This window comes from Anser brachyrhynchus (assembly GCF_964034855.1).
Source record: "Anser brachyrhynchus genome assembly, chromosome: 13".
NCBI classification, from domain to species: domain Eukaryota; kingdom Metazoa; phylum Chordata; class Aves; order Anseriformes; family Anatidae; genus Anser; species Anser brachyrhynchus.
This window is the reverse complement of record NC_137708.1, coordinates 3,605,659-3,749,837: the sequence shown is the minus strand read 5'-3', so window position 1 is coordinate 3,749,837 and position 144,179 is coordinate 3,605,659. Positions and strand designations below refer to the sequence as shown.

General features: G+C 35.6%; 1 protein-coding gene across 3 annotated transcripts; it reads right to left on the bottom strand.

Annotated features, from left to right (window-relative positions):
• Positions 1-62,718: 62,718 nt before the first annotated feature.
• On the bottom strand, positions 62,719-143,970 carry KLHL4 (kelch like family member 4). Of its 3 annotated transcripts, none has more exons than XM_080554391.1 (12): positions 143,595-143,970; positions 100,123-100,537; positions 81,852-82,025; positions 81,261-81,397; positions 78,274-78,470; positions 74,924-75,136; positions 73,688-73,874; positions 70,373-70,597; positions 68,334-68,496; positions 65,497-65,709; positions 64,767-64,938; positions 62,719-64,137 (listed from the first exon to the last, which is right to left on the bottom strand). In XM_080554391.1, the coding sequence occupies exons 1-12, from the start codon at positions 143,710-143,712 to the stop codon at positions 64,078-64,080; spliced, it is 2,274 nt and encodes a 757-aa protein (XP_080410517.1). In that variant the 5' UTR covers positions 143,713-143,970; the 3' UTR covers positions 62,719-64,077. The 3 variants fall into 3 exon arrangements, with proteins under 3 accessions (XP_080410517.1, XP_080410518.1, XP_080410519.1); XM_080554392.1 differs by lacking the exon at positions 143,595-143,970 and adding an exon at positions 101,197-102,562; XM_080554393.1 differs by lacking the exon at positions 100,123-100,537 and having other exon boundaries at positions 143,595-143,717.
• Positions 143,971-144,179: the final 209 nt, after the last annotated feature.

The following is a 144,179-nucleotide window of genomic DNA, read 5'->3' as shown; positions in this document are numbered from 1 at the left end:
GCTGAGCTAGTCAATCCGAGTTAAAATAAAATGGGGACTACTTGATAGCTATTTCCTGCTGATTACAGGACCATAAAATGAATGAATCAACAGTGGCTTTCTGTTGCAAGGAATGAATCTCATTCTTGACCATGTCAACAGGACGCTTGTCTACAATACACAGAAATAATGGGCTGGTTTAGGCCTCTGATTCTGATGGAGAGTGATAGCTGTTGGGGGGGCAGTAACAGCAGAGAAAAAGGCTTAGGAAATAGGATAACCTGTGTAAGTCAGGTTTCCTTAGTCTGGACAGTAATGCAGCGCTCAAGGATTTGCAACTTGTCACAAAGAATTGTATTGGCAAGGCCAATTGCAAACTTACTGTTTGTACACCAAATGTAGAATAAGAACCAACCTCTTTACTCAGGGCAGATAATAAAAAAGTAGAAGAAGAAAAATGAAGTAGTTAACACAAACACGGGAGTGTCTGTCCCTCTGCTTCCTTCACACAACAGAAGTTTAGTTGTGTTTAAAGCAGAAATTAGGCTTATGTGAACAGAACAGGAAGTACATTTCTGTCATTCGAATCGAATATGGTAAATGTATTAATACCACATAAGCCTGGATTTTGGAGGATTCTTACAGCAGTTTGTGTGGCACCTTCCTAGTCGGGCTGGGTTCTTCAGAGGAGGACAAATAGGGATTTAAAGATAAAAGCCTAATAGCTGAGTTCAACGCATGCTTTTGGTCAATGTGAACAATTTTCATATTGTTTTTGAAAAATGCCGTGTTTTAGTCTTCTCAAAAATCAAGACAGGCAGAAGCTTGAGGTTGGGTTGTATTTCAGCTGTCGCCTCAGCTTTCTTTTGTTATTTAAAGTGATTAAACATGAAAAAAAGTCCTTGCTATCAATACAAACAAATCATTAATGTTATCATGTCAAGATACATATTTTCTCCGACTTTTTTCATTTTGAGTACATATTCTTAGTTTATTGGAGGAAATCTAATTTCATACATCCCTCATTTCCCATGAGTAGATAGTCCTTGCTTATTTTTGCATTTCATATTGTTTTTCTGTGCTCGAAGATCTTGAAGCAGGATATAAAAAGTAATTTCATTATGGCAAAAGTCTCTACCAATTGATTTCAATTAGTGTAATACCAGTACTTTCTCACCATCTCTTGTCAATGCATGTACTGAAATATTTATATGCATGCCAATGTGTATGACATAAATATTTATTGACTTCCTTCCTGTAGATATCTTCATCGAGGATGATGTACTGGAGGATGATGATATTGCATAAACAGAAGAGAAAAAAAGTTAGCCTTTTAGATAGCCCCTTATGTGTCTTTTAATATTTTTGTGTGACCTATGACAGAAAATGTTAGGCAGGTAGATAAACAAAATACTTAACGTAGCAGGTACTTCGGTTTGCACAGTTCTCCACAAGGTGCTAGTGGTATTTGTTTGGAACTTGAAAGTGTTTCAGCTATATATTTATTTAGGAGCTGTCTAAGAAAAGAGAAAATAGCCTTTGTATGGTATATTAGCACCATTTCCTGTCATTAGCACTAGTGTAACAAGGTATTTTGTAAGGGTTTCCTAACATATATTTTAATCTAATGAAATTATTACATCTTGATATTAACAGCTAAAGTAGCTCCATATCTTTTACAGATGCTTTGCAAAGTATTTATAGACAAGTTAGAAAACTTCAATATGTTGTTTCCCAGACACTTTATAGCATCTTTGAACATAATGCTATTTATGCTTTAGTTAGTATTTACACTTTATGTGAAATACAAATTAAATATCTGTAGTGTGTATCAAGTTGAGCACTAGTTTTTCAGGTGGATTTATGTTGTATTTTAAAGAGGCTTAGTGATCAGAAATATTGCTGAATTAACAACGTAAGAAATATAAAATGAATTAATAGATGTTAGTTTTCACTGGTTTGAGTAAAACTGACTCATAAATCTTACAAGAAAGATAAATGACTCACCTAGATTTTAAAAAAAAAGTTCTTTGAGCCATAATGAATATTTTAATATCAGCAATTCATTATGGCTCAAACACATGTTGCCTTTAATACAAGTGCATGATCTTGAATATTATTAAGGTTTAAACAAATGTAAATGTGACAAGCACAAGATTAAATGTGGCACATAAACGAGTTTAAACAGCTAATTAGGTTTTGTTGGTCCATCCTATGTTTGACAGATATGTAATAGCAGCCATACTAATTAGAGAGCCCTCAGCACCAAGCAGATATTCATTTTATTATGGAACTACAGTTTTGTGCCACACACTTCCACAGGAGGCATGAAACCCTATCTGAAATTTTGAAAACTAAAACAAAATTCCATGTGTTACAGTTTCACAGCAAACATCTATTTATATGAAATATGTCTCATCCCCTTAAAACTGTGAAATCACCTCTTAAGTTTTAGAAAATAAGTCCATCAGAAATGCAGTTTATCTCACTGTTCTAATTTTGCTGATCTGATCTTTGTTTTAGGTGAAGCCTCTTTTTCCAGCATGTGCTTTTAATTTTGATTTCACAGTGCTGCACGATCATTAAAATTAGTTATTTAAGATAGAGATTTTAAAAATGATTGGTTTAGCATTTGTGTTTTTAAAGGAGGATCATGCATGATTAACCTAATACTCAATTACCTGATATATTAATACAGTTAGTTTATTAGTAATATAAATTGGCATTAATATTTGGTTAGTCATTTGATAAAATAGCGTTCAGCTGGTATTTATAGTTAACATTAGGAGTTAGTTCACTGGGTGATAATGGAAAAGAATGAAAAACACAAGAACTTGGTTTAAAAAGAAAAAGGATGTTGTAGTTAGTGTAACCCAAGCAAAAGCACATAAAAAAATCTATTCCGTGGTATTTAAAACACTTCCAAGTCCTATATTAAAGCCCTGTATTATTCCTCCTCCTAGACATGTCCAAGTTAACTGTATATTTAAAAATAATAATAATATAAAAAAAATCTGAACACAGAATCATTGTCAGAGCGTATCCTGGATCAGGGGCCCATTGCAAGACCAGGAGATAATGAGGTGGGATCTCTTAAGCCTCACCAAACACACATGCGGTGGTTACAAACCTTGACTATATTCCATATAGATATTAATGCTTTCTACTTCTGTTTAACACTTGCAGAAAACAGAGTTAACTGCTGAGCTGTTCAAGGCTTGGCTGTGGAGTAGCTGAGTGAACACAGGAGGGCTGCCAGAGGTCAGTTGCTTTCACACTGCCCTTTTAACAAAGGGATTAATACAGTTTATAATTATTCATTAAGCGTGGATGTTGGGGTTAGGGTTGCTTTTTATTTGGGGCATGGGGATCCCTTTTTATGTCTAGACTCATTGCAAGGTCAGTCACTTTAATCTGTTTGACAGCAATGGAATGATTTGTGAATCTCTGTACTTTTCTGGAGATAGAAGACAAGCTATGAGGAGATTCACTTTTGTGCTAATCCTTGCACAGTGACAGGAACTATTAACACATCCAGACTTTATTTTCAATTTCTTTTGCTGATGACACAAATGAAGTAAGGTTCTGATGCTTGGCTTCCAATCTGTGATGGTAAATTCATATTTTCACTGCTTCCAGCTCACCTCACCCTTAGTCCCAGTACATTAGTGTACTACCCTGAGCTGGCACATCTTTGATAAGGCTGCGTATAGGGGATGCACTCCCTGTCTCTCTCTGTTTTGGGAGGCTCTGCTCGGTGCTGAATTGGGCAGTGGTACTGGTAGTTTAACTGACTTAAAGCTTGCAAACCTGTGCTTAAGAAGATGAAAATGGTGTGGGAGCAGCTTTCCACAAACAAAAATTCAAATCGTGCTGCTGTTGGTAGAAGAAGAACTTGAATATTCAGACAATGGAAGAGTATTTCTCCTTTCTGACTATGGAAGGAGAAACTGGGTCTCAGTCAGGACTTAAATCATTTATCCAAAGACACTTCTTGAATGCTTCTATTTCCAGATACTTAACAGCTTTTATTTTCATATGTGGAGTTAACTTGTAGCAATCTGCAGGGTACTTCATGCCAGACAAAACCATAGCACTGTCAAGATGCAAGATGCAAGACACCACTGGGAAATTAAAGCAATGTTAAAGGCCATACAGCAGGCTTTACCGTTTTTGTTGTTGTTGTTTCTTTTTTTGTTGTTTTGGGTATGGGACAGGGATGTGAAGAAGTTTGAGGAAGGCAAAGGAGATCCAAAGTAGACCAATTCTTCAGGAAATATTGATGTCTCTGCTCTCTTTTGAAGGGAATAGGTGAATGTAAATACTGTGAGGTTTGTGCAATATTTAGAGATTTCCGGAAATATAATCTTTAGGAGAAATATCTTCGGGGGGGGTGGGGTTAATGTGCCTTAATTCTAGGGGTGCTGAATTTTATAGACCCAAATGAATAAATATAATTATGAAAATGATTAGAGTTGTTTAAGCCTTAGTATTTGTAGATTTTATAATGGTTATCCAGTTACTTCGGATGCTTAAACAGGAACACTGAGAACATTTTCTGATACTGCCTATTTAAATAAAGAATAGTTCTGGTTAAGTAGTTGTTAAGGTTTCATCTGGAGATTTAGGGTAAGCAAGTCTAGGCAGCCATACATTTTCAGCCCCACAAGCATCAAACAAGTAATCCAACCATCGAGTATCTAAATGTAAGTAATCTGCAATTAGCTAAAGCGTTAAGAGTTTTCAAAGACATCACAGAAGAGTGTAAGTATGGTTATGCTGGATCAGATGAAGTGTGCAATGAGCTTTGAATAGACCTTTCAGCCTTTACCAAAGGGAAGGGTATAAGAGCATTGCCTGACTGTACTGCAGACTTGTATTTCACAGAGCTATCAATCTGTCAAGGATTGCCTTCCCAAATAAGTGAGGTTTTCTTCAAGTTTGTCTCCCCCTGTGCCCCAAATTGATCATTAGTTGCCATGTAGAGGTGCTTTGCCTACCTGTTTTACCTCCCTCAGTTAAGACAGGGTGTTTAGAACCTACCGTTCTATAAATATTAAGTTAAAAATAAATCTTTTTTGAAAAACTTTTGACTAAAAGATTGGTACAAGTGTACTTCTGATAATAATACAGACAGTATAGTATTATTGAACTGAGATGCTTTTCTTTTGTAGCTTGGAGCAACTCTGCCAACACTGAAATGTTCCAGCTTGGCATAGGGAAGAGTTACTTTTCTTTTTTTTTCCCTGAACTGTAACTGAATATATCTTAAGCAGGGAATTCTGTTCTTTCACAGAAGAGAGGGGAAAATGAATTCAAAAATTCTGTCTTCTTATCCAATCAAACTTCTGTCTTCACAGACTCAGTAAGTAAAGCTTGAGCTATCATCACTAGAACAAAAGGATGGTAGCTGAAACAATCACATTAACATCTATCAAATCCTTAGACAAAAATTGACTATCTGACACAAAGCTACACAGGTTAGTGAATGAGCAGATGCCATGGAATGAGAGATTGATGCCTCAACGATAGCCTCAAGTCAGGCTAATAATCCAGAACCAATTTGTCACAGATGCCAACTCTTAAGTATTGGTTAAGCCCTGAGAAAATAGTCTGCATTTCAGCACCTCGCGGGGTTTTTATTTTAGCTATGTTATCATAAGCAGCTATTCCCAATACTCCTTTAAAATTTCTGCTCCTAATTCTGCTTTTTACCCTGTAGGTGATTTTATCAAACTGAGAGTAACCCCCGTTTCCTCCAAAACAGAAATATAAGTGCAAACTACATACAAGCATTTGAAAATCTTAAAATACAGCAAGCTTTAGAGAATGCTGATGTACTTTACTGTTTTCTAGCACTCAGTAGATCAGGATTCCTATCTTAACTGTCTTTCATATTTCATGACATTAAAATCTCATCACGTGAAACTTTCATCTTTTAGTTCCAGAGTATGAAATAGAAAATAGCAAGGATGAAAGAATATCCATCACTTTCTTCTATCTTCTACTCATCAGAGTGACTAGATGGAGGTCAGGTGAGGGGAAACTTCTGTGCTTTCAGAGGTGTAGTGATTTATTTGTGGCTTGTGCTGTACCATACAGGTCTTCTATATTTTCACTTCTGCTTTCTGTTCAGTGTTGTTTTTTTCCAAAATGAATTTAACAACTGAGAAATTGTAATAGTTTCTCCTCTAAAATAGGAATAAGATATTTCTTAGCAAATCACTCATTAAAGAGTAGTACTTGAATGCTCTGTACCATTTCTGATAAGCAATCAGGATGGTAATTTTTGCGTATTACTGGAGCCTTAATATATTGAGCTAATAAAAAATAAATTTTCAACACATGCACAAGAATATTCAGTTAGATGATATTCTAACACCATTTGCTTCTAGGAAACTGATTTAATAAAGTTAGAAAATCCCTGTCTTCTAATGGAATTTTGTTAATCTTCATTGACAAGTTATTTCTTCTATTAATACTATTATTTTGAAATGCAATTTTTAGTTGACAGATGATGATATTTACAGTTACTCTCAAGGTCAGTTTAAATATATATATATATATATATATATATATATATATATAATAATCTGGAGCCCACAGCATAGAGCTCCAAACTTCTGCATTCTTTGTATGGTCAGTAGATAATGATTTTTAATAGCCCTTTTTTTAGGGAGCACAGAGGCAGCTGAGAGGCTGTAAACACTTCTGATTCAGAAGCAATGATTCTAAAACTGTTGCATCTCTGTAAGAAAAAGATCCTTTGCAAAAGAGAGAGAAAGGTTGTCTGTAACTGAAAGCAACCTTACCTCTGTTGTCTGAAGCCATCACATTTCATACTGTTTGCCGAAGAACTAAAAAATATGCTGTGGTTTTGGAGTTGTTTTTTTTCCTCCCTTTAGAAGTTTTAGAAGTGAATGTCAGAAGCTAGTCTATACATTGCAGAGTGTTCGCTTGTTGTGTATTTGAGTGTTGTGTTTGTGTAGCATTGTCCGTGCCTTCTGTGAAGTATGATTGTTAGATTCAACTCTGACTTGATTATATTAGTGGACAAATACTATATATTAGCACTGAGGCTATCAATATTGTGTTAGTTGATAAAGTTGCTGTTGTCTATTTATCCCTGGCTTATGTGGTTTATGCTGAACCATATATTACTTCCTGTTTGTTTCCCACAACATATTAAACGTGACCTCCTTCTTGTGGGATCTGAAATACTGATGCTGTGAATTCACTGTTACTTTTCTAAAGGAGCAGAACGTGACTGTGTTCTTTGAAGTTTGCACTGGGTGAGAAACTTAGCATGAATAATTTATTTGACACATTTTACCCGTTTAACTGTTCAATTATTGATCACAGAATGAAAATCCTCCAATGCACCATGATGTACCAATTATTTTAAATTATTTGTGAATTACTGGGGCTATATTTTGCCTACAGATTATGAGGATTGTTATGAATATTCAAAATTTGAAGTAAGAGTTGCATAAATCAGTGGGATTATTTTTTTTCTTAAGAAAACTTATAATACTCTAACAAAGATAATGGCCTGATTTACACATTTACAATTCACACCATGTTTTAGCTACACTATGGCACTGCAGTTAATAAACCACTACTTGGCTTAAATTTCACTATTTATAAGTATTATTACTAATAACTCTCAATTGCCATGGTGTGCTTAGGGAATAGGAAAACACAGCAAAAGTAAAAATATTTTGAATTTATCTGCAGGTAAACTGTTGTAATAAATTAAATGCAAGATCTTATGGCAAGGGAAAATGATCATATTTTATAAAATCTTTATGCAAGTTGATATTTATCTACTCAGTGCTTACGTGTATGAACCCAGAAGTGCTGGCATGGTGTATGCATTTGAGTAGGCTGGCAAGAATCGTCTGAGTGCTCGTGGCCAATGAGGGATGCCAGCTCACAAGCGCTGCCTGTGTCCCTTCAGTTCCTCCTCACTGGCAACAAGCTAATGTTTAGACAGATCAGTTGTATCTTGGAGCCATCAGTCGTGGTCCTCTGCCTCTGAATCTTGCCTGAGCCCACTTCCCATGAGTTTTAGGGCAGCCTGCTAACCACTATCTGGTCTTCACTTGTTTGAATGTCTGGCATCTTCTTTCCTGTTGAGTAGCCTTTCTGATGTCCTGTGCAGTGTTATCAGAGTGGAGGCCTTGACACAGGAACATCTTCCAGGAAATTTCTGAGAATGCCCACAGTGCGCCACTTCCATGATGCCCATGTCCTTCAGTATCGATACTGACTGTTCTTCCAGCTCTTCATTCTGTTTCCTCTAGTGCTTAAGCATGCATTTGTACTTGTACTGCATTCACACCAGGTCTGATGTTCGTGTTAGAAATCTCTATGCATATATCATCGATCGCAGACATGCCTGTAGTATTTGCTTCTATTGACATGTTGGTAACATGTCATTGACCTATTCAGAACATGTAATGTGAATGTAATTTTAGAGCCAGGTGTCTCAGGACATGAATACCAACATTATGGATATTATTGGCTTATGAGTTACAGCTGTGTTTCTGTCAGTGTTTTCTTGCAAGGGGGAAGCTTGTGCCAATATTTGAAAATTACATCTTTGCTAGATTGAGAGGTGTGAATGCCTGAAAAACAGGACAGAAAATCATTTTACTGACGAAGAATGAAGAGTTAATGAATCTATCTTGTCAAATGATTTTTCTTTCAGATGCATTTGAGTGACATTTTCTTCTGCTTATCTCCATTTACATTTTCAGTGTCTGAAATGCTTCTCTCCCAGTACAAATACTTTTCAGTCTGAGCCAAGAGCTCATACCAAGAAAGTTTTTTTCAATAGGTATGAGAAATGCATTAAAGTGTCATAGTGTGTGTGGGAATTCAGATGAGAGAAAGCAGCATGCTCCTCCAGAGGGTAGACTGAAATAGGAATTGAACATAAGTGCCCTGACCACTGGTGCCCAGCAAAGGAGCTCACCTCTCTGCTGACAGGGCTGCTGAGCTAAGGCACTAGGTTCTTTCTGAAGTACTTACAGTTAATAGCTAGCCATTTGGATATCTGTCACTGACCTCTGAAGTAATATCTCCTTTCCCTGTTTTGAATACTTCAACTTTTTTCGTGGACCTGCTGCATTTTCATGAAATATGAAGTGTAAGAGGAAATATTTCTCTGAAACAACTGTGTCCTATGTTTGAACTGTTCATTGATATGTTCTGCTGATGCCCAAGTAAAAATCACCGGACAGGATAGAGGGACCAGAATCTGAAATGAGTGAAGAGTACTGCTTCACAATAGGTCATCTAGTACACATACCAAAGACACATGAAATGATTTGCTTAATGCATGTGTAATTATTAACCTCATATTTGTGATGGTATACTTTATAATTTTCAGACCTCTCAAGTTTCTCCTGCAGTATCAAATGCGATTCACTTTTTGAAGAAGCTTATTTCTCTTCCTGACTGTGCAACATATCTCAATGCCTGTATATCCCACTGGCCCACTCTATATGTTTATAAACTGAATCAATCAATATCCATTGAGTCTTCAGAATATCATAAATAATTAGGACAGATCATAGAACACAGGCTGAATAGGAAGAGAGTTTATCCAATATGTCTTAACATGTATACCATCTAGATTTTGAATCAAAAATTTAAGTTTCTGTGTATAATTAAACTAAGAAACATCTATCCTTGCATCTGAAAGAAACTGGAGATGCTTGCTACTTACCCTGAGGGAAAAAAAGATAAAGGAAGGTGACTGGGTAAGAGTGGCTCTAGATTCACCCTGAATTAGGGGCATGTGCCTATATGTCACAGAGCAGTAACAGCTTCTCCCAACCAATTAATTGAGCATGATCATTTGTTGGATCTCTGTCTTCTGTTTCTCATCTGTGGCCTCGTCATCTCTAATATAAAGTTATGTTGTATAGATATGGACAGATATAAAGTTATTGTTGTTTGCGTCCTTACTAGCTTTGTGAGATAATATATAAATATCTTGAGCAAGAAAGTGAGAATATAAAATGAGAATAAGTAGTTTTGGCTGAAATGCAGTTGTCCAAAATTACCCAGAATTAGGTTTATTCAAAAGTAGCTCTGCTTTTTTTTTTGTTTTTTAAAATGTGTCAAAAACACTGATTTGAGGGCAGCTAATGTAACAATAGTGGTATCGATAAGTGGTACAAATATGTCCTGGTAGTGTCACAACACTGCTGCTCATGTTACCATGTTGAGAAAGACAAAGAAATGCTGAGACCACCCGCTAATATGAAAAGGCCTGTCTTAACAGCTTCTTCAGAAATCTTAAAAGATAAGGGAGGTATAAGGAAATAAAACTTGCTTATTTGAGACAGGTTGCTTGCTTTTCTTCAAGGAAGGATTTATATACTGTTTCTGCAATAGTCCTTTAGTTTTAATCCAGTTTATTTTTCTTTTATGCAAGGGTCATTAGAGTGATAGGACTGGGTGCATAGGTCTTTCAGTCCTTGCTACAGGTGCTCGCAATGTTTTCTTTATCTTGTCATTTTTATATCTCTATCTTTTCATCAGAGGAAAAAATAAAAACCAACAACAACAACAAAAACATGATATTTTCTTTGTCTATTTTCAGCACAAGAAATACAATCAATTAGGACTGAATCCAAGCAGATGCAAAGTTGTGTTTTTTATAAAAAAGAGTTTGTCTTCAACCTACTGTCTAGTTTTTAAACTGTAAACAAATGATAGTGAAAAACAAGATATGTTAGGTCATGAGCCTGAGCTCGTATTACTCCTATTTATTCATGTTTAACAATCAAGGTTCATAGCTATATAACTGTTCACAAGATCTGTCCAAATATGAACTTGAAAACAATAAAAAGCACACACACAATTATTTCGTTCAGAACCTACATCAAACTTCTCTTCAGAGGTCAGGTAATACATTCTCTTGTGCACCAGCACTGCCCTAACTGTGGAAGTCTTCTTCACTATCTTTACATCTAAATGTAATTGTTTAAGAAGAGAATATTATGATTTAAATAAAAGACTTCAGTTAAGATTCTCTCAGTAAACTTCAGTGGGAGATCACTAAGCTCACCTGACACAACATCTCTGAAGCGTGAATCAAAGCACTTGCAATTGGGGAGGAACTTGTCAAACTCAATTAAAGACTATCTACAGTAAAGCATAGCTCAATCAAGGTGAAACACTTCAATTTCTTACTACATGCACACAGTTCCCTGGAGGCTCTACTGTGTTTGTTGTATTGCGTGATGCAGAGAAAAGGCTCTCAGAGTTGCTTTTAAAAATACAGATTGGGGGAAAAAACACACATAGATGTCCTTGAAAAACTTTTTTAATTATCTAACTTGAATATTGTCATTGCAGTGCATTAATGTGCATTGCTGTCAGATAAGTGCCATGCTTCTTCATCTTCTGATGGATGCTGAACGTTACAGTTTAGTATAAGCATTTACATGTCCTTCTCGCTTTTTACTTTGTTTCCCATCAAATATTTACAGCTTAAGAAAAGCAAATTTACTATAAACAAACACAAAAAAAAAATAAAATTGGTTAAAAAATACCTTCAGCAAATACTTTCACTGTGTTGAAGCTGGCAATCAATCTTAGGCACAAATTTTAATGATAGCAGTTTTAAAATGTCAAAATGTGAACACCTTTTGAAAAACTAATTGGCTGTTCATTATTGTAGGCTTCCAGACCATGAGAGAATTTTGCACCCACTTCACTGCTTTGGTTTCTTGACCTGTTCCACCTCAGAAGATATTGTGTGATTCACACAACTTTTTTAAGCCTTATTTGGGATTCAGAAGGGCTGAGTGTTCTTTGAGAGCCCTTGAGAGGGAGGTGGTCCTAAATATTGCTGCTAGGGTCTTGGAAAATGATGAATTAAAACAACTATACTTTTGATCTCCTTGCATTGTTATACCCTGCACAGTCAGGTTGTTCTGTTCACTTTCATCCAGAATTTAACACTAAGCAAAGTTAATGAAAAAATTGCTGGACCTTTACATAGCTTTCTGCTTTCTCTTCTTGGTGAGTCTGTGGTTGCAGGCAGTATAAACATGTCTGATTACTCACAACCCTATATAGCACTAGCTTAACACCGAGTTTATTTTGGAAAGTAGTCCTCTGTACCCAGTCTTCTGGGAGGTGGTGCAAAGCATATCACAAAGCTGTCGGATTCTGTTCACACTGAGCAGTCTGATCTCTATGGTACTGTTAGCTTTGTGGAAATGTTTTGTTGTACTTTTCTGAGACAAATTAAAAACATTCTGTCCTTTAGAAAAAGCTGTGTTCTATCACTAAAGATCGCAGAAATTCCAGCTGAAACCTATACAAATTTGTTCCTAAATTAACTTGCCTCTCTTCACTGGATATGCACAGCCACACTGTTGAGGAGATAAACTGACCTGTTTTAAGGGCAAAGCTGTTTTCTAGCTAGGAACTAGAATTAAATGTGTTTAATTTAATATCTCCTTTAGTAACTTCCTTTAATGTGACTTCAAACATTTATTGGGTTATTGAACTGAAAACATGGTTTTAACACATTCCTAAGATCTAGAAAATAACCTACTCATAATGTATGAGAGCTTAATGGCCCACTGGCACCTACTGAATTTTTTTTCTTGTTCTACCTGAACTTTGATGCAGGACAGAATATACAGAATATATAACTTTGTATTGCCCCCTGATGCAATAACAGAATTTTTGTAAAGAACTAGATTGAAGTCTACTTTTTAAATAGAAACAACAGTCTGGATGCCAGCTCAGTTCATGAAAGAGTAGCAAACAATTTTCCTAGCTTTTTTTTTGTTTTTAAGAAAAGTTCCTCTTTTTCACCTAATACCGCTTCCTTAGAATGTTTATTTAAAAACAAACAAAAAAAACCTGACAGCAGTAATAACTATACATTGAGTTTTTCCCAACATATTTAATGTACAGGGTCTGTATAGACACTGCCGGTTTTGTTGTTGTTTTTGTTTTAAGAAAAGCTACTTGGTGCATTGCTGGGGATAAAGAGTATGTAAACTATTAATTGCTTTTGACACAAAGTGACACAAGAACCTTTGATATATAATTGGGGAGCAATGCAGTTTAACAAGTTTTAATTTCTGGTGCGGCTGGAAGACAATAAAGAGAAAGCATGAGAACAAATTAAATGGTATATAGGTCAATCATTCTATTAGCAGTCTTCAGGGAACACATATCTAATTTACATAATTGTATTTCTGCTGCAACCAGACATACTGCTGTGCTAATACGTGTTCTTGGTTAGTCTATAAAAACACTGAAGATGGCCTTTTCTATATTAAAGTATGGAAAAACTGGAACTACAGGAGCAAATACATTATTAATTTCATCTAATCACTATTTCAAGGTTAGCTTGACCCAATCTACAAAGGGCCCCCATCAGCTCCACAGGTAGTGGTTTGCTGAATATTTTCCCTTAAAGCAAAGATTAAGTTCTGACGTCTCTTACACTTACATGCAAATAAACCAATTTACCAACTTTTTGTTTTAAGTTCTTCAGGAGTTTCTTGTTCTATGTGGGCCTCATCTGCAAAACTTAAACATCCCTCATTCAGGAAACTCATTTGGAATCATCTATTTAGTTAAACTTTCAATTTATCATAAAAAGAGCTCAAAGACTGAGATCTGTACAAGTAAAAATAGTGTATTTCTATTATTTTCTGTGTTCACAAGCAAAGGCAGCAGTATACAATCCAACCTTTCACCTTAACATGAGTGAAAAGGAACTTCTAGGTTTATTTCTGTAATGTATCACTGAAAACAACTGCATGGCTACAGTCATTTTTAGTTGGTGCATTTTGTTGAAAAACAAACAAAAAAACTGGAGTTCCAAAATGATGTGAAAAACAAAGATGATTTCTGTGTGCTTTGCAATATCAGAAAGATATCATTAAATCAAAACCTTTTTAAGGGATTTTAGGGATTTCTCATAAAGAAAATTCAGTGTTTTATAAAAGTCATGCTTTTTTTTTTTCAATCATTGTAAGACTCTTACAAATGTCATATTTATTACAGCTTTTTTTCTATGTGGATACATAAAGTTTTAACAAATTGAAATTTCACTTTGCTGCTGCCGGGTACTTACAAGTAGAGATGATAGGAGGCTGCATCTATCGAGTAGTTTAGTTCAGAGTAGGACTGCACTTTTGAAGCAATCTTTCCGGTGGTTTCCACACACCATGCTTTGACATCTATCACAGAGCTGTCTCAGAAAACAAAAACCAAATTCCTCTTGCCTGAAACTAGACTGAAAGAAAACATCCAAGGATTTGGTGATGTGTTCCAATGTAATGTCTGGTACTGTGGTCTGTGCTTCCTAGCGCTAGTACAAAGTAAATGGAAATCCATAGGCCCTCAGCTCCGTTTCCTTACATCTACTTCCCCACATCTACTTCTCCACACTAGATATTTATAGTTATGGTCTGCAAACATGCACTTTATCCTGGATTAGAAGTGTGTTCTGGCAGTGAATTTCCCAATCATCTCGACTTCCTGTGCGTAAATGGAATGGGGCTTTGAGCAACCTGGTCTAGTGGAAGGTGTCCACTAGACAAAAACCCAACAAGTTAGGTCTGACCCTTTTCCTTCTCTCTTGATCTCCACTGCTTGCTTTGTTAATTTATTTCACATTGAGAATATAATCAAGGATTACACTATGTCCTCCTAGCAATTTTGGTTTGCCAATACCCTTAAAAGTGCACAAACCTATAGTACCAGCTGCCTCAAGAGATGGTAGAACTGGAAAAAAAAAATGCTGGCAGAGTAGGGCAAGAAATGCTCAGGCTGAAGTATTGTTTTAGGAGTATTGTCTTGAATGATCTATTTAAGGATACAAATCCAAATCTGAAATTCATCTGTTATTTGGCTTTTCTTGCTTAAGACACTTTATTTTTTCTTTCTTCATTAAATCAGATGTGGAGATGTACTTAAATGGGGAAATCTATGTCCCAGTATTTTATTTTATCACTGCTTATTTCAAGCTTATTCCAGAAGTATTAGTTTTAAAAAAAAAATGTTAAATTTGCCCTGAATAAATAAATAACCCTGTGCTCCAGTGTTTACTTAATTATTGTGATTAGTGAGCTACTTGGTGGTTCTCCCCTTTTTAACTGCAAGTTCTAGTAAGTATAATGAATGATTTTCAATTAAGGACTAGCAGAACTCATGACAAGAGAAATCTTTGTCAATTTATTAAAACCAAGTCTCTCTACACTGGAATAAACAATGTAGAACATTAAAATATTGTGTCAGGAGTACATGCTTAATTAAACTTCCATTAGCTAGGTAATTCTTTATAATTTAATAGGTATGAATTTTCTATTTAAATAACTTTCAAATCCATATTTGTGGAAAGGAAAGACTTTCAGTAAATTCAAGTATTCCATATCTGGTTTATTTTAACAGCTGAATGAGCTATTTTTTTATTTATTATTTTATTCATTATTAATTCATTAGTGTATAAATTGGAATTTGGTCTAAACCAAGCCTTTTTTTTGCTGTAATATGCAAATAGAATTAGAATGCATGAGATTTAACATGGACTGTGGCTTTTGTGGTTTATGAGTAACACTAAACATGTGGATTTTAAAATCCACTACCTTGGTTTTATTTGGTGGAAAGCAATAATAACTTTTTTTACAGATCATCATCACTTGGAGTACTTTGCAGAATAAAGCATTGTTATGTGAATCTGTCCTCTGAGAAGTAAAGAGTACAGTCTAAACCAAAAGGAAATGGGAAAAACTGCTGTGTTGAGTCACAATACTTTAGCAGACAGTATTTTCATTAGATGACAAGTAAATGAAATTAAATTTAGATTTCTGGATTACTGCGCATGTTGGGAAAGTTATTGTTAATAAAAGTAGACTACACTGATAACATGCACTAATTATAATTTATCTCTTCATTTAATCAAATTCAGAAGTATGTCCAATGTAATTTTTTTGGAATAATCTAGAAAGCTTGCTCTCGGATATCCAGGTTTTCTTGATAAAAATACCGTTAAATATTGTATCTGATAGTATGAATTGTTTTGTTGTACCATCTTTCCTTCATAAGAGCTTCTAATTAAGAAAGCTAATACTATGTAACTTGATTAATGTATACATACCTATATTTTAAGGGAGTGTCTTCTGTTGGAAAAGGTATCACTGTTTTTTTAAACCTATAGTGACTAGTAAATCTTTTAGTTATTGTGAAACCTGTCGTACATTTGACAGATCAGAAGTATGGATTTTTTTCTCTTTCATTTTATGAAACTACAAATTGTAGTTTGGCTTCACATATCTCCTGTGCTTTTCCATACCCAGGCAGAGGTAAGGAGAGCAGAAGGAATGCAACTTTTCCTCAGTTTCTTACCAGGAAAATGAGGTAGGGTGACTTCCTGCACCCCGTTTTTCCTAGCTATCTATACAGACAGCAGATTAAGAGGAAACAATGACTCATTTTCAATTACACAGCTCTAAACACGTAAAGTCAATGGTAGTTTTCAGTTAGGTCAGACAATGACTTAGTACTGTCAGTTTATCTATCTCCAGTGTGAAATACAGTGATATGGCTAATGCTAGGATGCCATTTTAGCTATTGCTATTCCAGACTAGCAGTACACAGAATTACTGTCCTCGCCCTGGGGCAGTCAGCTCAGGGAAATAGCACAGAGCATCCAGCATGGAGATTTGTAGTCAGGATACAATTTCTGTTTATATACATATATACATATATAGATAGTTCTGCTACCTCTAACGAATGTGGGTACCTCAGGTTCCAATCCATGCTGTTTTTTCCTAAGTTGTACGAATAAATTAGGAATAATATTGTAACAAGGAATTCTAACTAATTCACATTAATAGTGGTTTAAGAACTTCATTACTATTTTTTTCCTGCTCATGTGTATGAAATCAGAGCAAATGCTTCTGTCCAAGGACTGAAAATTAAGTATTTATTTTACTAACAAATAATAGTAATGAACAAGTAAAACTAAATGCAGCACTATTTATATTTCTTGACATTTTCTTGAAGGATCTAATAAAAGTTCAAGAGCAAGACCAAGAGCTGACATTTCGTATGTGGCAAAGAAACAAAGTATTTGATGTGATTGAAATGTAGATAAATATGAAAGTCATTACACGTAAAATAACTTTTGTAACACCTCATCTCAGTGATCCATGCTGAGCCAATTGTGAGGAAACACGTGAGCTGAAACCTCAATCTAAATTTATGCAAATTAGGAAATATCACATGTGGAGCTGTTGTGATAGGGATGCGTGTTATGATAACCACTGCCAGTAATATCAAAGACAGATTATGAAATTTGGCATGTGCTGAAGTACTTCTATGTAACAGGAGACGTACTCCCTTCTTAGCACCATGTGCAATCTTGCTTTCATTTTAGGAAGCAGATTTCCAAGAATTAACTTATTGAAAGGTAGTTTATTTTTTGATACAGTAGATCAGTCTGTAAAACAAAGATTCTCCTCTTACCTCCATTCCCCCTTCATTGTGACACTCTCTGATCTTTACATTGTTCTTCCAACTATTAAAACTGCTTGCTGCAATGACACAGCTCTTTTCTTTTTCTTTGTCATATGGCTTCTACTTTTTCTTTTGAAAAATGCAAGAACAGTCATGTTGCAGCACAGCATGCATTTGAGATACATTGAGGGTCAGAGCTGTTGTTTTGTGGTCTTCTTCATCATTGGCAGTATTCTTAGAGTCAGTAGTGTGGCAACACTTGATGCGTTAGGAAAATCAGTCATTGAAGATGTTTTCCCAGCATGTTCATCTTGATATTTTTCCAGAAGCTGCCCAAAGCTTGTATTTCCAGTTTCTTGAGCCACAACCTCTACTAGCTGGATAAGCTTCGTGTGATTCTCTATTCTTAAATTCTAGCTAGCTAGAAGCATGTTCAAATACAGAGCTGCAAACAGAGTATTACCTATGATCAATTTATTCAGTGTAATGCTCATCTGTTTATAAGACTGTGATATGAATTTGAGAAGCAATGAATGCATTAATATCCAGTGAAATGCTCTGCAGAGAATAATTGTGAACATGGCGGGGGGAAGCAATGAATGACAGGGGAAGGAGAGAGATCAAACACAATGGACACTAAGGGAACCAAATGAAATGAAGGAAAAATATCCAGTCATCAATCTATCATATTAGCTCTAAATTGCTAGAGAAAAATATGGGTAATCATAGAAATGATAGGAATGGGACCTTTCTGACTCAAAATTCAAGTGAAAATAGTCTGCCTCTAGCTTTTAGCACACTATTAGTGTGGCTTCATTCTCAACCTTATGATTTTACTTCTTTGTGGCCTTCTGTGTCAGACTCCCAACTAGAAGGCAATGTGACTTCAAAATTTCAGCTTCTTTATTGCGTGTCTTAATGCCTACAAGCCTGAACTCATTGCTACAGCAAAACAGAAATGAAATAGCAAAGAACTGTGCCTGTGTACATGGGCAGCAGTTTTCCCAGCTCTACATTATTCTGGAAGTAAATTATTATTCCTATTTCTTATTATTATTCACTGACCCCAACTGAGGCAACAAGCTTCTGTTGTTTTTTCTCTGATCTCTGTATATATACATCTAAGTGTTAATCTCCCATCACTCTGAAGGGCTGATTCTAATTAATGTTAGAGGCACATGTACTTATCTAGAGAAAAGACCTTAATTTCACAATGTTTCCATAACATACCAAGCAGTACTTCCTTTTAGAAATGTGAGGACATTTTGCTTTTTTGCAAACTGTCCAATAGTTTCTAAATTAATCAGTAATGACCAAACTCCTAGTAACAAGTAATAAATCTTACCGAGTTTAAGATGTTTCTATGTGTAGAAAAGTGCTTCTCTCAATGCCAAGAGATTTCCCAGTCAGAAAATCTCTTCCTTGCTCTGATATTTGATCCATCCTGAACTCTGGATTCCTCCTCTCTTTCCCCAGCACATTAAGAAATACTGCCAGAAGTTGTGTTACTCCTGGGATTCACCTCCAATAGTTTTTTTACAGTTCAGGAGGGAACACTGAAGAATTGGTTCCCTTTCTGAAATTTTCATAAAGTATACTATTTCATTAGATGTCGCATACACATTTGTTGCTTTCCCATTTTGAGCATTTTAAATCCATTATAATGTTCTGCCTTTCCCATGAGTAAGTTTTTCCATAAGTGGTTACAAAAAGAGCCCCTTTGGAGACTCTGTACCACTCTCATCTTGTTCAGCAGGAACTGGTTTCTTATGAAAGTACAAATAACATTAAAGCAGAATGCTCCAAGAAAAATGTCAGCCTCTTCTCTGAATTTAAATTATTTTGTCCTAATTATAAGATGAACGTGTACAGCTGTAGGAACAAATATTCTACAGTGCCTAGAAATAGGTTTGGTGAAAATGCATGATTCCTAAAGTGTAATACAAAATGCTAGACATACGGAACAAAACCAAAATGTGAAAAGGCTGTTCTGAGGGGAAAGAAAAAGAAGGGAAAAAAAAAAAAAAAGAAAAAGCATGCCCTTTAAATATCTATCATAATGCAACAAAGATAGTCAGTAGAAATGGAGGGAAGAGATTTATGAAGTATATTGTTAGCTTAAGAACAATTGGATGTAAACCGGTCATTAATAATTGAGTTTGTCTGACTGACAGAATGGTCTTTTAGTAGAAATAGATGGCAGAAAAAGCTACCTTAAGTTATACTTGACCTTTATGAAAGGGATTCTGCAGCATCTCCAGGTAAGATACTAGCAAATTGAACTTTTATGGCTACATTAGCAAGTAGCATATCCTAATAGGAGAAGATCCCTACAGAAAAATGGTTAATGCTAACGTCCTTGTATATGTTTCAGGGGATTTTGCTTTGGTCTGTCACTAGTCCGGTCTGAATACCATAGTTAGAGGTAGAAGTACATTTTCCAGTTTACTTTCCTCTGTGATAAGAGTCTATGGCATGGGGTGCATGTGAACACAGCCATTTTTTTTGACCTGTGTTGTTCTTTCAGGGCTAATCTTGGTACATAGGTAGAATAAAATTCTGACCTGCAGAATTCTGTAGAGACGTTTCTAGTATTACAGATATAGGAAGAATATGGCTAGCATAGAAAGGGTAAAAGTATGTTAATACTTTATACAAATTATATAATGATAAAAAGTCATTATAGAATGACTTTTATTATAGAAAAGATAAAGAAGAAATGAAAAATTATGAAGGTTACAAATCCAATCACATAATGACCCTCATATATTGATGTTTCTGCCTGTGATTAATTGTTGATCAAGATACTGTCTTGTTTTAATTAGGAGATAAGTTGGTAATATGTCAGTGTAAGGATTGATTAAATACCAGAATTGCTATCTTAAACTCAGTCTTTCAAAATATTTAACATTTCTTTTTCTAATTTGAAGATGACTATTATAGAATGGTATCTTCAAAATAACTCAGAGGAAGACTAAGTTACTCATGTTAACAGCGTAATTTTTTTCCTCCCTTTTATTTGTATATGACTAAACAAAGATCACAGAAACCATAGAAGGTTATATCAGTATTGTCAGCTTTAATTTTTTGAAATGTTAAGGGGTTTCCCTGGTGCTTTCATTAAGCAGCTATTTGATCTTCAGTGTCTTCCATTGATTTTGGTTTAATTATGTCTTTTGATGTAAACATATATTAGAAAGAGATGAGAGTCAGAGAATGGTCATGAAAAGAAAATTCTACTATGGGGAAAACTCAAGAAGCGATATAAAGCAAGCAAAAGAAAATGAAAGTTTTGTGTTTGGTTGTACTTTTCCAAATATAAGGAAAGGGACCATTAATGTAACATCAAAATCACAGTTCTAAGCCCAACGTGTGGAATTCACTCACATGTAGCTTAAGAACTATTGAAAGGAGCTAAATAAGGTTAGCTAAATTCTATAATCTTTGTGCTGGTAATCACTTGCTATCCCAGAGAATCTCCTAGAGTGAAGTACCAGCTCTCTGCGTATATCTTCTAATACATTCAAAGAATTTTTTTTCTAAGGACATCTTTATCAGCAATAATTACACTATCCTAATTTAGAAAGTTGTTTTCTTCTCCAAGAATGTGACTCAGTGCTGTATCTCCTTTAAAATAGAGTTGGGAGTGGAGTCAAGTCGTCTGCTGTGGGGATCCAAGTCCTGTTTTTTAAAGCTGCAATCATTGCCACTTGGAAAGGAATGTGAAAACTAAATACATGTAATTTCAGAGTCAGTCTGCTGTATATCATCACTCTGGTACTAGTCTGTATTTTCAGTGAAGCTTTTTTCCTAGCCAGAAAATGGTAAACAAAAGTGCCTGCACTTGTAGTCATAGTATTACTCCTCTTCTTTCAAACTGTGGTAGTCCACAAGTGAGGATTGATGTCTTGGAATACTCGATTCTGGGCTATTTTACTAGATTTTCCTCCTCTTTCTTTTATCACTTTTGTTTGGACAGAGCTCTTGCTTACAACACAGCCAGGTTCTAAGGACTCTTCTGTGCCTGCAAGTTTCATGTTGTGCTTTTGAAATGTAACTTATGAAAGACTGCTGTAATTCCATACTGTAAGACCAGAAAATGCTAGTGCTTCTTTATGTGCAACCTTCCCAGGCCAACTAGAAAATTCATGCTGGGAATGCAGACAATTTTTATGCGTTTGGTAGACTGAAGTGAGTATCGGCCTGAAATTAGTTTTCCTGAAGACATTTTCAGCATTAGTCCTGAGTAAGTATTGCTAATAAACAGTTCAGCACAGTGAAGGCATTCATTTTAGCAGTTGTGGCTTCCAGAAGCATTTCAACCCCTAGGTTGAAGTTGCTGGGAGTTAGCAGTAGAATTCCAATAAAATAAACATACTCTGTGTAAGTATCACCTATCCAGTAGGGCGGGTCTGGTCTCTCAGGGGCTGTTATATCTGCAAAGAGGAGGAAAACACAACAAAACTTCCAGGTATTTTCTTGTGAGTCTGGGCCTAGGTAATAATCAGACACTTCAGTTCTTTTGAAGGAGAGCACAGATTTGAATTATATACTCCACATAATTATAAACATAAATCTTCCATTCGGAACAGAAGTGAGAAAGATGCATCTGGTACCTGTTTATCTAAGACCTTACAAAAAAAAGTGCACAAATTAGTGAGACAGTCTGATTTACTAACAATTTTAACAACTTTATAGTTTCAATATTGTTTGTGTTCCTTTATGCCTCTTGCAGGTCATATTTTCACATCATTTTTCACATATGTTACCATATCATATTTTTATAATAGCGGTGTTAACACAACTGCAGTCTGTTCAGTCAAATTGGTGGAAGAGAGTGCAAGTGTGTGTGATGAACCTCCATTTCCTAGTTCATTTTTCTTGTTACAGGGTAATTCTTCCTATTCAAACAGAGTTAATAGAAAAATAAGAGAGAATGACTGCTTAGTATGCACCAGTTCATTTATAATCTCTCCTTGATGTTTACTCTGTTGACAGAGCAAACATCTATCATGTTAAAAGCTAAATAAAATCTACTCTGATTTTTCTTTGTCTTTTATTGATACTTTGTCTCTGTTATTTCACACATTATGCACTCTAATGTTCTCTAAAAGTATTTATTTGTAGAAGACTGACCATCTGTGGTCAACTGTAACATAACGTCGAGGAGACTTACATGGGTACACTACAGCATACTTGTAATTAATACCATCATTGACTAGTCATTCTTAGCATGTACTTCTGAATCTTTACAAAAGGCTTATTTTTCAAGGAGGTAGCATCCGATTCCACATCATGACCTCTCTTTCAGAAACAGACTATTTACCTACTTTAGAGTTTTATTTTTTTTTTTCCGTACTGTACCATGCAATACCAAAGCTTTAAGAACAAACTTAGACTCTTCACAATTTTTGGAATTCAGAAGAGATGGTATGTGTACTTACTCACAGCAAAGCACCTGCAAAATTATATCCCTTCAATATCTAATTAGTTTCTCTCTATGTGACTTCAGAGTAGAAAACTTCATTTGGAGTCAAGACATTACTTTTATGTTAGCCTTCCATGCCTGAAAATATCCCAGCATTGAACTCTAATACATCTGACTTTCGAGAGTTGCTATCAATAGCTGTAGAAAGTTATCTCCTAGGTACAATAGCGTATGCTGACTCACACAAATTTCAGCACTTATCTTTGTTCTAAGGAGGTTTGTTTTTCTCCCTTGCCTCTGGCTACGGAGAAGAAAATTGTGATTTCAGTGGAAAAAAATAAACTTTATGTCTAGCCATATTTCTGGGACTGCTAGAAATTGCTGTGAAGAAAATAAATCAGTGTACAGAGCTAAAGGAGGATGGTCAGAAGGACTAGTGCTGCAGCTCATCATGCGAGTTCTACTGCATGAGTATCTTAAATACTAAAAACCTGATAGTAAGCTATTGTGGATGATACTACAAGATACTGCATTGCTCGAAAGGCCATATCCTAAACATAATTGTTGTATGTCTGTCCAACTATTGATGAAGAATGCTATGTAGGATGGTATTGTTTAGTGTGTTTAGTGTGTTTGGCCACAAGATCTCTCTATAGTTTCATCCCAAGCTGTAGGATTGATGAGATAATACAGGAACTATAGCAAGTGACAATATTGCAATTACTTGTACTTAGAAAAAATTCAGATCTGACCCTTGCTATGATGTCATCTGAACCAGCAAACATTTACTGTGGTCTGGGCAGGCAGCAAGCAGAAACACATTGCAAATTTTAATATGTTAAGGATCATTAAGTTGATTGTGCCAATTTGTTAAAGTGCCAAGTAATGATTTTACAGGTAATTAGACTTTAACAGGCAGAAACAAATTTATGTCCTTCTTGTTTTTGTGATGCAGGTAATGATAGATGTACTATCATACAAGCTGTTGTTTTTAGGTACACAACATCTCTTAATGTCCTAAAGCAAATGAAATATTACATGTCAGGAACTGATCAGTGACTGTATAAAACACATTAGTAGCTTTTCTTCTTTTAGCTACTTTTAATCGAAGCTCGTTCATCATGTCATAGAAAGATGGAATGTCTCAGGTTATTCTTGCTGCATGGAGAAATGGCAGTGAACCTTTAAGGTCAGGAGGACAAGACAGTAGTTACAGGTTATTACAATTGTTTTTCTATAGCTGATCCTCTCGCTGCTCTTGTGGATTTTGTTTCATTTTTTTCTCAGTGTGTGAATACATAGTGAATAGGGAAAAACACACTTCACAACTCGGTTTGAAAATGAGCTTCTGTATTAATTTAACTGTGTTTCCATAGCAGTTTGTCTATTTGTTGTTTGTGTACTTTTCTAGCCTTTGTGTACCAGAGTTGCAACAAACCACAGTTGGTTTTTTTGTTTTGTTTTGTTTTTTTTAAAGAATAATGTTTATGGGGACAGTAAAAATTAGTGCCTGTTTCTGCCACTGTTATCACAGTTGCATAACCTAGGTGATGATTACAGCTAGCTTCTTAACTGTAGAAATTAAACTAATAGCAAATACTTGCTGTTATTAACTAAGAAATTCTGTATGTGGAGATTCCTCTGCAGTTTTTTCTCGACCCAGGAATATTAGCTCACAAAAAATGTAGTATAGAAATTGTCTGGTGGTTATGCTCTTTTGTGCAATACTTCAGACTCGGAGGTTAATTAAAGATGGTGCAATGAGCCTGCTTCAGCCTTTCAGCTGTGTGCTATTTTTCCCTGCAGGAAGATAACATGAGGAGAGAGCATAGATGGTCCATACATTTTTCATCGCTTAGAGAAGATCTGTTTTTTGTTATGCTTGGCTTTTAATAGCATAGAGCTTCCTGTCAATCAGCTCTATTGTTAGTTGAATTGATTACTACTAAAATGTGGAGCTGCAGTCTGCCTGGTGCTGCCTGTTGTCTGACACTTCAGAAATTAGATGTTTACTTCAGTGAATTCTTACATGTAATTACAGTGTTGCTATTCATGACGATATAGTTAAAAATGTGTCATACTATTAGAAGAGCTATTTTCAGTGGTGAATAACTGAATAATAATTTATCTGTGGCCAAAACTAAGTAAAAGTATCATCTCAGCTGGTGCCCTCCCTGTGACAGCTACAAGAGGACAACCACTCCTTTCCCTTTGTGAAAATCAGAGGACACAGTGACTGTTTACCTGACTCTGGAAAAATGCAGTCCAACAGTATCTACACAAGGAAAAAATAAACCATGTTTTGTTGTTGTTTTTTTTTCCTGTTTCAGTCTTGCTGCTTTGCAAGAGCACTTAGGCCCTTATAAAGAGATGAGAGCTTAATATAGCTGTGCTATACCATTAGACTGAAATAAAATACTAAGCGGTCCTTACAATTTTAGTGCAATCTGAAAAAAAAAATCTTAACATCCAACATAAACATAGCATTGCTCATTTTAGAGGAACATTGTTTTTAACATGTTTTAATTAAACCATTGAAAAATAAGTATGATTTACATCAGTTTCAGCTTCAGGTTGTATGTATCCAGTTACAAACCAGTCAGCTGAGCTGGGGCTTGGGGGGGGCTGTTTGTTTTTAATAGAGCTGAGTGAGCTACTCTATATTAGATAATATTGAGTAAACATGCACAAAAATATGGGATTCATTACCTGCTTTGCCAAACTGAGGATTTCAGCAACTTCTATTTTTAGATAAGTAAATTCCTCTTTGAAGCTATCTTATCACATGGCTTTATCAGTAAATAAGGACTGAACTCAGATCTTAATTCACTTTAACAAGGAGATACATTGAAATTGGTAGAAATAGCAGGTTTTACTTAAACCTTTATTACAGTAGATGATGGAAGAATTGTTGTTATTCATGATTTTGAAATGGAAGCAAGTGTATGGTAATTTGTTTGTAATAGATTTAAGGTAAGGCTGTTTCTCAATTACTACTTCGGATCTAACTGGAGTTGTACCTGCTTTGAGAGAGTAGGTGGAGCAGAGGACCCCTTCCAACATAAAATATTCTGACGTTCTAAGTAAAGATAAATTAAACAATTTCCATAAGTTGGTGAATGAGTGTTAATATTCACCAAAATGTCGTTTACTTAAATGCAAGGTTATTTATGACTAGTTTTCCACATTGCCCACCCACTAGAGATCTATAATGACCTAGGCTACTTCTGAAGTTACTTGAAAGGTCTGTTAAACCTCTAGATTTTAAAAATGGTTGAGACACTGTTGTCCTAGAAATATAATTTATTTAGTGTAAAAATGAAAAACAGTTATTTCTTCCATATGAATCCAGCTCAAAAATTTGTGGTTTACTTCAAAACGAAAAATACCCTGCAACAGCCAGTTTTCTGAATAATGCTGTACCTGTAATTATTCCTGTCTGTTTTATCTTGCATAAATTACATTTTCTTATGAGGATTAATTTTTGAAATAAGTAGTTTCATTACACTAGCAGATTTATATTATTAATGCCCTTAACAACGTTTAAATATCTCGAGTGCTATGTAGCAAAGATCTCATGTAAGTCATGATCTATTTTTCTACACAAACATTGATAAGTAGGATTTGTTAGGTTGTCATCTCGTTTCTTTTCTTTTTCTATCTTATATCCGATCACAAAATCATTCACAGTTAGATAACGTCATGTTATTCAACTTTGAAATGTAGATCTATTTAGGATTACAAAAGAGAAGCTACTTTCAGTCATTAAGTTGAGGTAGTTTATCCTTTTCTAGTCATAATTCATTGTTATATTTAAATAAGGAGATACTTGGCCAATTATTTTCACAACTCAGCATCTCCTACACCAAAAACTACCTGGTACTGCTGCAGTTTGTTGTGTGTCTCTATTCATTTATAAATTTTACAGTATCTGTAGGGTAAGTAAGACATGTAAATCCATTCAGTACAGGGCTAAATGCTATTCTCTGCTGGTAGTAGTCTCTCACCAACCAGCTGGAAATTCAGTGGTACCCTTCCACTCACTTACAGGGAAAGGGGGGTTTACATCAGACTGGCAGAATGTAGATGCTCCAGTAAAGTCACCAAGTCAAAAGCCAGGATCTTGTTTACCTTTATTTTTCACAGCATGGTCATGAGAGCCTCACTGAAAACCAGCCTCGACTACTAGGTTCTTACCAAGGTGATTAATTCTGCAAATTGCAGTTTGAGGATAAATCCTTTAACCTTTCATAATTCAGAAATACTTTTAAAATCCTGAGAGAAAATGATAGAAAGTGTTTTATATTCTTGGTGGGAAGAGTCTTTAAATTATGATCAACTCATACAAAAGTCAAGTTGGAGTGAGGATTAGCATTTGAATACATGATGTCTCTGAGAGCTACAGGCTGGTTTTCATTAGTCAATTTAGCTTAAAAAAAAAATAATAAAAATAAAGTCTACTACCCTCGGTTATAGTGCCATCAGGCAAAAAAAAAAATAAAAATTAATGAGGCTATGATGCCTTGCTTTAATTTATGACTTTTAGATTTAACATTTTTGTGAATGTATGTTTAGTATTTTGCTGGAATATAAAATGTTCCAGTTTCTTTTCTTGCGTATTTGACCTTTGGGCTAACAATGAACCATTGCTGAATCATGAACTCCCAGCCTTTATCTGACAGGTCTGACTTATTTTCTCCTTCAATATTCTTTTCTGCTAGTTGTTACAAATTGTTGCATGTCTTGGGAATGTCTGGGTTTTGGCTTATAGATTTTAATCACTGCCTTCTCCCTTCTGACAGCGCTGTTAAGGCATGGCATTCTTCTACCTCTGTGTTAATGCTGCGCTTTGTAGGTGTTCATTGTTTACTGAATGGAAAAAAATAATTATCTGTATTTTTTTGTGTGAGCTGACACTTTACTATGTGTTACTGTTCATACACTTGTATCACTAGATTTGCATTGGTGGCATCGTCATCAACGAGCTTGTGCTCTTTGGTGTGAAGTTATTGGTGCATGGAGGGACTTGCAGTTTCTTCCAGTTTTGGGAAGATCATAGAATATAGAAATACATTTTTATGATTTGTCATAGTATTTCTGATGCTTTGTTTCTTGAAGCATTGTGATAAAATTGTTCTTGCTAAAAATTAATCTTATTCTTTATCACATCAATGGAACAAGGCCTTTCTTTAAGCACAATGCAGTCAGAAAACCCAGTGCTGAAAAGTTAGTGATGTAAGACATCTGAAACTTTCTTATTTATTAAGGATATCAGCTAATTTACTTTAATTTTTATATTTAAGAAATCTGCGGTTCACAGAAATCTAAATTTGTAAATAAAATTTTAAAAGCCCTTGGATTCAACCACACTTCAATAATATTCTACTGAAATTCAGCCTTTGCTTGCTGTTTTTGATAGTGAAAATATGCGGTGAAATAGATATTATGCAAGTATATTTCCTCAAATTAATTTCTGTTTCTAGAATAATTAAGACAGTTGAGGAAGGAGGAGGAAATGAGCTTCATTACAGAAGCATTTCTTCACAGAAGAATGTTTTAAAGCACTGAGGGATATGCGATTGTAACAACCACTATTATTTGAGTTGCTTTTATACATGCATAATGTACTCATGCTCTATTTTATGTGATATAAAACTCAAACGTTAACTGGGGACTGTGGAGTGTGGGCAAGGCTTGTGGCAATTATACCATAATCAGCAAGCATTGTAGTACACTCCAGCACGCACAGAGCACAGCATAATGTATTCTGCTGCGTGAATAGACTCCAAGTAGCTGTGGTTATTTGCAGAGTGCTATAGCTGCATCAACTTTCACTCCACAATTAAGGTTTTATTTTTCTAATTCCGTCACATAATTGACAGTAAAAGGTACTAGGAATTAGTAATGTATTATAGGAAATGAAGAGAAAGAAGCACACCACCAGTATTTCTCTAAAGGTCAGAAGAAGCTTTAACGGTGGATTCTACTCATAGGAAGAAGCTCTGTGCATATAAATGCAAATGTTAAAAAAAAAAAAAAGGGGGGGGGGAGTGAAGAGCATGTTTTAGTTGGGAAGTAAATTGCTTGGTAATTGGAAGAATCACTGACTAAACATCAGGGAAAATATATTTGGGGAAAAAAATACATGCCTATTCAGAGTAATTTTTTTAAAGGCATCATACAAAAGATGGCTATAGATGCAAGAAGCTTTCATATCTGGCAGAAATGGATGTTTCTACCTCTAGCAAAATGGTGATTCAGAATGGGCCACCATTTCTGTAGCTTAGAACGAGTGTTTTTGAAGCTTATAGTTTAAGAGAGGGGTTAATTTTGTATGGTAACACACTAAAAACACGGTAAGAGAATTATCTGTGATCTCGTGCTTCACATTTTGAGCTTCCTGAATTGTACCATTCACCTTTCACAATTTCCACAGCCTTGGCTTTCAGCATAAAGTTAGTCAAGGATATGTTGTTTCCTCCAGCCTCCTGTAACAGCCTGCTTCTGTCGCTTGATAAATCTCCCAGGAGGGGTTGTTACAAGGATTATGGTGCCTCTTCCCTGTGCTGTACTTCAAGGCTTTATCACTGGTTCCCAGTAAGGAGAGAAAAGGGATAGGCAAGGGAACCATCTGAAAAGAGATTGCTGATGTGCATTTTGATGCTGGGAGAGTGGAAGAAAAGATGGTACGAGAGCAGAACAAGAATAATTTCTGGAATTCCCGGTATTATTTGCTGTGTTTTGATTTTGATTTGTGAATCCTTTTTGATTTTGCCATCACACAATTACTGGAGGCACTTCAAAAGTTCAACAATTTTAAATTGTCTGCAGTTTTCACAGTCTGTATGGAGAAACACAGTGGATTTGGGGAGAAACCGTAATAGCTCTGAAAGCAGTATGATGATTTCTTCATTGTACTTCCTGAAGATAACTAGTTTCAGACTTAAGCAAATTAGAAATTATCTTCTGGGTTGCTTCATGAATGTAGAATACGCTGATCTTAAGCATTTCATGTCACCGAAATCACCATGATTGTGGCTCTTATTAACTGACTGTATGTTTGGTTAAATTAGTTATTTGTGGAATTTGGCAGAAATTAGCATCACTCTGAGGCCATTAGTATATGAGGAAAGCTGACTCCAGTGAAGGTGCTCATGTGCCAACTACATCTCTTATGCAAGTTCTGCAGGTAAAAGTTAAGGTTTGTTCACTGAAGTTTCAGCATTTTATAATAGCTCTGGAGCTGATCCAGGTTTATTTGCAGTAAGTGTGGATGACTGAGTTATCCACTCACTGAGCAGGATATCATCTCCATTCACTGAACTACTATTATTTTTCAGTGGCCCAATAGGTGGATCCCAAATTGCATCTAATGCTTGTCACGATACCAACAGCACTGATACTACAGCAATTGTTATACAGTTGTGTAAAATGAGTCTTGGGATATTTAAAGGAATTTTTACCTGGACTTTTTGCCTGTGATAACTACAAGAGAAAGCAGGGAACTTCTATCCTCTATACTATATCTCAAGAAAATAGATAAGATAAAGGAAAATGTGTAAATGCTCATGAACAAGAAGATATTCAGAGGAAGCAACTGCTTTGGTGCAGAGTCAATAAGGAATGGAACCAGAGTATTAATGTGGGTAGTCCTTTGAGATTGTGACTGTTCAAGGTTATTGAAAATAATTATATACTTTCCTAGTATTAAAGGTAGCTAGGATTGTTGCCACACAGCATTCTAGCAGAAATTGCCTGGAATAAGCCATTCTCTGTTTATCACTTGCTAATAAAATGCACATTTAAATAATTGGAGAACACTCTGTCTCGAGGAAAATTCTAAATGGGCATCAGATGGCAGTTAAATTTGTTGAGGGAAGATGAAAGATTCAGACTACCGTAAATACTTCATTTTGTAGCTATTCCTATTGCTAGAATTTCAGAAAACATAGAGCTTTGTTAGCAGAAAAAGGTGCAATCGACTGAAGTGTTTGTATATATGGGAAATGTGTATGCAGATCGGAGAAGTTACTACACCAAAGTAAAGCTTGATTTTGGTGCTTGTCACTTGACACCATGTGTAAATTTGCACACTGGGGCACGATATATACTGATCAGAAAATAGTGTTCTCTTTTAAACATGGTTATTTCCAAGTTAGAGCAAGTTACGGCATAGCCAGGGGATTTCAACTAAAGGCATGAGGTCACCGTACAAGCTAACGCACATCAAAATTCTTCACGGAGTAAGGGCAAGCAGTAATCCCCGTAAGGGCACTTCCAAAGTGCTGCAACATCCATTAGTTTCTAGCAGTCTCACTTCCAAAAAAACAGTGTTACAAAGTGAAATGTCATTTCCTTATGTAATTCTTTTTTTAATGTACTTTAAAAGTCATCTACTAACAAGTCATGCTTCCAGCGTAACTAACAAGTAACCTTACTTACACAACTTACAGGTTGTATAACCATAGAAATGTAGGGCTGAGAGGTATCTTAGGAATCATTTATGCCTAAGCCTGTAGAGTATCATGTAGACCTCAGTATTTGCCCTGCCTCTTTTCAAAAGCTTGTGCAGATTATGCTGCAGCTGACCTCTGATAGAGCTTTTAGACAAGAGAGAGCTGTATATGAAAAGCATCTCAAAGTGACTGGGTGGATACATTTCTGGAGGGGGTCTTTGTCATAATGTTTAAAAACAATTGCTCTTTTTCATCTGAGTCATAGATTAACTAAAGCATGTTAAAACTATTAAGTCAGGCATTTACTAAAAAGCCCTCAGAATTAGTTTAAAAATTGAGTAATTAGACCCATGCTGCGATGACATTACTTTTCTGATATTACTTCCAACTGAAGCCCAGTCTAACTGCACTACTTTCATTAGTTGCTCTATGTAAATTAACCAGGAAAGAATGCCGTATGTTTTCAATTATATTTTAATGGAAAAGAACAAGTTATTTTCTTTTAGACTGTAATAGTGGTAGATATGCATAAAATTGGCTTTGCAATCATTTTCATTTGCAGAAGATTGGTTTGCAATAATTTATCTTTGTGAAGGGCTTATAATCAACTAGAACTTAGATTTACATAAGATTAAAGTTATTTTTAAAAATACCTGTATTACAAAGTACAATATAGTACCTCTTGATGAGCACTACTAGCTGGAATATGTGACTTGAATGGGAGTTGGAAAAATCTTCTATCGAGAAAGGTCCTATAAAAACAAATTAACTGATACTGGTGACTGACAGCAGCTAAAAGAGCTTCCATCTTAAATATGTCTACTTTAGTACCATGTGAAGTACTGAAAATCACCAACAGTATGAAGTTTAACAAGAGCAGGTGCCGGATTCTGCACCTGGAGAGGAGGGCCAACGCTGGTATATGTACAGACTGGGGGACGAGATGCTGGAGAGCAGCCCTGCAGAGAGGGATCTGGGGGTTTTTGTCGACAGCAAGCTGAATGTGAGCCAGCAGTGTGCCTCGGTGGACAGGAGGGCCAAGCTTACCCTGGGGTACATCAGGCATGGCATGGCTAGCTGGTCAAGGGAAGGAATGTCCTGCTCTACTCCGTGCTGATGCAGCCTCACCTCCAGCACTGTGTGCAGTTTTGGGTGCCACAGTGTAAGAAAGTCATAAAGCTGTTAGAGAGCCTCCGAAGGAGGGCAACGAAGATAGCAAAGTTTTTAGAGGGGAAGACATATGAGGAGTGGCTGAAGTCACCTGGATTGTTCTGCCTGGAGAAGAGGAGACTGAGAGGAGACCTCATTGCGGTCTACTCTTGGTTAGCATCCTAACAGCTGCACAGATGGTACTCTGGGCAGTGGTCTGAAAGGTCAAGGCCAGCATCTAAACTTGTGCTGATTATGTTTAAGTTTGTTAGACACATGCTACTGTGGGATAAAATGATCCCCAGAAACAAATTCCTTCTTTGAAACAAACAGACAAACAAACAAAACTAATCAGTAAGCAGGTTTTACGTACTTTGTATCTTTTATACCATCCTGAATTGCATTTTTCATTCTGGTTAAGACTACTGTAATACAAGCACAAACAGATGGAGTTTTGGTGATGATCCAGACTGCAGATGCAGTCAAAGGCCATCTCTGACTTCCATCATGGAGGCATTTAGCCTACCTAGACTGCGTGGTGAATTATTTTACCTGAAACGTGGTGGCTTGATTCTCAGGTAGTAATAAACCCCCCTTCTGTACCTAGAATTGTCTGTCTAGACCCAGAAATCAGTCATCTCTGCACCGTCCTGGTCTGTTCTGATGAGTCAAAAATCCACAGAGGTTTGTGCTGCCTCCTGCTTTCTGATAGCATATATCCATTACCTCCTGGGTCTTAATCGAAGATAATTCTTACTTCCTTTGCAGGCTTTGGTGTCAAGGATTCAATAAAATGGATAATAATGCCCTAAGTAAACATTTAATGAATGTAAAGCATATTCAAGACTGAAATGCAAAATTAAAACTTGAATAGTATTTAAATAATCAGTTTGATTCTGGAAGATTTCATGTAGATCAACCAGTTCTCCTAGTTGCCATTTGCTTCGACTACAGTTTTTCTTTTTTTGCTTTAGGGACTCCAATTTAAATATTGCTTTCACTGTCTGTATAATTTGGTCCAAAATTCAGTTGTGTACTAAACAGTTCACTGGAAGACTGAGTGGCAATAGCTTCATGCTACCTTATTTCAACAGCCATCACCTCTTCTTTCTCTGCTCCCTCTAAATTAGTAATTTTTGCAATCCTTTCCAGCAGGTAGCTTCAAAAGATTAAAATGTTTTCTCACTCTAAAGTAGTCAAAGGGAAATGTTGCCATTTGAAATGAATTGTGCATTCTCTGTTCAGGAACAGTGTCATACCACTTAAATTAATGGTGAAAAGTGGTTTCTGTGATTATCCTATGACTAACAGAAGGTTAGAAAAAAGGAAAATTGCAGCAGTTACTCGCTCAGGAGGAGAGGATCATTGGAATATACAGGGGAGATCTAGCCACTTTTTGCTTTATCGTAGCCCTGGTGTCAAAACATTAAGGGATAATAAGCTATCAGCATTTAAGCAAAGTTGATAGATTATGCACTTTTGTTGTCACTCATACAGATGCTGCAGAGCATGCAGATTGACCTAGGAAAAGAGCTTCTTCCAGTTTGCCAGGGAGAGGGAGGGGAGAATCCCCTGCAAAATTAAATGGAGATGCCAGAGTTTAATAGCTGCAGCATCAGAAAAGACAAAGATGATTTTTTTTAATAAAAATGGAGAAATATTATATGCCAAGATAGAAGTAAGACTGGTCATTTACTGAAGAGAGGATTCTAGTTGTTTTAAGAGTAAAATTGCAAGGCTTCTGATTTCAGAACAACAAGTAATAAACCCAGGTATTACAGAGCTTTAAAACCAAAGAGACTGACAAATAACATTTCATTTTTGAAATCTTCTTGATAACTTCAGTGGTTTGGGACTTACCTGGAAAGGTCTTACAGCTAAGAGATATTCACGCTGTTTCATTTTGGGAGATGTGTATCCATAATGCAGAGCTATCCTAGATAAAGAAAAAAGCTATTTTCTTCAGTGGCAAAGTAACAAAATTAAATCCAGACACTTATGTTTGTGTGTTCATGCATTCGCACACATGCACACATCCCAGTTAAAAATAATTTTTCAGCATTTGTTATGCAGCGGACGTTGCAACCAGAGGAATTATTGTATTATTCAGTTTGTTGTAAGATTTTGAAAAAGTACACATGGTTAGTAGTACTGTGCTAATTTTAAATTAGCCCCTCTAGCATAGATGTATCAGAGAAATGAAGGCAGGTTTGGGCTTGTCCTCCCTACCCCACTAGCTTTCTCTCCTGCATTCTTGGGCTTCTGTGGCTTCTGTGAGTCCACCAGCTTGCAGCATGCTGCTCATCCCAGCCTCCATTCCTTTCCTCCTGCCCAACTTCCCCCTGCTAAGGGCTGTCCCAGAAGCAGGATGAACAGTGGGATGGTGCCTTCTCACTTTTAATGTGGAAGATGGGTGAAGCCAATCTGGCACAGAAAAATGACTTTCTTCTTCAGCCTTAGCTAGATTGCTTCTGTCATGAAGCAGTTGCAGTATTTTCGTATTAAGCAACAAAATGTCGCTGGCGTCAAAACTGTGTAGAAATGTGTAAGTACTGAAGTGCATTAACAGTCTGAATATCCAAATGAGAGCTGAGGAAGGGAGTTGTAGGTAAACCTTTATTTGCAAATCTATTACAGGCCCAAAACTTGCAGTTTTGAACTGTTGTAAGAACAGCCTAAACTTTCATGGACTTCTGATGAAGATTTCCACAGTGTAGAAAGTCTATTGTATCCTTTCCATCTGAGGTCACTGAATACTTGAACTCTGGGCTAGAAATATTTCCCTGCTTGAAAAGCCTTTGAAATATTTCTAGTGTTTTTATTCCACTCTTTATTCATTGTTAACTAAGCATTTCAAACGAGTTCAGATTTTTCTGTTCTGATGATCTTTTCTCCTCCCTCACAATACTTTTTGCAGTTCTTCCCAGGGCATGTTTTCCTCTCTGTATGATACTTAGTTGTTTAAATGCATCATCCAAATTTCCCGTAAAACTACTGAAAGAATTTTCACTGTCATCTTTCACTGTCAGACTTGTATTCATCTGCATGAAAAGATGGAATACTTATTGTGTCATGAAATTTCACGTAATTTCTTTTTAATAGATTATGAATCATTAATTTCATTCTAGTTGTTCTGTTTTCTACAGCAAAATGTTAGGAATAAATTTTAGTCACTGACAAACTTTTGCTTTTGAAAGTAAATAATTTTTGTTTTGGAAGACCTTTTTAAAACTTGTTAAATGTTATCATTACTTATTTATATAGTAGCAAGGCTTAGAGCTGAATTTGCAAAAAATGTTTCCACTATTGTTTGTCCAAATAAAAATGATTAGTCGCATTTAATTTTCAATTGTCTCTCAGATTACCTCACCGGTAGCTGTGGTTGGAATTGTGGTGCTATTTATTGCAAACAAGCTTGGCTTCGTTTGAGTGGATTTTGATTCTTCACCTAGCCTGTTTCTTGCTGATTTGCCTGTACCTTTTACCTGTTTTAGAACTCAGAGAAGAGCTTCTGTTTAAGTGTGTTTGTTTAGGTGAATTGTTACCCATGTGAGATCTTAGTTCCCTCATTTCCCTTAAGCCTTTTCCCTGACTTAACAGCATTGTGTTTGCTGCTTGGTGCAAACAGATAACAGAGACTGTGCAACTTAATTTCTTACCTAAGGCTACAACATTCAAAGTCATGTTCTCTAATTGTGCAAATACCTGTTTAGAGAAGGTGAAAATGGGGCTGTACCACAAGGGCAAACTTGAAACGTGTGTGTACATTGAATCTATAGCATGAAAACATCTGAGAACAATCTAGACAGTTTACATTCGGTTTTTATACCCTAGAAATCATTGTAATAAATACTGCTGTGAGATTGTTTTCTAGAACTGTAAAGCAGCCTTGTCTTTAGGAATACGTGTTTATGTTTAGGCGGGAGTGTGTTATATATCTTAATTTTTGTACATAGATATAATTGAATAAAGACTTTTGAATCAGAACGTGACTAATTCTATGGTCTTCCGCTTTCTTGTGGAAGTGCATTCTGTAGTGTAAATCTGACTGTGAATACTCCATTTCTCTCATAGTTGTAACTAATCTTTGTAGGCAATTCCATGGAAAGACAAACTGGAGCTGCCTGAAAGTTTGGAGATATTTGGGTATTAAGAAAACTTGAACCAAATACTGCTGGAGTAAGCACTTTGTATATAGTTGCACAGTGGCTTGCCTTGCTCCAAAGGATGTTGCTGAAAGTTTTTCAGTGCTTGTTCATATTACTTTTTTTTTTTTTTTTGCCGCAGTGCATTATATAGTTAAGCTATGGTACAATCTTCAGTCTAAGAGAGAGCAAGAAAATGAACAGGCCTTGTTACCTTTCTTATCTGGCCACCAAGTCATAGGAAGGAGTCAAAGGGGCCTTCAAGTTGTTAGATCATTCTGTTGCCTTTCAGTAGATATATTAAGTAAAGATGCTAAGTTCTGAAAGCTCATTTTATCTCTCCTTTCATCTTGCCTTGAATCACCTTGCCAGCAGTTATTTAATTCAAGAGCCAATTTTGCCTTCGTATTGAGAAAAACTTAAAAGATTATATATACTTTACATAACAGAGAGCTGCCAGGCAGGGTTTGAGTGAGCATCGCTGTTGCTCCACTCTCACCAGATCTGTTGGTAGCTTCCTGACTGCTAATAGTCTGTCTGAAGAAGAAGAAGAAGGAAAAAAAAAAAAAAAAAAAAACAAAAACAAAAAAAAAAAAAACAACACTATATTGCTTTTGTTTCCTTCACCTTTTCTCAGTATTGGAACAGGAATGATTTATGAACTGTAGTCTATAACACTCTAGAGAAACTACCTGCACAAAAGTCTTCTTGTAGTTGTCATTTCTTTGGCCTGTGCTAAAGCAACAGCAGTACCATTATTTTCTAAGAGTCTATCATGCATTGTCCTGCTAATGCATGACTCTGGGTCCGTCAGGCTAACAGTGGTGTTGGAGAAACTGTGTGTATGTGTTTCTTTCTGCATTAAATACTTTAAATAACTAACAGAACAAGGAGGGGTGGTAAAAGTGAAGGTCTTTGGATTCGGTAAAACTGCAGGGTAGTTCATGATATCAAAAGATCTGAAAATTAATTTTTGAATGCAAACAATAAAATGCACCTTTCTTTCCAAACTTTGATAGATTAAACAAAGGCAGCAATTGGAATAAGGGGAATAAATAAGAAAATCTCAGTACCAGATAAAAACAAAACAAAAAATCTAAAATCTTAGTAAAAACAAAAGCAGTCATTTTATCACTGTTGCCATCTTTTTACTAAATATTCTAGTATTTTAGCTTATGCCACCATCTAGTGGACACTAGGTGAAAGATTCCAGCTTGCTCTCCCACGGATTCACTACTAAAGCATAAAAATGTTTTGAGAAGTGCCAAGACACCTAAATGAATTTCACATAATGGCTGCTTTAGATCCGTGCTTTAGGAATAGCTTGTTAGAGAGTAATTCTGCTTTTGCATAAAAGTGAAAATAAGATATTGTGGTAAATTGCTTGTAGATCACGTAGATGCTTTTGAAAACTTCAGCCACTAGGATTTCAGTATGCACTTTGGAAGCTAGCAGTCAGCACCTGTTATTAGAAACTTTGAGGGAAATATCAGAAGTTTTAATTACAGCATTGAGTGTATACTGCAGGTTCACAGTAGTACTTGCTAGGTTTATAATTCTTAAAATTCCTTGGCGTGGATTCATGTTTTGCACATGCTACATCTAAAGAATGGCGTTTTACTGTTAACAGTTTATTTTACCCTTACCTGTTATTCTTTCAACAAATTGAAATAGAAGAGTGCCAAAATATATACGATATTTTAAAATGCCAAGCCTTTAGATAAATTTCTGCAGAATTTATGATCACTTTCTATATGTTTGTGGGTTTGGCAAGCATTTTCATTCACCGCCTATGGGAAATTGAATGATAGAGTACTGAGTTCTGCATGACTGGGGAGGGAATCAGGAAATTCTGCTGATGTATGGATGTATTTCTTTTGAGCTTTCACATACACATACATTCCACCACCACCACCAAATAAGTGCCTGTGATGTGCCTCTTCATCCTTTCGGCTGGTTACCAAGAGAGGCTTCCCCGGCTCTGGCTGTAGTTACTGCCTTTCCCTTTCGTCCTCCTTCCAGCGACAGACCTTCCTTTTCAGAGGGAGAAGTGGAATGAAACCAATAATCAGCCTTCTGGAAAATCTCCACCAGCAAAGCAGTTTGTCACTTTAAAAAGTTGGCAAGGATAGAGTAGGAACTGCTGCACGAATTTCTTTGTGAAAATTGCCCTCCTGCCCAACCTCTTCATTGATTCAGCATGCACAGAGGATGTTCTTTCCCCAGGCACCAGTCCTGGCTACTAGTTCTCTCTATATGCAGCCTGGGACCTTTGTCCTCTAGGCCCTGATATACCCAAAGGCTTGGAGTTTAAGTACCAGGCTTGAGTTTGAAATAAGCCTTTCCTTTCACATGAGAGGATGCAAACCACTTCGTGGCACTCAAATGAGTTCAAGAGTGGGTTAAATTGTCACCATAGACAGAAACACTTCGACTTCAGAAGACAGCCTTGAACTTAAGTTAGTAATTCATTAAAGGAAATGAAAGCCTTTATTACAGACTTTCATTTCCATGTTGCTAAACCCACAAATGAGTATGTGAAAGTCCATTCACTACTATGCATGAGTAGCTCATTCGCCTCTCTCAGCTCCATTCCTTGGCCTGTGCCCTGGCAATTTACACAGCAGCAGCAGTGTACATGCCTGTTATCACTGTGGCAGACTCCCCATAATAGTTTCTATAGTGATAACTTCAGGGCTCCATGGTAATGGACACAGCCAATTAATTTCCTGTCTATCCTTTCTCCTTGCATAGCTTTACTAATGCCAAAACTAAATGTCAAGTAGGAAAATCTTCTGTTTTGTCCCTCTAGCCTAGAAACAGTAGATAAGCATAAAATCTAAGGCAAACATAACATCTCTGGTGATTTCACATATGACTAATTACAATTTGGAAGCACATACACTTTTAATTAAGCACAATTTTTTAACAGACAGAAAATAGTAAGGACTGCAGTAGTTGAGTACCCTTAGGATGTCAGGCTGTGAATTCTACCCTAGAAGTTGATCTGATAAACGTGTATTTTGTGGTACGTTTTGTTTTTAATTTCCTCCATGCTGTTTTCTGCAGGCTTTACCGAAGACGAAAGTAATCTGGTGTCAGGCATTTAAAAGACTGGAGGATATTCCTGCAGTCACACACCTCGCTAGCAATTTGTCCTATGGTGAATCATGAAGATTTGGCATGATAATGTCCTTTCCAGTAGCAATTCGGAGATTTTGCAGTGGGAAATCAAACCAGTCTGATGCTCAGCCAGATTTGTAGCTAAATTGTTATTCCTTGTGATAACTGCTATTGCTCCTATTTGTCACTGCACCAGGCTTGCACATGCATCACTCTGACAGGTGCTCTTTACGGCAGTGTTTCCAGAACTAGGTCAAGGAGGTTGATGGGTAATTTGTGCCTAGAAGACCAGAAAGCATGATAATGGGAAAGGAGGTGATTTTGAGTGGTTCTGTCCAACAGTTCATTGATCTAGTGGTGTGGATTATGATACAGCATTTTCACAGGCACAAAGCTGCCAGCCACATATACAGCATTTTTTGTTAAAGACAATAATAGTAATAATTAAAAAAAATAATCACTGGTTCATGACTTGAAAATAATGAAATCTTGCTTTCTTACTATGAATTTAAGCATTCTTTACGGTTGCAATAAAACAGAGATATCATAGAGTTCTTTGAAATAGTATTAATGAGCATTGACAAGAAAATGCAATATAAAGCTGATCTGGATGGGTGGGTGATTTGCATGTAAGTGACAGCCGATAATAAGATCATCTTTCACCAGTAATTTTCAAATTAAATCAGTAGTATTCATACAATTAAAGTTTTAATTATGTAGTTGATTAGGTGGGATCAGTCTGCAAAGCCCTTCAGTTTAAAAGGATCAAATTTGAAGAATCAGTCTTTCATCAAATGATTAGTCAGATCATTTGGGACGGTAGCATTGTAGACTGAAATTTGCACTACTAAAGCAATGGAAGGTATGAATATTAAAAGCAGATAGCTACTTTTCAAACACTGCCTTGCCTATAGACCTGCCTGGTGACCAGTTACACTGGTTTGTTTGCATACCTTTGTTTGCTGTCATCTTGGCCTTAATCCCACTGACACCTCGGGTAAATACATCTGGTTTTCCTAAAACGTCAGTAGTTGATCCCAAGCCCTAAGGGAACACAGGCATGGCATCCTGCAAGAAAATGATATGGGCCTAAAAGCCTTTATCTACATCCTGTACAGAAGCACCGTCTGATCATGCTTATGCATGGGAAAGTAAATGAAGCAGAAATTCACTGGTGTGCCACTTCTCACAGGTCTGGGGATTAACACAGGGTGAGAGCTTAACGACTTGCAAAAAATCCTCCTTTTCCTTTCGTCTTCTTAGATCATAGTGTAGGCTAAGAACTAAAAATGTTGCAGGTCAGGAGACAGTCTTATGTTTGGATCAATATCTGGTATCACCTGATTAAAATCCAGAATAATACTTGGAGGTAGAAGTAGCAAATAGTCATTTCTGGTGTCCAGAGCTGGCTTTTTTGTATTGTTTTCTTTCATGGGCTGTCACCAACATGAAGTGATTTACCAAGCAAGTTAGGCAAACAATTTTGAAATGCTGCTAATAGGTTTATAAATACATAAAGAATTATATGAAAAGTATGCTATTTAAAAAAAAAAATGTCTTTTATACTATTTTTTTGCTCCTGGGGAAACTGTATACAGAAGAAAAGCACAAAATCCTCAGAGAGGTTCACGGCAGGTAGGTGTAGCTTGCTTATTGGAGCAGAACCAGTATTTGTTCAGTTGTTGTCATGTCTCATCCCTCTGTTGGGATGCTCGGAGTTCAGGTATGCTCCCTGGCTTCATCACAATGTGCCAGAAGGTGACAGGGTATTTGCTGCAGATGCATAGTCCTCTTTGGATCCCTTTGATACATGTTGCCCAGATGGCCTTTGCATATCTTCTGAAAGCATGCCTTGTTTTTACCCGATACATGGTTTTTAAGAACATAAACCTAGAAATCTGTTAGGCAGTCCTTTAGTCAGGTTTTAAGGATGCCCGCCTCTGGGTGCCTTTTTGCATGTTAGGAGACCTCATGCTCATCTTTATCACCTGGAAAGGTTTAAGACTGAAGGTATAGGTTTATTTAAAATGAGGATTTGCATTAGTGAAACGATATTACAGAAGATAAAATGCACTACCAGGCTAGACTTAAAGACTCTGTGGCTGCTTTTGCATCCAGTGTATTTGCACTCACCTTCCTGTAGGTTAAACTTAGATCTCCTCTCAAATTTCTGGTGTTCAAAGTAGTTGCTGTTTGTTTCTTCCAGTGAAAAGCAGCGAAGGGTGTATGGAGCAAAAGTTATGACCTTTCTTCTAAGCTGCCCTGACCTGGAAGTCACCAGTCTCTCTTACTTCCCAGCTACAGAAGCTACCTCCGTCTTTCCTCCAGGTCTCCTGCTGGTGAAGGAGTCATGTCCTTGGCCTGTCTTCTAGGAGGTCTTTGATTACCAACTCCAGTGCATGGCTTACCTAGCATGTTCAGGTTTTAGAAAGTTTTCTTTCTTTTCTTTCATAAGCTTTCAGAAATTCATTGGAAGAACTTCAGAGCAACATCATCTTACTGAATTCCTCTTAGTATCATACAAAGATCAAAGATGAGATCATAAATGTTGAAGTTTTGATTATTCCTCTCCTCTACTTTCTTTTAAATATACTGGATACATTGAAGGATCCTTTCATTGCTATGCTAGTGAGGCTGACATAAACACAGAAGTGGAAGTCTGCATGATGTCATGGAAATGTTCACAAAAAAGACACTTTTATTTTTTGATTAAAAAAAAAATAATAATCTTTTAAGACATATTAAGGGTAACTTAATGATTATCTCATGCTGTGTTTACAGAGAAGAGAAACACATCCATAACTTTTTTTTTGATGTTTGCTTCATAAAACCTTGAAGATTTTTATGAAAGAGAAATGGAAACTTTGTAAATACTCTTTAGAGTATTCTTGTCCAACAGCTTAGATTGCTTAAAGATTTGGAAATAAAAGTAAAATACTGCAGTGAGCTGTTACTGAAGTAGCCAATCATTTTAAATGCAAAGAACCAAAAAACCTGCCCAACATATATATGCATTTTACCTGATGTGACCTTGATTTTATTGTGTCTAGAAGAATATCAAGTATCAAGAACATGTAAATGACTCAGATACTAAATACACATTATATGCTTAGCAGCCTTGTAAAGATGCTGCAAAATAGTTCAAATTCCTGTAGGTAGATTGCGTGCTACTTTAATAATCTATTATCTTTCCAGAACTTGTATGTACAGCAAAATGTATCTGAAAAAAATGACTATGTCATCTTAATGATGTACATCTTGCTGTCAAAAGAACTAGGCAGCTACCTCCTTCCCCAGCTTCCCAAAGGGAAGTTTTGAAACAGAATATAAAATGAGCTAGTTCTATAATTTTTAAAAAATATATTTGGTTAACATTGGAATGGAAAATATTTTGATATTCAGTGTATTTAATTGTCCATCTTTCTAGCAGTAACATTATCTTGAATGTGTTTTGTACTTTAATATATAGACTGCATCATTAAAAAGAAACACCAGCCTAAATACCATGACATGTATTGGGTTGGGCCAAGTTCAGTGTTGTTCTTGTAAGCTAAATACGCAAAATGTGCGATGTTGTACTTCAACAGAAGTAGAGGTTCTTCCACCCCCACCCCCAAGCCCTCCCCCGAAAATGATCAAAAGATTATTTTGTTTCACAAACTGACCATAAGTCATCGATTTCTCTGAGGTAGGGAAGGTTGTGTTTTATGACTGAACTTAAAGCAGATGTGCAAGATTTAGCATGTCTGAGACTGATTACATGGCCTTACCTATCTTTCACTTTTAAGAAAGATGTCATAAATTCGGAGAGAATCCAGAGGAAAGCAGGAATGATTAAATGCCTAGAAAATGTTATCGACAATATAAAATTGAATTAATTTTGGCAATTAAAAGGGAGAAGCCTGAAACAGAGTTATAGCAGACTTCAGACAGCAAGATAGCTGATTTTTTTAAAAGAGTTGATCCCAATAAACTAGATTTTAAACTCTGTCCCGATAAACTAGATTTTACCTTGAATTTTAACGCTAAACATGCAAACATGAGAGAAGAAGTATAACTCTGGGGATAGGTTTTCCTTGGGAGATTGACTTCAGTGTTGGACACTTCTATAAATATATTAATAGTGAGCCCAGGTAACATGCTTTAGGGAAATGAAGTAATCAGGTAACCTCTCTAGGTCATCAAACTTTTTTTCCTTGATTTCATATTTGGTATGAGCAGTATTGTGGCACAGGTCAAAATTTAGCGCTGTTGTTCCACCAAAATTATTTAGCTAAACATTTTTAAGCGTTTCCTTTCAAAGGTAATAATTATTGTGCAACTATGGTCTACCTTTTATGTTTTCTGTGACTCAATATCCACATTTCTTATGACAATTGTCTGTCAGCTTATCTTGATTTCTGAGGCTGGTTGCTGGTTTTGTCCATAGTGGATGTCTTTTCTCTGGAACTAACGTGTTTTTCCTTACCAAATTGTGAAAAGAATGGATATCCTGAATTATTACATCTTCAGGTGCGCTTTTACTAGAAATTAAAAGCTTTTATGTGTTTAGAGAGACTCCTGAAAAATTAATACGGCAAATTGTTTCACAGTACATTTTTTTTTTCTTACAGCTATCCTCTAAGTACATTTATATACATGTATCTTTGTATGTGACTATGAAGTCACAATGCAGTAAAAACATGATTTATTTGTATGTATTTTCACTTTAGATGTTATAATCTAATAAAACATTCAGGACTGCTGTATTTGGAAGTAATGAAATATTTGATATTTGATATTAATGTAAACTTTACTATTTAATCACCAGGAGTTCAAGATTCATGGTTGTCCTAACAGCAGAACCACTTTCACCAAAAGAAAAGCTTCAAGAATTATTATGAAGGATATGAAGGGCATATTCTGAATAAGGTAAGCAGAATGAATGAATCTCTCTCAAACTTCAGTGATCAGAAACCATTTTATTATATTGAAGACGTATAGTACAATGTATGTCAGAACAGAACATAAATTCCCTTGACATAAAATTATACTTTTTAATGAAAACAAGCTACAGATGGATGGAAATTCCTACTGAATGCTCTGTCAGTCCCTTGCCATTCTTAGCATAGTTGGCAACAATAAATATGGAGAAAAAATGAAGATCTTTCTACTCAATTTTACACATCATTTACTGTACCTGTACTGATTTCATCTTAAAATGGACGTTTTCCAATGTCATATGCAGTATTATGGAGGAAAAGTTGCTCTGAAAGTTGCTGGAGCTGTTCAAAGTGAGCAGCTTGGTCAATGCTGGGCCCACTGAATCAACAGGATATTTTCTCCAATATGGTTATACACACAATATACACACATACATACATACATACATATATTCCCACGGGATTTCATATTATTTAGTTTTCCCCAAACTATTTATCGCAGGACACATATATGGAAACTTTCTGTTTCATAAAGTAACTCAATAAAAAGGCTTAATTTTATTTCTGTTATATAGAGAAATATTTACTTAACATTAAGGGAATGTTTGTGCCCGGCATGTCTTATGTTGTGCTATGGTAGTGAACTAGGAAGGCAAAATAAGTATGCTGTGCTGAAATGCCAGATAGTTTTTGATTGCATGAGGTACATTTCATGTGTCTGTTAAATTTTGCTTTAATAGGCAAAATCTTAAAACCCTCTTTCTCTGTTACTTATACCAATATAACTCTGGTACCAACCAAGTAGTTCTGAGAGTGCTTAAGGCACATTCCTAAATATAATTCTCTATTAATAGTCTAGTATATATAATGATCTATTAATACTATTCCGTAGGATAGAAAGACAAAACTCTGACTTTTGTGTGTCTGCATTTTTTTCATAGCCATAAAATTGTACATGAAATGGGGATATTCTATTTTTCTCACAGATGGGGTAGGCTAGGGACTCAAAGACAAAACTTTCCGAAGCAGCAAAATAGATTTCATTACTTTAAACAGACACTTTTATAATTTTAACACTGGAATCATCCCCATTTTTAACTGTGAGGTTTTTGTTTTTTTGGTTTTTTTTTGTTTTGTTTTGTTTTTTTTTTCTAATCAGTAGCATTTATTTCAAAGTATCAAAATATCAGAAAAAAAATGAAAGCATTTTGGGGGACTCTGACTCTGTCTCTGACTCTGACTCTGGATACTGGTTGCATTGATTTTGTTTGAATGTGTTAGTTCTTGTAAAACTTCTTGAAGCTTTTATAACATGTTGATGTTTGTACTTCAACTCACTTAACATAATTTTATCTTTTCAAACGAGCCAGCAATGCCTTCTTTATGTGTATGTCAGTTCATACTTTATGAAATTGTTGAACAGTCTTCTGACTGAACTTGAGATAAATCCTTTGCCGTGTTTGTCTTTGCATAAAGACATGTGGGTCAATAATTAATGAAAACAAAATAAAACTACTACTGACAGGTGGGCTTTGAAAAACAATCTTTGAGATAAAATAGAAACTTCAGTAAATATCTCACCACTGATTCATAGAGTATTTGTTAGTGTCAGAAGATATTTGCTTGAAGCCTTGGAGAATTTCTTAAACCTTGGGTTTGTCAGGCTGAAAAATAATTTTACATATAACATTTACTTGAAGCTTTAGAAATCTGAGAAAGATAATACATTCTGTTAGATCTAGTTTACTTTCTATTTGTGATTAAATTTTCATTTACGTAGTATATGCTTGGGGAACAGGGGCAGGAAAGCAAGTTTTTTTTTGGACAGCTACTCAGTTTTCACTGTCGCCCTTTTTAAAATGATAATGCAACTACAATTCAGAGTTCCCAAGAAATAATTTAGAAAAAAAAAATTGATTGCTGAATTACTCTACAATTTAATGACCAACGAATGCTAACATATCATGTTTTAAAATTTAAATCACTTCAAAACACTTTGAACGTTTTGAGAGCAGAACTGAATTTAGATCCTCTCTCTGTGAAAATCATCCCTCTAGTAGCCAACACACTTATTGACACAGACCTACTGTGGAGGTTTTTTGCATTTTATCTGCTATAATGTTCAGTTACTTCATCATTCAGCATTTTCTTAAATTTTCCCTCTCCCTTGTTTTTCCTCTTCTTTCTTCCTTCCATATGATTTTACAAATTAATAACTTTGAAAGCTGAAAATCTTGCTCTTCTTTTTTAATAAGTTTAATTTAAGGTTGTTGGTACTGTTTTGTTAATAAAAAGAAAAGGGGGGAGGGTAATTGCATATTTTTTTCATACAAATGTTTGCAGACTACTGAATTAATATATTGTGGATAGACTTTAATTCACAGATTGCATTTACACATCATATTTACAGCATAGTGCTCTTGGGGGAAAAAACACTCTGACGCCTATCTAATTTTATTCATCAATCTGTGTTTGTAATGCCTGTCAGCATCAAGATTTTTTACCTGATTCATAATCCTAAGAAAGGAACAGTATAACTGAATTACAGTTTTCTCTTTCATACTAGCTTCTGCACTGGAATTTAAAGCAGCTTATTCGGTTTTATTAAAGCAGAATTCTCAATGTGCAATTCAACTGATGGACTGAAACAGAAATTTCAAAGCATGGTCATTTCTGTGACTTTACAAAAATCTACCATGAACTAGGAGAGCATTAACCAAGCACTCAGATTTTGACTGCATTGTAATTTATGCCAATAGAAGGTCTGCATTAGCATCAGTGAGCCACTGCTAAGTGCTAAGGTCAGTTGCACATTTCATACTTCAGCTGCAGAGGAAGAATTTTATTGCTTTTCATAGTCATGGTGCAGCGAAAAAGGTGCTTTATGATGCCACAGACAATTAATTGAGGTACATTACCTAGAAACTAAAAAGGTCACACGTGGAACATAATTGACACCTCATAACCCCTATTAATGATTACAGAAATGCAAATTAGTACTTTTCAGTTTCCACTGAGCAGTGCAGCTCTTCTCTAGCTTCAAATTAGGTTTCCATTTGCTTACAATCTTTACTCTTTAAAATGTTTGATTTACATTTTTTAAAAAGTAACATCAGTCTACATTAAAATTATACATTGTACAAATTGTACTATTCCTAAAAAGTCTATTAAGCTGCAATTATATTTCTATTTAACAGGCACAAAGTAAGAAAAAGAACGGATATGAGTAACGCATCTCTTACTGCTTCAGTAAGAGAAGCAGTACGCCCTTTAAGGCTATGTACTACTACTTTATCTGTTTCATGGGATTTCAGAAAAATGTTTTGCTCTTCCTTGTAAAGAGAAACTTGAAAAACTACCAGAATTTCATGTACGGAGGAATAATTGATAGGTTTATTTAAAAGCTGTTGTGATTTTGTTGTTGTGTGAAAAGTAAGAAATCCAAAAACAGAAAGGTGGGGAGGCTAATTAAGAGTTAGCTGCTAACCTTGTTTTCTGTCCAGTTATGCAAGCCCTCTCATGACGTTAGTGCATCAGGTGTCAGATCCTACTGATTTCACTAAAACTAATGTTACATCTCATGGGTACTTTCTGGAGCTTGTATTCAAACCTGTAGCATCACAACATAAAACCATGATATGACATCACTGATCAGTGAGAGTTACTTTCCCTTGTAAGCTGTAACTTGTTTAATGCTGATCAAGACCAAAGGCATTCCCAGTGGGGTGTGAAAATTCTTTAAAATAGGATTATTTTTTTTTTATTTTATTTTCTGTCTTGATGTAGTTCCATATCTTTACTGAGGCAAAGACTCTGAGAGCCCTTGGTTTTTACCTCTGAGCTAGGAGCCATAGCTCCTTGCCAGCCCTGTGAAGCTTCCAGATCTGTTAGTCTTTACAGCCAGAGCTTCTCTGAGCCTTCGTGTCTGCTGCGCTTTCCAGGTACACACAGAGACTGTAAGTGTTGTACCAACATGAAAGATACCTACATATATATATACATATATATATATATGTATGTCCAATGCAAGAACTGTTCTGAAAAAACATCAGTGAAAAACTACAAGTCATAGCCTCTCAAAGTAGACGTAACTTTGAAATTAGATCAGAATGCTCAGCAATGTGTGTGTACAACACAAGTTTTTTTGTATGTATTCAGTGAAGGTGGTCAAGCACTGAAGTGAGTTGCCCAGAGAGGCCGTGTAATCCCTGTAGTTTCCACCCTGGCAAATATCCAGAACCTGGCTGGGCACTGCAGCCTGCTCAAGGAGACCTTGCTTTGAGCAGCACGACAGCCTCCTGAGGTCTTTTCCAGTCTCAGGGTTCTGTGACGGCCCCCTATGTCTGTGTTCCTGGACAGGCTGCATGAGATGCATTCTTAGCATGTATCATTGCTTATACAAACCCGTATCTGTCTCTAATTGATTCCAGCTAACAAGTTAAGGTTTCACTACGCCAGCTGAGGCCAGATTTGTCTGCCATGTGTCCTGGTGTCTTTCATAGAGAGAACAGGTTTGGCTCCTGTTCTCTTGCATTTCTTTGTCTCTCGTTCTCAGATATCATCTCACTGGTATCATTAGACTGCAGTGGATCTAAATGTAATCCCCAAACACGTTCATTATGGGCCTGTTGGCTCTGCAGACATAGTAAAACAAATGTAAAGACCGATGTGGCCTTTCTTGAACTTTCTCTATTTTTCCCAAGAGCATCAACGGACTGATCATCCACATCTAGCTCTCCACCCTGATGTACGCTATCACTAGTTAAAGGCTATGGATTGTAGACCCCCACAGTTATTCACAGAATTTAAGAAGACAAGCAATTTTTAAGTACTGCTTATGTCAGTATATTGAAGCACACTTAAATCTTTCAGAGCGGTGATTTGCCAGTCTCACACATGGTATGTAGTTATGTGCTCTACAAAGAAGCTCGTTGCACCAAGTTTTTAGCTTTTTTGACCAGATATAGCTACACGAGGCCTGAATAACCAACAGGATTGTGAAGCTCCCTAATTTTTGTTATAAAAATAATCTTTAGCAGTATCTGACCTTTTCTATTTTTTTACCTTGCAAATATGTTTTAGAATGAGACAATTGATTCCTTTGCTTTTTTCAGACAACTGGAATGTTGATTTATAAAGTCATTTGAATATTTTTTTCTAAGAATGTCTAAGACACAGGGTTGTGCTAAAATCAATTTATTGTTTGGTACTCAAAGTTGAATCTATGTTGAGCTGGTTAAAGCTGGTAGCCATCTTATAATAGAGGTTTTAGCTTTCCTTAGCAGCTTTCTGTCGTCTTATAATGCAGTCTGAATGCTGAAGATGAATGGTGAAGAACCTTCACCTCAATTGTTAGTAAATAGTGCAGAACACCACTATGACTCATTTCCCATTTGATTCATTGTGTTGTTTTTTTTTTCCTTATTTAGCAGTCATGAAAATATCTTCTTATCCCTTCCCTCGATTTAAGACCATAAAGGCTCTGTTTGTACTGCATAATGTAAGAGCATAGCAGTGATGAAGGCAATTAAAGAATTTCCATAGAAGGACTGGAGTTGGTTGCAAAATCCTGAAGATCCTACTGCCTTGTGACACTAGCCTTTATCATATTCTATTTTTGAAATGAAAGGCTACTGAAGTCCAATGGCCAATTCTAACTCTTAACAGGTATAAAAATAAATATATATTTATATATATAAATGAAAAGTGAGAGTGGTTAGAATCATAGTCCAGTGTTATAGCAATACTCTCCTATTAACAGGTAACTGAAAAGTAATTTTGTTTAGAAAAGGGAATGAAGATTTCAAGATATTAAGAATTTAGGCCAATTACATATCATTTTCCAGTTACTGTCAGTCAGTCCCAATAAATAAATATGCAGTAGAAACAATCAAAACTGTTAGATATTTCAGTATCTTGATTAGCATAACAAGGTTTTAATGTGTTGTCTTTCCAACTAAATCCCTTTCCCCATTAGTATTTTAAGTAAATGGTCACCCTTTACCTCCTCTAAAGAAATAGAAGTCCACTGTAAAATACATACGTACATAGACAGTAATTCCCTTTTGTAAGAGCCATATGCATCTACTTTTTCAGTAATGCCATTTCCTGCTGTTAAATCTGTTACTGCTGAGCCACATAATAAGCTTTTAAACTATTAAAAAACATAAAAGTAATGGATATGCAGTCAGCGATATGGTGTATCTTTGTTTCCTTCATTTAATATTCAGCTTCAGATTTATTTTGAAGAGGTCAGTTTTCTGTATAATCCAAACCTCAGTTTCTCTTTTGTTCAAATGCATTTTTTTCCCTCTCTCTTCTCTTATGCTATCAGCCAAACCGTCTGCTTCTTTTTTTGTGGTATTGTTTTTTCAAGTTGAAATTAAATTATTCGGATTATAATTTAATTCCATACTTAAAAATTGATTTGCTTTGTAAAAATAACTTGGAGTCCCATTACAGATATACTGGCTAGACTGTGTGACTTTCTGAGATATCACCTGTGGGAGACTAAAAATAAAATTTGTCTGTACTGAATTGCAACAATATTCTGCATGCCACTAGACAGAGATAGAATGCCAGGAGTGTCTAATTGTAGGGAGTTTTAAGGATATATGTTTAATGCAATACAAAGTTTTCCTGAGACTGATGTGCAAGCACATCCCAACATGGTCATTCATTCACAAGGGCTACAGCATATATTGGGTGTTTTCTTGATTTTATTGGATAGTTTGAGTCATAGAGTTCATCATCTCAGCCTGAATGATTGATTATTCTAGTATTGGTTTATTAAAGATTAAAAGTCAAAGGGCATGTCATACATTTGTGTTCGCTGATCCTTCTCAAATAATTTCTTTCCTTGCTTGTTCTTGTCTGATCTTTGTTCTACACAGTGAGAACTTTTCTGTTCTTTTGTTAGTCGCTATTTCAGATGCCTCTAATCTTAATTTATGTGCTTACAGCCAAATGAAGGTTTGGAGATCCATCATGCTGGAAAATTAAAGTGAAACTGCATAGCAATATAGCAGCATGTTTTTGATAAGGGGCACATACCGTAGTACTCGAATCCTTTCTTTTCCTATGTATATCTTGATCTCAGAAGTGGAATGGTAACTCAGGAGCTCTTCACCTTAAATTATAAATTACATTACTATGAGTTGAAAACCTGAAAGCCTTTTTTTTTTTTTTTCTTTCTAAACAAGTTTTACATTCCCCACTGTTTCTCTGGTTTTGCCTCTCGGTATTGGTAAAAATGCTGGTGACTGATTGTGAAAAGCAATATACTTCTTTTAACCTCTAGTACTGTTTGCTTACTTCCTATTAAAACTGCAGGACAGAACTTCCTGAAATCAAAGAAAATATCAGAAAACAAATACACTAATTTTAAAAAAATCAGGAAATTGAACTATGTCGACTTACCCTTTTGTTAAGATTCTAAAACATTTATATCTCTTCCATGTCCATATAAAAACTATGTTATATGTTTAGCTCAAGAGTGTTTAAAATTCAATGGACAGGGAGGAAATTCTCAAAAAGAAATGCTGAAAATGTAAAATTAATGATAAAGTGTAAAATGTGCCAGGTAGTCACTGACATTTATGTGGCTACAAGAAATAAGTACAGTTATGTATGTACGCTTTACACAGGTAATTTATCACCTTGAGTCCATTTGCTTCAGTTCATTAATTTTGCTTCATTGGTTCCTCCCTTTTTCTTTCATTAAGCCTCATTTTACATAGACATCATTATTGGTAGGGGCTCTAATAAAAATAGCAGGTCTTTCAACACTGGTATTGGAAGAGTGGTTTGTTGATACAGTTTATCATGTTTGGGAGGAAAGTCTGGCTAAGGACAGAGGAGATCATTGTGTTAACACATGCTCAATTTTCCATGAGGCAGACTCTCATAAATGACACCATAGCCAAGCTGCATGCACTTGTTCTTAGTATGTGACTACTTTAAAGAAAGTTGTTCTTCTTTAGCGTATTTTGTATTTGGTTTCAGTTCAGTTAGAAACTTCCACAACGGCTGAGCTCTGCTTGGTTCAGTTAATGGTTTAAAAGCTTGAATACGAAACTACTGTCTTAAGTTAACTTTCCCAAGTAAATGTGAAACTTCATTAACATACTGATTTTACATATTTACAGTGTAATGAAAATATACAGTTTCAAAAATATACAAATTACAGAAAATAGTATTCTATAATACACAGAAATTACAGCTCCTAGGCTAAAGAATAAGCCTGCACCACCCAAACACAAGGCCTCAGTAACAACACAAGGCCTCAGTAGTCATGACCTGGGTTCACAATCACAGATTCCAAACAACCCTCTTATATCTTACCAGCTAATTTATAGAGAAAAAGATATACAACCTTTTCACAAAGTAAAGATGGCACATTTTAATACTGGTTATAATTAACACCTACAAAGTGGTGTAGAAACATAAGCCATGTATCTATGCTCTGTACCTATGGGAGCAGAGTTTTCGTCTGTAATCCATTCCAATCATAATGATAAAAAGTTTATTTTTTTAGTGTAATAGATTATAAATAACTGAGAAATAAAATTAAATAAATCCCTTATTTTACTTCTGCAATGTCTAGTGATGGGACTGGCAGTAGGCTGAAGGAAAAAATCAGCTTACCATATTAGAATACACATCTGCCAGGTACTTTATTTTAAAATGAAGCAGTGGATTTATGAAGTATATCTATACTTTCCATAAGTCATGAAACTTAGAAAATAACATATCTTTACGACAACGGTAAGGCACAGCATGATATATATAGTTCAGATTTTTCTTCATGAACTATGTGGCTTGAGTTTATATTACCTTAATCAGTTTATAATAGAAATTCAAACAAACTTTTAGTAGTGGAAAAGATGAACTACTTTAATATACTGTAAAGAAAGTATATTTTTATTTTTAAATAGTTCTTAGATACTCGCAATGACTACTTAAATCCTGATTCTAGCAACTCGTGTGGTGTACAAAAGTGCTTTTAAGACATTTCTTTTTATACTTCTGGAGGTATTAACACGTGTCACATTGTGCTATTGCTCATTCATTGTGATCAAGTACAGTGTTTGATGTAGCTGATGCATCTCCTAAATGTGCACCCGGGAAGTAACAGAGAAAGATTCTGAATGCAGAATTTTATTTGGGTTCTGATTTACTCAACTGTTTATTTTGGAAGCCTGTAACTATAGCATTGAAAAACAAGGACTTCGTTGCATGCTCAAATCAACAGCTTTTTATTTATAATTATCAATTGATATCTATCACAGCACTACAGAATTCTGTGTTTATACCCCCACAACTGTCTTCAAATGAGAATTTGTGTCAAGACTCTTTTGGGGCATCTTGTGTATCTAAATAATGAGCAACTCTGCTTGCAAATTTAGTAACAGAGAGACAATAATTTGATTCCTGGTTAACTTTTTATCTTTAAAGTATCTTCCAGGGGTTTGCCTCAGCAGGAGGTTGCCCTACCAGTAGTGAGTTGCCTTAGTAGTTACTATAAGGAAAAGTAAGTGTTCAAAGTATATAAAGACATTTCAAGGTTGTTTCCTTGGGAAGATTTAAAAATAAACAAATAATATATACAAATAAATTATGGGTCTATAAACCTTTCAAGATGGTCGCAATTATTCAATCAGTTTCCAAACAATATTCCTGAAATAACCATAGGAAAAGTTTACTTTCATCTCCAGCTACAGTACGTTTATGACAAGATGCCAACATACGCAATGAAACTTGCATTATATCTGCTGCTAGAGGGCTGAACAAACTTGACAGTCCTGAGAGAATTATAAGTACTTTATGATGACAACCTAGTGAAGAAAAAAAATGGCTTGACTGTGAACAAAACACAACAAATACAAGGCAGCTAGCAGACAAAGTATATGTAAAGCAAGATTCACAGAGGATGAGCCTGATGCCTAAGAGTAAAGAGAAGTCTCTCTCTCCAGGGGGTTTGTTGAGTTGTTTTTTTTTTTTTTTTTTAACTGAGTATCAGTTAAGGCCCTTAAATCCTCTGTTGCTAAATGAAATAAAAATCTCTTAGTATTTAATAGCTATGAATTTTAATTTCTTTGCTATCTCTGCATGCCAAGTAATTGAAATACACACACAATTTTTATCTCCTGGATACTAAATATAGAGGGAAACAAGTTCCAAATACCAGATTGCTTTCTGGTCTTACTTAGTTGGCAGGAAGAAAGCAGGAAAAATGTCTGTAATTAATACTTTTGAATACTCTTCATTGCTTTTGCTTTGCTTCATGGTCCTTTTATTTCAGTGTAGTAAATCATCAAATTAGAATTTATACTATATTTTATTGTATTTAAAAGATGAAATGAAGTTTGACAGGTTCCTCAGTTCTTCTAATCTATTCCCTTGAGTTTCCTTTTTGTTTTATTCTTCAGTGTCTGTTTTGGCGCCTGACCTGTTCTCTTCAATCTCCTAATTTTTATAGAATTTTGTTAATGAAGTGTGTACAATGTTGCTTGGGAAAAAACATGCCACAGTGATTTTTCTTTATTTTTAAAGTGTGTTTGATTCCATCTACCAGCTGCAGGCCCTTTTTCACAAAAGAATCTGATTACCAAGTGTGATTAAAATGATTTTTTCTTTATATGGGGAACTGTTTTTCCCAACTGTGAATCTGACAAGCACGTTTTCCCAAGTATCAGTGTAATACTTGAAGTTGTAAAGACACAATCATCACAAGACTTTTTATTTACTATTGTTCAATACAAACTGTATACAGTGAAAGAAACTAATGAGGTCTTTGATAATCAATTCTTATCAGAAATGTCTTGGACAGAAAGTGTTTTTTCAATTATCATCAGTTGTTCGGTAGCTGTACACATAGGCTTTTTTCATCTAAAAGTGCTGATTTTATCTTTACTTTACAAAAGATGAACTTACATTTGAGAGCCTAAAATTTAAACTGTTTCTACTTGGACTGCTTTATTTACAACTGGTATTTCATCTTGCGCATTTTTACATCTAAGTACTGTCACATAACTACTGAGCTAAATCTTTGGAAGGAAATTCAAAGGTAAGAAAGCCAGGCAATTTACGTGTAGACGTTTAGGGAATTTGAAGGCAGGATATTTGTATGTACTGAGTTGGTGAGAATAGAAGAGCAGATAATGGGTAGAATAGCTTAGCTGTTCTCTAGGGAAATAATGCTTCCAAATTTTGGAAGAAACTGGAAGGGTCCTGGCTGTTGAAGAGAGGGAAGGAAAGACAGACTGTTAATGTAACCAGTGGTATATGTAATGGTTAATGTAACCAGTGGCTCTATCTTTTATAAGCGACGAGTTGGAGGTTGAGCAGTTTGGGAAGCTGAGCTATTGAATCCATTTGGTTTTTAGATCTCCTTCCATTTTCACTGCTTGTATCCTCAGAAATCAAGACCCTCAGGTGGGGTGGGAATACTAAAAAAGAAAAAGCAAACTTTGCCATACAATACAGGTGTTCACAACAGAGTATCTATATATTTACAGGTGTTTGTTTTGTTTTGTTTTTCCTACATAGAACACAGTCAAAATTCCCAGAATTATCTTGAGTTGACAGGACAAGTCAGTCAGTAAAGAATAGTTATCCCTTTGATTTAAGAATGGCAGAGTAAAGGGAAGCTTTTGAGTGGTATTATACTTAGTGTTCCCCACCATAAACAATTATATTTTTCTCATTTAACGATGTTGCTGTATTTAGAGCTATCTTGAGTACAACCATATGAAGCTGACTTTAAACTGGTATTTCTTTTCTAAAATATATATTCATAAGCTGTGTATTTTTGAAATGTTTTACATTCAGAACCTTTCTGAATTCCAGGAGTGATATAATCGAAATGTACATTAATTCTAGGTGATAGTGAGAAGTAACTTGAAATATAAAAGCAAGTTTCAGCTGAGTGGTTTTAAAGAGAGGTAAGACGAGACTATTGGGGAATCCCGGAAAAGTTGCGTCCAATATCTGGGTGCAGACTCCTTGCTCACTGCTACGAAGGAGGGAGAGGTTTGGGATACCCTGCATCATACCCTCCAGAAAGAGGTGTTAGGATTTCATTTGTTGTGAAATCCCTATTTTTTACACAAAGCACATTGTTTTCTCCAAATATTAAGATGTGGGAAAACGTAGAAAAGGAGAAGAAAACAATAACTTGTAAGTTACATTTATGGTCTTGATATTCATGGACTTGTATTGGTTTAGAAAACACCTCACTTTTAGAAAAGGCAGAACTGTATATAGCCCATTTCAGGGCATCTTAAATATGTCTGGGGTTAGTTAGGGGAAGGCAGCGTGGGCTAACTGACTAGTTGATGTGGGCTAAGGGGCTCCTCGTCAGTCTGTCCATGTCCGTCATTTGCTTTTCATGTTGAGCCTTTGCGACTAAACAAGTGGCATTCATGATCTCTGCTCAACAAGAGAAACAAATGAACAAACAAACAAAAACCCAGCAATTGTCTGTGTGTGCCAGAACCTTAGGACAGGCACAGGGTGACTGCTGCGCCAGGAATGCTGATGAAGGCTGCTTTGCTGTAAATTTTTAACTTTGATTTGTTCTTAAAGAGGTCGGAAGCACGTGTGCTTGCGTGCACCTGGTGACAGTGTGTAAACGGCAAACAGTCTCACTAAAAGCTGTGGTGGGCTCTTGACATTGTGAGATAGGGAAGAGTTGATTTAAATGCGACAGGTGACTATTGCTGCCAGCCGGCGTCACAGCCCTCAGCGAGAGACGCGCGCTAACAACGATCGCATGGCGCCATCTTGTGCTGGCGTGCGGAGGTGAAGGCCCGGGCTGCTGGGGGGGGCTGCGCTGCGGCAGGGCCGAGCTTTCGCTGACTGGAAAAAGCACTGGCAAGCAGCGTTGGGGCTATTTCAAACACGCAACGAGATTATCCTATGAAGAAAGTAGGATATGACCTTGTTGATAAAATCACATGTTACTACACAAATTCCAGGAACGCTGATACAGTTTCAATGCATTTTGGTTGTAGGCTATTTCACCTTTGGTTACTGCAATTCTAAGACATGTAGCACTGATCAGTTGAGACTATTTTATGCAAGAAATGAAAAATGATCCTCTATTTTTGCCTATGATATTTTTCTTCATATCTTCTGTGTTGCTTTTAACATCACAAAATGTTTTCTGGGCAATATATTTGGCAGTACATCAGAGGGAAAATGCAATATTTCTGTAATATTCTGTTTTGCAATAGAATATAGAGGTGCTTATGATGCTTTAAAGGTTGAAAATGATGTGGCTAAAGGGGTGCAGTTTTATAAGTGTTACAGAAAACCAAGACTAAAAACAGAAAACACTTAAAATGAAAATCTCAGACAGCTTCAAATACACACTAACTGTAAACAGTATACATAGGAAATCGTGCAGTTCAAAGGAAAGGTATATTTCCAGAAGAGAAGAGAAAACTTGTTTAGAGACCAAGGCCTTTCCAGTGTTATTTTGATAATATACATATATACTAGTCATATAATTGTTCAGAGGGATGTGCTCATTCTCAAAGCAAGGGAAACAGAGGAGTTTTCAGTATGAGATGACTTGCGTTAAAGTTAGATGGAGTTCTCCTGATTGTTGTGACTTTTACCAGTTGTTGTAATTTACTGGAAAATTCTCAATTTCTGTTGCGAGATTTGTTCACAGAAAGGGACAGTCTCCTTCTCCCAGAAAATTGCTAGGTTCATCTGTGGAACAGAAGATAAAGCAATAACCTGGTAACAGAACATTCATCTGACAATTCAAAGGCACTCTGATTTATTACACCATCTAGGTGCCAAGGTTGCTTTTTTGTTTGTTTACTTTTCTGTATTTTTTTTTATTTTTTTATTTTTTTTATGTCTACATCTAATGAAGTAGAAAATGTGAGTATTTTACACTGGGACTCATGCTTGAGTACGTGTTCTTTAGCAGCTACGGCCGTGTCCTTCAAAGGGTGGCTGTATGTAGCCTCCAACCCTTGTCGGCATTTCTGTCAGCAGTCCCCAGACTCTGCAGCCTGACACCATCCAACTGACACACACACACACACAGACACAAACTCCCCCCACCCCACACAGAGCAAAGTGATTTAGCTTGGTTTAAACAGTAGAACTTTCCCAACCTGGACCATTTTTAATGGGTTTGAGAGACTGCCTCTCCAATGGATCAGGGAATGCTGCCTAAATTACACCCATCACTGAATGAGTCTAGGGTCAGCTGGGAAGAAAAAAGTCATGTAATAGCCATGTGCACAAATAGGCATGTAGAAAGAGGTAGAGTTAGCCTCGCCATCTCCCTTGATTCCCTTGGAGGAAATCGGCCTGCCCACTCCTTCCAAGCATGCATAGTCAATTGTTTCCTTTCGTGTTAAAGGATTTTTTGTCACTCTTTAACCAATTCAGCACATACAGTAGAAAAGATGGATTTGTAAGTTTCTTAAACAGGAAGGCAGAAAAAAGGAGATGGCAGCATGAGTAGTTGACTAGGTAGCTCAAGTAAGCTTCAAAGTTCTGTGCATCTTGCTGGATTAGTGAAGGTACTGTCTGGCTGAAAAACAGACTGGCTGACTGCTAACACTGATGTTGGAATAACTGGGCCCAAATCTTTACTGTATTTTTTCCTGTGTGTCATCAGGGAAATCATGTTTGTTTGTTTGTTTGTTTCTGTGCCAGAAATAAATAGCAGTGCTAAGTAGTATAGTACTGCTTTCCTACCCTATAGATTTATTATGAAGATGAATGTTTCAGTAATACAGTTACATTACTGGAAGTAGCAGTATTACTAAAGTAATGTTACTAATTAACTAACCAAGATAGATTGAACAGGCTCTCTTAGGTAAACAGAATTTTGGAAAACGTTCTCAGTAGCAGGTTTGAACTAAACACACAAACCTTTCTTTACGATGCCTACAATTACACTGCAGAATTCATTGAGAGCAAATTTCCAGTAAATTAACGAAGGTAGGTTCATCAGTAACTGTAAAGCATGATGATGTTTAGTAATTAAGGAGGTGCCCATATGCCTGACTGTTATAAACCGAGAAGTTGTTTCAAGGAGGAGACTTTTATGTGCTAGCTGGTTCTTTACTTAAATATCTGCTACAGGTTGATAGAGATAGTGAATGACAGTGGATAAGATGAACCTTCGGTCTTTCCCAGAACTGATTTAACATAGTAAATAGCATCCCTGCTTCCCATATATTGCAATATATAAAATATGTTGCTGCTTCAGTTCATGTAGATGTTATCACCTGGTCCAAGTAGCAAAAATATGTTTTAAGGGCCAGAGCTTTAAAAAACAAACAAGCAATGATTGGTGCAAAACAGAAATGGTACAAATAATCATTCTACCAGTGAGAGTCATGGTAAAAGGCGCAGAGCTGGACAAGTTCTGAGGCTAGAGAGGAGGGCTCCTTCCTCTGCCTTGCTGGCAAGCCAGCTGTGCTTGCAGCTGTCAGGGTGCCTAATAAGCAAAGATGCTACATAACTATTACACCTACTCATGGCTGGAGAAACAGAGGAAATGTGAAGGGATGACACCTCATCAGAGTATCTCTAATGTTCCCTCTCACCTAATAATGTCTAGACGTCTCCAAATTCTCTCCAGTTTGTTTTTCTTCCATCTTCCTGTTAAGTTTCCAATTTCCTCTTGCTAATTGCTAGCTTCCTTTCACATGACTTTCCACTGCTGTACAAACACTATGGAAGAAAAGAACTAAAACTTTAGTACTAAAAACACTGAGGAACTACTTTCTCTAGAAAATTAATTTGTCCCATTTTATTGCTTGAATTCAAGTATTTGTTCAAACTTTATTTTGACTTATTTTTTTATATTTACCACTTAGGATTTTAAGGTCATTATAATCCTTGTCATCATATAATACTAAAATTAATTGTTTTGAAAATGATTCAGGATGTGTGTTATATTGCCCTTATTCTATACAAGTTGAACTGAATTCTTCTATCAGCAGCTCCAAACATGATTGCAGGCCTGTGTGCAACATGATTCCCAGTTGTATAGGTGCACGTAAAAGTACTCAGTGTAAAAAAAAAAAAAAAAAAAACACAGATTCTTCATCCCTTCAGCTTTCCATGGTGCCTTCACAACAAGCTTCTCAGTATCTTCTCTTCAGACAAGGCTTGAAACTTGAGTTTTCATTCAAGGAGAGGGAGATGCAGAATTATATATTTTGAATATATTTTTTGGCTCTATTCTTCTCCAAGCTCACCACATTGTTACATTCAAATTGCTCTCTGACTTTTCTGTTTCATACCTTTCCCATGCTTCCCCCTTTCCCCTCACCTGTATTTGTCTTTGTGTTGTTTCTATAATGAGATAGTCTTAAATTTAAAATTTAGAAAGCATGCTAGTTACCACGGCCTTGTCATAGAAGTGATTAGACTATGTTCAAAAAAAAAAAAATTATTGAGATCATCTCATCATGTCACATGCCTACAAATATTAGCATACTGTTTCAGTAATTCTGGTTCATTGTAGGAATAGCTATTGAATTTATGAAACTGATAAATGTAGCTGTGTGCTACAAGCTAAATGAATGCTACATGTTTTCTATTCTATTTTTTTAAATATAGAAACCTATTCTATTTTTAATATACAGACAATGTCTCTAGAGACAGTAAAGATCTATAGAAAATGTAATTTTCTTCTAACACTCTTTTTGAGACATTATTAAACTATGGAAATGGTAGCATATTTAAAGATTAGTTTAAGGGGAATGTTTACACCTAGTTTTTTTCCTACGTGTCTCAGACCTTGTTTACTGATACATCTTTTAATAAAATCTGCAGGCAAGCCATGCAACTCTCAGAGGTTGGCCCTATGAGTTTGTGTTAAGATGCTCACCCACAGCTTCTTTTCTTCAATACTGACCTCTTTGTTGCTCAGGTCTTCATTTTCATTCCTTACAATAGACTTCATTAGGTTTTTAGATATATATTGGTATTTTATAAACCAGTCTATTACCTGAGGACTCATTCATGCTCTGTCTTACTTGATATTTTGTGTATTCTTTTACCCCAAACTTCAAATTACATGTGAAGGCTTTATGAGAGAGACCCATTTGTATTGCTAGTTTAAAGTACTCAACTTTGATGTGCCCATTGCACATGTTTTGACATAAGTTGCACATGCTTTGTATAATTTGTGCTCATTTTTGAAATTCTAAAATACACACTATCAGTGCTTTCCAAACAAGGCAAGAATAAATGAGGTTACACTGGTTACTGGAAACAGTGATGTGTAACATTCACCTGCCTTGTGTAAGTGTGTCACTACACAGAGTCACTGCCAGCCCACTTGTGTTTCCTTCGGAGTAGTGATTTTGCTGGCACATGAAAATCCCTTTCCCATCTGATGTGAATTCTCCAGCTAGTGACCCACTAGCTATTTTAGGGCTTGTCTCCCACCTGTTTGTCTCCTTGGGTTGCTTTTGGAGGGGATTGATAATGTCATGTCCATCCATCCCCCACCCACCTCACCCCCTGTGAATCAGTTACAAATTCAAAAAAGTCCTGAACTACGCACAAGCTACCAATCGTGGTGGTAGCTATTTTTGACTCAGAGGAAGAAAAAAGTAACTTCTAGCTCTTACCTTCCATCTAAGAAGATTTAAATTGTAGTTTCTGTGGACCAGATGTAGTAAGGAGACTTAAGACAGAATCTTTTTTGCCTTTGGTCTAGAAAAAGATGACTTCTATGTTTTGTGTTCTTGAAGATGTAAAATGAAAAAAAGCATAGTTAAAATATAGTCTAAATTTTCTTAGCAGAGAAAATTACGTTTATTTGGATGTAGCATGCTTTATATAAACATAATTCTAATTGTTTTTAAGTTAAAAATGTTTTTTCTTTTTATAAATATGTATATGAGTTTTTCTTTTTAGAAGTGTTCAGTAGGATAAATACTATACATTTTTTAAAACACCATATTGCTGAATTCTGAAAAAAAAAAAAAACAATATTCAGGAAGTTTAGTCAGCATCTTCAGAGAATTTTCGTTTCTGTCCTGAATTTTCCAATACTGACAAAATGACAACATAATGGACACTAAAGTAGATACTGTCCAAATAGTGTGCTTTACAGCATAGAATGTTACATACATTCCTTTTCTAAAATACACTTTCAGCTTTTGAAACGACCAGAAATGAAATTACAGCCAAAAAATAAAAAAAATCAAGACTTTCATTAAAAATTGGCACACAAAAAGAAAACCTCATGCATGTGGAATATTCCTTCATAATTTCAGATTAAACATAAACATGTTTATATTAACGGTGTATACTGTTACACAGTGCACGTGTTTTTCTTACCATATTTCCACTGTACTTTATAGAAAGCTGTTAATCTTCAGCTGAGGTCAAAGATTGTCATATCAATATGATATAAAATTTTTATTTTGTAAGATATATTCAAGGAATGTAATTATATGATTTAAAAAAAAAAAACGTAATGCATGGTGATCATTCCAAGAATAGCCAAATTAGTTTAACATAATACTAACAGATGGTTAGTGGGCAAAGACAAATCCATGAATAACCTGACATACTGTGATTGGAATTAAAATATCACATACGAATGCACGGTGAAAATGATTGTAATTATATTAGCATTGTGTTTTGATGAGAGTTCTTCCTGTCGGCACATGCTTAAGAAAACAGAGATACCTTAGGCCTACTAATTCTTAACTTGCACAATTCAATTGAATATCTGCTAAAAGGGGATATTTTGTCATATTAGTAGTTGAATAGCCAACAAATTCTATGCTTCTCTTTGATCTATTATATAATTGTTTCAAAGTTAATTTAGTAATCTAATTTCTGAATGTAGAAGTGAAGTTTCTTCTACAGAGAATATTCTGTTGCCTATGATATTTATGGACCAGTATTTTCTTCTGTGCAATTCTGTTGAAGGTGTTTCTCTTTTATTCATTTTCATTTCCTTAAAATATAAAAACTCTTTTTATAAACATTAACAGTACTGCTAACATAGAAGAGAAAGTTTTATGAAATCTTATACATCCATGTATCACTTTACTACTGCGTTTTATAAATAACAGATAAACTTTTGTAACAAAACTCAACCATTTAAACATATTATTGAATTTTTAAGTATTAGGCATAAAAAATAGTTAACTTGCAGAATTCTCTGATTTTTGCAATGCAGGAAGACTCTGGTTTTGTACTTTAATAGCAGAATGGCCCCAAGGTAAATATTCTCTATAACGGAGGGCTGCAAAGATGTGTAGAGTCCTTCTGGAAATGTTGCTTCTCTTCCTGACTCAGTCTTCATGAAACTTCACTCAGGGTTTAGTTTCACAATATTGTAGTCATCAGGGCAGCTTCACAACAACAACGCATGCTCCAGCCCTTCCAATATTGACAGGAACTTCCTTTAAAAAATAAAATAAATAAACATTTTGAGTAGACTGTTACGGGCAGGACTAGAAGAAATTACTTGTAGAGTAAAAGGAAAACAATTTCTTTATTCAAGCTAATATACTGCAAGAAAATTAGATTTAACTGGAACTGTGGAAACACTGAGGTTGTGGAAAAAAACTTTTTGCAGCTGCTGAGGGCTATTGGAGCATAGGCTGGTGGTGTTTCTTTTAGCTGTTGTAGAAGACTTTCATATCCTTTGACCCTAAACTATGGACTTCATAGGTACAGAAGGATCTTGCCGGTTTTAATGTTTTCTCTTATCTCAATGGTGATGGTCATAAATAAGAAAACTTGAAAGTATGTCCAGTAGAGGGCATTGCTGACAAAGGCATTCCAGCCTCTGTTACAAAATGATTTGTATAACTTGGTTTATTTACCCGTGCAATATTACCTACATTGTTGTATCTGAAAACTTCTATACAGTTATTTAACAGGAGAGGCAAGCAATATGTTATACCTGCCAAACTACGGTATTACTGCATCCTAATATATGCCACTTTTCACAAAACCAGTAATAATTTTGCAACATAATTTTTGCTTTGTCGATTATTCAGATAGAGTTCTTTCTATATTTAATTACCTCTGTCCACTCATTATTTTGAGCATCATAGGACTCCACAGTATCCAGGTATGTGTGGCCATCATAACCCCCAACAGCATATAATCTGTCCCCCAGAGGACAAATTCCAACAGCATCCCGAGGCACACTCAAGGGGGCCACTGTTGTCCAAGCATCTGTTTTAGGGTCATACCTAGAATTTTTTATGATAAAAATGAGAAAAATATGTTGTGGAAATGCATTATGATATTTCAGATTTATGTAACGGATAAGTACTTTTCTCCTGTTTTGTTGTTTAGCTACACTACGAACTAGTGTGGAGAATTATGAGTAACTTGATCAACTATTTTATTTAGCCACTAGAGGGATCTTCAAGCTCACTAAACGTGCCTGTATTTTCACTTCATGGTAACAGACTACATTTCTATCAGATTAAACAATCACTGTTTTGAACATAAATGAAGCCTGAGGGAATGATAGCACAGCAGCAACTCAGTCAGCAAAGTTGAAGAAGCAAATTTCAGTGTATTTTTTTTAATTTCTCTGTAAATATTTTTTCAGATAGAAGGGAGAGCAAGGAGGAATTTGCATCTGGGGGTTAATGGAAATCAGTTCTTCTGCTCAAAATATTATTCTTAAAAGCATAATATGTTTTGCAAGCATAACACTCAGATTTTGAAGAGATTTCACTTGCTGCAATAAATTATTTTATACTTCCTGGAATGTAAAATAAATAAATACAAATGCTTACCTTTCTACACAGTCAGAAAGTCTAGAACAGTGGTTGGAAGCAGGTGCATCATGACCTCCCACAGCATATAAAAAGCCATTGTATGTTGCAACACCAACACCCCCTCTTCGCTTTGACATTGAAGCACATAGACTCCACTTGTTCGTGTGCGGATCAAAACATTCCATTGATTTTAAGCAGGAGCTCCCATCTCGTCCACCAACAGCATATAGTCTGGGACAATTATCCACAGGAAAATCAAAAATTTTGGTCATTTTAATAAAAATTACATTTGTAAACTTCATTCAGACCACTTTAAAATTCCCATGTTGCCCACTATTTGCTCTCCGACCACTATGCTCTAGTAACTTTCTTTGCACAGTGAGTTTTGCATGCTGCATGAAAAGTTATTTTCTTAATTTTGCAATATAGTTTCAAGCAGTCACACTGGAAGATTAAAAAATGCATATCATATCAACTTATTTAACTGTTAAGCTGTAGATGGAATTTAATAGAAAGGTGCTACATATATTTGAAATGTAAGGTTACAAAGTATTTGATATCTCAGTATGGCATTAAGCAATTTTCCTCTACTATTAATACATTAAAAAAATCAGTAATTTCATATATATCAAAAACATATGTAAAAATATATCAAATATATTTTCTTCAGTGCTTGTATTTAAGAAAATCTGTGGAACAGAATTTACCATACAGATATGTCCTCCTGTCTGTTTAGCATAAAGGCACGTAGCAAACAACTCAAGATTCAAGCCAGCTGTTGTTGAGACAACACATAAGAATAAATGGTGTAAATTCACCATTAAGAACCAGGTTGTGGCTTTTTGTCAAAGAATTTTACAAAGTCTGAATTTTTAAAATTTTTTATTTATTTATTTTTATTTCAAACTAGCTGGATGTCTCTAGACTGTGATAGCACGCATACTGGATGTAATAGTAGATGTGTTTCGATATTGAGTGTGCCAATTTCTTAGGTTGCTTTCACACCCTGGCTGTTACTTAATGCCATGAAATTGAGTTTGCTTAGTGCAACTAATTAGAGATCTAGGGAATACTTCAGCTTGTCCAGAGTATGTCACCCAAAGCCAATCAGTTGAATTGTGCTTGAGTTGTGTGACTCTAGTTCCAGTGACTGGGAGAAATTTTAGATTGCTCTGATGTACAATTTCAGCAAGAAAAAGCTTGACTTTTACAGCAATACAAAATTTTTAGCCCTCTCTTCTAACATTTGTGAATTGAACACAGACTTGAGTTCTCTTGTACAGTTTGTTGCTTGGCCCATAAAAAAAAAACTTGAGAACTTGATTTATTTTCTTCTAACATCGGGCCCTTAGATGCTGTCTCCTTGTTTACACAGCTTTCACAGAGAGAGGAAATCACTGACTATATGAGCAGATTGGTTGGGACTTTTTGTTTTCCCTAAAGTACCCAGAAACATCTAAAGATCTAAAAAAAAATCTTTTTCCATTCTCCGAGAAGATGAACAAATATTCCTTTATTGACTAATGCTTTCAGTAGACCATTTATTGGTCAGAAATGTTGCTCCACTGAAATTCTAAGTCTTTTCTGGTGGGATTGAATAGAAAAAATATGGCGTTGACTTAGGGGAACAGGAAAAAGAGAAGCATTCTGCTCAGTTAGACCACAGCAATAGCGCTGAATGATGGACATTTGATCTCAGCTTCCCCTGGTATGCCAGAGATTACATCACTAGACTAACAGACGTGATTTAAGCTGGGCTGGAGACAGCATGTATCAGGCTGATTGAGAACAGAGTCAGGATCGGGCTGGATTTCCTCTTTGACAAAGTGGTTTCCTGCACGTCCCTGTGGAAGGTAGCAACAGGAGTTTCTGGTGAAGTTTATGCTGAGAACATTTCCTCTGAGATACAACAGGGACTTGAACAGACAGTTCTGCCTCAGAATTTTTAGTTAATGTTTAAAATCATGTCCTGTTTGAATGCAAAAATCCTGGTTTGTATGTGAAGATTTACATTTGCAAATATCTGCTTGCTAACATCTTTATTTCTACTCTTTCTCTTTCATAAGTCACCAGCATTCATGTAGTGAACAGGCGAGCCAGTGATAAGGTTTCAGAATAAGTGCAGTTTTCTGCCTACAACTGTCTGTAATGTTCCCAGCCCCTACGAACTGTCACTGCTAAGAGGCTTCCTTCCCCAGAGTTCATTAAGAAGGAAGGTTGGCTCAAGTCATGCTTTCCAACATACCAAATGGGGGCCTTTTATCAGGCTTTAGTATTTCCAGCACCAGTCTAATTTGCTGAAGAAGTTAAAGTTCTTTCAAATGGTGCTTCCTTAGACATATTGATTTAAAAATGTAAAATTAAACTTGGAATATTTTTTCAAGATAGTTGATGGAGCACTGGAACAGGCTGTCCAGGGAGGTTGTTGAATCTCCTTCTCTGGAGATATTCAAGGCCCGTCTGGACGCCTACCTGGGCAGCCTGCTCTAGGGAACCTGCTTTGGCAGGGGGGTTGGACCTGATGATCTTTCGAGGTCCCTTCCAACCCCTACAATTCTGTGATTCTGTGATCAATATCTCCCATAATTTATATCCCAGGAAAAATTCTGTTGTGCATCTGTCATATGCTCAAATTGCTGGAACTTGAAGTGGCTGAAACGTGTTTATAACGTGACTGAAAGTTTGAAAACAATTTACCACAAAACAGAGGAAAAGCTTTCTCTTATTTTTGTGCATTACATTTTCTCTTTGTTTTCTTGAGGTGTTTAATTACTTTAAGAGTGAAAGGAAAATATAAGAAATTGGATTTCCAAGGCAGGAAGCAAAGAAAACAACAGTTTTTCCTGTTGACATACTTGCTATTTAATGCTGCAACCCCTACAGTGCTTCTGGGTGTTGACATGCTAGCAACGTAATTCCATTGCCGTGCTTGAGGGTCCCATCTTTCTACAGTATTAAGGTAACTCCATCCATCATGGCCACCAACAGCATACATTGGTCCTTCAAGCATTGCTACTCCTTAGAAGATAGAATTAGGAACGGATTACAGTATCTAATAATTACAGTGATCAATAAAGTATTAACTTCATACTTTAATTCCCTGTATACAGATAAGCAATTTCAGCTGGTATTAAACTATCTAAAAGCAGCCTTGTCATTTAGCGGAATAAATAAGGATAAACAAAATACTTTATATACAGTATTTTTCAGAATAAGCATTATCTTTTGCCTAAAGATCAGAAGAAAGTTGTTTTAGTTCTGATGTTCTCAGAATTTTCTCTCTTCCAGTTCTGTTGACCTTGTTCTGAATGAAGTTTGAGCCCCTACATGAGAAATAATGCTATTCTATCAAAGAAAAACAAAGATTGAGCCAGGCAATGAAAAAAAAAAATTGTCCAACACAACTACATATCCTTTACTCTGAGCTGAAGATCTGTAATCCTGCCAGCATGAAGCCTGAGTGGGTGGGTAGCTGGCTGGCCTTACGGGCTACAGTACCATAACATTTTAATGCCTCTAAGTGGAATGCACTTTGTGATAAGAGTAGGCTTGTATTTGTTGCCCTTGAGGGACAGGAGAGTGAACTTGGCTCTCCCTGCAAAGCTCTCTGTGGATATATCCTGTGTTACTGCCCTTTTCTCAGCAAGAAGGGATTTGGTGCCTTCCCTTTGCTAAGCTGCTGCTGTTGCTGATGTTTCCTTGCTTTGTTAGGTAAGGCAAAATGTTTGAATCTGTCTGTTTAAAAGTTGTCTGAATCCAACGTTTCAGCCTTAAGTATACATGGCCTGATTTTTTTTTTTCAAATGTGCTACGCCACAAAATCACAGTGAAACCAATAGGACCTATAAGCGCAAGGCAGCTTTGCAAATCGAGCTGATACATAGTTAGAAGGCTAACTCTGGGCACTCATTTTACTTCCGCAACCTGCTTGTTGGGTAGAATTATGCCCCTGCAGCTGGTAATTATAAAGACTAAAGTCTGTTTTGTCTTTTTTCCATTTACTACTTAGTCCTCTTTGTTTTTGTTAATTTGACAGACTAGCTGGAAAGAACTCAACACTGTAATTTATCCCCTAAGTAGTGGAGAAGGTACTATAGGCCACAAACTAAGGTTTATTGAATAACTGGATCAGTCTTTTTGTGTTATTCATTAAAATAAAAATATTCTATGTCATTTGAACTTACTATAATGATTTTGAGCCAATACCTTTTCCTATTAACATAAATAAAGCTGGCCTTTCTCATAAGATCTGTGCAAATAAATCATTCAGAAATTGTCATATTCCCTCCCATAGTCTCCTTAATGTTAAACTTGTCCTTATTTTTCATTGTTCCAGCAATGCACTTGAGATTTCATATATTTCATTCACTGTGAATAATATTAAGGATTACTGGGCAGTAAAGACCCATAGATACCTAGCTGTGGCAGAGCTCTTTAAAACTCTTGTAATTACAACATTAAAATTAGTGAAGTTGCACTTACAGCAACGTTTTCTTCAATGTGAGTAATTATCTGACCTGATTTTCAGAGGTGTTAGGCACCCATGGGCTTAACTTAGTCATAATTTTCCAAAACTATAAATCAGGCTGTTACTGTATTGCAAGCAGATACCTTAACCACTGAATTAGAAGAGTCAATCATTTTCGCCATTGCTTATATTTGGAATTTTCTAAAAACAAAATTATCTCTGGAAGTCCAGTGCAAGTTGGGTGAACACTAATAAATGTCACTGTCATAAAATTATGGCAAAGGGCAACTCTGTCTTTGAAAAATACCTTCTACACATGTTGCTGCATGTTACTGAATGCTTTGAAAGTTATGTCAGCAGCATTTGTGTAAATTGAAATCACTTGTACGTGATCCAAAGTATTTACAAAGAAGCAGCACCTCTTACCTAAGCCATGTCTGTGTGTTGACATAGGAGGCATTATAGTCCAAACTTTGGTGACAGGGTTGAAACATTCAACAATATTAGAAGTTTTCAGACCATCTCTTCCTCCCACAATATAGAGCTTGTTGTCAATTACTGCAACTCCAAACTGTAATCGTCTACCATTCATGGTACCAATTTGTATCCAACTATTAGTCCTAAGGTCATATTTTTCAATTGTAGTTGTGCCTGTTGAAGACATAAGTATTATACAATACAAGACAGCCATGAACTGATCAGTATCCAGTAGTCAGTAGCTGGTCCATCTCAAAATATTATTCAGCTTTAAAAGATTGAAATTCTGTGTGTGGACTTTTACTGCATCTTTTACTGAGAACTTCAGTTACAAAGTGTGAACCTAGTGAGAAAGCTGCATTAATTCCATGCATATATAATTGTCAAACATATGGGAATAACCAGGGGCAAGAAGAGGCAGAATTACATGCCAGCTAATTTTTTAACACTGGAAATTTGAATATAAGTTAAATCTGTTAGTCATTTAATTACCATGAGGATAGTTGGTTTTTGTTCGTTTGTTTTAATTTTTTATTAGTATGGTACCTCACAACTATATACTCTTTAGGCATGTGCTTAAACCATTAGTGCTATCAAAAACTAAACGTATCCATGAATCTGTCTGTCTTAGTACTTAGGCATGTATCTTCATGAATAGCTTGGATGTTTTCCTTTTCACAACGGAGACAGGCAGAAGGCTGACTTTTGTGTGAGTATGCACTTGTTTCCCACAGGTAGCTTCCTTGAGGTTCACCTTTGCAGCAGCCGTGCAAAAAATGCTTGTCTGCTGTAATACAGAAGCTGTATTTTCAATTCTTCCAGGTCACTGAACTTCTAGTAATGTTTTTACTGCAGCTATTCAAAAGGCCCTAACTCCCTGCCATTTAATACTGACACTTTTACATGTGCTGGCTCCTGACAGTCACTCTGCAGCCGTAATTGGTCCTGTGAGAGTTGATTTAGCACAACAAGGAGATGGCTGAGCAACGACTGAGGTAGGAAGAGGCAATTACCAGTTGCACACACAGTACATACTAGAGCTCAGCTTCAGTTCAGCTGAAGGCAACCAGATGAGAAAAACAGAGATGATTTCCTGCCTGTTCCTTGACTGGGATTTGAGACTAGAGGTAGTATTTTGAGAATTACAATAGGCAGTTTGTGGATAAATGGTTTCTAACAGCAAAACAACCATGCAATAATGCAGAGAAGAAAGGTAGCATTTGCTTTAGAGAAGTTTTCACAAGTAGAACCTGCTATAGGTCATCTGCTATATTCAACGAGCTTAGTGAAGTAAGAGCTTATCTCGATATCTTTTTTTTTTCTCCCCTCTACATGCCTTTCCAGATGCATAGACTGGGAAAGAAACTATCAGATCTACCAGCAATAAAAGAAAAAAAATATACTTTTTCCCTCTCCTGTCTTCTTTCATTCTGCACAACTGAATTTTACTGTTTGTTGTTTTGTTTTGTTGTTATGTTTTTTCCATTTTGGTAGTCTGTTTGCTCTTTGCTTTGATTCCGTCTCATTTATTTTATGCTAATACGTGAGTGCCCCAAAGTTCTCAGCTTCAAAAGAAATCAAAGAAATAGCTCACATAACGAAAAAAAAAAAAAAAGGCAGGAAAAATACATTAAGGTGTACAGTGTGTTCATACCCTGTAGGCTGTAATTTTTACAGAGGTTTGAAAGTAGGTTTTGAAAGGTAATGTGGTTTAGGCACATTTACGTTTTTCAAAATACTAGCCCAAGAGTGGTTCTTTGATCTTCTCTTGATCATTTGAAGTTGAGGTTTGACTTCATATACCACCTGAGATAAGCACAAAGCCAAACTTGGCACTCTCAGAGAGTTCTTTTCTTTATCACAGAAGGCACAGTATTGCCAGAGGTGGTAGTTACTCCCTTCTCAGAGATGTTCTTCTAGTGCTTCATAGTCTCTTAGGTGCTGTTTCCTTTATCTTGCAATCCAGCACAGGCTCAAGGTATGAGTCAGAAATATAGAGGACAGCAGGGAGGAGAGGAAGTGCTGTTCTTAACCATCAAAAGGCAAAAGTTCAAACAATTGGCTTTATTCCAAGGTAATAAGTAAAAGAGGCACCAACAGGAAGTAGAGATGTTGACTGAAACAGCCCTTTCTTTGTATAACCTTTACTGGGAAGACCTATTAGAAAATTTTATTCTTATTTCTAAGAATAGTTAAGTTAGTTTAAAGATAACTTTGAGTTCTTGGTTGATTTATATAGTTCATAAATAATCAGTATTGCTAATTAAACTACACTAGTTGGTATGGCTTAACTTCATTTTGGTAAACTGTCATAAGAATGAATGTTTTCTCTTCATGTTGTGATGGTGATGAATGTGTATTTTGTATTTAATTTAATTGCATGGGATAGTAAGGTAGCACTGCAAGATGTCTTGTATAGGAAACATTAGTCATCAGCAACTTTTTCCAAACCGTGAAATGGATTAGCTTCTTTGTGAGTCTATTAATAGTAAACTCACACAGCTAAAAGTAATACTGTTCAGCAAGTCGCTAGACTTTAAACTAATTACAGTTCTTTGGCTCCAAGCAGTGGATTCCTATAGAAAATAATTTAATATACTTCCTAGTATATAGAATAGTGTCATTTGTAAAGTTGTAAACTGGTTGTAGTTGTGAAAATCAAATCATAAAAAATTGAATACATTTATAACGTTTAACTTTCAACTACAAACTTGAAGAAAATTCTATATACAGTTCTGAAAAAAGATGCACGTATTTTGCACTTGTGAAAAAGTGCAAATGTTTTCAATTTAAAATTTATTTTAAAATATTGATAACTTTAGTTTAGAGCTGCTAAAAGTTCAGTAATGCTTTTTGGTTTTACTTTTCCCTAAAGATTTTTTCCAGCCTTCTAACTTTTGTCAAAAAATGGAGCACACTAGAATGACATTAAATATTTCTTGAAATATTTTGAATGTTATTTTTTCTACTGATTTGTAAAGCCAAGCTGCATGCAAAAATTCTTAGAAAACTCTGAATTTTTAAATCACCGTTCAAATCAAACTTCTTTAGTCTGAACTTCAAGCTGTACGTATATCATCGAGAAACATGATTCTTGCAAGAAGGAAGAACATCTAAAATGCAAGATTGTTTTCTGTATTATTTTCCTCTTTTTCATCCTTATATTGCTGCTTTCCTAACAGGAATCTTTCAAAGATTGTTATATATTCCCTGTGTGTCTGTAATACAATTAATTAACACAATTAAACAGATATCCAAACTTACCTTTAGTAGCATCCATACCTCCTACAGCATAAAGTGCACCCACTGTAGACTTTCTAGGCTTAGTTCGAGGGCTCTGCATCATGGACCGTCTTTCTGGTAGAAGGTGGTATTTCATAGCCTCCATAAGAAGTTTCTGACACTCTAGGTCGTCTGCAAACATTGGACTATTTTCTAGATCGGCTAGTAACTAAGAAATGAGAAGTGATGATCTTATGTATATCTAAATCATTACAAGTTTTATGTACTTTAGCAATTAAAGCATTTGTACCTACGAACACTCATTTTCAGTTCACCTCTCACCCAAGCTTTGCTGTAAATTCTGCTTTAATGCAAGTAAAACAACATAAGGGTAGTAACTAACTAACTAAATAAATGTTTAGATGTGAGTCTTTTGCTTTATTTTTTTCCAAAAACATTCTTCTAACTTTTAGAAAAGTTTAAAATTGCAAATGCAAACTTCTCCTTATGAATGTAAATGACCTTTTGATGTGAGTGTAAGCAAACCTAATACTAGACATCTCTGTTAATATTAGAATATATTAAACATGGTGTACATTTAAGAATAAATATATATGGTATTTTGATGCTTAACCCGAAGTTGATTACTTGCAGCTTCACTAATCAATAAAATAAAGGTAGATTCCTGACAGTATTGTTCCTACTCCTGTTTTTCTGATAAGATAGTCCCCTGTGACACAGATCCAACAGTGTCAGCTTGCTCGAAAACAGTATGTCCATCTCTGCCACTTATTTGATGAACTGTCTCTTACAGTCTGAAAGGACAAGTAATGCCAATGCTCAGAATAGTCAGGAATAATCTAGACCCCATTGTTTTTGTTCACTTTTTGCCATAATAAGAGATAAGTATTGTGTCTTATCAGTCCTGCAGTTTGGTAAGTCTAAATAAATGTCTTCCCATGGTATCAAATCGCTGTGTTATTAGAGGACAAAATGCTCCCCAGGAAAGAAACACTCTACTTTTGCGATACCATTAGACTGCTATGTTTATAAAGGCAGTTGTGAGCCCAATAATTACATTTCTATTGTACAACTTGTTTTTATCTCTTTTCACAAATAATAAACATACCTATAGAGTTAACAAAATAATAATATTTAAAAAAAAAAAAAGCCCAAACCAGCACTTTTGTACAGATTTTTTTTTTTCTGCCTAACTGATGCTTGAGGCAAGTGTTTCAGTTGCTAGTTAAATCCCCTGTTAGCCCCTCACTTCCGTACCTGAGGTGGAAGTAGAGGCAGCCTAATATAAGAAAGAAGCATTCCTAGGTCTCGTTGTCGGTTTTGCAAATCATGCCTCACCCACATCATTAGCGCCTGGAATATGGCTTCTTCATCGGGAACATTGATGTCATCGCTAGACAGGAGCTTTGCAATCTCATTAGCAGGGAGTAAAAGAAATTCCTGGTTTTTAATAACTTCTGTGAAGTGTTCCTGAAAAGAAAAACAATAGGCTTCAGTACAGTCATGATTTTCACACCTTGAAGTAACCTTTCCTTACATAATGTTAAGGCTTTGCATATACTGTATTTCTGTATATTTATACTGTATTTTTTGCACTAGGGTATAGGGAAATGTAATACATATTCATGTAATACATAATGATCATTGAATTCCCTTCTATCATTTAAGGGGAAATTTTGTTTTTTCTTTTCTACCTTCCTGTTGTAGAACTGAAGAACAATGATCATTGTCACCACCACCATGCTTACAGCTGCATCTGTCAGGCTTCTTGTCAGTATGTCCCATCAGGTTTTGTTACTGGCGGTTTTGTCCATCAATGCGATCTTAATACTTCAGCTTAATAGCAACACAATTTGAAGATATACAATATATCTTAAGAATGGCAAGTGGGCTTTCAAATTAACTAGTTTGTATAGCTTGTGTTACAATCAGATTTCCAAGTTTTGAATCGTGTTCAAACCTTGCAGTTCTTTTCTGACGCGCTGTTCCAGGTGTTGACAGGTCTTCACTGTCTGCAGCAGAAAATTTAGGGAAATTAAACTTGCTTTTCTAACAGTACTTTTATGGCAATTGAAAACTGGACAAGTCCTGAGAAAGGGAGAACAGACTCTAGTCTGTTGGTGAGAAAAATTGCCAACTCCAGAAACAGACATGAATATAAAATCAAAGAATTGTTTTTCATAAAAAATATTACATTGTACAGTCCAGTAAAGCAATATTAGAATTGATACTGAAATATAGTTTCAGTCATCATAATTCAGTATGAAGTATGTTTGCCTGTGTTAATTCCAAAGAAAAAAAGATTTTTTTAAGTTACAGAGAACTGCATCTTGTAATTTATGTATATATTTGAAATACTAATTTCCATCTATGTACCTGGAAGAGATGTATCTTATTTGGAAACCACATTGAAGTAGGGTAGATGAAGAAATTTTAGTAACTGATATTTGTATTATTTATTTTCAGTAGTCTCAGTTTTCTGTAATTCTTCTCAAGAGAATTAAGAATGTACATATAGAAGTAAGTATCAGTGATTAAAGGGTATGTTGACTTTACTCTGTTATGCACATCCTGCTTTAATATTTTGTGACATTCAGAGAATAGGAACAGGAAGGCCAGTTCACGTTTAGTTACAAATATAGCACAAGATGTTTATCAGAACAAGCTCTATCTGCATGAAAAGATCCTAGGCAGGAAACTGTTAATACTTTCCATCAATGGCTGAAGTAATTGAAAGGGAAGGCTTCCATTGTGTTTGTTTTCATTGAATGGATGTGGTGTTTATAGCTGATTTTCTTCTGAAAATGTTTAAATGTTACCAGTTTGTTGGGATGGTCTCTATATTTACACTGTCTTTATAGTCTTTCCCCTAAGGTACACATTTTCAGGTGGTTGAGGTTGGCATGAATCAAACCAGAATGTTTCCTTTATCCTCTTCTACAACACCTTGTGTGTGCATTGTTACAATCTCTTGTTTTCTAGAGTCTTTTGAGAATCAGTTCAGGGGGTTAAAAGAAATTTTTCTTTAAGCTTATTTCAAAGAGGTGCAGAATTTCCTCTTCTGTGTAATTGTTAGCAGCTGCAAACGTGATAGGTGGTCTTAGGACAATGCAAGGTCCTCTTTCATTGCAGCATCCTCAATCTGTGCTGAACACAAGATGCGGGAGGTGGTTCTAGAGGTGGAAATGCTCCCAGCTGTTTTCAGGAAGGCTGTGTAAAGCCTATATGCACAGTACTGTTGAGTCTCACCAGGGTCCTTCACATTTAGACAGTGTTCTTAAAGACCCAACTGTCATTTCTTTAACACACAGACTTAAAAAATAGTAAAAGTCTAATTTCTGGGGAAGACTGGGAGTTTCAAATAATTAAAAAAAAAAAAAAAATCTTATTAAAAAAGGTCTTCTCGTTATCTGACATTAATAACCATATGATTTTATCTCATTTTTGCAGAAATCTGTGGATTTTAAGTGGTTAAAGTTGATATCTGCATGGCTGGGGCTGGTGGAACAAAAGAGGCAGCAGAAGGGAGAAGTTTCTGGTTTGGGCTCAGAGCTTATAATGGTATGGAGCAGCAGGGACAATGCTATTATGTAGAGGCTGAGTGAACCTCTATCTTAAATGCCCTTTTTCAAACTTTAAAATATAAAAGGAATCTAGATAGCTGCTAAACAAACCATTCATTAGTATGACAGGAAGGAGCACAACTGGTGCCCTCATTCTGCACATGCCACTCTCACTTATTTCAGCATGTGGAAGCGCGCGATCTCTTGCTGGAATGCTCTCAGCATTACGAAGCCTCTAAACTGGTTTTGACATACTACGCTAATATTTCAAGCATAAATCTGCCATGTGTCTCCTAACGAGTAGTTCTTTTTATATCTATTTAGCTGTAGCAGTTGCCATTCTTTTTGTGTTTAAAGATGCTATAGCACATCTTGTTGCCCTGAATATTTATCCCTTGATTTGGTTTCACAGCAAGCTATCTTGCTTCTCTGTTTCCCACGCTCTGAATATTCATTTCTTGCTTTGAGCTAGAGGAGATTATGCTCCAGTCAGGGATGTGCTTCTTTTTAGCGTTCCAGATCTTTCCCACGCATTCTTTATTTTGGCTTTTTTTGTGTACCTCACCTTGAAATCAGCTTTAGATTTTTCTTTGTATTGAATTAAAAACATATAAATGCACCGTTGCTGTTTTTCTCTTGACATTATCCATACTAAGGCATGGGTTTTTTGGAAGAAATACATGAAAATCATACTGCAAATTTAAGTTCAATAAGTATGGCAAAATTCTGAAACAGGAAACAGAACTGAACATTTGGTTTCCTCAGCGTGCCCTTCTCTCCCTCCAATAATTCTGTAGTAGTCACAGTTCTTAAATTTCCCTTTGGAGGCTGAGGTGAGCAGAGATGTCCTCGGGTCAGGGACTGTGCAGAGCTGACCCTGCCAGAACAGGAGGAGCGCAGCCACTGACTGTATCACTCTTGGAGAGCACAGCAGCCCCAAACCCCAGCTGGCTCTGCTTCACCAAAGCCCATATGTTTTCCAGGAGAGTATTCATGCTCTCTGTTAACATTATAGTTGTAAAGCAGTTAGGTTATTTATCTTACCATAGTGTATGTGTGTGCCACCTTCAGGAGCTCTGTGCAGCCCTGTGCATCTCCAAAAGAGCGAATCCCCAGGCAGTTGGAAGGATGAAGCTGCTTCATGAGGAAGTTGCAGCATACCTCAATGACCTGGGATAGCTGGAGAAGACAAGCTGCAGCTAGCAAACTTTCTATAGTGTCTTCTTTTAACTCTAGAATACCTGTGCAATTTACATGTAGGGAAAAAATACAAGTTTTCAGTCATTTTCTTTGTAACTTTAAGCTTCTTGGTTTCTACTTTTTTTGCTTCTCTGAAAAAAAAAATTTGAAAAGTGCCCTGTGATTCACAGACTCGTTTTCCTTTTTTACTGAAGGAATCTTTAAACCTTTCTTAACAGACCTAAAGGATTTGGTGAATTTTGAATATAACGATTGGAAAATTTTTAACAGTGTTAGATCTGATTTTACATGAAAAAACATTGAAACAAAGATAACGATGTGATTAGAGAAAAACTTTTCCCAAAATTCACATATAAATTAATGAAAAATGTACCATAAGTTTTAATTGCACATAAGAACTTTAGTATCAATAGTTATAGCTAGGAAATGCCAACAGTAAGTGCATGAGGGAAACCTGATTTTTTCTGTCATATATTGTGCATTAAAATTTTAATGAGATGATTATATGATGTGAGAATTTTGTTACGTTCATAGATTGGAAGTTGTTCATTTAAAAAGATCTTACATTCTTGATGCTTGGTGGATACTTTAATTCCCCAATTGATACACAGCATTAAAAGCCTACTCTGAAAAAATGAACTGATTTTTTAATGACTTTTTTAATGAAACTTTTTTTTTTCCCAAAATGTTCTATCATTCCAATTGCCTCAGAAGCATTAATTTCTCTTCCAGCTTCCTCTGTGAAGGGATGATACATACCATCTCCATTTAACAGATGGAGAAGGATGGTGCAGAGAGATTATAGTCAAAATTAACATCAGAGTAGAACTACAAGAGGTTTCTTGTCCAAAGTTCTGTTCTGATTTATTCCAGTAGAATATGTAAACAATTCTGAATGTTATAGCTCTCATCTCCTCTGAAAGTCACATTTATATTTCATTATCTTGAAAGAAAGTAGCCTTCAGTTTAGAGGCTTGGTTACTATTATTTGAAAATCTGTGACAGAGGCAGTAGAAAAGTCAGTTTTCCATAGCAGTTTTTATCACAGTCCCATCTCTTCCTGATGCCCCTTGCTTTGTAACTTGAATAATACATTCCAATTTCTGCAAGAAATGAGGAAGGTCTGGCATGGTGCCAAAGCAGGCAATGTTTGCATTTGGTTTTCACTATACCAGTGTGATTACCGAATGAGAGCATATAGCAAAAACATTACATGTTCTTGTAAATAAAGGTTGCAATATAATGTACTTGTATGAAAGAGGGAATCCTCATTTCATGAGCAAATTTTCAGTATTTCATAGATTTTATAGTCTGGCATTTGCTTTTGTAGCAAATTTGCTTTTGTTCTTGTATATTTTTTGTTTTGTTTTGTTTTGGTTTTTTACTTAAGTAAACTGAAAGAGTTGAAATTTAATCAAGTGGGATGATTTCTAGATACATGTGGATAATAAGCATCCCACCTCTCAGCTTTCTTGTGCTTCTACTCATCTATTTCCTTGGGTAATATATGCTAATTCAATGCCGTAACATCATGGCTTTATGCAAGTTGTACAGAATTCCCTCCTGCCTGTGTTTATCCCCTTGTTTGTACGCACAAACACATAAAGGGTCTATTTTGTGTATAGAAACTTCTGTTTCCAATCTGGGTTGCAGATGGCTTATCTTTCTCGAGATTTGTCTCTTTACACAAGTCAAGATTTATAAACTGCCTGACCTAGCAAGTGAAGTCTCCTATTTTTAACATTTATGCTAATACCACTATAGCACATATAATGGGCTCCTTGTTTGAATTTAAACATTACTATTATAATTATTCTAACTCCTTTTAAATTCCTGTACAAATACTGATATATGGGTGCCATCCCTGGCAGTGGCAGGGGGTTGAAACTAGATGATCTTTAAAGGTCCCTTCCAATACAAACCATCCTATGATTCAAAAATATACCTATGGTATGTCTTCCAACCTCCCTGTCTTCATATGTTTTCATATTCAAATTGTTATTCCATTCAAAAGCTGTATAGTAACACAGCGTTTATGATCTACAGCATTTTTCCCTGTTCAGTATAGAGTATGAGAGGAATTTCACGGTTTTCTGACTTCATCTTTTTGGCTATGTGGCTCAACCATTTTGGATCCAGCAATATTGGGGTAAATGTTAAAAAACTGGGGGAAAAGAAAGTAGGGAATGTATATATATATGCAGTGTTCTGGTATTTTAAAATACAACATTTGAATTTCATTAGGGTAAAATCTCATTAATTTTTCAAGAAAAGATAAGTAAATATATTTAGAATATGGTGGCACTTTCTTATGGCAACAGTTGTTCTACTCATCGTTGATACCATATCCCTGTTGTCTTCTGATTGTTTCTGCTCAAGAACCTTGAGTGAGCCAAATAGGTGTCAACCAGGCAGGCCATTTCTATAGCTTCCCATGACATGAAAGTTCATACTACCCTTCCCTGTGTCACCTTATGGGGTGAGCAACAGGCAAAATATGTTCTTCTCTCGTAAAAATTCCTAAAATGATTTACATCTAGTTAGAGAAAGATGATACCCTATATGCATTTGTCACATCTTTTTTTTTTATCTTCTAGAACAAGTTATTGTAGCATCACATATCCATACTTATCTTCCTTCAAAACATGGATTATTTTAGTAAAACAGTAGTATTTATTCATCTTCTCTAGAGAAAGTCTTACATCTTGAAAGCATGACCTACGCATTTATTTATGTACTAGTATAAAATGGAAGAAGTGAAAATTATGTATTCATTGAATAGTTTATATCTTCCTTTACACCTGTGATGTAGGTAATGCAGGAAGAATTACCTGTGTAGGCATAGCGAACCAAAGCTTTCAGGGCATCCGGGTCTACTCCCTCCATCTTGATCTCCTCTTGTTTTGCTTCACGCACATCATTAGTAAACATGGCAGCAAAATAATCGGACACTGCACTGAGAACCAACCTTGAAATAGAACCATTTTAGGAGGACTGCAAATTACTTCATAATCTCAATAGCAAGCACGAAGTTCACTATTAGTATATAATAAATGGTGTGTGCAATAGAAACGTTTCCTTCAGCATAGAATTTGAATCATACAGTAGTGAGCAATAAAGTTAAAAGGTAATTAATAAACTAACTTTCTTCCATAGTGCTTGTTTAGGCAGTTTATCTTCACTGACCTCGCTGTAGTTTGACAGCAACAAGAAAGGAAGATGGCAGCATCTGTGGGTCATATTTGACTCTCATTTTATTTGAAATAATGAATACAAAACTGATTGCATCATTTTATTCCAGTCTTAGTTGATGTCCTAATTATAGTAGCTGTTTATTCATAAAAGACAGGGTAGGCATACCTTTTCCTAGTGTTTGGAAATTTCAGGCTTTGAAGCCATGTAAACAAAAGTGGAATGTGTACCTGTGAGCTGGAATCTTTTGGTCTCCAACTATGAGAAGAACATCACACAACTGCTTCTGCTGCAGGTAGCTTTCCATTTTGCGGAAAGTTTGCTCTGCATGGTTTGTGGAGTGGAAATACTCATCAGAGCCATTGGTGTTCATTCCAAGCAGTGAGCTGCTGGTTGTTGATAGCCTGTAAGGGAAAGAGGCAGTGTGATGGCTGCAGTGTTGTAAGCGCTGATTATGTTCTTTACATAATTTAAGTTCAAATAGCATTACAGAAATGTTTACAATTATAAAGCTCATATGATTCTCCTCTTATTATGCCTTCTTCCATTTGTTTCCGTTTGGTGTTTGCAAGTTTTCATTTGTAGACTGCTTGTAAATTCTAGGGTCAATGAAAGAAAAAAATGTTTTACTGAGGTTGTGCTCCTCAGTTTTCTGCTTCATATCCAGGATATGTGTCCAGGTGCACTGTTTGCACAGCATTGCTGTGTGATAAATGCGGCCTGCTAATCATGCACAGACAGGACACATGGAAAAACAAACTCATTTTCCTGTGATACTAATATTTAAAATATCTTGAGGTATTAAATTTTGGATGTTGTATGTCTTTAGGTCTTATTTCTATTTCTCTTCGTACTTTAAACTTTAAAATTATATTACTAAATGGTAAGGAATCATAATACAATTTAAACTACCATATAATTGTAGACAAATTACCAAACAAAAAGCTGATGAAATCAGAAAATTATATTGCCTTTAGAACCTGAATGCAAATAAAGAACTAATTTCTTACCTTTTCATGGAAACGTACGTTATAATTATACTCCTTCTATTCTGGAATCCTCTTAGCTATCTCACTTATATAATTTTTATGGATATTTGTACAAGATTTCTGTTCTTCTAAAACATCATTCCGTACTGCCTTTTAATATGGATCATGATGCAGATTGAAATCTTTTTGATACCTTCTTAGAGAAGTATATATTTTTATATTAATCTGTTCGTAGTAACATAGTAATGCATTTGTTGATATACATCTGTATCACATATCTTGAAAATGCTGCAATCTGTGACGTTATTTTAGTTAAATTTTTTTTGGAAAATATTTTCTCAGTTTACAATAGTATATATTATTAAAACCTATAGCACCTCTTTTTTAAATCACAAGACCAGTTAGGAAATAGTGGAAGCTGGTTGACTAAATATATTGATTGTCTTTGATACTGTTAATGCATATTCATAAGTCATTAGGAGCGATAAAATCTCTTCATGAAATTAAAGTATTAAAATCTAGCAGAGTATTAGATTATGTTACAATGGAACATTTGGTTTAAAAAATACAGAAATTAAAATTGGGTGAATCAGTAATATAATCAGAAAATAGAGATAAATTAGATCGTATACTTTCAAAGATCATACATCATTAAATAGCTAATCAGGATTCAAGGGGAATAATTAGAAATCAAATTATATGTAATCCTGAATTGAGACCAGTCGAGTTTTCTGTCTCCTCTGCATTATGGGAGAGTTACTGAATATCAGTGCCTTTCTGAATGGTACAAAACAAAATCAGCATCGGTGTGACCATTGTATGTCTACGTTTTTCCAGGTATATATATTTTTTTCCATCTTAAAATCCGTCAATTCGAAGGTCTTTGGATTTTTGTATTGCAATTACTGACATCCCACAGCCCATTTGCAATATGGCATCTTTGAAGCACTGGTATGTCGAAAGCCTTCAGATGCCCAGTGCATTTGATGCATTTCAGGTGCACCTGAGTACAGTGTAGTCACTGCAGCTTGGCTCTGCCAGACTCACTGGATGTGTAAGATCATTGACAGTCTGCACAGATGCATGATTTCTGGTATAACTGAGGTATATCAGTCCTGAGGTGTATGCATATGTAGGAACAGCAGATCTGATGCATTTCAAACCCTCAAACGCATTGCACATGTGCCCAGTTTGTGTACATGTATTTTTCTCTGGATAATCTCAGATTATATTGATATTGACAATTATCTTAATATATTCTAGCTTTCTTTTGAAGCCTTGTTACAATTTCAAACGTTTCTTTGTTGTTTTGTTGTTGTTGTTGTTTAAAAAAAAAAAAAAAGAAAAAAGGGGCAAACCAAGTTCACCTATAATGTGTATCCTTTGTAGTTTACAGCTTACAAAAATTAATTTGTCTCAGTGAGTTTAATGACTATAGTTTTTGTTTGTTTTTCTTCAATGCTTCATTGAAAATGAAGAAGCTGCAAAATTGGATTATATGCTCATTAGTTTTGCAGCAGCTATTTAATGCCAAATACATACTCTGTAACATTTGTGCTTTGCTATTAACATCTTAAGCTTTCTTTCACACTTTCCTGAAAATTATTTTTTAAAAAACATTTTGTGTGAGATTTGTTATATCCACCTTTAGTACTGTAAATATATATTACATCTTGCTTATCCGTGATGTTTGCAGAATTCAACCAGAGTAATACTTACCCATCCCTATTGCAAATGGACAGGGCCAGTTTCTAGAAGTAAATAATTTCCTATAGTGTGTATGCATTTGTGAGCAGAGCAGTCATTTTCGTGTTGCAAAGATTTACAAGCTTAAAGTCTAATCATTTTGTTCAGTCCTGGATACTTTTTTTTTCTCATTTCTCATTATATTTGTTTATTTCCCTCCATGTATGACTATCATTGATATGCAGACAGCTCAAATATTGAGCTTCAAAATATAGCACTGGGGAGCAAAAAAATGCAGTGAACTATATAGAAGACAGAGGTTAAAGTACCTTGAAGAAAGAAATCAGTAAAAATACTGAGTCTGATGCTTTCATGTTGAAGTAAAATCAGAGATGCTATGGACTGTAGCACAAAGATAGGCAAGCTATCTGCAGAGGTGTTACTTTGAATATGTCTACTTGTCGTATCTTGTTCTAGGAGAACTCGACACATTAAGAGAACTCAAGGTTCATGTAAACCTACTCAGAAGCATGTAGAAGATAGAGAATTGGTTGTTTTCTATAAAATGGGTACAAGTTTAAACAAACAAGATCTGAGGTCTATTAATAATATTTATAGTAATAACATTTCCAGAAGTATATATAGTCCTGTGATGAATAAGGAACTATTTCCAGTTAGTCAGGAGAGAAAAATATTACTAAACAGTTTTGAAGAACCAGAAACTCAAGTTGCTTAATGCCATCTTTGTGTTAGTGTTGACTAGGATTCTGAGATGTTAACATTATTAACGCTAAGAACTTAAGAACTCGGATTAGTCTGGAGAGAACGGAGGTAAATCAATACTTAAATGATTTCTAAGTAACTGAGCTGTATGAATTTCTTCTTGGGTAGGGAGACAATTGAAATAAATTCAGAGTTTTCCCATAAGGATTTGTGAAGGATAATGAAAATACGGTGCTATTCCTTAAAAGAAGTAAAATTAAATTGTCAAGCAGACCGTATAAACTGAAAACTTGAAAAAGTAATCAAAAAATGTTAACTATCTAGGTGGTAACAAGGAAATAAATACCAGCCAGCATGGCTGTTCAGAACGAATCATGTCATAGCAGTTTTTTACTGACAAGATAACAAAGCTTACTGGGAGAAAAACATTAGGTGTCAGAAATCATGTTGACTTTTGGATGACTTTTGATGGTATTTCACATGACATTTTCAAAATCAAGCTTGGATGGCATGTTTTAAGTGTAATAAATGTAAGAGATATGAACAACTTGTATAGGCGCTCTCAAAAATTTATTGGGGATTCGCTTTCAAAGGAGAATGTTCTGAATGCATTGCAGGTGAATTCTGCCTCTGATGCTGTTCTGTATTTTTATTACAGATAAGTACATGATAGAAATAGGGTATAAACATCACATTGGTATATAATAGCAAGTTGGAAACTTTTGGGGAACAGAATTTAAAAACTGAAGGTGCCATCTTTGCTTTTGGCGTTATCGAACTTAATGCAAATTTTTACTTTTCAAAAACGTGCTTACACTTGCACATGAGTAATTATCTGACTGAAATACAGGACGAGAAAAGACAGTTGAGGTAACAGCTAGATTGTAATGGATCCCAAAAAAGCTGTTACTCAGAAATGGTGGTGTGGAGGGAAAACTTCATCTTTCCTTTGATCAGGGGAATGGATGTGACAAGTTTTGTGGCTCATTCCAGGCCTGTCTTCTACAGTTCTTTAAATTTTTGAATTACGTTAATTTTCTGTCTTCATAAAGTACTCTTCATTAATCAATATGGCACTATTCATTAATCAGTTTATAAATGATTAATTCACTTTTCATCATTATTTAATTATAACATGATAAAACATACTTGCTATTTAATTGCTGTGTCCTTTTTTAAATTCAGTATGATCTTAAAGTGCCTCATTATGTGTGCCTATGGCCAAAGACCAGAAACAAAACTTGACCATTAGGAAGCTTAGATGCATAATATTGCATGAAAAAACAGGTGATGAAATGAAATATTTGAATTTGTTGTTCTTTATAAGGCTATTATTTATATTTTTATGGTGACCACTTCGCTGTTAGATATTTGTTGGATGTACCTGCTCTAAAATTTGTGGAATCCAGTTGGTTATCAGTGTCACTTTCAGCTTTTGATTTTGGGTCACTCTTATTCTGAATGGTAGGTCACACCAGCCATCAACAGCAAACTAGATACCAGTTAGAGACATTAATAAGAAACACAAGACATCCTAAGGACTTTATCACAGTTTAAAACACCGATGTGATGTCTGTTCTGAGGTTTATTAGATGTGCTTTAGTAGTGACAAGGCATTAGACAAAACTGCAACTTCATCAATTCAGTTTGTTTGTGCAGCAATATTTACAATGCAACTCATCATTTTTTTTTCACTCGTTTGTTTCTGCTTATTCAAGAAAACTGCAGTCAACCCCCACATAGGCAGACTCTTTCCTAGTCAGCTGCTTGAGCTCTGACTCTCTCTCTATTGGGCGATGTTGTGGGGCTGGAGACTGAGAGATGCTATTTTCCTATGCCAAATCATAGGAACCCAGGAACTGTTAGAGATACCCTACATCAGCTGGCTGAGAAATAAATAAGAAAAGTATTTTGGTTAGGAAGCCATTTCTGAACAAAGCATAAAAGAATGCTAAAGTCAATGCACCTGTACTAAGTGCTTGCTGATAATATGCCGATCAGTAGTTGTCCAAACTTCCGTCTTAATATTTCTACTGCAATTGTGTCCTTTATTATTTGCTGTTTGTAAATATAACAGATAAATATTGCATTAGATTTTTAGGGTATGGGTCAAAAACTTTGATCCAAAAGAACGTGGAAGATTGTACCATGTTGGTGACTGTAGTAACATTAACGTGCAACGAATAACAGAAAATGATGTAGCAAAGGAAGAAATAAGCAACTGCAATGTTATAATTACTTAAGTTAATAGAGAGACTGCTGACTTCTAACCCATCTAAATCGAAACTTCGTCCTGACAATCCCAGTTTAGAACTTGGAGCTCTAAAAACAGGCTGTTTTAAATAATTTTTTATTGCAAGTTTTAATAGAAACATGCCACTCTTCTCAGTTAGAATTAGTTAAAATAACTCCTTCCGTTTGCAATTACAGGTATAAATGTGTGTTTGTGAGATTTTGTTCCTGAGTTTTGGGGTTCAGTTTTGAAAAATTTTCAGCAACTTTTTGCAGAACCATTCAGAAGTTTCCACAGACATTAAAATAAGGAGCCAACTGGCCTCCACTTCTCTTCCCACAGAACGACAGTTTGGGCAAAGCCATGCAGTGTGTCCCATTGCCCTCTGGTTTTGCTCACAGCACCCATGCTGCCTTCCCAACCAGACTATGAAGGAGTGCAGCTCTGCTGGGAGCAAAATCCACAGCTCTGAGACGCCCAGAGTGCAATAAGCTGACCATGGAGGTTTCTAGTGAGACAGTGCAAATTATTCAATTCACTGAAAGGACTGTAGAAGCAAAAGTCGGCAACTCTTCCTTCTGTTATTTGATAGCCATTGGATAACACAGTTTAACTAGGGATTTTATCACAATGATCTGCCAGTGTCAAAATTTGTAATATAGTAGGGATTTTCAAACTAATGATTTGCTTCCTGATTCAGATTAATCTGAATATGAAGCTTTACTATAAATATTATAATGGTGTGACTTAAGAACACCTATTTCCATAGCATGAGATACTTTCATAGAAATTGAAGCTGTACCAATATCTAATCAGTCTGGAGAACACATTGGGGGTACATCCATGAGTGTTTTATTATAATGGATATATGTCTATATTCAAAGACGAAGTGACTGTCTCAGACAAATCATTTAAATTAATGCTATCTCAAATCATCATTCAAGATCATTATCCTCCAGGAGAATTAACATTGTGTATATTTCCATTATGTAATAGAGATTATTAACCAAGTGAAATGTTTCAGGTAAAAATACATGAGTATATATATATTACCATACTAAAATTAACCTCTGTTCTGATAATGCCAAATGTATTGGCATTGGACGAGAAATTCAGTCAGGCTGTTTACTTCTTGCTCGAATTTCATGTAGCTAGTGATAATATTTTTAGGTAATTTAATAGCATCTTCCACAAAAGGACAAAAAATGATGTGACTAGAAGGCATTATCTCAAGTTGTCAAAATGTACAAAATGAAAAGTAATGACTAAATTCTGGACATGAGCTGGTGGCATTTTTATTTATAGAGGACATTAAAAAAAATTACAAGCCAAGGGCAACAAATTTTGTTTAAATCCAAGCACAACGAAGGCCAGATGAAACTAATTAGGTCCATGTTTCTTACTTCATTAAGCACCTTTCAGAAAGACCCCTGATGGGACATATTTTGGGGAAGAAGACATGCTTTATGCTATCCCCTCTCATTGCTTTTAGCAAAAGTAAAACAAAGGGGGAGCTTAGAACATGTGGATAAAATGCAGATATAAAAAAAGTGAATGTGAAGTGTTTCCGATCCCAGCAAACAGAATTTTGGAAGGCCGGAGAATAACTAATTCTCAATCCTTGCCCTCATTACTTTGAACTTTGCAGCTAATCAGATACAGATACTGCTGTGAGATTTTTAAGACATCTTGGATATATGAAAACCTAAACCAATACTATACTACATTAACACGTGCTTCTCACTTCCTTTTTGGACTTTATCAAAGGCGAAGGGACTCTATTCTTGTGCTTACCATGACCTTTTCATTTTTTTGCATCTTTTTCTTTCCTACTTTTAGCTATTTAGATTCAAAGTAAACAATAGCAGGACTTCTGCTTCTCTTACATAGGAATACATGATGAATAGGAATACATGATGATCCCCTAGATCATAGGAAAGAAGATCACACCAAGTAAACATGAGAAAACACAATGTGCTTGCCTTTCTATCTTGATGTGAGTTTACAGATCACCTTAATATATTGCAAGTCTTTCCTCTTTTGAGCCAAATAATCTGCTAGAAATTGGTCTTGTATTTGAGAAAGAGTATTTGGGGTATAGGAAAACTCTGCAACAGTTTACTGAAGAAATTAACAGATGAGAAACTTAGGAGTCTAGAAATCAAGAATTCCACTTTTCTACTGTTATTTTTCAAAATTATTTTAAAATATGGTATTGGCTGAAAGTCACTTACTAGAAAAGATTTTTTTAAATTGTGGTTTTTACAATCAACTGATTTATGAAATGTCATAGCAATAGTCATTGAAAGTGAAATAATAGACTTTTCATATAATTATTTGATATACAGGGCACAATAAAGGATTTTTAGGAATTGTATGGACTTAAAAGAAAACACCGTGGAAAATGGACAGACAAGGTATCAGACTGAAGTACTGTTCAAAATATATAAGGCAATACTTCCAGATCCCAGATGAAGAATAAAAGCAGTTCAGTAGATTGCTAGTAAATAGATCCATGCCTTAGTGCTCTTGGTCTTTACACAGTGTGATCTTAACAGGCCACACTGTCCTCCAGTCCTAACTTGGTTCTTCTACTAATGGTGCTAAATTCAGTTTTGAATTCACTGTAATGCTAAGTGAAACGGTGTGAGGAAGCTTTAATTTAAACTGCTAACTAGTAATTGAGCTACATATTGAATTCCTCTAAAGAGGAAGTAAGAGGCACATCTGGCACATCTGTGGCATCTCATGGGAGCTTCATGCTGAGAAACTTTATTGGTCTGTTGTAGAATTAAACTGGTCTAAATTTCTTTTATAGATGAATTTGGGATCATTTAAGTGAATGAAAAAACAAATGAGGACAAAAAAATCAGTCCTGACTTACATCCTTGTTCCTTTCTGTGCTTTTCTCACTGCTTCATTGTGTTGTGATTGAAGAGTCTGGCTCCTTCATGACCGCAAGGCTGTAACTTCCCAGGAAGCTGTCTTACACTGCTTGTAAATCCACTACGACAAGATTTGTCAAGAGACTGAGTTGGCTGTCCTGCCAGATAATTTTACTAGGTCAAGCATCTCAGACAGAGAGATCAAAAGTCCATCCTATGCCACAATACTAGCATGTAGAATTGCAGGATTTCTTTTTAAGTCATCGCATAGAAAGGAATTCCTGTCCTTACGTGTAGTTTTCTGTAAGATGAATGACAGCCAGATGTATGGTAAGCAATCTTCAGTGAATGTCCTACGTGAAAGTCAAAATCATGACTTGGAACAAGCATTTCAGTCTTTATATGCTTTTAACAAAGTATTAATGCTACAATACGCATGTTTGATTTAAAACTCTTCAAACAATCTTAGTTCAATATTTACATATGTTTTGAATTACAGTTTATGACTCAGAAAAGAAGTACAGAATTCTCCAGAGTCTTGGACAAAATAGAGGACTTTCTGCAGAAAGCTGTAGTGTGATGTCCAAAATAACTGATGGTTTTCATTTCTCTGATTAAATTACTTTGTAGCAAGAATCAATTTCTGCCTCTTTCCAACCAAGTCTAAACAAATTTTGGTGATGCTAAAACCATACAAATGTCTGACCTGTATTAAGGTCACTGAGAGCTTAGTACTGTTGGCACACACAAGCAGTAGGTCACTGGAGGAACAGTAACTCAGGCCACTACAAAAGAAAGATAGAAAAGTCAGAAGGTAAAAGCATAGCTATAGATTTATATTTTTGCTGCTCTTTCCTTCCAAAGCTCCATTCAAATTTCCCATATTGTTGACTCCCTATATCACCTCTCTTACCTGACCACCTGGGCAGGAGGTGAAAGATATTTGTCTAGATCGTGGATACGGATCCAAGTGCTCTGCCTTTGCTTGGGGCTGTGTTTGTCTACTTAATGCACACCCTGGAAGAAAGAGGTGCTAGTAGAAAAGATCTGAGTCTCCTGCCTGCTCAACACAGTGGCCTGTGAGCCTCTGATTGTGGCAGACTGCAGCTGCTTCCAGGCTATCACACACCTGAGGTCTAAAGAGGTAAAGGGAGCATGCCAAACGCTGTGGCAGTAAATCCTGCTTTACTGTGGCAGTAAAGCTGATTATAATATGTGTTTTGGCAAGTCACATCTGCCCTATGGTCAAAAGGGTGGGCCAGAAATGGTGTCACCAGACTTACTCCTTGTATTTTCACAATGTATATGGTGCAGGCAAATCCTTTGCCCTAAATAGCCAACTATCTAAAATATCAACCAGAATGGATCAAAGCTGAAGGTAATGTTTCCACAAACATCCTCAGTATGGAAACAGAGATTTTTAATTACAAAGCTTTTGCTTTATCACAGCGGTCATGGCAAAAATGGAAAAAAACTAACTTCCACCAAAGATACAGAACATGACTAAGATAAATTTACAGCGATATTTTTGTCTGCATGTGTGTATATGCTCATCTCTATTTCTTCACGTTCTGAAATGGTATGACAAGGAGCCACAGAGCTTTCCTGAGCATCTGTGCTAAATGAACACTGTAAAAGAGGTTTCCCTAGCAACCCAAACCATATGTAATAGCTTAAAATAGCTTTTCTCCAAGTCCTAGGATTTCTTAGTGGTTTGCTCATGATTTCCATTTAAATCAAGGTATATTTTCCCAGTTCAAAAAGGTTGTTCATTTTCTCAATTTCTATTAAAATGAACAGGCTTTGAAAATTCTCGTCTTGCAAGAATGCATCCCTTCCTCTTGACTTCTAATTTATCAGGTAAACTGAAGCATAGCAAATGGTAGCAGTGGCTCTCCACTTTATCAAATGTATTCCCTTTAAGTTTGCTGTTCAAAACATTTAATTATAACTATACTGGTGGTCACTACCACCTGTTGTAACAGAAAATATCTAGTTAAACTAGTAGTCTGATTTTTGTGATATTATCATGAGAACTATATGCTGTGTGTGATATTATCATGAGAACTGCATACTGTAATGCATCAATCTTAATATACACACATTGCAGTATGCATTTTAGTAACAGTTTTTAGACAAATTATGGTGCTTGAAAAGACTGATCAGTTATTACTGTGTTCCTAAGAGAATAGGTATCAAATGCCATCTTTAATACAAGCGAATTGTGATACCAAGAGGCTAAGTGATTTCTAAGCGAGTTTATGTAAGACAGAAGAAACAAATCTGAGGTAGAACGCATGATATTGATTTTGAGTTCCTAGTGCAGCTAGTCACAAAGTCATGTGTTTTAAAAGTTTGAGGCAGACTGAGAGCTTGATTTTGGTTAAATCAAGTTTTAATACATGGGTAAGATCTCTAGATTCTTGTCCAAATATTTTTGAAATATGTGTAGCAGAACCAAAGAAAGAATGAGATATCAGACATTAAGTTCTTTTCCAACAAATGTGTTTGTTTAGCCTAAATGGGTTTTAGTTGAGAAAACAGTGAAGAAAACAATTAATAGTGTTCTGTTTTTGTACTGTTTCATTTCTAAATAAGATATCTTTGCATAACTGTAGAACCCAGCATGACAATGCAATGCCCTATTTCTTGACAAAACATTTTTTAAATTGTAACACCAGATCATATATTTTAACCTCGAATATAGTGGCTACAAGGTGGGGTATTCCTTTACATTATTTTAATTATCTTTCTATTACCTGTGAGCAGGAGACAGAGTTTTAGTGAATTATCCTTTCTCATCTTATAGAATAAAAACAGTTACTAGAATGAAGTGCAAGATGATTTATGCTATTAATTATTGGACAGGCAGAATTGTTGGAAAGAGTCAGGCCATAAGTTCTTGTTTTATCTATTTTAGTGAGCTTTTAATTGAGTTTTCACTATTAAGCATTTCCTCTGAAAAGGGGAGAAGGAAAGGCACTGGGAGAAGATTTGTTTTCAGAGCTGAGTGGGAAGTTCTGATAGTATATTTGAGGATAGAGTCACTGAGGTGGGGGATGATTTCACAGAGGAGAAAACTTTGCTATGGATTTGTTTTAGAGATCATTTTTTAGTTTACTTCCTATACTTCCCTTTAGCTCTTCTCTGAATCTGGACAATCCTTCAGCTTCACTTTTGTATTTATTTAACCTGCATACCTACAGGTATTATATACAAGCTGTATTCTTTATCATACCACCTCATACAGCAATTCTTTAAATACAGTATGATTTTTCTTTTACTTGAATGAATTGGTATGTGTTGGGCTAAATCTGGCTGTTTAACTACAACAAGCAAATCCCTGTATTTCTTTAACTATGAAAGGTTTTAGTAGTGTTCCTTACTACAGTATTTCAAATAGTTCAAAGTAAACAATTCAGCCACAAAAAAAACTACGAAAATAAATTGTTCATTTCTTTCAAATTTCTGTCTATGGCTTTCAAATCAAGCAAACTCTCTCCCCTTTTCAAATAATGCTTCAACAATTTCCTGTTGATTTCACAATTGTATATGTTCAGTATGCAACAGAACTGTTGCACTGTAAAATCTGATCTGCATTGGTCACATGTGTTTAATCATCTGCTTAACTTTTTTTCTGGAGACATTAAGAAGTGATTTTAAGAGCAGTAATAACTCTTTAAGAAGTAATTTAACAGCTGTATTTGCTGAGAGCAAGCTGCATGGAGTGGAAATGAGAAGATAATTGAATCATAAAGAAATTGTTTTGAAATGGATAGAATTGTCATAGTTTCTTGAATTACTATTAAATGATATTTTTCTTTTGCCCATAATAATTCATGTTTGAAAGCTATGCATGTCAAATATAAGCCTGTGTTCCAAGTTCCTCAAAAGATGTCATAGTAGAAGCAGAAAGCAGGAATATCTGCTGAGGAAGCCTTTGAGGCGTATTGATTCTAATTCCTGTACCAAGAGATCCTATATGAGGCAATAGTATTTGTTCAGTCCAAATGACTTCATTTGTTACTGCTCATTACATTCCCCCATGGCCTGAAAAGTCCTATTCTTCTTTTGCAAATTAGCAATTTCTGGGAAAAAGGCAAATCTGCTCTTTGTAACTAAGCCTGCATGAGATGCCGCTTGCTAGAACTTCACTAATTTACTACTTTTAGCAAACATTAGATATCAAAGGAAACTCTTCAGTTGTGAGTTACAGTAATATACTATTCAGCTTGGTTTCATTAATTATCCCATGTGCTCCATGCGCCATTTCTTAGTTCATAAGTAGAACCAAAATAATATCTGGCACCAGCAGATGCAGCATCTCATTGATACCAGTGGGGTGTTCTTCAAACATCATTGCCAAGAATATCATCCTCATCCCCCAGCTCTAAACTTCTCTTCCGCTGCACTAAAATATTGAAATGCCACATGAGCTGTCTAACCATCACTTCTGAGAGGAGATCAGCTACAATATCTTAAATAAACCATTTCAAATGTCCCCATTTTCAAATTCATATTTTGACTTTTAGTTAAAGGTCATCTTTAGCAGACCATTAGTTTTTGCTTTTCACTGAGGTTATAAGGAAGCATTTTGTCTATCCATAGCAGACTGGCAAAAAATCGTCTTTTTAAAGTATATTGCTGAATATGTATGGCTAAAAGTATTAAAGAAACTGCAAAATTCTCCACAGGACAGAAGCATCATTTCTTTTCCTAGTTTTTACTTATTGACAAATTCTTCAGTTTAAAAGTAACATAAGTATTATTTCTAAGCACTTAAAAGTGAAAGAGAAGACTAGCAGGCAACAAGAATTTGTCGAGAATAAAATGTTAAAATAAGTTGAAATCCTTCATTAATAGGCTGTATTAGGCAATATGGAGAAAAGAAATAGAAGTAGCTGTCATTAGTATCTTGAACATGAGATATTCTTTGTTGTTGTCTCATATCAGATACTACAAAGTTCATCCTGAGGTACTGTTTGGAATAAACTATTGTGGAGCAGGTGCAAAACTGCTTTGAAATCATACTTGTATAGTAGTTATCAATGGTTCAGTGGTAAATAAGAGGCTAAGTCAAACTGGCCTCCTAAGGAACTTTCCACTAAGGTTCCACTGTGATTTTCCATGAATTTTCTAAGTGTCTTGGAGGGAGGAAGAAATAAACAGAAAGCTCATCGGAACTTTATTACAATTGAAGACCATGCCAAACTGAGGCAAGCTGCAAACACATTGCAGAATAGAATTGAAAGTGAGTATTAACTCGGTAAATTGGAGACATTATCTGATTAAAAATAAGGTGAAAATTATTTCTGGTAAGTACTATATTTAGGAACAAATAACTGCAAAAGTGTACAGATGGTTAGGAACAGGTCTTTGGTACAGGGTCAGGAGGCTCACATAAATCACAAGCTAGGCATGAACAATAACACCATGTTTTTCACACACACACACAAAAAAAAAACACTAGACAGGATATTCAAACAGTTTTTTTAGCTGGAATGACATGTATGTAATCCTGCCTTATATGCCAGAATTATCAAGTTTTAACCAGAACATACCACAATACTAGAAGTACACAGAAATATTGGAAAGTGTCAGCATTGAGAACAATGAAAATGGTCATAGTTCTCTAGCATAGGAATTCTGAAAAAAATATTGCAAGAATTGCAGCTCTTCAGACTACAAAAAATAAGGGGAGCAATATGTTTTTTATATATATATATATATGTATGTATGTAACTCCATGGGAAAAGATCAAGAAACTAATGATCTTGAACTGTAATACAAATAACCAAGGAAGCACTTAAATATTGTTGATCTCACTTCAGCATAGAGGGATTGACATGCCCTCTGACTAGATGGCCAGTATTCTTTATTATGTTTGCAAACCTGTTATGTGGTAATGTTCAGATTTTTGAAAACTTTCCATCAAAATGCTGGAATTGAAAGCATGAAATAAAATCAGACCAATTACGATTTCATTTAAAAATACAAGCTACTGCTGTGCGACATTAGGAATAATCATTTCTAAACTTTTGCCTTAGGCTCAGAGATAGTTTATGAGCCTGAATTCTAACTCATGAGGGGAAAATAGTGTAATGGTGTACTACTCTGAATGTAGCACTTTATCATCTTTTCTGCAAAGGATACATCATAGTTCTTTCACTTAATAGGTGCATTGTCATTCATTATCAGTCATTCTCATGAATCAGTGGTAGGACTGCTTATTAGTTAGGATACTCGGAATTGGGCACTTAATACAACAAACAAACAAACAAAACCCTCTCAATTTGCTTTGACCAGTGTTTTCACAGAATAATTCATATGTTCTGTTTTCACTAGGGAAATTATCACCTCTCCTCTTTTTTAGAAGTGGTCTTTCATGTTGAAAAACTAAGCTGAGTATCATTTCACTGAGTATTAGTTAAAAACTGAAGAGGGCACAATGAATGTGTGGTTTAATGACTCTTCCCAAAAAGGTGTTCAGCAGAAGAAAACATGATGGTATGTGCCTTTGGTCTGTGCCACATTAGCTAACAACACACACAAAAAAGTCATCATATGGCCAAGAAATTAGGGTCAGATACTGTACAAGGATTTATTCATTTTCACCTCTCACAGTATTTGTCTGGATAAAATGTCCAGCATACAGCTAGACAAGCCCATGATATGATGGGTGAACAATTGACTGAAGGGTTGGGCTCAAAGGGGTAGAGAAAATGGAGCTATACTGGGCTGGCAGCCAGTCCCAAGTGGGGTTCCATGGGCCCCATTTTCTCCAGTTCTCTTCAGTGTTTTCATGAAAGACTTGTATGCAGGACTTGAAGGTATACTGAGTAAATTTGCAGACAACACTAGATAGCGAGGAGCTGTTGACTCCCTCAAGGCTAGGAGGCCTTGCAGAGAGCTCTTGACAAATTGCAGGGCTGGTTAGTCGCCAACCACATGAAATTTAACAAAAGCAAGTGCTGGATCCTGCGCCTGGGACAGGGTAAGTCTACATGTCTGTACTGACTGGGGTAAGAGAGGCTGGAGTGCAGACCTGCAGAAAGGGATCTGGGTGTTCTGGTTGGCAGTAAAATGAATATGAGTGAACAGTGTGCACTGGCAGCCCAAAAGGCCAACCATATCATGTGGTGCATCAGGCACAGCATAGGGAGGTTGAGGGAAGTGACTATCCTGCTCTACTCTGTACTGGTGCGGCCTCACCAGTATTGCCTCAATTAAGAAGATACTCCTCCTTAATATTTGTTTCCATGTACATCAGCACCAACTTATGTGCACAAGCATGTGTTTGTGTATTGCACATAAGGATATAGTTTTTGTCAACCATCAAACAGAATCTAAGCTTGCTTAAGGTTGAGGTATTGGCCTGATTTCATGTCCTTTCCCACTCTTTAATGTCTAAGTGGCATGTAGCAATATGTTCAGTTTGATAGAACCACAGACTGATTTGGGTCGGAAAGGACCTTAATGCCCATCTCGTTCCAACCCCCTGCCCTGGGCAGGGACCCCTCCCGCCAGCCCAGGCTACCCAAATCCCACCCAGCCTGGCCTTGGGCACTGCCCCAGATGGGGCACCAACCTGGGTAGCCTGGGCAGCCTGGGCCAGTGCCTCGCCACCCTCTGAGTGAAGAATTTCTTCCTAATGTCTAATCTAAATCTCCCCTCTTTTAGTTTACAACTTTTCCTGCTTGTCCTCTCACTATCTGCCTGTGTTAAAGTTTGTCCTCCTTTAGAGTACAGCTAGAAATGGAACTTCTACAGGCAGAGGTAAAGTCGCTGGTTTACCGACAACCACTCAGAAGGTATGATTCCTTGTGCAGAATAAAAGGAAAATTTCTATGAGGTTGTCTTTGGTATCCTCAGGTATGAATGCAAAGGAGCATATGGATGCAATAATTGCAGTTCCTTAAGCATGGCTTTAGCAGTGTAAGAGTTAGGGGATACTGCAAGTGCCTGATTTTTTAGAGGTGTTAATTACCAGAAGATCTCATTGATTCCAATCAGTTGTCACTATCTGGAACTTCTGAAGAAAAAAGAGGCACAAACTAATTTAAAAGGAAGGTTTCAAAAGTGCAAGATGAGACATTGTTAAAGAGATGAAAATACGTCCAGCAATTTTACTGAAGGTGTAAGGCTTCTCTTTATTTCTTCTCAGTATTTCACTTTGAAGCAATTAGCACATTAATGCTATAGCCAAAGAGAAAGATAGATGATTTACTTAGTGATTTCACTTGGTACATATTTAAGAAATTGGAACTATGTTGTAGTGTCTTTAATGATCTTTTTTAATTCATTGAAGTAAAGTTTTAATTATAGCGAAACTTGTTGTCATGATTTGCTTCCTAAACAATGCCTTAAAAAATCAGACTTTTAAAGTGTATTTTAAAATTAGCTTTAACCTAGAACATGCATAAAAAGCTTTCATTGATAACTTAGAGAAAATACACTTAAATATAGCAATACTTCATGAGATATATACACTCACAAACCTTTTCTAAAAGCTGCACATTTAAACTGCTCAAGAGAACTTAAATTTGAATACAAAGGCACGAAATTTCATGAGGTCTTAGCAGAAAGTTTATATATAGCTGGAGAAAATGCCACATCTTATTTTAGAGGGCAGTGCCTTAATACCTTCCAAACTGAATTCATTATCCTTTTTTTTTTTCCTTTTCCTTTTACCTCCTTCACCAGAAAATAGTTATCTTGATTATTAAGAGTTCCTTAATTTTTTTCAAATAAAATTGCCTTTCTGAGGTGTGCCAAAAGTTACTTTTTTTTTTTTTTTCCAGGAAATGTGTACTGTCTTTTGAAACAAATTGCATTTAGAGTAGGGGTTTTACCCATTACAAATCAGTACATTAGGAAGCATATGCAACTATCACATTCCTACCTCACTGATTTTATTTCATAATGAATTTACATAGTATACATTGACTACTAGTACTGTTTTCAAAATGACATTTTGTAATGCATTTTTTCAGTCTGCAGATGTTCCCTATACCAGATGTACAACTTGAAATATAACAACTGCTAAAAATACACAAGCTGTCAGCTTTGTTTTACTGAGAAACTATAACTTCAAATAAGATGGATTTGTATTTAAGTACAGTGTAAATATCCAAAAATATTCCCAAAGACTTGATGACAATCTTATAAAATGGTGCAAATGATCACATTATAAATGCATAATTTGAGTCCAAGGTGGGGTAAAGGTGAGGTAAAATTGTTGTTCTATAAGCTAATAATACTGACATCAATTTCAAAAACATCATACAAAAATTAAATGGCATGCTTAGTGAAATAACTTGTACTAGTATTTTCTTCTCTATATTAACATCTTAAAAATAGATCACTCCTTGTTCTTACACCTTTAAGGTGTCATAGCTGTCATATTTCTTACCTGACCTTGCAGAAAGTATGTCTCTTACTGTGCTAAACAAACTGTGAAAGTAATGTGATTTCAAATAAACCCTTAAAAAAGCAAGTAATGATGCTCCCTTTCCACTTAGTTAAGGGTTAATTATACTTGTCAAAGAGACAGTAAAAAAGGCAGTGAAAAATTTGACAAACTGATGGCAACCACACAGACTGTGTACCTCCAGCAGTTCCCATTTGTCAAAGTTGCACCCATTGATAAAGTCAGAATGAGGACAGTATTTCAGAAGGCTCATTTTTTCCATTGTTCTTACACAGAATAAATCAAGACAAAAAATTAATATGTTGTAAACTGCAATAGAGAAAATTTGACAAGCTGGCAGATTTTATTTTTATGGAAGTTCTGACATGACGTATCTTAAGCAAAGAGCAAAATTTCATGACAGTGTTCCTTCTTGCTTTTTAATGTGAGTGTGGGTGTGCACATATACAAAGTGAGGTTAATGCGGTAAGGAGCTCTGGTTAAAAACAAAGACAGTTTCAGGGAATAACTTGGATAGAAGTATGGCTTTTGAAGTGCAGACTTTAAAAGTCCTACCTCTCTGCAGATTCATCTGAATTTTCCTCTGTGATCATCTGCAACTCCTGTGGGGTTTTGTTTGAATCTTCTTTGACACAGTTTTCCTCTGTGCTTGTTTTGGGAATATCTTCATTTGATCGAAGCTGTTCTATGAGGTTTTGTTGATGCCAGGCTTGAATAGATCGGTGGTGCACCGGGGTTGGACCTGGCACAGGTGCCAGTATATTGTGGTGGACAGGACTGCTGTTTTTCTTCAGCCCATTTCTGTCCCGAGAGTGGTTCTTCAACCTGTTCTGAACCGGTGTCCCTCTGTGTTCATATCCTTCCTGCTGATGGCAGCCCCCCGTGCCTGCGGAGCCTTGCGAGGGGTGACTGAACCACCTCCAGCGGAGCCTCAGGATCTGCTTCACATCAAACTCTTTCTTTCCAGATACTGACATTTTTCCCAGGAAAAAAAAAATGTATATATATACAAAAGCCTATTCTTTTAGAAAGGAAACAGATTCTTTATCTCTTGTATTTCAACTCCTCTTCTTAAGAAAAGACAACAAAAGAACAAATACCGGTAGCTTGCTCTCTCTCTCTCTCTCTCTCTCTCTCTTCTGATTAATATACTGCAAGCTCTTCAAGCCGATGCTAAGCTGCTGCTAACTGTATAGGTGGGAATCCATACTGACAGGATGATGAGGTCAGACCTTAAACAAGTAAATCAGCTTAGCACAGGAAAGCAGCAACCATAACAGTACCCAGCTGCTAGGCTTACACACTCACAGCACTATAGCACAGCTCCCTAATATATAACCTAGCCTCACATGATCCTAAGGGATCTTAAGCTGCAACTTAAGATGCAGGAAAGCACACACAAATAAAGTGACAAGACTTTCTATCTCACGAGGTTTTCCACTGCTAATAAGCAATGCTGCATTTCACAGAAGATTTAGAGAGAATTCTTTTATGGACTCCTTACACAGATTTTTGGTAATGATTCACTGTGAAACTGTCCTGCAGTTCATGCGTTTCCTTAAGAGGTTTGCATGTGTTTATCTTGCTGTGTAAAATTCCTACAAATGGCCTCAGTGTGGTAGCACTTACCTAAAGGAAAGAAGCAGCATTTCAATATGTTGTGCAGAACTATGTATTTTTTCACCTACAGATATATTTCTCGATGTGATTGCAGGGAGAGAGAGAACAGAGGGAGGGAGCTCATAAAATCGGAGATGTGCTCCCGGAATGACTGTATCTGTGGAAAACACAGTTTCCTGGCTAAGTGCCTGTGTAAACACCCTTTGTCATCCTGCTCTTAATTTCTCACGGACGATGAAAAGAGTGTGATTTTTTTTAAAAAAAACACCTTTCTTTTGACAGTGTACACTGCAGCATGTTTTCAGCAAATTTAATAGATTTCTTATATTCATCCTCATCCGTTTGTTAATGGATGGGGCTGTGAGAACTGTTCCATGTGTATTTTGAAATAATGTACACAGACTGTTTTTGCATGCAAATTGAAAATAATTAAATGGATAGGCTGGGTTTTATTTCTTGTGTTACATTCTCCACAGTGTGCTATTGATGATCTATATGACTGTAAGCAATGTGCAGAAGCAAAAAAAAAAAAGCTGTAATAGTCAATAAAGCAGGATTCAGAATTAAAGAAGAGTAACCCTCTCCCGTATATCTTACACGTCTTCTTCAGACTTTTCTTTGGGTAGATGTGAGATAAATTACAGGACAAGGCAGGAACTGTAGAATAATTGAAATAAATTATGCTATTTAGATACACAGAGGGGAAGAAAAGACTTTATACTAAATAAAAATTATGAGAAAGAGTTGGCCATGAAAGGCAGAAAGGAAGAAGTTGAGAAAAGATGATATTTGAGAGACCTGCCTCCAGTACTGTGATTTACACAACAGCAAAAATGGATGCATTGTCACATGTGGACTTCCCAAACTGGTGCTGTCCCCCTATAGAAATAATACTTTGTTTAACAATCTTCACTAAGACAAACTGGGTTCCTAAGTAATATTTACTTGAGAATAAAATGAAAGAAGGATTTCTGCATTAGAATACCAGGCTGTAAGTATTGTTAATGGAACATAGTTTTAAAATACTACATTTTAAGTTTTATAGAAATGGATAGAAATGATAAAACTTGTTCAACTTCTAAGAAAGTATTTTAAGAAGAAGGTATATAAAGCTGATTTGTGGTTTAATAAGGGGTTTCAGTTTAAGCTTGTTGAGAATCTAAATTAATAAAGAAGATGCTCCCAAACTTCAGGGATTTTAAAGAATTTGTAGGGAGTGAGTAGATAAATGGAAATGCTGGCCATTGGGTAAGAGAGACCATTATGTCTTCAGAAGTCAGAGTAAGGTGTTTTCTTACTTTAATGACAGCTTTTTCTAACAATCTGAAATTTTCTGGAGACGTAAATGTTTAAGGTTGGGGTTTTGGTGTTTTTTTCTGTTGTTCTTGGTGGTAGTGGTATTTGGTTTTTTTGGGGGGGGGCATTAAAATCTATAATATTTATATATTTTCAATTTCAGCCTACACTTATGAATGTTTTACTATTCACTTTCATAAAAGTAATAGAACTTAGCAGTGTAGTGGTATCCATATATATTCCTGAGGATTGCCTACATGGTAATCCAAGATCTGTTTTAAGGAGAGTCTCAATATACCAAGTTAATAAAATAATTTATGATAAAATCTTGTAGAGGTGGACAGAGAACATGGTTTCTCGCTACTATCTTAATCAGGTCATTGAGGTCTTCCAGCAGCTCTGACAGTTCCACTTAGCAATAGCTCTGATATATTGAATCCGTAATTTTTCACCATCTCACAAAGCTTCAGATGGTTTCCTTTCCTTAAATCCCTTTTGCAGATATCATCAAAAACATATTGCTTGAATTTGACTTAGAATGTAGAAATAGAACTTCTGTTTGTAAATTACTCTTTTTCCTAGTACTCAGCACATGTTTTGGCAGATGTAGTATATCTAGCTGAAATTTAAAAAGTAAGACTGGACATTTCCTGAAGAGACTGTTTTGCTCAAAAAGTCAGCTTGAGTCAGCATGGAATATGCTTTAGGTAGGGCATAAGCAGATTATTCTTCACACAGCTTATAGCCATTCTGGCTAAAACTTCAATATGCTGTACTAGGACAGCACAAGTGATTTTATAAGCCAAAACTTCAGGCCTGATTAGACGCAGGTCTAATACCACAGGTATGTGGTATAAACATGGTACAGGTTTGTGCCATATACTAGCTTCTAATCATTTATGTCTAACCTCTGGTCTTTGTCAATATGAAGGGAACAGGAATCTTACCTTTTAGGAGACACACTGATTATAAAATTATAGGTCAGCATCTTAAACAAAACCTGAGAAAACTAAGTTCCCTTGAAATAGAATACAGTTTGAGTGTTTATTTCTTCATGATTTCTTTATAAATCTTTAGGCGTATCTCTGGGTTCAAACATCTAAATGTGAGAAGATATATCTATTATTACTATTCCTCATTTCATATGTTTTCATTTAGATAGTCATCCACCATGATGTTTACCTAGAGGTTACAGTACAGCCATGTAAAACTAATGCAGTTGTCAGGTATTAAGAGACACTTTTTAGAAAACTAAACTTCCATTTGGAAGCAAAACAGCTCAGTATAACTGCCTGCAGTTGTGGGGGATTTCTAATTGTTCCTTCCCTAGGAGGATTGCTTGTAGTTTGAAGGAAAAGAAGTTGGTATTCTCTGAAAAACCTCCTTTTGACTCAATGGGTGGTAAGGTTTTGAGGAAGATCTTCGATCAGATTAGGAAATTTAAATAAATGTGAGCGTAGACTGACATCTACCAGGGAGCTGGGCATCATTTTAAAATATTTGTGCAAACATGTTGAACTTCTAGATAATTTGAGGGGTACCTATTACTAGCAAAAGTGTAAATAGGCGTTAGTAATAATTGTAAGATTACAACTGTAAATACCTAATAAGGCTTTTGAATTAGAAAACTATAAAAATACTTTTATCATAAACTACCTTTGAGAAGAAACTGAGAATTTTCTTTCTGTCATGAATCATATTTCAAATCGCATCTTCCAAAATGGCTTTTAACTATGGCTGCCTCACATGTTCATCTGCCTACAGAGCACTATAAAGAAAGGAATTTGCTAATGCATTTCAAAATGGCAGGATTCCCTAATTATTAACTTGGTGTTTGGGGGTGGGGGAGCTGGGTTTATTTGTGTTTTCTTTTTGAGAATTTAAGCAAGTGCAATATATTCATGCAGTTATGTAATGTTTGTTCCCTTCTCAAAAGGTAATGGTAAATGACATTCTTTTTCTGTTTGCTTTGAGCTGGTAGTGCAGTGCATGCATGAAAAGCCTGTTAGAAAAAAATCTCTCTGTGTTCTAACAAGTCAAGCAAAGAACAATAAGAATAAATCATCTAACTTTCTTGTAGAATAATTCAAGAAAGATACCATCTGTGGACTCTGAAGCCAGCAGTATTGCAAGGGCTAGGTTACTTGCAAGCGTTAATGAAGTAGATCTTAGCTGAAAGGGAGGCAGACCAGAATAACTGTATTTTTTTATTAAAAAAAAAAAAAAAGCCTGGGATAGCTTTAGACCAGAGGTCTTCTGTGCTAAGCTCACTGATGCAAAACTTTCATAACAAAAAGTTAAGAAATTTTTGTGATATTTCTTGAGATACTTGATGTCTATTTTGACATTACATTTTTTAGAAAAGTTAATTACAAGCTTGTATCAATAGCGTATGCTCTACAGTGCTTGCAATTGGGGAAAACATCATACTGAGATAAACATAAGTACAGATCTTAGATAACTGAAGTCCTGTGTGACAGAGGTATAAGCTCTCTATCCAAACAATGTATTCTACAGGATTTTGCAGTTTGTGTATTCAGACTATGTGCTTATATTGCATATGAGGCCAGATAAAGAGAACAAGAAGTTGATTATTTTCATTACGCTGTTTTGAAAATGGAGAACTCCCATTAGTCCATCCCTTGTAAAAGAGATATTCCAGGAAACATCTGTGTATCATGTCCCCAGCATTAACAGAAGTCAAAGTTAAATGGAAGGGAACATGACCAAAGCAAAACAAATAGCTGTATTTAAAATCTGCGGGAAAGTTCAACTTTCTTTTAAAAGAAAAATGTGAATGCAAGTTTGCAAATGCAAATCAGCTTAAAACAATCAGTTACTTTTGATACTACTAAAGATAGTACAGATGATCCACTTAAGGGAAAGTGTTGACACATTTAAACGCAATTGCATCCTCAAATAACTGGAAACTGTACTACAGATCACAATCCACCTACAAAGCTGTGTGCCAAAACTGGAAGAAATCACAGCATTTCTACATGATCCAGCAAAAGAATGTGAGTATGCCTGGTATAAACAATTCTGATAGTCTGAAAAAGTCTGAACTACTTGTTCTGATAGTGTGTACAACAATATTGAATATATTGCCCAAGTTAACAAGTATTTCAGCCCATCAAAATCTGCCTATTATTTGCTGTCAGGGACTGAGACAGGTGAGAGAGAGAAGATAATTGCCAACAACTCTTAATAATGAAGAAAGGTGGCAAAGGCTCAGGGTCAGAATTTTCCAAAGTTATTACTTTTTCTGGATGCATAATTTGAGACATCTGAGAAACAGAAACATAGCACAGTTACTTAAGCATTCTGTTGAACAGTTAAATATACTGGTCAGTTTAGAAAATCTCGTCTACCTTGTATGATTTCCATTAATGTTTACTGTGATTCTTACTCTGTCCAACACGAACACAGAAAGTGCTACTGTAAACATTCTGCCAGTTTGCAGCATCCATCTTTTCAGTCTACAGGTACGTGGTACAGCTGTAACATGGCCCTTCTGCAAACTCGCTTCCCTTCTGCGGAAGTTCTAAATCTCTTCCAACAGCTACAAGTGTATAGAGCAAGGCGCGCTGGGGTGGTCTTCCTCAACTCCTTCCCTGGCTACTTATGAAGACTGCAGACTTTCTTGATATAGTGTATGTATAAACTCATGAAATATTTATGGAGAAAACTTAGAGCTACAACTCTGACAGCAAGTCTGCCCCTTATGAAGAGTAACACTTCCAGCTATCAAGAAGAATTACTATTTTCATAAAAAGGCAATCTGTAGTTTTGTCTTAAATACATATATAAAGTAGAAAACAAATAAATGCATTATTACTTTCTAAGAACTCATTTCTAACTTTTGTCTCAAAATAACTTATATATTCAAGATGAAAAAATCCTTATGAAACTTCCAAGGTGAAATTGGTTTTCTTTTGAGGGATAAAAATTACATTTCTAGGGAATATTTTGTTCTGCAGAGTAAAAGATGACAGTAAAGTTTTGTTTTCAGTATGACTGGCAATATTTTGTACGTTGTTTTCTGGAAACTGAACAAGTACTTGGAAAAATATGCCTTGCGTTTTAGAAATACAAGAAACATTCCTTTTCCCCTGTTAACTCTGAATGTCACACAAATGTCACACCTCCTAGAAATACAAGCAAAGTTGAATCCTAATGTATCTGCTATCAAGTCAAGAAAGGGTCTGTTTATTTTTTATTCATTTACTTGGAGGTTTGTTTGCTTATTCTTGAAGTATCCTACTAGTTTGTTCTTCTCTCACTGGCCTTTCATTATCTTCTGCTAGAGTATTTCCTATAGCATTTGAAGAAAAGTAAGAAAGTGTAAGAAAACAGACTTGAACAGGTCATTAGCAAGACGTATGCATGAATGAATTTGTTAGTCCCATTGCAATAACCTTGAACACTAAGTAGGTAGCTATGATCTAAATATAGTTTGTCTTCATTACTCTCATGTAAAAAGTTGCCTCTCAGAAAACAAAAACACAACAAAAGCAAGCAATTGTAGTTGTAGCTATGTACCATGAAATATAAACTATTTTATCTTTTAATGTATCCCACATTACAGAAAGATGGCATTCCTTTTTTTTTTTTTTGGACAGTAGTGTTTTCAATTTGCAAAAGCAGTAGTTACAAATAGAAACTAGCAAATACAGGTGTGTCTGCATTATTTCTTTTTTAAATGCCATCAACCTAACTCTGAAGTGTGAATTGACATAGTACCTATCATTTTACTAATAAACTGAATCAAAAGGAAACAATTACTGGCATGACACGATAAAGAAAATGTGGTGTTGAGAACTATGTAGATATTCAAAACAGCACTTTTTATAGTTTTTATGTAAATCTGTCATAGCCTGTGTCACAGAAAAGCATAGCCTTATCTTTTTCTGCTATAGAGACATAGAATAATTCAGGTTGGAAGGGACTTCAGGGGCTCTCTAGTCCAACCTCCTGAACAATACAGGGCCAGGTATGAGGTCAGACCAGGTTACTTGAGATTTTTTGTTGAAAACCTCTAGGATAGAGACATCAGAACCTTCTGGAGAACCTGTTATAATGCTTTACTGTCCTAATGTAAGTAGTAGAATGGTTGATGAACTTTTAATTACAGTTATTATGTGTAACAACTGTATCAAAACAGACACTGATTCTCAGCATATGATGGTATATATTCCATAACTATAAAAGGATTTTGATTGTATCTTTATGTTGAAAATACTTCATTTTTTTTTTTTTGCTTATTCACTAATAATAAGAAAGCTTATTTATTCACCAATTATTATCATTGGATATTAAAGAGTATGGAAAGGATATGGCATACCCTCAACAAAGACTATTATTTAGATTTGGCACTTGTCAGTATAGGTCTTTATCTAATGCATCTCAAAGCCTTGACAGAATAAGGACTTATGCCCAAGGTCAGTCTTCTCTTACAAGTTTTTGAGTGTGACTCATGTTCACTGTCTCTTAAAAAGTAATAAATGCTGTCTTTAATTTCAAGAGAGGGAGGCCCTTGAGGCAGTTGCATCTCAGTACAGTGTAGAATGTAATTCTTGGATGATTTTAGCATTTAATCCCACAAATGGCTTCTGAGTCTCACGAAAAGTGCTATATATGTCAGGAAAAAATCCTTAGAATGTTTGGCCATGGACATCCTCCAAATCACTGACAACAGAGACTACAGAGCTCTTTGAGTATTCATGGAAAAGTTACCTGCCTCGGGGCAGGTGTTTGAGTGGTTTGAGGCTTCATGTCTTTCTCCTTAATTACTTATCTAACTTCCAGTACACATATTGGTTCAACCACGGACACATAGTCAGGTCCCCACAAGCTGGCCTGAGTCATCTACAGGCATTCTGGTTTAGATCAATACAGGGGCACAAGCAGGTTTTTTTACAAGTAAAGGAAGTAAGTTAGAGGTTACTACTATTGGTTTTTGTAGCATAATGAACCATCAACCTTTTTCCTTCCTTCGGTTTCTCTTCCATGTGTTGTCAGTTTTCCTATCAATTTTCCAAGACTTTTGATCTCTCCTTTGTGGTGCCATAACAGTGCAAGGGACATAATACTTTAACAATACTATGATTACAAGCATCACTGTCAAAGCTCATCTGAAAAGGTACTTTAAGCCGCCAATATCCTTCTCAGCAAACTATCTCCCAGCAGCCTACCATCAGGTATCCTTTTGGTCATGTCACCTGCAGAAGTACACATTAACTCAGTTTATACTTTGTCAAAAAGCCATAGAGAATCACATCACAATCTTGTTGTTCGGCCTGGCTCTAGCTGTTGTTGGCTGCCAAGATGCCTTGAGGCTGCTCTTTTACTCTCTGATGCTAGCACAGAATTTAAAAACACATAAACACAGTTTTAAACCACTCAAGTCCTGACTTTCTTATGCAAACAAATTTGTTTTTGTTATTTCTGCATTTTTTTTTTTAGAAAATACCGGCTCAGCATCAATATTTTGGAATGTTAGAAATTTTAAGTATGCATTTTCATATTTTCTGGGGAAAACCCATTAGTGTTTTTTATAAGAGTATTGTGTAATTAAATGAAAACTGGAGAACTTACATTGAAATATAGAATGTTTTATCTTCATACATATTGATTAATAATCATAAAAGATACTAAACAACATAGTGATCATACTTGCAAGTGACAACAAATTGCAAGTAGACAAATACCACGAAACCTCCAGAAAGTACAAATAATGTACAATATTCTGAAACAGAAATTGTTAATGAAAGACTCCCTAGGGAAGAGAGAAATACAGACTACTGAAAGAGAAACAGAAAATGACACCTGATGATACGTTAAATCTGACTATTTACCATGAAAGATCATTGAAAAATGCTGTTACAGACTAGGATGGGGGGGAGTGATGCAGAGTAGCATCTCCTGTTTTAAGGTAGATTATTCTGTCTTAAATTCCTCCAGAACTTCATCAATAGTTGTAATTGATCCAGTCCTGTATCTCTTAACATGAATTTCATTGTGAATTGTGCCATCCCAAACATCAATGATGTTGAGAGTATTTTTTATAGGTGTAACAATCTGAGTTCCAGCGTTAGGAGCTGTAGACAAGCAGTTTTTAAGATAAAAACTTCCATTTCACATTTCTAGCTCAGTTTGGGGGTCTTTGAGTGAGATGCAGGTAGTCTATAATGTCTGTCCGGAAGACAGCAGCTCTCTAGTACTGTATCGGTCAGCAGGAACTTCTGGTACTTCTGTGATAATGCCAGGTAGCACCATTTCCTGAAATGGTTCTTGATGAACTATAGAAGTAGATGCAGAACAGAAATACCCATCGTTGATAGGATATGTGTGCACAGATGAGATATGTAAATGGAAGCTAGCCCTCTTTTTGATTAAGGAAGATACTTGCATCTGCATACATTAACTGTAGGAATTCTTGAGATAGCAAAGAGAGAGCTGTTGTAATATATTAAATCATTTTGCAAATACACTACTAGCGGGCTGTTCGTAGAAGAAATTAAGCCTAGCAAGCCTCCTGAAATTAAACTTCTGCTGAAATTAATTAGTAATATCCAACTTAATATAGTTTAGCATGTCACAACTGTAAATTCAGACAGCTGCTCTTGGTTTATTATATCAGTATAAAAGGCTGTTTACATCAAATTGTTTTGAGGTCTCAATTTTAACATCAGGCATCATAAAGCAATTTTACTGTGCTTTTGACCACATTTTAAGGTGATTGAAATACTTGGGAAAGATGGTATTTGGCCCTTTGGCTGACTGACTTTCCTAAATTAAGTTACTGATAATACGTCTTGTTATTGAGTAGTTGATGGCTTTAATACCTTCTTGATACAGTTAACACTTAGAAATATATTATGAATATCAGATGGTATCACCATTTCGACGTAAAATAAATTTAAATATGATGTCTGTAATTGTGATAGTGTTGATGTGGAATTAATGATCACAGGAAAAAATATACCTACTGATTTCCACTGCTTTAAAATACAAGATTCAACTAACCCCTGAAACATACAGAAAAGGCCTTGATATGTGATTGCTTCTTAATCATTGTTAGTGGTCGATTTTTTTTTAGAATGCTTTCTTTCATAATTTTATGTTTCACGTTAATAGAAATGTTATGTGAGTAACCAGTGGAAAAGAAAAGCTATTTGACTCTGCTCACTTAATAACTCCTTCTTGCTGATCCCTTTCAGTATTGCATTCCTTCTGAAATTGCTTTTTGTATGCTGGAACACACCTCATTGTTTTCTGCCTGACACAAGTCTAATCATTCTGGCGTGCAGACCTCTCACTTATGTAATAACAAGTACATCTTGCAGGAAAGGCATTACTCTATTACTAGGATATATAGTCTTTGTGAAAATAACCATATTTTATATTTTAAAGGAAACAATACAGAAATTCTAAAACTCTGTCTTGTGATTCAAATCATTTGTTTACTAGGATCTTTAATCATGTTGTTTTCACAGACTTGGTAGACTCCAAGAAGCTGTAATAAAAGGGTGAAGATTACTCTGCCTGTTTTTTTTTTATATACCAGTATAAGAATTCTTTTCTTTCTGGAACAATCTGCAGAAATATAGTTGCCTTCTCACCTAGCTCTAAAGTGGAGAATTCTTTAACTTAAGAATATTATTTCTGGCAATATTTTGATTAACAGTGCAAAAAACCTTTTTTTATAACTGTTAATATTAGCTTTTTTTTATGAAGAAAACTGTGTATTAAAAAGCAAAATAAAAATGCAGCTAATAACATCATCAAATTGATGACCAGAATGCATTTTAATTTTTTTGGCAGTATTCTTAAAATCAATAATGAACTGGGGTAGTTCCCAGCTCTTCAGCGTTTCTGGCAGTAAAATTCAATTCATGTAAGTCTGATTCTTACAACAGCTTACATCTGTAAATAGAGACCAAAAAAAAAAATCAAACGATTTTCTTATCATGAAAGACTCATGATGATGACAAATTGCATCCAACAACTCCTGGTCAAAATCCTATTATCATCAACTCTTAGACACGTCAAACTGTTGAGGTGATTCATCTTACACTGTGGTCCTCAACCATGCGTATCTTTAAATCTTTCTTAATAAAAGCAAACATCTCTAGGGAATCCTAAACCTTGGACTGAAACTTCAGTATTATTATCTGACTTGAACCAGCCCACTCTTCTATTTCTCAGAACTGTAAAACATCTGCATAATACTATCTGCATTTTAATCCTTCCAATAGTGAAAGTTTATTAATGTGCTAACTAATGTTCTCCTACTCACCTATTCACTACAGCTAGAATACTCTTTTTGAACAGGGCTACACTGAACAGATACAACATTTGCAACTTTTTGAGGATGAGCAGTGCTTTAAAAACTATATTGTGTTTCTTCCCTGTTATACATACCTACCATCTACTGTTGTGTCCACATCCATTGCTCCTAAGATGACGTCTGTACTACCTGACCACCTGACTAACAAAGAAACAAATGCTTGCTCTATATCTTCCTTTTCTCATCAGTTTCTCATATAAAGAACCAAAAACTTGATTAACAAGATGGTTTTTTATTTGGTTGGTTTTTGTTTTACTTTCCTATTTGGGGCATCCTTTGGGGCAAGATGAACCTATTTTTGTGGAGAAACTTACAATTTACTTTTAAGATTGTAAATGCAAATAGTCCATATTAAATTATATTAATATATATATTGCACTAACCCAGAATTTTTGTACTAAAAGAAAAAAAGAGATCTTTTTTATAACATGAGCTATAGCTGTACTTTTTGTAACAAAAAGTACTTAAGTAGTCTGCTGAGTATCTCTTAATGATTTAACATGTTGCATATCTTCTCTCCATTCTGAGTATTCTTTCTTCCTTTAGAAACAAACGTGAGGAATTTTATCCTCTGCCCATCTTATAAAAATAGAGGGTGCCAGAAACAGTCAGCTACTTGGGAAAACATTTGGAGACATTCCCAGATTTCTATTTTATGTTTATTCAGATGAATTTTTAGTGACCTATAGAATATAATCCCTCATGGGAACATCTGCCTGCTCTGAAACGATTCCCAGAAGAGTGGATTTTTACAATATAAAAGCATAAAACATGTTTGTTTCTTCAAAATAGAACAATTCATAGCAGCAATTTGTTTTTAAGCAGAGGAAAAGGAGAGAGAAGGAATTAGGAAATATTCTTCATCTTTATCTAACATCAATTACTTGAACATTCTATCATTGGGTATAAATTAATCCTCTGCCTTAGTGCTATTAACAATCACAGGTTTGATTTCAGTAGCTGTAAATCAGCAAGAGAAGAGCAGATAAAAGCACAGGTACTTTATTTTCTGGTTCTTATAATGCATTGAAGAAAATGTAAAATCAAAATTGCAGCATAAAAACTGTATCTCTAGTGCAGTAGAAGATCTCGGCACTCAACAGATGGACTTTTTTCGGATGTAGCCATTGATTCCATGATTGTCATTCAGTAGTCAGTCAGAGTCAAGGAATTGTGATGCAATCTCCTTCATTCATTGACCCCAATCTATAATGGGTAACATGAGCCTCTCTACAACATATTAATTACTTGCGATTGTATTTCTCTCAATCACAATGTTATTAGGATGATATTAGTACTTGCTTTGCGATAAATATATGTTGCATTTACCTCTAGAATGCTTCAGGTGCTGAACATTAATCTGAAGAAAAGGTATTTCTCACAGAGTTGTTAACATGCACAAACCAGCTTTCTGGTTTTCAGTCAATTTTTACTGTCTGTCTGTGAGAAACTTCCTGATCATCAAGGACAGTTTTACTAAGATTTCCCCTGTTTTGCACCAGGGTATTTTACACAATAACTAGCTGAATATAGTAACTCCTTTAATAGGCTATGCTCCCTTTGTTTCCAGAATTTATGGAAATATCCTCATTACTGTATATTTAGGCAGCATCTGTGGAACTCTCTGATAATATGAACTTTTAAAATCTAATGTAGTTGAAGAAATTAAATAATGTATATAAACCACTTATTAAATGGTAATATAATTAAATGTAGTTGCCTTATTATTTTCTGCAGACCATGTACAAACCATTTCAGGCTACAGTATTTTCTGAAGAGCAACTTCTAACAATATAGAGATCTGTGGCAATGTAGAACTCTCAGCTGAAGGAAATTTTCAAGTTTTCAGTTCTATGATAAACACTGAACATACATGCAGTTTTGTGCTTTCATAAAACTTTATTGTCAAGATGTTGATTTCTAAGCTGTATATGTAGAAGAGTGGTTTTGTTTGTAGAATATTTGGTTGCAAGACTTCTAATAGTTTGCAAGCTGCAAACTTATTTGACAACTGTATTTATATTTTATATATTTGTGATTTTTAAGAATTGAACCCAAGCTCAAATCTTGTATTAGTGTATAATTAAGGATTCTCTGTATGACCTCTGACAACTAAAAATTTTGGATTCACTGAATTAGAACCATTCCTAGATGCTGTGAGCAGCATCACTGGAGAAACTGATAAGCAAAGCTAACAAGTGGCAAAGACAGGATGATTTTTGCAAATTAACTGTGTTCAGGATGATATGCCTAACCAAGGATAAGAGGGCTTCCTATGAAATTGCTAGCATTGTAGTTTCCGTTCCAGTTCAGTTGGATAGGTTTTTAAGGGAATTATAATTTCTATGTTTTTAAAAGGGTTTGTTCCTTACTCCTCTGACATCTCAAATAATGAACCATCAGTTCTGCATAGATAATTTGCAGCAGTAGGAAGAGGTAATTTTTGAAACATTTAATGAAAATGTTTTAGTATGAATTTCAGAAAACATGCTTTGGCACGATTGCATGAGAGTACAGAAGAATTCTCTGATAATCCATAATTCCTAAATATGCAGTGTTGTTTCTGTATTGTGTACGCTTTGTACACACATGTACTTTCTGCTGTTAACATATTGTAAGCATCTGGACAATGATTTTCCTCCTTCTTCAGTAAAAAGTGTATAGAGACAAAACACCACCCACCCCTTTGAGGCTTGCATCCTTCAGGAAATTATGTTGTTAACTCTTTAAGCTAGATGCACAAGTCAGATTTTGCAAGACTGAGAGCTAAACTGCAAAGGAGCCACATTCTTAGTTGTATGTATTAGAGCTTTTACTTCTGTAGAAGCTCAGGGAAGGCTTTGCAGTGGGAGATTGCCACCTGAAAACTGCCCTGCAGGTTCATTGCCTGGCTCTATTTGAGTGGAACAAAGAAGTATATATTTAGTACAAAGACAGTACTTGAATTCTCAGCATATAGGAGCACATAGTTATAGCTGGTGCTGCTCTGATATTTAAGGATAGGACTTACTTTGTGCCATTTTTGTAGCTGTTCACAGAACTGTTTGGACCATTATTCACACATGATACTGATATACGGCAGCAAGATATAGAAATAAAGATGGAAGGAGGAAAAACTCAGGTCTCTTAGTCTCTTCAAATTTTAATTAGTGTTCATCAACTGCTGCTGATTCTCTGTCCAGCCTAGGTTTTGTGAATCAGTACATAGCACCCACGTAGAGCTTTGTGATGTAGGACAAATCCCAGCTGAACTTGACAGGAGGGATATGGGTCTGAACAACAGAATTCAGAGACTTTTCAAACCATTGGACACCGTTTGTGTGGCACCTGAAGCCATCACCATGCAAACAGGCTCTGCTTAGTGGGAATGAAGCACACTACAATTGATGCATGGGCCCCCCGCCCCCCCCAGAGCCGTGGAGTTGAAAGCATTACAGCTCAAGGACTAAAACAACGTGTTTGGAAAAAGGAATAAGAAAGAAATATCAGATTCTTTGCTGAAGCCTGTTTAAAGTACTCTGTCAGCAGTGTAAAAGGATAGAGCAGAGCCACATTCTCAATGTATAATGAGATAATCTGAAATGGGAAGACCACAGGCAAAGTCCTGTGGAAGGACTAAAATGGGAAGTCCAGGTCAGTGCAGAATTGTCCTCACATTACGTTCTCTTTAGTAACCTTTAAAGTAGTTGAAAAAGAGCATCCATTTCCCTGTAAAGGAGACAGCATTTAAGAAACATTTTCTAATAACAGGTTAGTTTTCTTTTATTGCAAACTAATTTTTTTGTGTGTGTGCACAGTTGTCCTGTTATTCCTATAAAGAGTTCAGTGCTAAACTCCTTGCTTCCTCATTGTGATTAAAGCATTTCCCTACTTCATTTTTTTATCAGCTCCAGGCAGTTTTGTTTTATTTTTTATTTTCTCTATCCTCCTGATTTTTCTCAAAGTCAGTTTTGATGTTTTTCCTGTTATTTACCTCTAGGCTAAATGCACATTTCCCACCTCTTCAATTTAGCAGAGGAATGTGAACACAATTATGTGGGAAGTTCTATGTTGTGTTATGTATCTACACAGTTGTATTAATAACCTAGCTAATCCAAATGGTCTCAATCTTGAAATTGAAATCTCCTGAACTGTTTGTTTTTAAAGCAAACAAAGGTAATACAAAATCTTTTTTAAAATCCCTTGGTCAGGAAAAGATACGGTCCACCAGTATAGTCATTAAGTTTGGTCTGTTCTTTTTCAGTCCTGTCAAAAAACAATTAGGTTTCAGTGGTTTCTCCCCAACCCATAAATCTTGCCAGGCATCCCTTATTTCTTAATTGCATAGCATGGAATGTCATTTTGCAGATGTACAGTAATTTAAAATGACAGGGATACACAGTTTCAGGTGATTATTTGTTCTACTGAAGCTATGTAGTGACAATTCTGTAAGTGTCAGCCTTGCATTCTTGGCTAATTATAGTACAGCTCTTGTTACTTGTATACAGTTGTGAAAATATTGTTGGGTGAGGAGAAATAAGCTTACCATGTGTTCAACAACTATAGACTATATTTTGCTCTGCTTTATTAGCCATATAAGTAAAGGTAATAAGATATTTCCTGTCGCTTTTAAGTACTTGGCATAATTACTTTTTCAAGTTTTAATTTCTAGCTTGTCTGCTTGTATTGTATAGCTACAAAACCAGGTCTATAAGATTGTGTAGTTACAGATAAGATATAATTAAATTCTTAGTAAGCAAAAGCAATCTGCCTGAAAAAGTGGGATTTTTGTGTTAGCTGCTGCTGACTATGAAAAGATTAGTTCAAAGCTGAAGATAATCAGCACCACCAGAACTTTCACAATCACTTAATGTCAGTAATACAAAATGCCACAGTATTTGTCTAAAAATTCCAGTGATAACATATACTGGGTATTTCTTCATTGTCTTCAATCAGGCTCTAAGAACCTCTCAGAAATCTTTTATCATTTCTCAGAAAAGTGATACGTTACTATCTTTGCTTTACAATATAGAAATTTCCTTTATGTTCTCTGTGGCTCCTCTCTCATTAAAGCAGAGTAGATTACCTCAGTAATTAATTATTTCATTATTATTACTTGGACACCTGACCATTGTCCAAGTGCATATATGTGTGGCACCCAGGAAAGAAGAACTTTGGCATAGACAACATATCAACTGTACCAAAAAGTGTCCATGATCCCTATCCACATTTATGTGTCAAAGCCAATCCTCTCCCGTTCTGTTTTACTAGGTAACCAATACATAGCAAGGATATTCCCCTGAGTAGAAGAAATTTTCACAGGAAAATAATGCAATAAACACTCTTGGGTTAGTGGTCTTAGCATTAGGTACTATGACTTCAGTCTAAGGCATTTTGGGCACAGGATATTTGGTATACTATTAAATAATACAATGGACCAGATTAGCTAAGTGCAACCGATAAGCTACTAAAATTTTACTCCTAGAATACAGCACTCCAATAATTTTACACAGCTTTTCTGTGAATACTGTGTATTTGCCTAATTTTACATTTCAGAAAATTTTATGGCCAACAATTTCACCTAGATTTATCTCACACCTTATAAAAACAACATTCAGTCATTTTTTAGTCAAATGGAAGACTGTCATTCAAGCTTGCCAGGCTGCATATGTGCTTTCATAGACAGGCAATAGGAAACACAATTCTGTAAACACCCTGATTTACAGCCAGCTTTAGCTGTGACTGAGGAGAAGCTCCCAATGTTATGTGTTTCCATCAAATATTCAAATGATTCAGGTAGATAACTGCCTATATTAAGGATAGCTGTTGTGGGGCTGAGATGTTTTTCACTGTCTTACATGATCCAGAAAGGACCATGAAGTAGGTATTATTTATCATCTCAGAAGTTAGAAGCTACTTCTTTCTTTTGGAAAATGTACCTTTCTGCAGTACTAACATATATTTGTAAAAAAAATACAAAAAACATACCCACTAATGAGATGCTGTAAAGAATTGATAGGCATTTTTAGTGAGACATTGGCAAATGATCGCACACAGTGAAGGTTTTTAAAATGCCAAAATTTGAGTTCTGCCATAGGGTAGGATAGAATTTATTTTTTGAAAAGCTATGAATGGAACTGCTGACATTTCTACTGATTTCTCTTCCTGTTTTTTTTTTTTATTATTAATTTTTAAGATGACACTGCAAGCACATTTTTCCTTGAACTTCAGAATACATTTTGGGAGGTTTTTAGTCATTTCTTCTCTGAGCTGAATCTATAAAGCCCTTACTTGCTCGCAGTGAAACTTAGGGACGCCAGTATGCCATTAGAATTTATGAGTGCCTAAAGTTTAAACTAAGGTATTAAAGATAGGATAATTTCTTAAAATTACTGCAGGGGAAATGCTGTGAGTCTGAAAAAGAATCTTTTTTACTGCTTTTATGTGTGGAACAGCATCCTTGAACTTTCCTCTAAAGATTTGAATTTATTGCCATAATCCATTAGTTAACAATGAACGCTTGCAGATGTGCAGACATATAATTATAGGAAGTAAAAATAAGACCTCTGTGTAAAGAATAGCACAACAGAGAATCAGGCGGGTTTATGATTTATGTAGTTCAAAAGGTTTGTTTTGTTTTGTTTTTAGCTTAGGAAGGAGATTGCTTTAGCAAAGTAACAACATACAATGTATGCATTTAATGCAGAAGACCAAAAGCAATTACTCTCCTCCTGGTCCATGTTATTTGTACAATAAGCCACCTAGAATATGATATTTTATCAAGCTACTTCTTTAAAATATTTTGTGAGGCAACCTGATTTATTTTTTGTGCGTGAATCAGCCAGACCTGTTGCAGTTAATGGTTTTTGTCCGTTACATTGCTTTTGCAGCAAACAGATCTCAATGATCTAAAACTTTTGGTGCAAGCTTTACATACCACTGCATGAAATTGTTAAAGGCAACTTTCTCATGGTTGGTAAGATTTCACAGTTCATACTGTGACTGAATTGAATTTATTTGTAACCCATTACAAAGTGTTGATATAGCAATGTTATTTGTAGAGAAACTCTAGTGATACAGAAGCATCATGTTCTGAAAGAGAAGGAAAAATAGGCAAGAGCAAGATACATTTTTGCTTTCAAGATACCTTCTGAATAAAGTAAAGCACACGTTTTGAAGCCTTGTCATCACATTTATTTTGATTTGTGTGTCTCTTCAGAGAACGCACACTGCTTCCTTTTACTCACCAGAACTAAGATGTGACACTGGTTTGTGCTGCAGGATTCTTGTAGCTGCTGAACAGTGCAAAGGTGCTACGCAGGCATTTCATGTCTAGCATGAAAAAGCAAGATGTGCAAGGCAGAACATCTGTATTAAAATTCTGGTCTGGTGATGCCTTGCCAGTTGATGTCGGGATTATTGCATTTGCTTGACAGTGATCAGTTTGAGAAAATCCATAAGCATATCCATCACTGAGAGGGATTTTGGAAATGATGATGATCTATCTTATCTGAAATGCCAGTGATTGTTAAACTGCAGCTCTTATTTTTAGCTGATTCCAAATTTGGGTCCTTTGTGAAGACAAAGTGGAAAGAGATTGACATTCTTAAGAAAAAAAAAAAATCCTTATGTACTTTATCTCCTGTCATTCTTTCTCTGATTGTAGTTTTTGAGTTGTTGCAGTTTGGGTTTTTGGTTTTGTTCATTGCAATGTAGTTTAAATATATATGATCTGTTTGAGAACTTAGAGCTGAGAGATGGAAACCCAAATTCAAATGCATTAACAGTTGGAATATAATGCTAGAATTGTGCTATTGCTGCAGTGTATGAATGAAATTCAAGCCCTGTTATGTACTGAACTCATTACTGCCTTACCTCCTACATCAATAAAGAATATTTAGCAGGTCTATAATTTTTTCACACTACCCCAAATTCCATGAAATTAAGGCCAATGTTTGTACTGCCTTTACAGAACTTTCAGAGAACTGAAAAATTTTTGGAAATTCTTTTTTGAGGTTATTTGGAAATTTCTATTTTGAGTCCTCCTAAGTTTCACGGGTGACTACATCAGGCAGTGAGTAAAGACACTTTGAAAGGCCACAGTGAGAGAGCCACCTTTTAACTCTGCTACTTGACAAAGAAATTGCACTTATACCTCCTACATGCTTGAATAGATGTATATAAATATTATATGCTTATTTTAAGTCAGGCAAATTCATAGTTGAGCTACAACACTTAAATATAAGAGTATCCAATAGTGCGGTGAGAAGAGCTGGAGTAAGCGCTGGAAGTGAACAGCAAAGGACAGCCTCTTTTTACGTGGGCTGGATTTTTTTGAGGGGAAGATGATTTTGTGTTTGCTTTCGTTAAATAGGAGCTTAGAGAGTTTTTAGAAAAGACCTTGGTTTGAGATCAGCTTTTAAACTTGGGCTCCAAAATTTGGCAGAAGGCAGGAATGTTGCCATGGTAACCCGTCAGCTAGCACCGTGTTACTGAACCTCCTGCCAGTTCATCCACAGTTGAATGCTGAAGGCAACCTCCGAGGGTATTATATGTTCTGTCCTGAAACAGTTCACAGTTCAGCAGGCCCTTCCAAAAATAGCTGTTCGTGGTTCTCAAGTCACAGCCTATCTGGGAAAAAAAAAAATAGTTTTCCCTTCAGAAAGCTGAATGAATGCCCTTCATCTTGATAGCGGATTTTCGTCATCCCAGTTAAACTACTGGGCGTTTTGTAGTGAGTGGAGGTGGTTTACTGACATTTTAATTGGAAGGATGATTATGCATTTTGTTCTAGAATATCCTGAAATCTAGGATGCTGTCATCAGGGAAATGCGATCAAGGCTGGAACCCAGTTACACGACGCTTGTCCTCAGACCAAGCAGTGCAGGTCTTGCGTTCACAGTCAAAGGAGGTCTTTAGGTGGGATTCAGAGAAAACAGGCTAATCTACAGCCTGCCTTTCCAGATCTTCCTGTGGCTAATACCAATACTATCTCATTACCCAAACTGAGTAGATAATTTGTTCAGCATTCAGAAGCAATAGCAGAAGTAGTCCCACGGTAGTATAGAACTAGCAAAGACGGGAGGCTAACTCGGTGCTGCTGGCCCCAGCAGCCTGTTAGCTGAATTTCTTCTCGCAGCAGGAGATGGTGATTGCCCAGCAGACCAGCCCCAGAGCTGTGTCCGTGTCTCACAGCACCCTGCTGGGACAGGAGATGCACCATGAGCTATTTGCAGTTTATGAGTTGCGTGTTGGTCACCCCTTGCTTCTAAGATATGTTTATGTGATCCGGCCTGGCAGCTTCAGTGAAGTATCCTCAGCCTAGACCATTTTAACATGTACAGTATTCAGTATCACCTATGATTTCTTACTTCTTTTTTTTTTTTTTCCTTTTTTCTTACAAGTAAGCACAGTGCTGGCCACCAAAAAAAAAAAAACCTTAAAAAATACATAATGAATTACAGCACTTGTGTTCATATCCTCAGACTTAAAAAAATCTAGGACCATTTTTGTTATTATATGTTTTCTACTGCTCTGGAAATATTTGTATCTGTTTTGGCAGTCCGCTTGAGTGTTAAGTGGTTTTTAGCCCAAGTACCTTACTGCTGTATTTTCTTATCTCTGTATGATTGCCTACTAAACTGTGTCTTTGTTTCAAAATGGTTGTACTGTGATACACTTGTCAAAATGTGCACAGAAAATAAGCCACAACTGGAAATGCACGTCAAATACTGCAGAACTGACAGTTTCATTCAAATTAATGATGACTGATATGATTTGCCACAAGCATCATAGCTTCCAATAACATTTTCTTGCTGGCAGCAAGAAAAAAAAAAAGCTTAGATGTTTTTGTTCTTTTTCCACTCAGTACTATGAAATAAACAAGATTCAAATAATATTTACACAAATTCTTTTGTTATCTATCTCATGATCTAGTTTATGTCTGCACTTTTTAATAAAATGTCTCACCTTCCATGATATTAAGCTTTTTAGGGTTCATACATAATACAAAATGAAAAGAGGAGTTACGTGTGTTACCAGTAACTCTACAGTTTTTTAATGGTATGACTTTTCTGTTCTACATTTAACAAGCCTAAATATTCATGTGTATATATATACATTTCTTTTTATATGTAATATAATATATAACACACATTTTTATATGTGTGTTTATATGCATAAACATTACCATATTTTAAAGGAACTGTGTGAGCGATGTGTGTGGAGAAGTGGTTTTGAGAACTTACCTTCTGAACGTAAGAGAAGATTAATGTTAAATTCTGAGAGTGCTATGGTTCAGACTGGAGTGGAACAGGCACCAAACGTGGATTACTGCCATGATGTCTGTTCAATTACAGGTGCTGTTTACAAGAAATAGAAGCTGAATGTTGACTTATGATGCAAAGGTACTGCGGTAGTAGGAGGAATAGGAAGTTTGATTGCATTTCACACTTTTAAAGACACTTCACACAGTTCCAGCTGAATTTCATTCTCAATTTATTTCTGTTAGTTGGAAGCTAAAATTATTATTGGTGATTTACAAAATTGCATTATATATTGTATATATTACAATATTACAGTTACAATATTACAATTACAATATATATATTGTATAATTGTATTATAATTGCATTATATTGGTGATTACAAAATTGTAATATTTCCTCCGTGTTATTCAGGAGTGGATGTGTTTAGTCTTAGATTTGTATCTTTCATTCTGCAGGAAACACAAAACCTTAAAAAGAAGTTTGTTTATCTATTTATTTATTTTGGCTGAAATTGTGCTCTGGAAGATATCATGAAAATAGAATTTTAAGAGCTACCTTAACACTCAAACAGCGCTAAGCAGAGGAATTTTTAAGTCACCCTTGTCCTTGCAGGATTTTGAGCTTGCTGTAAAGCAACACAGCCTGAAAGCTGCTCTGGATTTGGCAAGCCTCTGTGGGGTCCCAGCAGTCCAAGGAATGCTGCCACCATGCTGCAACCTTTATGCAGGAAGTCAAGGACTCAACAGCAGATTTGTAGCTGCTTGCTTAATGTCAAGGGAATCTCCTGCTAACCCAGTAAGGCTTACTACATAAAGCAGCCAAAACAGTAGCCAAGGCTACTTTAGCATGTTCTAAATTGCATTGTTTAGAAAAACCTTTCTTTTAGATTTTTTAATTCTTTTTGTTTACAATTTTTAAAATTGGCTGTTTACTACATAGCTGGAGTGACTCACCCAACAACTACAAGCTACCTTATCATAAATTTTGTTTGTGCTTGTTAGGAAACTGGATGCATGGATCTTCATTGCTCCCATTGGGCAGCTGGGGATCTAAGGGAGAGTGACAATCCTTATTAAGCTTGTCTTCTCTTAGCCTGTCTAAAGAGAGAGATCTTTTGTATTTGTGAGGATTATCATAAAGAACAATACATGGAAAAATAAATGGACTTACTGTCCCATGGGAGCCAGTGCAAGCCTGCCAAATTCAGCAGCTTTCATAATAAATTGAATGCATGTATGTTAAAGTACAATGTAAAACACATCCGCTATTTTATCCTTTAACATTTACTACTTAAGATTCTATAGCAGTTTCAGTAGCTCTTGACCTATACCCAAGTGCACAGCATGTGGTGTTTTGTCTGGGAGATTCATAGCTGAACAGTTTGAAAGTAGAGGACATCTCAAGAATGGACAAAGAGCAAAGATCTTTCTGCGTCAGGGATGAGTGAAAAAAAGCCTTCAATTGCTGTCCCCTGAGTTAGATAGTGTCCTCCAATGCAGTCACTCCCCATTTTCATGTAATTGTGAAAGCAGAGTTGAGTTCTGGTTTTCTGTGGACATGGACGGATTTAGACACAGGAAATGTCATCAGCTGCACAGAGCCTGAGGTTGCTTGGGACAGCAAAATAACCGTGTGAAAGATGGCCTGGGAGGGCTCTGTAAAGCCGGGATTGCTGTAGCTGCTATCTGTGCATGCAGATACCTTGGTGACTCCAAGAGCTGGGAAAGCTTACTGAAAGGCAGTAATTACTTCTTCCTCTGCTCTGGGACTATCTGGGTCATATTTCTGGCATCTGGCTAGCCTGTTCCCATCCCTTACTATACCAGCCCCTGCTCCTCATCTTTGGAGCAACAACTCTGAATTTGGCTGTTTTGCTGCTGAGGAGCTGAGCCAGCTCTGACTCACAGTGAAAATCGGAGGTGTAATGGAGGAGAGCAAGGCTAAGAAAAGCCTTGCACACTGAGGCAGATGGGATGTGTCTCGGTGTAATATTTGCATTTCATTGTTTGAAAGAAATCATGTTTTAAACAAAACGCCCAAGAATATTTATCTTCTTTTTGCAATTCACACATTTATACGGTACATATACAGAATGCTCCTTCTAAAGACAGGAGGTAATCTGGATTTAATGTAAAGTAATGCTGGGGAATGTTAGTTCTGTATTTGTTGTATTTGTAATAAATTTTAATATTTGGCATTTGAAAACTTAGCTTGCCAGATTTTGAATGATGCTACTACTAATTGAGATGTTTTTCTGTCTTCAAAAACATTTCAATATTTAAATTAACTATACTGTTCATTTTAAGTCATACGTTATTACATATGTTTCTAGTTCTGTTTTTCTGAATGTGTAAGATTTTTTTGCATATACTAGTATTTTGTTCTGAACCTGAAGGAAATTAATTTTTCGAGTCACCTTTTGAGGATTTCTTAGCTCTGATTGTTAAAATTCTCCTCTGGAGGTAAGTGGAGGAATCCCAAGCAGGCATGAGAAGGAGGATCAGAAGGTGGTGACAACAATAGCACCTTTTTTTAGATCATTGAGGAGACTGTGTGTTATAAATGCTTTATATACTACATTCTCATTTTAAGTGGCAGAAATACCATATTTTCCCATTCACAAAATAAAATTTGAGCCATGATATTTTAGCCAATTAAAAAAAAAGTAACTACTACAGCTAAAATAATATCTCATGTAGTACTAATGTTAAGGGATTAAGCATCTCTAAAATCTCTCAAATACTATGAATCTTCAAAAGAAAAAAAAAAGTTTTCATTGCCAACAGAAAAAATGATGATGTCCCTGAGAGATCTTATACTTTTTTTCTGTCTTCAATTTCTGTTACTTGCTATGAAAATTCCTTCCCTTTACATGTTTGAAAGGTAGTAGTTTGTTTGTTTTTCTCCTAAATTAACAATATTTACCCTTTAACAAATCCAGGAAAGAAAAATATTAGGCTTCCCTAATGGTTAACAGGTAAACACTGAAGGAACTGTTTGTTCCGGCTCCATTATTTTATCAACTGTTAAACTCTGGTCAGCAGTAGTGAACCATATGCTAACTGTGTCATAGCTGACAATAACAATATCTTACAGACAAGTTTTAAGTACACAAATTTACTACACAAATTTTTAATTTGTGTAGTAAACATTTCCACCATGTTTTCCAAATAACCTGACACAGGATCACTAGTGCTCTATATTTAATTCAGCAGGGAATTTTGTCTCACATCCTTCCAGAACTGAATTAAAATTTAAAACACGTATATTTAGCAAAAATATTTTGATGTCAACATGTCACTCAATGCTCCTTGCCTGTTAACCATGAAGTATTTTTCCAAGTAGCATCAACTACATAAAAAAGAAAATCTAATAGCCTTTAGCATTCAAAAAAAAAATATTTTTGCAAGCCATGTGAAATGAATAAATTCTGTTTTCAGCAACTACATTTGCATTCTGACAGGCAGAAAAGCAGTAGGGTTTTTTTCCCACATGCTGCCTGTTCAATCAAAGGAACTCATTACTGAAGTTGATAAAGAGTGGGTATTAATACTAAGCATGTCCATTTCATATTATACATATTATTCTGGCAGAAGAATATTTTCATCTCCAGATCACAGCAGAAGTAATTAAAATTCAAGACATTAATTATACTTTAATTAAACCAAACCGTATTTCATACAATTGTTTTGGCAGTATGAGGAAGAAGTCTGTCTCCTCAACAGCTAGTGAGATGGTTATGACAAATTATAAAATCACTGAAGCCAAGTAGAATTGTTCCAGTCAATTAAGTGCGTCTGTGAAGGACTATATACAGCATGTAAGCAAAGGCAAAAAATTCAACAGTATTTTACACTCTTTCAGACATACACTGCCATCATTTAAAATCACAAATAATGAGAATTTGTTCTTTTTTCTCTCCATGTAATTTAAGAAATGTATGGTTTTGAATGGGCCAGTTAACATGTTAAGCATTAATGGCACATCCATTGATCTGTTAATTTCTCAAATGACATGGCTCAAAACACTACTGCTCTGTGTGAGAAAGTGTTTTTGCAGAAAAGAACAGGCAAAAACTTACAGCCACACAATGCTTTGGCGACGTACATTATTCTTCTTTAGCTCAGTGTTTTCCTTTTAAGTATTTTTACATGTGGAAGTGAGCTATAAAATGTTGTGATTTTGTGGTTAGAATCGAAATGCTATGTTTCTTTACATCCTTAAATATATATATACATATATGTGTGTGTACGTATATATTCTAGGGATTTTCTTCCAGAATGTAAGCAATTGCTAACTGCAAAGCTTTCTTACTAATATAGGCCACATTGCATAAGCAGCCAGGCACCAATTTTTCCAAGTATAGTACCATGATATAGAGAACTGGAATCGGGTGACATATATACTGCAGATAGGTGAGAGATACTGAAGCTTAGTGTTTCACGATTTGCTTCCTGGCTCCATGTTTTAAAGCCTACACTTTAGCAAGCAAGAGATATACAAGCGACTACTGGACTTGTAGTCTCTTTGATTAGTTTTGATCTCTTTTTAAGCAAAAACTATGAACAAAAAAGCTTAGGACACAAAGCTTTTTAGTTCTCTCTGAAGCTCTCTCCTTTCACAGTAATGATGGTTGGTATCCAAGTAATTCTGGACACAGCAGGCATATTTGGGTATAGTTGATGAGAACGTTTGCCTAGTAGTGCAACATTTAATATCTCTTCCACAGGCTTTATTAATTTTAGTCAAGACTTTGGATCTGGAAGGTATCATACTTCTATGTTTACTGAAATTAGTGAAGTGAATAATTAATACTCACGGGACTACTGAAGACGAGTGTTTTTCTCTTGCATAATAGAGAAATTAGATGATACTAAAGCAAATTTTAAAATGCACAGGTTATACAAAAATGTGTGAAGTGCTGATATAGCAAGGCATTGGTTGAGTCAGGCTTACATAGTTTGAAAATGTGAGTTGGAAGAATGTTTGTATTTAACTTTGGTAAAGAGGAATAAGTCACTATTTGAGTTAGCGGGGAGCTCTTAGTGCTCTGTCCAGCATATTGCTTAGTCAGCTGGCTTTCCCCATAGTGACAGTGAAGTTCCTGAGCTCAGTTTGCTGTAAGTGACTTTGTTAGTCATGTAGATGTTTTGAAATCTATATAAATGATTTTAAGGTGTATTGGCTACATACGAAGTCTTACAGGTATGTAACAGTTTTAGTTACATAGGGATATTAGTGTTCACTATGTGAGCAAGGTGATTCAAATCTGAACTGAACCAGGAACCATTCTTTACTTGGATTTGATAATAACTCATGCTAGGAAAAGGAGATGTGGTTTACCAGAGTGTGTGTAAGGGCTCGCTAAACATGCTTCCTCTTCTTAAAACTTCCAAGAAATTTCTAATTGGTGTACAAGTTCATTATAATATTTGCATAATGTATGGCAATGGCTGCAGAGGGATTTGAACACTAATGCTCAGTAATATGAAATATTCTGTATTATTTCTTTGAAATTTTTCGTAATAGTCTCAGTTATTTCCCAAGTTTCTCATACCTGAAGGTAATTAATGAATAAGTCTTATTCTGTTCAATGAAGCTGAACTTTCTAAATAGAAATTGCTCTAAAGATGCTAATTGAACTTGAGCTTTGGAATCTGATCTGTGGATTTTTTATGTTTTTGTTTGTTGTTTTTTTTGTCTGTGATATCTGCATAAACATACTTTTTTTTAAAAAAAAAGTCTGATTTTATTTTGGAAAAGGAATTGGTTAGCTGAGAAAGGTCAACATATGTTTGGTAAATTGGTCAATAACGTAATTTCCCTGATAGTTTGTTTTCTGAAACTATATAATATGGAAACATCATGATATGTGAAAAAACAAACATCTTCTAACTGCCATTCCATCCTGCTTTGTTTATTCAGAGTAGTTAATGAACATTTCTTGCTGTTTTGTCTCATTTTTCTATGAAGCAGGCAGTTCCTTGGAAGCTGTTAGCAGCCTCATTTCAGATAAATTCTATTCCTCTTAAATACTTGGACCGCAAACTGCACCTTTCATACAGATAGAGCACTGCCTAAAGAGAGCTTTACCAGATGAACTCTTTCCCTGTGATGTAAATGCTGGTTAACATGTTAGACTGTTTTCATAGATGCATCATGTAAGACCATAAGTAATTAGTCACAGTCCTGAGTTGGTAATTGATTGGAATTCTTTGTCCTCTCCTACAAAGGTACTGTACCCCCATAATCAGAGTCATACTCAGATACCTTCCAATTAAATCAGTTCCATTATTGAAAATAATCATTGATGGGCCAGAGAAAGCGAGTAAGGGAAAAGTTTAATTCTCTGATTTGGTGGTTAGGACAATTGTCTTGGGAGTGCTATTGGAAAGTTCTACCCACTTTCCAAAAATGTGTATTTGATATTTAATAATCTCAATGCAAATGCAGAAAAGTTCCATCTCTTCTCTGAGAAGAGTGCCATGACAGCTGTGAACCTTGCTCCTATACTTGTCCGTTTAATGCACTCAATTTTGCATTGGTCTAGCTACAGCAAGGTTAGTGATGTTTACCCCAGAGTAGTCTGTAATCTGATTATTATAACATCTAGTGATTACACACAGTGGTTTCCTAAGAAGATAGCTCCAAATCAGGCTAAGAGCAGCACAGAATAGGTCACCACACCTGCAGGGAATTCTTTAACCACTTAGTTGTGTTTGAAAAGCAGGTATAACTACTGGTTCTGCTGTCTGGTCTGGTTTTGAATGGGATTGTTTCTGTGTACTGTAGCTACAAACTCCACCTACAAACGTAGATGTTGTGTTTGGTGTATTCTAAGTTCCAGAGTCTCCCATTCTGGAGAACAGATTAAAAGCCACCCAGTTTGAAAATCCTGGTGTGTTTAATATACAATCAAATCTACCAAATTGTTCCAAAATATTAGCATTGTATAGAAAGCAGAATTTAAAATTTGTAGGGAACCTCAGCTTCCAAAAATGAAGTGCACTACAAATGATTTTTCCCTTGTTCTTCCTTAAACCAGCACTGCATAAAATGAATTATGTCTCCAGTAATAACATTAAAGTTTTTTAATTTGTTTTGATTACTATGCCTTTTTTTTGGTGATATTTTTGCAGTAATCCCTGTACTATGAAACTGAAAGCATCACAACTTCAAGAACATATGCATAGAATTACATTTTTAAACAAAAAATATTGTTATATTGAAATGACACATTCAGGGAAAATTCTCATAAACCTGAAATAGTACTAGAGAGAAAATGAAAATGCAAAGGCTAATAACAGAAAAATTAGATTTTAAGAATTTTGAACAAAGCTTTTTCATCATGAAGAGTAAGGACACAGCTGAACATTTAAGTCTAGTATTTTGTGGTTTAGTATACTTACAGTTATTCTTTCATATAATGTTTATCTGATTGAGATAGCTCCATGTTTATCTTCTCCTTTTAACAAGTATTTTCTTTAGTAGTGCTTCTTGCAGAATGGAAACAGGCTTTTTGGATTAATTTAGCTATAGACCAGTCTTGCTGGTCAATTATTTTTTTCCCTTCAAAATCTCAAAACTCCTGTTAGTCATACACAGAATACAGAACCTTTCAAAAAATGAAACATTCCAGGCTGATCTTCAAGCTGGTATGAAATGTCGAACTAAGAGTTAAAGGGTTATTCTCAAAAAAGAAACATAGATAGAGATGTGAAATGTTTAGCCAGGTGAGAGTAAATAAAAGGCTGTTTTAGAATGATAGCTTTTCCAAACATGTGCATGTAAGAGTGTTTTAGCAAGACTGCAGAGCCTCTTTGGATATGACTCAGAAAGCTGTTTCTATTTAATTAGGCAGGAAAATTGTGATACAATCATTATATTTGCCTTAGAGTAACAAGACTGTTCAGTAAAATGCATTGAATGTTAGAGCTGTTGCAGAAGGAAAAGTGAAGCAAGCATAAACTTTAACTGATTTATTTTATATATTTTTTTCTCTTTCTTTTTACAATGAATGCATTTTTACTATTTCTTATATGATCTTTACCGGTCATTTTCTTCCTTCTGGAACTGGTTGACTCTAGTTACATTGCTTTATGACTGAATATAAAATTGCCTGTGAAGTTAGCAAAGCCTGTTAAATAAGCTGTCAAAACACAAACCATTTCATACCTTAAAGCTCAGTAAGAAAGACAATTTTATCCAACTTAAAATTAAAGTCTTTCAGTGTCACCTTGTTGGACAGCCTGAAGATAGATTGCGTACAGCTACTGTTCATTATGATGCACCTGTAGGCTATTCAATTTCAATAATAAATGGTGAAAGAAGTATCACAGACTTAACAAAACTGGCGTGATAAAAGGGTTTTCTTCAGGAACATGTTTTAAACTAAAATGAAAAGATTATAAATGGACTTCATAGTATAGTATTACAGTAGGATTTGGATAGATACTTGTCAGACATCTTTCTGTGTGACAGAGAATTGAGGGTTTCATAAAGGTGAGAATATAGTGCTTTGAGAACCTATGTACTGCAGAGCAAGTATTCAACATGTTATCTTTGCATTTCTACCAAGGGCTCCCTTCTCAAGTCCGACCAAAGGTAATTTTTATAAGATGAGAAGTTCATATTACACACGTAACGTGTATTTCATGTGCACGCACTGATAGAGCGAGAACTGGCTGAAAGGTACCAAATTTAAATACTGGCTGTAACTAACAGAAGCAGGCTTTATATTTCAGTGGGAATAATTTTATCTTAATAACGCTAGAAATTCTGACCATCAGTTTTTTCTTTAAAATTCAGCTATCAGAATCTAACCCTGTTTACATTAATGACAAAGAACAGACAGAATCTGATTTTCCTGGGTTCTTATTTACGTACTTGACTTGAGTAGCCTCCTGGCCAGAGAATATTAATGTCAGAAGGTTTTTAAATGTGTTTTTTTTTAGATTAGAGTTCCTATGGCAACAGGAAACTTTTTTGGTAATCAATACTAGCAAAAGCATTAGCACTTTGAACTGTGATGGTTGTACTAGTCCATATTTGCTGAAGCACAGATGAGTACTAACATTTTCAAAATGATCCAATTATAAATCAGTGATACCTTGTATAGAGGTTTTGAGATTATTAAATACAATAATATCATTCGGAGTAAAAATGTAATAAATAATTAGGAAAAGAAATAGAAGGGAAAACATTAAGCCAAGCATGGTTCACTTGCAAGAAGAAAACTTTGGTTTTACCCCCATCACCATACTAATGTTCTAGCAGGAGGAAGTTGTGTTATGGAGATACTCCCTAGCTTCAAAGTAGTCTTTGATTAAATAAGAACGGTAAAGCAGGCCGGTATAAGACAAATTGAAAATAGTACAAGAACAGCAGTAAAATGAGAAAGTCTTACATTTCTGTCTAATTTCAGACTGAAATTTATGGAGTGAAAAGAGAAACTGAAAATAAACTCAAGGCATTTCATTATGCGGAATTCATTATATAGAACTGCACTATTTGGTTTAACAACAATAAAAAGCATAAAATTCTTGTATAAAAAAAAAAAAGCAACATTTCTTCTCAGATCCCTGGATGTAAGCCATGTACATTGTATAAATGCATACTTTGGCAAATAATAGGGTCAAGAATAAAGATCTATGCAAAAGTCAGATAATATATACTATAGCAGCAAATGTGTCACATTGAAAGTGGAAAAAAAATAAAGAAAATTAACAAAGGAAAGATTTCATCCTTTTTTAAATCCTTCCTTCCTTCACTTCAGAAATATTATTTATAATTAGTTTTCTATTTATATTGACATTGTTCAAATCAACAAAGCTAAATGAAATAGAAGGATGACAAACAAAATAGTTTGGAGCACTGATGTACTAATGCGAGAATTCCTCTTAAATTTTATTAGATTTAGCTGACTCCAAAGATTAATGTTGTAAGTGCTATTAAAATGTATCAACTGGTGGAAGATTAATTATGAGTGTAGTTTCAGTGGAGAACATTAAACTTCAGCAGTTTTTAATATAAAGCAAACAGTACTGAAAATAATTACTATTGTAGATGGCAATAAAAGAGAAAGGCATTTAAAGGATCTGAAACCAGTTGCAAAATGTTCTGTGGGCTTGCCTAAGACAATGAGAGGGGCTTTTTTGCTTTTGGGGAGTAGAAAGCCATTAATCTTCTGTAGAGCTTAAAGCAGATAGAATTTTAGAGGAAGTATTTTTTCCTTGAGAGATTTGAAGTTAAACTTAGTTGGTTCTGAGCATCAGCTGTAGTTTATCTGCTAGTCAAGCCCCTTGGGGTTAAGATTTTATTGATCTTGAGGGATCTCCTGCCCTATAGGGTGAATTGCTGTTTTAACAATACTTTTAAAAATATATGCTCTACAGTGAGGGAAGAGTGATTAAGACTAAAAAACTTGAAAGCTATTGTTGAAATTTGCAAGCATTCATTGCTATGGCTGTAATTAAAATCCTGAATGATAATCAAGCTTTTAGGCCAACTCATTCCATCCATGAAAAAACAAATACCAGTTTATTCCAAAAACATTGTCTTCAGCACATTTTGTTGTATATCAAAACAAATACTAATGTAAACGCTATGTTGATTTTGTTAATTATATTCGCACCAATGTACCAGACGGCATTCTTTCAGAATATTAATATCTTTATGCAAATTAGAGAAGGTTTTTTAGAAATAACTTCGCTGCTTCAAACCATTAGTCTGTTTTATGGGGTGAAGCAATCCAATTTCAACTGAGTTCAGGATGACAGTCCTAGTTACTACAGTCATTACCTGATCCTTCAGATGGGGTGGATTGGGTTCATAGTTCATGACTTGCAAGACTCGTATTTTCAAATTTTCATGTGGGCCTCATTCAATACATACTTAAAGATCAGATCAGAATCAGAACTGATTCTCGTTCTCATTTTCAGGCTTTTAGCAGTCCTGTACTCACAGGACTCACCCACCCTTGTTTGTCATGCCCCTTCCCCTTTGTCATACTCCAGTATCTTTCCTTTCCATACCAAGTTGGATAGGGAAAAATACATAGTCCAGGGAACAGATCTCTTAGTCTCTGAGAAATAGTTTTTATTAAATCACTGGGTTTTACTGTAGTTATTCATCCAATTACTAGGCTTATGATATGATATTCATCTAGTCTGTCAAATTCGTAATGATGAGGGGAGAATTTCATGGGTCCGCTGCCATGTCTGTTCCTAGGCTGATATATTCCTAAATGGCTTTGTGTAACTTAGACATCAGCAGAAAACATTGCATTTTCTGTCCTTGAGCAAGTTATTTTCTGGGACTATTCTGGGGATATTCCTAGCTTTTCCTAGGATTTCTCCTATTGGAGAAAGTTAATTTTGCCCTTTCTCCCATTCTTTTAATCCTGGTATTGCAAAGAAAACCAGGAGGAATCACTGATAATAGCATTAACAGCACTAATAAGCTTGTAAACAATCTTTGTTTTAAGTCTTTATGTGCCTGTGAAGGCAGATTTAAGGGATCTTTTTAGGGATCTCTTGAACTAAATCTGGAAGCTCCTTGTGCTCCATTTTCAGCTCTGCTCAATTCCTGGCATGGGATGTTCTCTGGGATTGAAGCTAAGTGTAGTAGTAGACAGAAGTCCCCCAGGTGGTGTGGTGACTGAATGGTCAGAGTTTTGAGTTGGTTCTTATACAAGTCATTCTGCAGTGTTTGTTCTACTGAAATATTTCACAAAGGCAGTAGTGTTTAAGGAAATAGTGTGTCACGAGCTATGTGGGTTCCAAAGAAAAAGACCAGAGATAGATATTCAGATTTCAGATGGATAAAATAAATGAAATGAAATGAATAAAATGAAGTGAATAAAATGAAATGAAATGAATAAAATAAAATAAATAAAATAAAATAATATAAAATAGAATAAAATAAAATAGAATAAAATGAAATAAAAACAGTGAGGCAAATTTTACCTCTGGTTTCATTCCAGTGACAGCTAAAAACAAACATAGGATTTTATCTCTACTGTGCATTTCAACAGATATGTAGATGCTTCATCTTAATAACTGTTCCCTTGATTATAAAAACAGCTTCTTGAGGATTGCGTGATTCTTTAAACTGGAAACACTGTCAGACCAACTTGGAGTTTTTTAAAACACAGAATTATATTCTGGCTGTTAATGTTTGTTGAAATAATACAAATGTCTTTGGGACAAATACAAAAGTTTGCCGTAGTTTTCAGAAATAATCTTTCATAAGTAAAATAAAAAGTAAGTGTTCCATTTTGGAAAACAAGTTTTGTGTGTGTTTTTTTTCTCTGACAAGAATGAAATAGTGGTCTGTTCTAAACCTTTTAGGTTAATCACTCCAAATTAAAAGTATAAATCTAGATGAACAATAAGTAGTTAAGTTGTTTCCAGGTATTCCTTCAGCACACTATTAATATTTGTTGTATAAGATTTCGTGGAAAGTAAGTCTTTCTAATGCAACTTGGTATTTTTGAGGTGTCTGTGTTACACAGTAATATAATCAGTTAAGAAATAGATCTACTGAAGAGCTTAGAAAAAATTGGAGGAAGTAGAAAATTCTTCAAAACAAGCTGTCAGGAAACTGTTGTGCAGCCTTCTAGAGATAGTTTGTGCAACAATGACTTTTTTTAAGTACAAAGGTCTATTGAAGCATGAAACAGAGACTTCTGTCTGGCTTTTAAAAATAGGCCAGGTTGGAGGAGGTACAGAAACCCTGACAGCTTACATAAAAGGAGGAGCACATTTTAGGGAAAGAGATGATTGGGAGGACGGAGATGAGGTTTAGAAGTCATTGTTGCACTGATGTTTAACGTCCTTTGTCAATGCAAGGATAAGGGACAGTTGGGTTGTGTTTACACCATAAACACTAGAACAAATGAAAGGCTGGATTTATTAGCTCAGCCATGAGCTGTTCACAGAGCTTTTTGTTCGGTGCATTGTGTTGTGAGTTTAGTAGAACAGAGCACATTAGTTCTGTGTGATGATAATGAACTCAGAGCGGAGTATGAACTAGATGAGGGGAACCATGGGACTCACAGTAATAGTTTCATAAGCATGCTGCCGTTTTCCTGCATCTGCATTATGTTTCACAAAGACATTAAAATAGGTTGTTTCCAAACAATGAGTTTCCTAAACTGAACAAATCCATTTAAACATAAGCTAGCTCTTTTGCTGTTACAACATAATAATAATAACGACCCTATTGGTACCTCTTAAAATACAGTTATAACTATATTTCTAAGTCTCTTGTGACTTAACGCTTCTCACAGCATGAACAGTACTGGCAGTCAATTAAAATGCTGAAGGACAATTTAACTATAGGAGTAGATGAACCAAACAGATGAAAGAAGTGTAATTATTATTTCTTATCTAGGAAATACTGCTTCAAACAAAATATATTTAAAAGAAGCATTGCTGAGATATTTACATGGGGAGAAAATGTAGAGATTTCTGAATGACTAACTTCTTATTTCTTATAATTTCAAACAAGGCCTCTAACTGACTGATTCCTCTTGGAAACTAATTGTTTCTTAGCAATTCAATAACAGAGATCAGCAAAATAATTTTCAGTATCTATTTAAGCCATACAGGACTCAAGTATCTCCCTTCTTCATGAAGATGGTTCCAAACTCTACATTAAAAATAGGAAGAAAATTTTATATCAAATAGTCTCCTTCCACTTCTGTCTTTTGTTGAATAAGAAAAGACAAATACATTTGTATTCTTTATGGACTACTATTATTTTTATCTGACTTCGGATGCATAGAGCCAAATACCTAAGGCTGTTAAAGGAATGTGCAATTTATCTTCCAGAGTATATGCTAAGACAAAATCCAAAATTATTTTTAACTTGCTCTAGAATAGTTAAGACTGCTCTACTTGCTTAAATTTTATGTCCTGCTGAGGTGTCATAAATGGGGAAAAAAACCTCTCTCTGTCCTTTCTGTCCTGTTTAGTGTGGTATATTAGATGTATTTCTGCTGGTCTTCACAGTTGAAAATTTACCCCATTATAGTGAGAACCTAAATGTGTTTTTAACTATAAAATATGAGGCAAAAAATCAACCCTATTTCTTTCAATGAATTCTCAGATGGGGAATTTTATTGGTAAAACTTCAAAACTTGTGGGAATGGCATTAGGACCACAGGCCTAGTTAAATACATTTTACACTAAAAATAGTCTTGCTGAGATGTTCTTAATGATTTAAAAAACAGGTGTAGGTGAGAACAAGTATCCAAGAGCCAACAGTAATTATTCATAACTTGCTGTTTAAGCATTTCGTATGTTTAGTAGGTTACATCATGGTACACATTATGCATTTGATCTCACTATGTGCAGAAAATTTTACGCTTCTAGGAATAAAAATGGTTAGCACTTCGATTTCCTGTGTTTTCCATTTCTACTATTACGTTATACATAAATCTTCAAAAATATATGTGATTGAATAAATGAGCTCTTTCACTATGCATATGTAGAGATCTAAATTTGTGCACAGCAGCTTTTCTAGTGCAGTAATGTCAGAGTTCAAAAATTAATTATTTATACATGGTATATTAAATGAAAATATCTGTCATCAAACTGTGTCAGCAATGCTGTATTCATTTCCATGGCTTTTTTTTCTTCTCTCTGTGTGTGTTTGTATCATGCATTAGTACTTAAAGGAAGTTGGTTTTAAGCTTTTTATAGTCACGTGTTTAGTAATTTTAGACAAATTTTAGACAAATACTCAAGTTAGACTTCTTAATTACAGAAAAAAAAAATTGAAGTATGACCTAACTCTATTTCCATATACTAATTTTATATGAAAGGATTAAGAGTGGCCTTTGGAAAGCAATCCCAGTTCTCTTATTAAGTCACCACTGCTTCTCACAGTCAGCTTTGATCTGCTATTTGCAAAAATCATGCAGCCTTTTCTTTCTTTAATAGAGGTTTTGTACTGTATATATGTAGGAAACTACATAATATATTCAAATTCTTACTTAACATTTACTGAAAGACTGTAATCCATACAAGATGAATAAACAACCAAATAAGAAAAACTCAGAATACCTGAGTAAAAGATGAATAATAAATGCATGCTCCACTGTCAAAATATCACTGACTTTCAGGACACAGCAAAATTTCTGAAGAAGTACTGGAAGTCAGGTTCCAAAAAAGCCTCCAGATATTTTCAAGGCTTATGTAGAATTACTTCTTACACATATTCTACCTCTGCTCAGCTTCACCGTATTTCTTCCTAACCCTGTGATGTAGTTAGATACTCATTGCCAATCACTCTCATCATCTGCATTCACTTTAGTCATACCGACTGGTTGACCATTGGCAAAAGTCTGTAAACCCATGAAGTTTGAAGAGAATTATAGGCTTCTTGCTCTTGACTCCTTTGCAAGCTGCTTGTTCTTGATCAATAGTGGATACAATGGAGGAGAGAGCCATAAAATTGAGGTTACCCAGGTAAACTGGCTTAAAGACAGTAAACTGAAAGACGTTACAGTACTACAGCCAGACATGTTGAGGGAAGTGATGTCCTGAGTGCTTTGGGATGGCTAGGTTTTGAACCAGTAGTGTGGAAAGGATTTTTGTGAGGTCTGATTGAAAGATAGTGGAATGCTTAGAAAAAGGAACTAGTTTATCTACAGTTAGTGAAAAGAAATAGAAAGATGTATCATCAGATCTTCACCTCACAAAGCATTCCAGTGTGTTTATCCAGAAGTTTCACCGAATAGTTATGAACATAAAATGAAAAAGTGTTATGGCGACATACAGAAGTATGGATTAAGTCAGCAATCAAAAGCTGAATGTGGGCTAATTTCTTATGTTTTCAAAGACATTTTTTCATTATGCCTCCTAAAACAAGAATGGAAATTAAAATAGAATCTAATTAAATTTCAAATTACTTGAATAGTATATCCTCACAAGCACCAAAGCTTATAGCCATTGTAGATTATTTGTTATGAGTTATTTTGCATGCTCTAAACAATTTTCTTTGACTATCAGTAACTCCTTTTATGAACGATAACATACAACTTGCTTGTTGTATTATACGAGTGGTTTCAATATGCTCCCAGTATCTCTAGAGACTCAGTGTTTGTTATATCAGCTATTGCAAGTTGATAACGGTGTCACATGTTCTCTTCCATTTTAATGTAGTGTCATACAAGCTGTTGTACAAGTTTCCACGTCTCAGACTTCTTAATACCGTCCAATTTTTTTGAAATTCTAAAGATACTGATGCAACCAAAATGAACCAAAGAAATATTTACAATGTGAAGAGTAGGCACAGAAAATAATAATAATAATAAAAATAATAATAATTAGAACTGAAACAGTGTGGGATTATAACATACAAGTTTTGTGTACCTGATTTGTAAAAACATTTTTATAAAATTAAGATACCTAAATCCCCTAAACTAAAAGTTGAAATATTATTTGCACTGGAGTTTGCTTTGCTCTTTTGAGTTTTCCTGGGGGGTGGTTTTTGACATTTGTTTGTATCTCTCCATATCAGACAATAAAGGCACACTAAATCCTATTGTACCAGGTTGCCTGTGAGTCATTTACTGTTTTGCACTCCCAAATCCATGACTTGCAGCAGTTCAAAGAACATGAGAACATTTCGCTCTGTATTGGAAACACTTAACAATCTGTTCAGCCCACATCTGAAATAAAATATCGGCTAGATATTTTCTACAGTATTAATAAACCAGACTGTTCTGAGATGTATCCGATCTAAACCATAAAGAGATATGTGTCCATACCTCAGTCTGAACCAAGTGATACCTCATTGTTTTCCTCTGCAAGACTGCGAACCAAGTAGACTGTTGGTTCTCTTCTACAGTTCTTGTGGTCGTAAAAGTATAAATAAATAGGAATAAAAAATAAAAATTTAGTCTTGTCGCAAATTTTGTTAAATGTTTGCCAGTGATTATTAAAGGTCACTAACTGAGAATTTGTTATGTAACTATTTATTGCAAGGTCATATTGTTGCTGTTACTGTCCTGTCTTTATGTATCTTATTTTATTAAAATTTCATTCTAGCTGACCCTGCTTAAAGAGGAATGTTGGGCTAGGTGGACTAGGACCTCCAGAGGACCCTTTTAGCCTGATTTAGTCTGTGTTTTTTAATTTCTCCACATGTAATTGGAAAGATCCTTGAAATACACCGGCAATGCAGCATCTTTAATTATGCTTTAAGTCTTACGTTATTTGTACTGATCAAAAATATCCCAAAATGACCTTTTTAAATTGAAAATCATTCCAGAGTTATAGAGCAAAATTAGCCCACTACTCAAGTCAGGAAGTAAGTCATATATTTAAGAATTCATGGGCTTTCACCAAAGCTAAGCAGACTGCTGCCCTAAAATACATGGTGGCGTTTTGTTTTGGTTTGGTTTGTGCATATTTTTGCAGATTATTTTTAGCACAGAGTTATTTGTAGTGTATACTCCAGAATTTTTGAGATATGCTGGATTTGCATACAGGAAAAAATGAGAAAACATTGGCCAGACTATCTGCTGCTATAACAGATGCATATATATATTCTTTGGTAAGGGAAAGCGAGATGGATGCAAATTCTTCCATTCCATTGACCTTGTTCAGTGAGCCTGATCTAGATTATGTTATACCAATCATCATGCAGTTGGATCTGGTTGTAAATATAATATGACATACAGACTTTGATGGAGCTGATTTACCCTTCTGGGTACTTACATTTCAGTCTGTAGGATGAATCTGGGGGCTTTTTCTGTCTAAAAATCCTGAATGTGCAGTGTAGGGAGAGACAGAAAAAAACATAGCTCCTCCAAGGGATGATGTTACTAGATATTATTGTTCCTTGGACATTTTCCATGTAATTTATCGTATCTTCAGTTAATGGAACAAAACTGACATTGTTTTATTATTCGACAAGATAATTATCCAGCATATAGTAAAAAAGGTTTTATGTCAAGACTTTGTATTTTCATAAGAGAAACAGAAGTAGACAATCCTGTTCCTTTTCTGAACCAAATACTGAAATGTATTGTACTGAATTGTACTGAAATGTATGCACACTTCAGATTGTTCAATCTTACTGATATAGAAGTCAAATAACTAATCCCACCTCATCTGTGTTTGAAGACTCATTGTGCCAAATTTTGAAATACAGCTGCTGAACACACAGTTACCCTAAGTTTTCATTTATCCATGTATACTCAAAAGCAAGGTAAATACTGCTGAACTGTGAAAATAGGTATTGAACAGTTTGGTCCAATATAAAGTGGTGGGATAGCATGGCAATTTAGAATCATCTAATACTTTAAAAATTATTTTAGATAAATGAGTATAGGCTAAATACAAGATGTTTAATTTAGCACCAGTGTAGGATAGCAGCATTTTGTAAAAGGGAATTAACTGGAATTTTACAATAGTTGTATATAACATGTATATTTTGCATAGAGATTACTCATGTCGTTTGTGCTCTGAGAGTAATTTTGTTTCTTCCTCTCTAAAATGGACATCTGTGGATTCGGTTTTTCCACATACCCTGTCATCACTGCATATTTTGACCTTTTATATTTGTGGAGAACATATTTGACTCCACACAGATTTAAATCAAGGAGCACAGGTCTCACCAGAACAGACTGTTAAGGGACCCTGCTTTGCACAGCTGTAAATGTGTTAGCAAATGGTTTGCAAATGGGGAGTGGTCAGTCCTCCAAGAGTTATAGGCATGTAGTCAGTCAGTTCTTGGTTTCCTACCTTAGAATTTCTTCCAATGAATACAGAAAACATGCTAGATATGGTAAGAATGTGCAGAAGATGATACTTAAAATGATGCATCACCTTGTTCTGTGCTGGGTGTTTCCTGAAGGTGTTTCTTTGTCTGCTAGTATTTTATAGTTTAGCTCCAGGTGTGAGTAAAGTTAATATGCTGTTTTTGCAGTCTGAAATTGTTCAGATTTTAACAAATATAGATATATTTCTTAACTGTAGGACTAAAAAGAAATATATATATTGACTATTTTTCAGTAGGTTGCAAAATATATCTATTAACAGTACAATGAACAGTCAAACTAAAGAAGTGTTTAAAAATAAACTGCCAGGCTAGTAGCTCTTACAGTGGAGCCTAAACCTTACAGTTATCTAAGCAGTATTTATAGGAAGAGCAAGGCGAAATACAAACTTCCTCATCCCAAACTTATTCCTCACACCTGATCCAATAGAAGTCATCTCTACTGCACAAGAGAATTAGGCAAGATGATCACTTTTTATTGATGTTCCTAGCAAGGTGGTAGTTATTTTTACACGAACTCTTCTTGAGAAAATTATCTGAATCTGATATCTCACTTTACATAGGCATTTGAGTACTTAGCTGTCATCACTACCTACACAGCTTTGAGATACCCAGTGCTTAAAAAAAAGATAGAACCATCTAAATATATATAAATGTCATGAAACTTGGAGGTAACTGGATTGTTTTCTTCATGTTTTTCCCTTTTTTAACTCCTTCCACTAAATCTGTGCTTTAGAGCAGTTATTGAGGCACTCTCCAGGCATGCTTTGCTGAATCCTGCCTCTGCATGGGAGGAAAGCGTGCAGTGCCACATTGCTTTATGCATTCAGGTTGCCTTTCAAAAGGACAGCTGGAAAATAAGCCAGTACTACAACCCTCCAGTCAGTCCCCCCAGTGTGCACAACGGGCAGGCGCGGTGCTTCTGGGATGCTGCCAGGAGGGCCTCTGGAAGGCAGAGCATCCGTGCCCTGCAGAATCAGGCCAGCCCCAGAGAGTGGGCAATGCGACCCAGGGAACCCCTCACAGCATTGCCAAGGGAAGCATGATGAATTACAGGAATAAAAACAAAGCCACAGAGAGCATCTTTCATGTTTGCTGATGTAATCATATCTCCCAACTAATTTGTGTAATTTGTCCTTCTCCTTTCGACAAAATCACGCTTAAATTGCTTCTATCGTTATATCCTACTCTTTGATTCTGTTACATTCCTCTTTTCTTGCCATCAAATTTATCTGCATCAACCACAGTCATTTTAGCGTTCTTGAGGTTATCAAGCTTTATGAATGAGAATACTTTAAACTGTTTTTTTTTCCTCACTGAGGAGATGTTTTATAAAGATCCACTTCCTCTGTTCATGTACAATAAACTAAAGCCTACTTCAGAAATGTTGTAAGCACTTAGGCATGTGAGTACACTATCTAGTTGAATCTTTCTTAATGAAATCATTTATTTATCTACACTGCAAATTAAGGTTATGGTCAGGAATACATGATACTGTAATTTAAACCAGAAAGTTGTGTGAGGGAAAAGATACAAACAGTGAACAATGGAGAAGGGAGAGCAGGTATACAGAGACAAGCACCCAGTTGAGTGAAAGATTGCCGTCATGCTGATTATCCACCTAGGGTATTGCTTCTTCCTGGCTTGCTCTTTTTTGTATTCCTGATAGCAGACATTGTAGGACATACTCACTTTGCCTAGCTTTATGAGCCTTCTGAGTGTAATTCAGAACAACAGGCCTAATTTAATTGCCCTTAAATCACCCTCTGGAGGAGCCTCTCTTTTTCCACTGAGGAATATAGAGAGTTTTGTTTCAGATTATTGGTATCTGGAATTAAGCAGTATGAGTATTCCATATAATCTACTTCTCCCTCTTTCCCACCGTGTTTTCAGATAAGCCTCAAAAGCATCTGTCAAACTGAGGGCATTCCAGTAATATTTAGGTGTATAAGACATAATGCAACTCTAATTGCAGCAGCTATGATTTCTAACATTTATTTTTAACTTTGAGAGACTTTATTTTAATTAAACTGGAAAATGAACGATACAGCTGATGGAAGGGTTGTTAGTATATTCCCCTGTGTGAGGAGATATTTTTCTTTTAATTTGACCAATAGTATGGCGATAAAATTACAATTACTTAAATGTTAATAAGTATTTTCTCTTCACTCAAACAAGCAGCTATTTTACCTTATTACCTGAAATTTAAATTATTAATGAGGCTAAATTTCTTTGGAAGCTGACCCTAATATACATGTTCTAAATTACACTATTGTAATTAAGCCATTCATTATATTTAGTGCCTGAATAGTCAAGTATTTCAAGGTTAAAAATGCAGATTTCAAAGCACAATCTTTCTCTCTACCCACACACAGATTATGTGTTGCATACGAGGAGTAGATGTTTCCTTTTCTGCATATCAGCTCCCAAAGTGAGTGCTCCACCCCTTGTCAAAACCTGGGCAGGCTCAGACGTGAGACCCTTTGCAGAGGTGTACTCTGCCCTTTCATCAAGAGGGACTCCTAAAAGATTTTGGCCGCATCATTGGCATTTCTCTGCAGTCTGTAAAAAGCAGCAAAGTCAGCTGCTACAGCTTTTCTAAGATGTATTGTTTCCGTGATAAGCTCCTGGTTTTCCTATGAGTTATTCCAAAGGCTCAAATAATAAACATGCAAAAGATATGTCAACATGGGAACCAAATTAAATTTTTATCCTACCTTTTAGAAGTCTGAAATGGAAGTAGCCAACTTCCAGATAATGGCACAGTGCCGCAAAAGGATCTTGAGTTGTGGAAGGCTTTGAAATAGAATTGTCAACAGACACGTATGTTCTCATGTTTCAGTGACAGATTATTTTAGAGAACTCTCTAGCCCATTTCCTATTTCCTTTGCCCTTGGTCTGCTGAGTAATATTTGTATTTTCCCCTAAAACAGCATATCTTCCTCTCTAGGCGGAAATTTCTGATAAATGTTTTCCATTGAACTTCCTTCAACATCTACATTAAATAATGCCTTTACCAAAGATCATTTCCTGAGGTCTTTACTTTCAGCTTTCTGAACAACATGTAGCCTCAAGATTGTGTTGTGCCTGACTACTACCACTGTGTGTTTCTTGGGATTGTAGGAAATTTTCCATTCTCTAAATGTAAATATTTCAGAAATTGCTCCAGAAATCATTACTTGTCTGTTCTGTAGGGGCTAACTAGTTTAAAATTTAATCTTATTTAATTTTAATTTAATCATTTAATTTTGGACTACCATAACAAATACTTTAATTGGAAAATGCCAAAATAGGATGACATC

Bases quoted from the DNA above. Each gene is read 5' to 3' on its own strand.
- KLHL4 (XM_080554391.1), bottom strand. From the start codon at position 143,712: ATGAGAACATACGTGTCTGTTGACAATTCTATTTCAAAGCCTTCCACA. The intron at 81,398-81,851 runs GTACACATTCCA...TTCTATTTCAAG, and splicing joins CAAAAGATTCCAGCTCACAG to GTTGGTTCTCAGTGCAGTGT. The intron at 75,137-78,273 runs GTAAGATAAATA...TTTTCTTTTCAG, and splicing joins TGGCACACACATACACTATG to GAACACTTCACAGAAGTTAT.